Source organism: Henckelia pumila, unplaced genomic scaffold, assembly GCF_033568475.1.
Source record: "Henckelia pumila isolate YLH828 unplaced genomic scaffold, ASM3356847v2 CTG_461:::fragment_3, whole genome shotgun sequence".
Taxonomy (NCBI): Eukaryota; Viridiplantae; Streptophyta; class Magnoliopsida; order Lamiales; family Gesneriaceae; genus Henckelia; species Henckelia pumila.
This window is the reverse complement of record NW_027331831.1, coordinates 13,014,579-13,158,757: the sequence shown is the minus strand read 5'-3', so window position 1 is coordinate 13,158,757 and position 144,179 is coordinate 13,014,579. Positions and strand designations below refer to the sequence as shown.

Here is a 144,179-nt window from a genome sequence, read left to right as displayed (position 1 = left end):
TATATAGTGTGAGGTATACATTTGAGGGTCCTATCAGTTATTATAGAAGTTCTAGAATAACCAAGGTGTGGTTATAGTCATCCGGAACTAGCGACTCCAAAGGGCTTACTACGGATGAAGGTATGGTCCGGAAATCTATTTAAGTTTTGGGAGTATTTATTAGCTTAGTTAAGGCTTATAGAACTTATGTAGTGATACGGTGAACTTTTGAATATAAGCTTGGAACCTAGGATCCTACTAGACTTGAACTAGCCTAGAGGTACGTACGTACACATTGACTGAGATTTTCATCGAATATACATGTTTATATGTTGCATTTACTTGGCATTATTATGTGGCATGATATATGTTTTACCGGTTTCTATATTCAGATGTCATGTGCACATACACGTTGAGTATATACCTTGTTATACGCTGATTATAGAGCCGCACAACTCTATACTTGATAGTCTGTCATTGAGAGTATCGCGACGATGGGGACATGTATGTCTGACTACTCTGGTGTACTAGACGAGTGTGGTTGTACCCAGAGGTTGATCCATGAGGTTACAGCACTCATTTGGCGCATGTACTGAGCATGACTTATCAGATGACCCTTTACCAGTCATCACGGTTTCATGAATCATATACATATGTTTACTCATGTTTATGTACTGGACGTTAGCGCTCACGTCCTAGTTGTTATCTTGGACACCCCATTCCATTGGGCAGGTCACAGGATGGACTGAGCTGGTGGTTCGAGGCAGGACTAGGGGAGCCAGAGCTGTCAAGGGTTGTTATACAGCAGGATTTGTTTAGATGTATGATGTTTTAGACATTTTTATATTTAGTTGTTTCGATATGGTTGTATCACTACTGTTAAATAAGCTTGAAACTTTTGTACTAAGCTGATATGTAAATTATGGATTCTGTTTTCGCACATTTTTCTCTGATTAGTATTTATGCTTTAATTAAGCTTAATGCATGTCATAGTTGCCAGTAAGTAGATGATTCAATGCAGGGTCACTACATTTTGGTATCAGAGCATGCATAGATTTTGGGATTAGTACTTGGGATTTAACCTAGTTTAAAGTGGTTTTGCGCATTTGGGATTTTAAATGTGCAAATATTTTCAGATAATGGCTGATGGAGGTAACGAAAGTCATGGTAGTGTTGGCCAGGGAGGTGATCATCAACATCATCACCATCGTCATCTTCATGAGGATCGAAATCATCCTCACGAGGGTAGACGTCGCTATACGATCAATAAAATTCTGCAGGTAGCACCGAAACCCTTGTTGGGAGGCGAGAATTCTGAGGAAGCAAGGAACTGGATGGCCAGGATTGAGAGTGCTTTTCATGCTTTTGAGTGTACTGAGGAGCAGAAGATGGAGGTTCTAGAGTTTGTTCTAGATGGATGTGCACGCTTATGGTGGGATGCCAAGGCAGCTCAGGCGCGTACTGAGAGAGTACGGGTGACTTGGAAGGATTTCCGTCAGCAGTTTCAGAAATTATATTTTCCTCCAGGTGTCCATCAGGCGCGATCTATGGAGTTGCTTACGTTGAGGCAGGGATATATGAGAGTGATGCGTCTAAGTATGATATCTTTCTGCAAGGCTTGAATCAGGATATCTATTCATAGGTTGTTGTCTGTAATGATCCGACATCTTACGAGACTCTGGTTAATAGATGCCGTCAAGTGGAGAACAGCAACATGCGAGCATAGTTGATGATGCCAGGACAGCCTAGTGGATCTCTTGGGCCTAGGGCTCAATTTGTTGTGTAGTCTGGTACTACGTCTTCTTCTACTACTACTTCTGGGTCTCGTGGTTCACGAGGTATGTTCCGATTCGGAAATAAGAAGAATAAAGATGAATTTTGTAGTCACTTTGGTGGGAAGCATTCTGCAGCTTCTTGTCGGAAGGCTTCTGGTGCTTGTTTTATCTGTTGTGAATAGGGACATCTGCGGAGAGATTGTCCTCAGCGTATGGGAGTTGCGAGTGGATTGGGATCACAGATGGGATCTCAGGCTTCTACTCATCCATGTCAGCAGCCAGCACCACCTAGTTTTTATAGTTTTCGTCCACACACGCAAGGGCAAGTATTTGCTCTGTCTCAGGAGCAGGCTACTGATGGAAGAGATCGCATGTTGGCAGGTACTTTTTTACTATGTGGTATTCCTGCACTTGTTTTAATTGATACTTGAGCATCGCATTCCTTTATTTCTAGTCTCTTTGTTAAGAGACATATATTACCTTATGTATCATTAGACCTGGATTTATTTGTATCTACTCTGCTGGAGCATGAGGTAGCAACTAAGCGTCTAGTGATGGGTTGCCTTCTAGAGTTTGAGGGTCATGTGTTGTCTGCTAATCTGATGATTTTCGCGGTGGCAGATTTTGACTGTATTTTAGGAATAGATATGCTGACTTTGTATCACGCTACTGTGGATTGTTATCAGCGTCTGGTACAGTTTCATTCGGATGAGGGTGATAGCTGGTACTTTTATGGTGAGGGAGCACGACCTTCGATGCCACTTGTATCGGCTCTGAAGGCATGTCATGTCTTAGAGTCAGGTGGGGAGGGCTACCTCATTTATGCAGTTGATATGTCCACGAGTAATTCGGGTATCGATCAGTTATCGGTTGTCAGCGAGTTTTCTGATGTATTCCACGATGAGATTCCTGGTTTTCCTCCGGTTCGAGAGGTTGAATTTGATATTGATCTAGTACCAAGAACAATGCCTATATCCCAAGCACTTTATCGTCTGGCACCTTCAGAGATGAGGAAATTGAAACAACAGTTGCAGGATCTGCTTGATAAGGGATATATTCGTCCTAGTGTTTCTCCGTGGGGAGCAACTATTTTGTTCGTCTAAAAGAAGGATAGATCGATGTGGTTGTGTATTGATTAAAGGCAGCTGAATCGTGTCACCATCAAGAATAAGTATCATTTGCCACGAATTGATGATCTGTTCAATCAATTACAGGGTACTTCTGTCTACTCCAAGATAGATCTGAGATCTGGATACTACCAAATGCGGGTACTAGACTCAAATATTTCTACGACTGCTTTTAGGACCAGATACGAGCATTATGAATTTCTGGTGATGTCATTTGGTTTGACGAATGCACCGGCAGTCTTTATGAATCTGATGAATCAGGTATTTCGAGAATATCTGGATAGATTTGTCATTGTATTCATTGATGATATTCTTGTCTATTCTCAAGACAAGGATGAGCATGCACATCATCTGAGAATTGTATTGCAGACGTTACGGGAGAAGTAGTTGTATGCGAAATTGATCAAGTGCAAATTTTGGCTTGATCGGGTAGTATTTCTCGGTCATGTGATTTCAAGTGAAGGAATATCTGTGGATTCAAGTAAGATAGAGGCAGTGTTGAACTGGTCTCGTCCGACAATGGTTGCTGAGATTCGAAGTTTTTTGGGTCTAGCTGGTTATTACCGCCGGTTCATCAAGAATTTTGCACATTTGGCCAGGCCTTTAACTCAGCTTACACGGAAAGATGTTGCCTTCATATGGTCTTTGGATTTTGAGGAGTCATTTCACGAGCTGTGTAGACGTCTTACTACTGCACCTGTGCTAGCTCTACCTTTTGGATCGGGAGGTATATTGTCTACACTGATGCCTCTGTTCAGGGGCTAGGATGTGTTTTGACTCAGCACAGACATGTTATCGCCTATGCTTCTAGGCAGTTGAAGACGCATGAGGTGAATTATCGAGTTCATGATCTCGAGTTAGCCGCTATTGTATTTGCGCTCAGGATCTGGAGGCATTATCTGTATGGCAAGAAAATTGAGATATTTATGAATCACAAGAGTCTGAAATACTTATTCACTCAGAAGGAGTTGAATATGCGACAGAGACGCTGGATGGATTTACAAAAATATTATGACTGCGAGATCAAGTATTATCCAGGTTCTGCCAACCTTACTGCTGATGCCTTGAGTCAGCAGGTTAGACTTTCTGCACTTCAGACTAGTGATTTATCTCATATGATTCAAGAGTGTTGTTCACTGAGTTTTACGCTCAAGCACAAGAAAGGAAGAAATGGAATTTGTTTGTATACTATATTATCTGAGCCAGCTTTGTACTCTCGGATCAGAGAAGCTCAGATATCTGAAGTTAAGGCTCAGCGTTTGGCACGTCTAGACAACGGGGTTAATAAATATGGATTCCATTATCAAGCAGATGGATTATTATGATTATCTAATCGAGTGGTTGTACCTGATGATGCGGAGCTCAGGAATGATATTCTATCTCAAGCTCACAGGAGTCGATTATCAGTTCATCCTAGAAGCATGAAAATGTATAAGGACTTGCGAACTAGATTCTGGTGGAAGGGGATGAAGCAGAGTGTGTATCAATTTGTTTCTCGATGTCTTGTTTGTTAACAGGTCAAGGCTGAACACCGACGACCAGGTGGATTACTGCAGAATCTTGAGATTCCCGAATGGAAGTGGGAGCATGTGACTATGGATTTTGTCACCCACTTGCCTATGACTTCACGTCAGTGTGATGCTATCTGGGTCGTTATTGACCGATTGAAAAAATCATCACATTTCATTCCTTATAACCGGGAGTATTCTTATGATCGCATGGCACGTTTATACATCCAAGAGATAGTGCGATTGCATGGGATTCCAGTGAGCATAGTCAGTGATAGAGACCCGCGGTTTACCTTGCGTTTCTGGGGTAGTTTTCAACAGGCGTAGGGTACCACTCTGAGTTTGAGCACTGCGTATCATCCGGAGACTGATGGGCAGTCAGAGCGGACTATTCGTACGTTGGAGAATATGTTACGTTCTTCTGTCATGGATTTTGGTTTATCTTGGCAGAATCAGTTACCCTTGATCAAATTTGCCTACAATAACAGTTATCATCGTAGAATTGATATGGCACCTTTGAGGCATTGTATGGTCGACGATGTCGCAATCCGTTATTCTGAGATGAGATAAGAGAACGGCAAGTTGAGGGTCCCGAGTTGGTGCAGCAGATTGTAGACAAGGTAGATTTGATCTAGAGAAGAATTAAAGCTGCTCAAGATAGACAAGCCAGTTATGCTAATATTCACCACAGGCCACTTCAGTTTGAGCTTGGTGAATATGTGTTCTTACGAGTGTCACCTTTTATGAAGGTGATGAGGTTCGGTCTGAAAGTCAAGTTATCACCTCGATATACTGGGCCTTTCCAGATACTGGAAAAGATCGGAGATGTTGCATATCGTTTGGCATTACCGTCATATCTTTCCAGTATACATGATGTTTTTCATGTGTCGTTACTTCGACAGTACATAGCTGATGAATATCGTATTATCCAGCCTACTGATGTTCAGCTAGAGCCAGATCTGTCGTATGTCGAACGACCACTCCGTATCCTAGACAGGAAGGAGAAAGTTCTTCGAAATAAGACTATACCACTTATGATGGTACAGTGGTAGCGACGAAGCGCCGAAGAAGCAACTTGGGAAACAGATAGTCGTATGCGAGTGGAATATCCTGAGTTGTTTGCTTTATACTTTTGATTACCATGTAAAGATGTAATTACGGTTATTGTAATAAAACATGGTTAGATGTTTCATATTGTTATCTTGATTTTATCTTTAGATTGTATTTCGCGGACGAAATGTCTAAAGGTGGGGATAATGTAGTAACCCAAATTTCATCTTAAGATAATAATATGTTAAACATGATTAAGGGTTAGTATTTAACCAATTTCAGGGATTAATCGGACTTCATAATTTTGAATTGGGCTTCCAATGTTTGGGCCAGTTCGGACGGTCCGAAGAGGACTTCGGACGATCCGAACTCAGCAGTCCGGGGGCTCCAAAGAGGGCTTGTTGACTTCGGAGTTAAGGCCCGTTCGGACGATCCTAACCCATAATCGGACGGTCCGAACTTCCTTATGCCAAGCAGGCAGGATTACTCAGCCATGAATTTTGACAAGTGTCGGATATAAGGCACTTCAGATAATCCAAAGTGGCAATCGGACGGTCCGAATCCAACGTGTTTCACATGAAAGCTATGAGTTGGATCGGACAATCCGAACCCGAGTTCGAAGGATCCGAACTTGACCAATTTTGGGGTTTATAAATAGGGCTCATTCGAATTCATTTTGAAATACGAATTTCGAGTTTCCTTCTTCAGTTATATAGTGTGAGGTATACATTTGAGGGCCCTATCGGTTATTATAGAAGTTCTGGAATAACCAATGTGTGGTTATAGTCATCCGGGACTAACGACTCCAAAGGGCTTACTACGGACAAAGGTATGGTCCGGGAATCTATTTAAGTTTTGGTATTATTTATTAGCTTAGTTAAGGCTTATAGAATTTATATAGTGATACGGTGAACTTTTGAATATAGGCTTGGAACCTAGGATCCTACTAGACTTGAACTAGCCTGAGGTACGTACACATTGACTGAGATTGCCAGCGAGTATACATGTTTATATATTGCATTTACTTGACATTATTATGTGGCATGATATATGTTTTAGCGCTTTCTATATTCATATGTCATGTGCACATACACGTTGAGCCTATACCTTGTTATACCCTGATTATAGAGCCGCTCAGCTCTATACTTGATAGTCTGTCATTGAGAGTACCGCGACATCGGGGACATGTATGTCTGACTACTCTGGTGTACTAGATGAGTGTGGTTGTACCCAGAGGTTGATCTGTGAGGTTACAGCACTCATTTGGCGCCTGTACTGAGCATGACTTATCGGATGACCCTTTACCAGTCATCACGGTTGCATGAATCATATACATATGTTTACTCATTTTTATGTACTGGGCATTAGCGTTCACGTCCTAGTTGTTATCTTGAACACCCCATTCCACGGGGCAGGTCGTACGATGGACGGAGCTGGTGGTTCGAGGCAGTACTAAGGGAGCCAGAGCTCTCAAGGGTTGTTATACATCAAGATTTGTTTAGCTGTATGATGTTTTATACAGTTTTATATTTAGTTGTTTCGATATGGTTGTATCACTACTGTTAAATAAGCTTGAAACTTTTGTACTAAGCTGATATGTAAATTATGGGTTCTGTTTCCGCACGTTTTTCTCTGATTACTATTTATGCTTTAATTAAGCTTAATTCATGTCATAGTTGCCAGTTAGTAGGTGATTTAATGCAGGGTCACTACAGGCAGCCATTTTATTTGCATTGAAAATATGGCGACATTATCTTTACGGTGAGAAGTTTGAAATCTATTCTGATTACAAAAGTTTGAAATATCTATTTTCGCAGTCTGAATTGAATATGAGGCAGCGAAGATGACTAGATTTGTTGAAAGATTTTGATTGTGAAATAAAATACTATCCAGGGAATTTCAATGCATCTGCATATGCCTTGAGTAGAAAAGTATGTTCTTTATCGTTATACAATAGGTGTATCTCAATTGGTATAATATTGTTGTGTTTCTGGATTAGTATTTGAGACAGATATGCAGCCTATCAAAGTTTGTGTTATTCAAGATGAGCCAGAACTTTACAAAGAATCAAAGAAGAACAAAAAGTTGATCCAAATATTCAGAAGTAGATTGAGATAGTCAGATCTGGGCATCAATCTGAATATCAGGTCAGTGCTGATAGTGTTTTGCTTGTGAATAACAGAATTGTTGTGCCAAATTTTTCTGACTTGAAACAGCAGATTTTGAAAGAGGCTCGTAGCAGTAGATTCAGTATTCATCCTGGTGGCAAAAATATGTACAATGATCAGAAGAATCAGTATTGGTGGAAATAGATGAAATCTGATATCACAGAATTTGTGTCTCGATGTTTAAATTGTCAACAGGTAAAAGCCAAAAGAAATAAACCAGGTGGGTTATTGCATAGCTTATCTATTCCAGAGTGGAAATGAGATCACATTTCCATGGATTTTGTTACACAGTTACCACGTTCATCCAGAGGTTGCGATGCCATTTGGGTGATTATTGACAGATTGACAAAATCAGCATGTTTTATTCCGTACAAGATGACGTATAAACATGATCAGATGGCAGAAATTTACATCAGAGAAGTGGTAAGATTGCATGGTGTGCCTAAATCTATTGTTTCAGATCGAGACCCTAGATTTACATCACACTTTTGGCACAGTTTGCAGCAAGCTCTAGGTACTCAATTGCATCTGAGTACAACATATCATTCTCAGATAGACGGACTGTCAGAGCGGACTATCCAAACATTTGAGGATATGCTTAGAGCTGTATTGCTAGATTTTGGCACTAGTTGACAAGATTCATTACCACTTGCTGAATTTTCTTATAATAACAGTTATCAGACGAGTATTGAGATGGATCCATTTGAAGCATTGTACGGAAAGAAATGTAGATCACCTTTGTACTGGGATGACATTTTAGAGACACCTGATATTGGGCCAGATATGATCCGTGAAATGACAGAGAAAGTGAAACTGATTCAGAAAAGAATGAAGACGGCTCAAGATCAACAAGCGAAATATGAAAATATTAGATGCCGACCTCTATATTTTGAACAGGGAGATAGAGTTTTCTTGAATATTTCTCCGTTTAGAGGTACAGTTAGATTTGGCAAAAGAGAAAAGTTATCTCCATGTTTTATTTGTCCATATGAGATTATTGAGAAGATAGGCGATCTTGCTTATCGACTCGCTCTTCCTCCATCTTTGTCTGATGTTTCTATGCTTCGAAAATATCAGCCAGATGCATCTCATATTCTTCAACCTGATGAAGCTGAACTTGATGAAAATCTTAGCTATTTTGAGCAACCTATACAGATTCTTGATCGTAAAGAAAAACAGCTCAGAAACAAGACTATTCAGTTGGTCAAAGTTCAATGGAGTCGTCATGGAGTTAAAGAAGCTACTTTGGAGAATGAATCAGACATGAGACAGAGATTTCCTGAGTTATTTTAGTTATGTGTGTAACGCCCCAAATTTATCTTAATTGAGTTTATTTGAGATAATCGGAGATTATAGAATTCAAGAGACGATTTGATTTTGATCAGGGTCTACTTTGCAATTTTTAGATTTTTCAGGGACTAAAATGTAAATTTGGAGTTTGTTAGATATTTATAGCTTGTTTGACTTTTTCTTTCACTCCACCTTCCCCTCCATCTCGCCTCCCACCATTTAAGACCTCCAACATTTCTTCAAGCTTTTTTTCTTCGGTTTTCGGTCGATCCGTCCGGTAGAATTTTAATCCAAAGTTAGTTTAGCGATCCCGGTAGCGAGAGCTTCGTTCTATAGTAAGTTTTTCTCCGATCAGTCATAATTTTATTTTTGGATGTTGTTAGAATCGATTGAGTTTCGATTATGATGTTCTTGAGCTAGTTCTTATCGTTTATTCTCAGTCAGTTTTGAAAAAGAGCGTCGTTCGGATTTGTTATGATTTTTGGAAGCCTATTTCGAATATGGGAGTTTTGTGATTTGTTTGATTGAATTATTATTGATGTTTTAGCATTGGTTTAAGTTGTTTGCAATGTTGTACTGCTGTCTGTGTTTCCGGTTTGATCAGTATATAGCCCTTATGCCGCCGGTTTGAGTTTTGGGATTTTTGAACTGTTTGAATTGTTTAAATTTGGCTATTGGATTTGTTCGTCGTTGTCGATCTTCTTTTGCCTCCGTGCTGATTCGTTTGAAGTCTGTTGAGCCCAGAGTTAGCAGAAGTCGATCGTAGAAGAGTTGGACGAAGAGCGGTATATAGTTTACCTTGAGCATTTATTGTTGTTTTAGGTTGTATAGATTTTTATATAACCTCTTTTGTAACTTATCCAGAGTTGGAGCTATTCGAATCGAAAGGTACAAGCAGTCATTGTTTAAGCGGGATAGAACACTTAAGACAGATGATTCTTGAGTTTCCCTTAAATCACATACTTGCATCAATACTTGTTCTAGAAAGGGGAACTTGTATTTTGTTGTTTGAACTTTTGTTATATGGCTTAATGCTTTACGTTTTTATATGCATTCATCTTGAGCCAAATTTTTTATTTCAGCGGGCTGTACGGCCCTTTTTGTTTTGACGTTTTGGGGGCTATACTGCAAGTGGCCTGGGTTGTAGAAGTTCACCTAGTGTCAGCATACTCCTTATAGTTGCGCCAAAGTCTAGAGGATGGAGACACAGGGCACCACCTCGATCGGGAGAGTCGTTGAGTTGTTACGTGATCTCATCCTCGGGATCCCAAAGCATAGCAGCAATTCCTTGATTACCAGAGTTGATATCCCGATTTTAAAAGCATGCATTTTATTCGTATTAACATTGTATATGTTGTCTTTAAATCATGTTATTGATATAGTACTTGCTATTTCATGTTATGTTGCTTTTACTAGGAATATCATTCTCATCGGAGTTATCCGGTTGTTTTTTTGTTTTGTATGTGTACTTGGCAACAGGTGGGGCAGGATGAGTCAGAGGAGGCTTGGTTAGCTTCGAGATCAAGGAATAGAAGTGAGACTCGGTTTAGAAGTCAAATCATCATGTCAATCTAGTTTATGTTTTAAAGCATGTTGAGAACTCGAACTTGTTGATTATGTTGTATCGTTTATGCGAGTATTGAGGTTTGTATGTTGTTGTTGCATGGATTTGTACCTCATTATGTATTGAATGAATATTATAATTGTAGTTGGTAAGTTTATTTCTGAAGTTTTGTTCAGAGCTGTCATCGCTCGATCGGTAGAGATTGACCGATCGAGCGAGGGAGTTGTGGTCGTTCTCTGTTTTTTAAAAAAAACTTGGCCCGCTCGATCGGTTGAGTTTTACTGATCGAGCGGAGCTGGTCTTGAGGCGAACAACAGAGTGTGAAACTTTGCTCACTTAATCGGTTGAGTTCTACCGATCGAGCAAGACACTGTTCATTTTTTAAAAAAAACATTTATTTTATTTGCTTTTAATCTTGGATCTTGTATGCTTAGTTTTTATTTAAACCGAGATAAGATGATTAGAACTGAGGTCTCACAATGTGAGTTCTTATTCTTTTTTTTTTTTGTTATTTCATTATCTTATGTGTACAGATTGCATGCGATTTCGAGGACGAAATAATGTCTTAGAGGGGGAGAAACGTAAGGCCCAAAATTATTTAATTTTAATCCAAAAATATTTAATTTGAAAATATTTAGAGTTTATAATTAAATTATAATATTCTTAAATTATTTAGGATTGAAATTGAATTAAATAGCTTGTCTAGGGACTGATTTGCAATTATGCTAAAGTTCAAGGACTAAACTTCAATTTGGCCTATAATTATATAAATCCCACTTGTTTCTTCTCCATTTTACGCGTGAATATCAGATATATAAGAGGGAAGAACGAGAAACCTATTCCCATGCCATTTTCATCATCTTCAAGCTCTAATTTCTCGTGATCCGGCCGTCAAAATTTAGAGTTGAATATATATCTGCGATCACCTCGTCGAGAGCTACGTTTTGGTATAAATTTTCTTAAGTTCTATAATAGTTGATTTTAAATTTGAAGATGAAATTTTATTATTCTTGGTTATATATGTGTGTGAGCTAGCATGTATTGTCTATTCGAAGACGGATCGGAGAAAGAATGCTGATTGAAATTATTATGATTTTTCTTGTGAAATTTGAAACCCTTCATTTATGATGGTGTGGATTTTGAATGTGTACATGCTGGTATATGATGTTTATGAATGAGATTGGATTGTTGGATTGATATAGACATCGTTTCGGTTGCCGGTTTTTAGCCGTTACGCCGTCGGTTCGAGAATTTTCAAGATTTTCATATAGTTGATTGAACAAAGTCTGAGATGAGTTTTAAACTGATTTATGTAGCTTGTATGCTCTTCATTTTAGATTTTTGTGGAAAACTACTCGAACTCGAGATCTCCGATTCGAATCGATAAGAAGTTTGCACAAGGTTTGAAGCCATTTTGAATTGAAAGATTTGTATGATTTGAAATAGCTTTTGATATGAGTTCATTGATGTAATGTTTCAAATTTGAAGCACTTTCATAATCAAAATTTAAAGGTATAAGTCGACATCAAACCAGACGGGATAGAATATTTGATATAGATGTGATTCTCGAATTCCCAAATCACATACCTGCTTATCTAAGTGCTTTTACTTGATATAGATGATTACTTGTTGCTTTGATTGACTTTATGAATTTCTTGTTCAAGATGTTTTACGGATTTTTATGTTATAATGCATCAAGATTATGTTGCATTCATCTTGAACCCTTACCTGAAAAACATAGAGGGTCGAATGGCCTAGATTGCAAATGACGTTTGGAGGGCTATAGTTGAGTGGCAAGGAAGATAGATCGACTTCCAGATCTAGATGTCTCACTATAGTTGCACCAAAGTCAGGGGATTGAGATATTTAACGGCACCTCGATTGGGAGAGTCGGTGGTTAGGTTAAGATTTTATTCCCCGAGATCCCAAGAACCAAGATTTTATTGATATCATACTTGATAGCCTATCTTTGAGACATGCATTGCATTCATGATTATGATATTGCATATTATGTTGTTTGTACTGGGAATTATATTTTCATCGGAGTTATCTGGCTATTGCTATGTTTTGTATGTATGCATGGCAATAGGTGGGGCAGGATCGAGTCAGAGATGACCAGGATAGCTTGAGATCAAGATTAGCATGTGGTGACTCGGGTTTTAGCAGATGATGTACTATATGATTTTATCAAACATGTTAGAGGACAAGAGATCTTGTATATATGTTGCTGTCAAGATTATATGTTGAACTTAGAAAAGAGTCCAGTAACTTGTACTTTATGAACTTGTTATGAGTATGTGTAGTAACTTATGAAAGTTAGCAAGAGCACTTGTATTATTTTGAATAGACATAAACTATGTATGCAACTTCCTTGAGGTTGTATTTCAAGATTTAGGTTTAGTTCCATGTTCTTCATTAAAGATGATGTTGGAATCTATTATTATGCATTTTAGGATGTTTCCTTATGAGATTTCATCAAGAATCATAAAATTACAGCAAAGGAACCATGTTCAGATTTCGAGCAGAGCATGGCTCGCTCGAGCAGCACTTTTGGTGCGCTCGACCGAGGCCATTGGGATTAAACCCGAGCGCAACTCGCTCGAGCGGTGTAATCCTACGCTCGAGCGAGGCATGCTCGGGTCTAGAAAAAAAAATTCATGTACTTCCATGCTTGAATGTTGTTGATGATTTAATCATGTTTTAATTCTAATTGCCTATAAGATGAGATTAGCACTCGAGATCCCCACAAAATATCTGTTGTAATTGTACCAAAATTTTCGTAAAAGATACATACAATTTTTCTGTGCTACCATGGTTTTTCGTATTCTATTTGATGATGTTTTCTGCATGAATTTTGATAACACATGTTTTCTGTTTTCGCCTTCAATTTTATGTTTGTTCTTCTTGCCAACAGTTTCGGTTTTGTAAGTTTCTTGGTATTGGGTAATCTGATGTATCCGCGTACTAGTGTAAATGATTGTTAAACATGATATATTGGTTAGGTTAGCAAAAAAATGCAATTCTACATTTTTCTGTTCTGTTGTTATGTTTACTTACTTCTCAACACTTAGAGAGTGTTTGCAATAGATTGTGGTTTTGTAGAAGTGATTAATGTATAGATTATAAAAAAGTTAAAGAAAAATCAAAAATTGGTAGTGTTTGAAAACATATGTGAAAATCTAAAAATCAAAGTTGGGTAGTGTTATAAATAAGTGATTAGAGTGATTTTAAGAATGACCTTCTTATTAGAATCACTTTTGGAGAATCATAATCACCACATGACTAGTTTTTGGATTTCAATTAAGTTAAGCATAAGCTAACACATAATCTAGGTTTAAGAAACACACAAAAATAATTTTTTTAAGCTAAAAGCTAACAATCACTTTTTTTTAGTGATTGCAAACACTCCCTTAATGTGTCTGATTCTCCTTATAATTCTAAAATCCATTTGTTCATTTACTTCTCCCTTGTGTATAGTTCAGCCAGTATTGTTCATTTCATGTTTCGCTTTACAGAGAAGGAGAACTTGTGCTTGTATAATTTTCCTAGTGAACAGTGGGAGGTCAATTTGACTTTCATGTGTGTAGAACTAATGCACTTTTAAACAGGATGATATAACTGCAAAGGTTGCAGAGATATCTTAGGCTGCTACAGAAGGGGATGGGCCACATATTCCATCACATGATGCCATAAACAACATATATTTTGATGTTGCTAATGGGATGAGGAAGGGTCGCGTCTATGGACCTGGATCCCAGGCTAAAGATATGTTTCCTTAATGCTATCTCTACTTCTAGTGGTAGGCTAGTTCGAGCAGATCATCTACATAGATTGTAGAGTTGAGGGCTGAAAACGCAGATTTGAGAGCTCGTATAACAGAATTAGAGAAGTTGAATGCAGAAAAATGCAAATTTGATAGCACATATGGCAGTCCTAGAAGGATCGATGTGTGCTTTTATGTCTCAAATGATGTTTTCACAGAAATTGGAGCATCCTTGTGCTTTTCCAGATTATTCTTCACTTATTATCGAATCCGATGAGACTCAACCACCATGACTCCCACATCAATGGCTAAAGTTTAGGAACTGTTTTGAGTTTTTTTTTTTTATGGATTGACAACAAAACATTTGTATTGAACAATTTGTAGAATTCTTGACATTTGGTTTGTGATATTTCATTTATGAATGGTATAAATGATTGTGTTGATATTGTGTTCTGTTTTCGATTGATTGCATATTTTGAGGCATTGATGGTTTAAATTGAGTAATAGTTAACAAGGATCATTTGCCATTAGGATTGTGCTGGTCTCTAATTCGGTCTCCAAATTAGAGACCGAAGTTATTGTATCAGTCTTTTAATTAGAATCTCAATTTGACATATTAGAATCTCAATTTGACATATGGTTACAAAATTAGATACTGATAGATTCGGTCTCAATATTAGAGACTGAACTTTAATGTTCTGTCGCAAAATGTTAGCAACCAAGGTATTAATTACCAATGTAATCGATTTCTAATAAATATCTATTTTCAGTTAGAGACCGATTCCACAAATTTTTAGTAGTGAGCGAACTATCTTAGACCTTCCACCTAAGTTACATCAGTTCGTAGAGGAAGAAAAGAAGAAAATGGGCATTTGTAGAAGAATGTTTAGCTAGTTTGTTTTTCATTAATTTGGGTATCCCTTCCCTCTTTTTAATTCAAATATATATATATATATATATGTAGAGTTTTGATATCATGAAAAATCACTGTGAGTAAGAGTTGACGTGACAATCACTGATTAAATCAATGTACAAAATGTCACGTCAGCTGTTACTCATGTAGGTGCTCATGGTGATTGTCTTTGATATCAAAACTCTATCTAATTACAACTACTATAGAATCGAATAATCGATAATTATATAAGGGTGTGTGTGCCATTTAGTTATTATTGAAGGTAATTTGATATTTACTGTTTAGTGAGTATCTAATTGCAGCCAATGAAAAGTCATGCAAAGCGCACTGAAAAGTCGAGCTCGAAGCACCTCAATAGGAGCTGAATGCTACAGTTATGACCACCGTGTTTTCAAGCGCAGAAATGGATGGGGGCCACAATTCCGCCGGCGCCGGCGGAGAAAGAGAGGTCGTTTCTGAAGAGGAAAGCCGAAAGCAAAGCGTATGCAAGCGTTGCAAGGAGACATACGCCGCGTCGACCAACTCATCAACATCATGCCGCTTTCATCCTTCCTTCTTCGTCTGCCGCCGTCACGACGATCAGCGAAGGTGCGACCACTATTTTCGCGTTATTATCTCAAATTTCCATTTTATTTTGGCTTTGGGCGCTGTGGCTGCCTTTTCTGGTTTTCAGGTTTCTGTGGTACCCAATAATTTAGCGAGATGGTCTTTAGATTACGATTTTCAGTTAATTGCCTCGGTAATTTAATCTTTGATTGCCATTATTTTGGCTTGGTTCATGAATATAAGGCCGTGTCTGTCATCTGAGAGTCGAGATTTTGCTAAACTGTTAATGGAGTCACATTGATCGGAGTACTTAGCAGTTAATCCTGTAGCCCTTGTACCAAAAAGTCGGAACTTTGTTTGGTTGCAAGATTTTTTATTTTGCCGGCATGAAGATTTTGGTTAGCTCACATATCTAGGATGAAGCTTCCCTGCATTTGGATCAAAAGTTCAAAGATAGAAATTAGATAGAGAGAAGAAGAGCAAAATGGATTTAATTTGATATAATTAATTGTGAGGGATCTATTTTTTGATTGATGTAAAGTTATGTAGTTCTTGCCTTCTTGGTGAATCAGAAAAGGGACATACCTATTGCCTGTGAAAATGATACACATCTTCATTATAGACGTTGTGTGGCACCTGCATGGCTGTCATGCAGTATCACACAACCCTAATTACGGATGCATCTTGTCCGGCAGATTCTTGTGCGTCTGCACATATGCCATAAGTATAAAAAAGGGTCTTAACTTTCAGACTTACATAGCTCAAAACTTAAATCAAACAAAGGGTCAAAACATAAGTCAAACTGAAAATTAGAGTTAAAGCAAACCTAGCCAAAATTGTTTAAAGTTTGAAAACTTCATTTAATTCATCAAGTTCAATGAAAATTTTGAATGGTTCTTTGTTACTCCACGATGGAATTTCTTTAAATGAATGCAATGCGATATGTATCATGTATGTCACAAGTGGATTATTGCATATAGTTAAATTTTCAAAACCAATATCGGACAAATAAGTAATTAATGCTTGGAAGAGAATAACGGAAAAGGAAAATACTTGATTTTATATAATACTGTTTTATAATTGTAACTTCATGCAATGGATTCTGGCATTTGGCATTATGGATAGAGCCATTGTGTAGCTTTAACTTTGGTTGTTGCCTAGGCTTGTGCTTTGAGCCTTACATCGGCTTGGATTGAATTTTGAGTCATGTTGTTTTTGAACTTAATGGCTTTAGTCTTAACTATAAAGTAAGTCCATGCTATGTAACAGGCACAAAAAAGACACATGAGAAACACTTGGTGACTAAGGTTGGGTAGTGACACATAATTGTCATGGTTGATGATGTCAGTATAAGGGTTCATATATTTTTATGGACCGCACATGTTCAAATCAATTTTGTACTCTAGGATTTAACATTACGGACTACGGTACTACTCTTATGCTAACATGAATTCAAATATTGTCATGTACCATGCCATATCCTTTGATGAACGCATATTTGTCATTGTGAATAGTTATGTCCCGTTAATGAATGTATGTTTCTTTTTAGAAAGAGATTCACAATATTTAACTGATCATAAATAAAGGGAAAACTTCTGCTTCTTTGTTTCTTTTAAAAAATAAAATGGCAAAAGTTTTGTTCCATTTATATCTTGGATTTCTTGAAAATGAAAACTTGTATTCAAACTTCTAGAATATAAACTTGAAGTTTGAGTTTTTGAATTTTGAATGTTTAAACCTATGAAGGGAAGAAATCTAGACATTGTGAACGAAGCTCTGAGGACAATAAAATAGCTTGAGATTCAAAGATTTTGTGATTTATATTGTTATCATCTCAAACACTGTGGTCTTCATATTGAGAGCCGAATAGCTACTAACCATGAGCATTGTAGTGGATTATGTAAGAAGGAAAAAGAGTCTAGTTCTTGAGTTGACCAGAAAAATTAATATTGTTGCTCTTTCAAGATTAAGTTAGACTTCTGGCTTTTGCCCATATAAATGCCCAGCTCTCACCAGTAGAAAACTTACCTTACACGGTTAAAAAATCTCACAGCTAACATTATGCTTTGTAATGCTCCAACTGGCACAAATTCATGTAATTTTGATTATAAACTACAACCACTGGCCCTCTTGGTCCGCGATGTTGATTTTCACCAAGTATCATTGCATCAGGTGGAATTTAGAACCATGACAAGCCAACACCCACTGAATTTTTTTTCATGAAATCAAATTTTTCGGCAAAACAAATGAAGCATTTCTAGTGTGTGTGGTCTGTATTTGTTGAGTATCTCATTTCTTTTTCTTTTCTTTTCTTTTCAGCCGGATACAAGTATATTCTTGTGGCCATTAAAATTATAAAGGGGATATGACATTTCCTCTGGATTTTGTATTTTATTGTGTTGAAGGAGACAAAGGAAAAGATTTTTCTTGAAATAGATAAATATATGAGTATCACCCTTGCAAAGCACGCCGTTGTTTGTCTTAGGACTTGATCTAGAGTTTCTTTTGTGATTTTTTTAGAAATTCATAATAAAAGATAATATTTAGTATATGAGTGCCTGGTTGATGATGTTTGGCAATTTGTTTCGCTTGACCCTTTTTCCGAAAGATGTTAATTCTCTGTTTTTAAAGGAGATTTCGAAAATCTTGTTAATATTGACTGTTGCGCTATGGTTGGTATCAGATGCCTCTATTTGGAAAATTTACAATAACAATGACTGGAATTGAGGCAGAGTACATAGTACAATTCCATACATAGTACACTTCCAAATGTTTTACGTGTTTGATGGATGCTATTGATCTTTTTTGAAGAGCATTATAATATGTTTTGATTTATTCTGAAGGACATTTATGCTTTTTGGTTTTCTAAATTTGAAAGTTAGATGCTGTTGGAGAGTTGGTAACATGTATACTCACAAGATTTTCATGGAAAAAAGTAACATTTATTTGCTCTAAATATTGGCGATGATTACTATTAATCAATAATCATACATAACCAGGGTCCCCGAGGATCATTAAAGGAAGCAAGTGTAATCGGAAAATCAATATTACTGAAAAATGTAGAGTGGAAGGGGGATTCAAATTAAAATTTTTGGTTTAATTACATATATCTCCCCCGTAGTTTACAATAATTACAGAACATCGGGTTAATTTTGAAAACAACATATACCTCCCTTGAAGTTTGTACCAATTTTACATCTATGCCCGTTAATTTTAAAAATTACGTATACCTTGAAATCTTACCGTTACCCCTTGAATATGAGGGGACAGTTGTAAGGTAGTAAAAAAAACTCAGTAAATGTGATGGAATTGGTCACTCTATATATTTAGCTGGTTGCATGTATGTGAAATATTCTTTTTTACTGTATGTTTGCTTCTTAAAGTGGGTAAACATCATTTATTGAAGGTACTATGAATTGGGACCAAATGATCCCCCATACGCCGCCAAGTTTTACGATTGCTGTGGAGCGGAGAATCAGGACGCACCTGGCTGCACCACCAGTTTCCATATCTCATATGATGACTAAAGAAAGATTCATCTCAGTCATCCTCCCCCTTATTCAGTGTTTGCAGTATGGTTCCCTTTGCGCTGGAATATAATTACGGCCATTTATTATCTTATTTTTCTTGATGACGATGATCTCGTGTATCTATCTGATCCTTTGTCAAGCTCCTAGTATAAGCATCCTCTTGCTAGTTGTATAGGTCTTGGAGATGTCAATGCTTGTGTTAGTTTTCATCATCGTGACAAATTATGTCATGCAGATCATAATTATTGCACATCATTGTTACCTCTTCCGAGGTATCTTCGATGCCACACCCTAGTGGTAGATCAAATAGTCAAAGAACGACCACATCATTTTTTCATGTGATGCAATGATTTGATCCATGTGAAAATACAGCTGTGGCCTCCTTTTAGGCCATTAGATCTACACTCGGGTACTACCTCGAGGGTATCATCTGATAAATGCTCTTTCGAATGCCAACATTTGATCGAAGCTCAGAAGGCGCCTTTTCATCCTTTGTACTTGGATCAAATATGTCGTCATAGTTCCGAGCATCTGCAAGTGTAACAAAAATCCAAATGCAGGCAGCCACAGAGACACAGGACATGTATGAATATATGAAATTTCTGCTGTTGGGCCTGATCAAATATTGGTGGATATATTGTCACATGAAGGTCAAATTGCCAATCGTGTACTTTGTTTAACATGAATCTTGTGAAGGTACAACCTTGTTTTTCTGTGGTTGGAGCTGGCATATAATGCATGAATATATTAAATGATGTGATAAAAATGCACTCTCAATATCAGTTGTCCCGCACTCCGTCCCATGTGGATGGATGGGTTGATTCCATTTTCCTGCATTTTTTTGTCATTTATTGCTACAAGGACAGCACATATATTAGTATCGTGAGGGAAATTTTGATTCTGCTTTTGACTTGTTTTCCTTTGAGGCTATCTCAAATCAATTTTTTGAGACGGGTTTTTGATTCTACTGATGAAATAATATTACTTTTTATATAAATATATTATTTTTTACTATAAATATTGATTAGATCAACCGTTTTAAAGATATAGATTATGAGACTGTCAGACAAGAAATCTACTCTAGTATTTTATTTTATCCATCTTGCATATGAGATTCGATAGTGTAGGGTCGAATTAACCGAGGTGAGTGCCCTTATATTTCTTTTATAAACGCGCTTTAAATACATTCAATTTTCTTGTCATAACTCATAAGTCATAACTACTTTGTTAAATTCCAACAGATTATTAACCCAAATAAAAAGCAAAAACAAAAACAAAAAAGAAAAAAAAGATTTTAATTATTGGGGCCATGAAGCAGAAACTGAGTTTGCAAAATAAGCACGTCTTGAATTCATGCTCAAGTTTCGTCGGTAAATTTTATTTTTTAGTGTTGCAATATGACGTAATTTCGATATTCGATGCAATTTGTATTTAAAAAACAAAAGAAAAAAGTTTGCAAAACAGGGGACCTAACCGCACCACACCACAGATGAAAGGGCTCCATTGATAGAGACGTAGCAGCTAGCATGATTGGATAACATATTAATCATATACTTTTTGTATTTTCCTTCTATATTTATTTATTATCATTCTGTTCAGACTACAGATAAGCATGTGTGAGTAAGAGTGAACTAAAATAAACATAAAATTAATTTCTGCTCTCATTTAAAGTTTACCACAAAGGAAAACCAAGAAAATAAAAGTCCCAGAATAACAACCTTTTCCTTTTCTTGTTGGTTCCTTATATGCTGTATAAATTCAAGATAAAAAAACTATAAATTCAATATTCTAGGTGGGCCTCTTGACTCTTGTGAATCCCAGAACAAAATATCCTACGAAAATTTTAGAAACATAAATATAACTTGGGATAAATTGTATAAAGCGTTTTACGTAATGTAATATTTTAAATGCACAAAAACTCTACTAGAAAAAAAAAACATAGAGGATACATTTGTTTTTAATCTATTTGTTCATTTAGATCAGGCCGTCTCCAAAATATTAGAGGCCCTAGGCAAATATTCAGGGGAGAGGGCTATATAATATTTTTTTAATTAAATATTGATACAATCATTTCATCATCTAAAATCAAAATTTCAAATTTTTTAACTAAAAATAATGACATAAACAACAATTGAATCAAAATATAAAAAATAAAATTAAAACTAAAAAAAAAACTCAATGAATACGCAAATTTCATGAGTCAGAGATGAATTAATGCATAATACAAATAGAATAAGAATTTATAAATTAAGAAAACATAAATAATATATTTTTGTCACAACAAATCTGTCAAAAAATATATTATAATTTAAATAGTAACATAAACAAGAAAAAATTATAATCTAATTAAGTAAAAATCAATCTCATTGTCGAATAAAAAAATTACAAGAATTTAGTATATCGAGATAAAAAATTAAATCAATTAAAAAAAATCAATCGCAGTAAAAAATAGACAAAAATAAATCTCATCTCATTCAATAAATAAACAAAAAATGATTGGCCCAATTTGAATACACTAACTCATCTGAGATAATTAATTTAACGAAAAAATAGATTTTTGTTTAAATAGAAAGATACTGTTTTTACTAAAAAAAAAATGATAAAAAAAGTATAAAAAATTGACCACGATTTCAAATTTTAAACAAAAGAAATAGACTCACATAATATTTTAAATATAAAAAAATACTTTAAAAAATCTTTTTTAAAAAAAATTTTAAGCCACTGCCAAGGAAAGCCCTAAGCAACCGCCTAAGCCACCTCCACTTGGAGCCGGACATGATTTAGATATAAAAAAAAAAATCTGCATGAAATCAAATATTCAGAACTCAATTATTTGTAAAGTAGAATATTTTTTTAATATATATATGTGTGTGTGTAAATTTAAATTTAAAAATATTAATTTTGGCTATTTATTAATTAAGTTAAATCCATATGTAGAGAGAGAGACTGGAGGGTGGCACTTGGCAGCATGGTTTCTGCTGTAAAATGGAGTTTTCTTCTGTAAATTCTTTCCTACATCACTCATACTGTCTACTGATCACTGTAATGTAATGTAATGTAACATAAAGAGAGTTGTTGCATTTGCATATATCACAACACTGAAAGTGACAAATTCAAACGCAGAGCAAGAGTTTCATGCACTCTCTCCAATCACACAATGTCACCATTTTAGCGCAAAAAGAACCCATCCCCTGTTCTTGAAAATCATAGATCTTTGCTGCAGCAACACCTGCCTTGCCTCCCACAACCATGTCTGCCAAATCCAAGTAAGTGTTGTTTATGGGTGGATCTCATGTGGGATTTCCTTCATTTTCTTGATTTTGGTTCTTTGCTCAAATTGTTGGTGGTTTTCTGAACTTGCCGTGGCTGATTGTTTGCTGTTTGTTTCACGCAACTTTCTGGATCTCAGTTGTTCTTCCCTCAAAAGATGGGTTTGAATTTGTTTTGAGTTGCATTATTTGATGCCTTGCATTGTTTGCATTTTATCTTGAAATGGGATCTTTTTTTTTTTTTTTTGAGATACTTGAAATGGGATCTTGAACTTGGAACTTAAAAAAATTATGATTTCTGCTCTGATAGATCTGCTTTATCTGAAACTCCCAATGCTAAAGCAACACCTTTAGCCTCTCGTCTCAGCAAATCGAGCGCCGGAGTGGCTAAGCCGGGCACTGACTCGGCTACTCGGCGCCTTTCGATTGATCGGTCTCCGGCGTCTGTTGCATCAAAGACTACACTGACTCGGCGGTCTCCGAAGCTCAGTACCACTCCTGATGTGAGTTCCAGCATATTTACTATTAAGCTTAGGAATCATCTGCATTTTTGTGAGAAATGGTGACTTGTGGGTGAAAATTGCTTTGATTCGGCTACTAAAAGAGAGCTTTGGACTTTTGTATTAAGAATGAACTATGATTTGTTGTTGTTCTTTTATTTTTCTACTTCTCAGAACAAGGCGACTCCGGTTTCAAAACCATCAGAACTTCGGGTGGAGTGTGACTTAGCTAAAGAAGATCTGCAGAAGACTCGAGAGAAGTTGTTGATTGTTGAGAGTGAGAAGGCAAAAGCTCTTGATGAGTTGAAAGAAGCTCGGAGGTTGGCGGAGGAAGCAAATGAGAAGCTCAGTGAGGCTTTGGTGGCTCAAAAGCTGGCAGAAGAAAATTCTGAGATCGAAAAGTTTCGAACAATTGAGATGGAGCAAGCAGGAATTGAAGCTGCTCAGAAAAAGGAAGAATATTTCCGGAGAGAGCTTGAAGAAGTTAGAAGCCTTCATGCAATGGAGGCCACTGCATTTCAGTCCGTCACTGAAGAACTTCATAAGGTGAAAGAAGAACTTGCTAAAACGGGAGATGCAAAGAATTTGGCGCTTAGCCATGCCGAAGAGGCGACAAAATTAGCAGAGTTGCATGCTGGAAAAGTTGAAGCTATATCTGCTGAAATAGTCCATTTGAGAAATACGCATGCTTTGAGAGCCGAGGAGGAGGCTAACGAGAAAAATAAACATGTGTCAGAGTTGAAATTAGAGATAGACTCTCTGAGACAAGAACTCGTGAAGGCGAAAAGTTTTGAGGTGGAGTTGGCAGAAAAAGAAGCTGAGTTAGAGCAACTCAATGTTGATCTGGAAGCTGCTAAAATGGCTGAAAATTATGCACGTAGCTTAGTGCAGGAGTTGCATGAGAGGGTCGGGGAATTAGCTACTCAAGCTGATCAAGCAAAGAGACTGGAGAGATCTGCATCAGATTCCCTGGAATCAGTCATTAAACAGCTAGAAGGAAGTAACAACTCACTGCACAATGCAGAGTCCGATATCGCATCGCTCAAGGAGAAGGTGGGGTTGCTAGAAATCTCGATTGTACGGCAGAAGGGGGATCTTGAGGAATCGAGACACCTAACTGAACTAGCAAAAGAAGAAACTTCTGAAATGGTGAAAAAGGTGGAATCTCTTATTTCTGAGCTTCAGTCTGTGAAAGAAGAGAAAATTCAGGCCATAAACAACGAGCAGCTCGCGGCTTCCAGTATTCAAACTCTGTTGGAAGAAAAACACAATCTAATAAATGCGTTGGAAAATTCTAGAAATGAAGAAGAGAAAAGCAAGAATGCCTTGGAAAGTTTAACATCCGCCTTACATGAAATTTCTTTAGAAGCAAGAGCTGCCAAAGAAAAGATATTGTCGATACAAGCTGAGAATGACAACAATGAAGTTCAAATACGAGATCTGAATTTGGCTCTGAAAGAAACAACTCAGAGGTATGAAAGCATGATTAGTGATGCCAAACAAGAGATCGATGGTCATGAAAGTGCAATCAAACAGTCAAAGCATGATCTCCAGAATTTGACGTTCGAGTGGGAGCAAAAGGAGCTTAATTTGATAAACAGTGTGAAGATATCCGATGAAGAGTGCTCTTCTTTGAAAAATGAAATAAGCAGGCTGTTGAATTTGTTAAAAATTGCTGAAGAAGAAGCTTGTAATGTGAAGGATGAAGAGGATCGATGGAAAAAAAATTTCAAGGAAGCTGAGTCAGAGTTGATTTCTTTAAAGGAAGTCCTTAGCAAAACCGAAGCTGAGAGCATGGGATTGAAAACGAGTTTGACGGACCGGGAAAATGAGTTGCAGAATATTCGCCACAAGAATGAGGAGCTGCAGGATAGAGAAGCTGCTTCTCTTAAAAAGGTGGAGGAACTATCCAAGTTGCTTGAAGAAGCTTTGGCTAAGAAGCAAGGAGAGGCTCAGGGTGAGCTTACGGATACAGAAAAAGATTACGACATGCTTCCAAAAGTTGTGGAGCGTTCTGAACTAAATGGCTCAGGAGACATAAAGCCTAAGGTGGAGATCAAATCTCAACAAAATGAGCAACCTGTGAAGGAGAAGCTAGGTGAAGTTACTGACTTAAGGAACAATGAACCTGTTCAAAGAGATTTCGAATTTGACACCTCGAATGGGAAATTGAAAGAGTCCAACATCGAAGCAAAGACAAACAATGAGCCTGCTGAAGTTGATCACAAGATGTTGGAAAGCTGCAAGAACGAGGCGATAGTCTTGCCTCCAGAAGAAGAGGCCGACCAGGAATCTTTCGAGGACGAGCTTGAGTCGAGAACTGAGAGTGGTGATGGCGATGAGCAGATGAACGGGTTGTCCTCGACAGAGAATCTTGACAGTGGTGAAAGCTCACCATCGAAGCATCAGCCTACTAAAAAGAAGAAAGGTTTGGTTAGCAAGTTTGGAAGTCTACTGAAGAAAAAGGGCAGTCCCAAACAGAAGTAATACCCTGAATTATCGATTCAGGTTATTGCCTTCCCTTGGATAGATACTCCATTTTATACCATTCTTGAATATGTTTGCTGCATGGTTTTGCTGCTTCTTGTTACCCAGTACAGGGCTGAATATGGAAAAGGCATTGCGATTATTATTATTAATTTTTCCAACTGTTTGACTATGTTATTGGCCATGTCAAGTAATCTCATGTATGTGAGTTTAATTTGTTAACTATTGCCATTGCTTCTCTGTGAATCCCTATGTTTTCTTAGTCGAAATTTCAAAAGGTTGAGGATTATATATTGATCTTTTGTAGGCTCACATTTGTTATTTTAGTTGTACATGGACCAGTTATTGAAAAATGACCCGATCAAGTGATCTATTGAAACCAAAAACATGTTTGCAGTGGAATACTTCGAGTCGAATCCAAAGATTTAGGTGATAAATCACCTTGCATGCAAGCATAAGAAGCCCATTTATGGTTAGAGAAAGCTGCATCCAGCAATTAGAGACTCATTTATGTTGAATTAATTAGGAGAAATTTTGTTCATAGATTGATCATGATACTCAAGAAATCATTCAATAACAGGAACAAACATTTATTCCATATGGATCCTTATATGTCATTTCACTATATCCCTTCGGGGGATAGCAGGAATGTTGGATCCAGTTGTGTAGATGTCGTTTTTGCGAACCTTAAGAAAAGAAAATGGATCTTTGTTTGCATCATGATCAAAAACGTTAGAGGCATCGTGGCAGAGCTTAAAAGCTCTTTCAAACATCTTATAAGCTGTTTTAGAACTTTTAAGCTCTCAAATTTTGTTTGGCAAAATTTTTTAAAAACAGCTTATAAGCCGTCAAAATAAGCTGTTTTTAAAAAAGTAAGGGGGAGGTACTTTTTTCAAAAAGATCTTATTTTAATATTCTATCTCTCTAAAATATCCTTGAATATATTCGTAAATCTCCATCATATCCACCACCCATTAAATATTAAATATTATTTTAAAAATATTTACAAATCACATAAATTTTTCTAAAGTAAAATATTAAAACAATTTTATATTTTAATACTGAAACTATTTTCGTATATGTATAACTCGAAATATTATTTTCATATAATTATACCTTTTTTGGTAATTTTGACAATATAAAGATCTTATAATACCAAACATATCAAAATCTTTAAGTTGTTTAAAATAAGTTTACCCAAACACTTTAACAGCTTATTTTTAAAATAAGTTCTAACAGCTTATAAGTTCGTAAAACAGCTTTTAAGCTCTAGGAGCTTATAAGATCTTTTTAATAAGTTTAGCCAAACACCCTCTTAGTCGTACCCTGAAAGAGAATAATTGAACAAAATATACAAAATAGATCTTATCTTCTAGTGACGACTTGGCTATTTATATACAGAATTACCTTAAATATGCCAAATTTTATCATGTTTGATAATTGCAAACCAAGTCTTCCTTTGTCTTGCACTCCCTCAATAAATATGCATATCAGTCATGCCTTACATCGCCTAATCGAGACATTTATTTGGGGGTTTAAATACCATCTTAAATGTGAATTGCTACATGTACGATGTAATCAATTTGAACCGAATCGAATTCTTAAAAGTTTGAGTTTGATTCGTTTATCAAACTTTATTTAACAATATATTCATGATTCACGAGCTTATTTGAATTTTTATTGAGTTCAATCGAGCTTAATAGATATAAATCATAAATTTAAATAATCATTGAATTCATTAAAAACTAAATTTATATCTAGAGAAAAATATCTTATAATTCTAATTAAATTTTGTAATTTTATTAAATTAATTTACTTAGTTTTTATATATTTTTTATGAATAAACGTATAAAATCTATAAATCACATATTAAAACTATTATTTTTATCTAAGAGATGACTCGTGAGTCTACTAACGAGCTGGGTCACGAGTTAACAAGCCGAATATTAATTGTAAAATTTGAGATTGGTTATTTTATCTTAACGAACCTGATTAAATAAGCTCAAATATAATTTTATAAAATCGAGCTTCGAATAAATTACGAGCATGAATGGATCTATTAAGGGACAGATGTCCCCTTTGAGTTTTGATATAAAGGTACTAATATGCCTTAGATTTTAAATTAAATTATACATATAAAATTAAGTCAATGATCTAGAAGTTAAAGTTTAATACTTCATATGTCATTTAAGAATCATCTTCGTAATCCAATGAGAGATGAATATCTGAATGATATATAGTTCAATTAGTGTATTGAAAATGATATATTTCTTAGTTTGTTTGTGTCTTGATTCTATATGTCACTTTTTTTTTTGTTTTTTGCAAATATATAGGCTTTTATAATATATTTGTTGGGTTGTGAAATACAAGCAATCTTGATTTTGATGATAACAATTTTTTTTATTGTGTTTCTAACATATTTACTTTATTGTGAAGTTGTTAAATTCAAGATGGAAGTCAAAACTGAAATTTAGCCAAACTGAACTTATGGCGAGCTTTAGTTTTTCGATGATATCTCACAGCTCAATGATGAAAATGATTAGCCGTCAAAACGAATACATAGAAAACTCAATTTGGAACATATATTATTTCACGTCAATTGAGAAAAAACGGATGTTATCTAGATCAAGCTGACGTCGCAAGACCGAACTGAATTGGATCAGTTGAGCAGAAAACAAAATCAGTTTACCTTGAGCAGTTCTGATATTTTGGTTATATCTTACAGCTAGGTTATCCAAATGGAACGAATCAGCATGCGTTGGAAAGATAATACAGTGATCTACAAATCATAGTCACAAGTCGAAGTCTGAATCGGAGCATAAGGAGCTGATAAACTGCATTGAAGTTGCTGGTTCAGAACTAAAATTCTGCAAAGCAGAATTTCTGGCATAGTCTGGTATTTCAAGCTTAACTCTCTCATATGAAATCCAAATTGAGTGATTCTTGATGCGCTGAAAATACAAGACAAAGAGATACAACTTTTGTGTTCATCACTTTGTCCAAATATCAACGGATCATGCCAAACTGCATCCAGTTTTGCAATTCAGTTTAGCTACCTAAACTTAAGTTGGCCAAGATCAGTTTATCTACCCAAACTGAAGTTTGCTAAGATCAGTCTATCTACGCAAACTAAAGATGCTCAACTGCTACCAAACCAAATTTTTCTCAACTGCGACAGTCCCGAAACTAGTACAATACTTCAGTTTCAATTTCGCACCAAAAGTTGAGTTGAGCTCCAAAGTTCAGTTGAGCTCTAACAGTACAGAAATCTTTCAACGGTTCTATTTCTGTGTCTAACGGCTATTATCATTCTTGTAGCCTATATATTCAACATCTTGAAGATCAAATACAAGCTTTAGAAAGGGGATTCAAAGCATTGGCGTCTAAACAAGATTTATCAGCTAGTTGAGATATTGTCCTTGGTGTGAAGAACACATCAGAATTCTTAAACTTTAACAGTCTAGTTCTTCACATCCAACTCACTCACATATACAAGAGACATGTATTTCATAGATTAGTTGAGTGAGAGTATTAACACAAAGACGTTAAAAATTGTGTTTATAGTCTTGGCATAAGAGACGTTAAACATTATGCGGATTATGAGGTTGCGGCCTATAATTGAGTGTGTTGGGAGTTCTAAGATAGGCAGTTGGTAAGTCCTAGTATTGAAGTGAGTTTGTACAAATTGATTGTATAAATCAAAGTCTTCTAGTGATATCCTTTCGAGGAAGAAGGGGTGACATAAGAGTGAGTTTGTACAAATTGATTGTATAAATCAAAGTCTTCTAGTGATATCCTTCCGAGAAAGAAGAAGGGGTAACGTAGGAGTGTTTGAAATCTCCGAACATCCAGAAACAAATTCGTGTCTATTTCTTTATTGCATTTACTTTACTTTTGCTACTGTTTTTAAGATGCATTGTTGAAGCATTTTATGTGTTCTTCATAGCATACAAAGTGTTTGATAAAATGTTTCAACAAAACTGTTTTGAGTATTTCAACTTGTATCTTTTTCAAATGATTTACAAATGTTTAATCGGTTTCTACGAAGGAGTATTTTGAGTGCCTTCAATTTGATTGAAAATCAAACTCTATTTAATTCATCGGTACTCAATATTTCAAAAACCGAGCTATTGTAGCTCAAAATATTTTTAAACTTGTGTATTTTTCCCCATACCCGATCCTATCAATATTTAGTATTCTTGTTTCTACTCTTTTACTAATATACTCAGATCTAAATCTAATATGCTAAATTTTGAATTACATATCATGTTTTTACTAAACCTTTTACTTCTAGTTTTTCTTGTCCAAACTAATAGGAAGAGGCGATAATCATCATAGTGTCATTGTCCTCTAGAAATCATCAGAAAAGAGGCTTAAAAATTAAAATCACTTTCTTTTGTTCTTCACCTTTCCACTCTCATCATCACTAAACAAATTTTCTTGCCATGATTTTTTGGTTATTACTAGTGGCCTTCTTTAGCAAAGCCATGATGCTCCAATTGGAATAAAGTGGTTTTCTTTGTGGTTGTGGAACATCAAAGAATGGATCAAGGCATACGTTGGTTACGATTCCTATTGTTTAACCTTCCTAGAAAACACGAAAGTTTTATGAGATTGTCAAATTATTCAATTTTGTGAAATAGATTTATGCTCGACCTGAATCACGAAAAAATGTTATTTCCATTGCAAATATATATCAATCGAATCGTATCATAATATATCTACTTTCTATGTAAATATATACGCCAATAATTTTAAGCTATCACATAATTGGAATACGCAAAACATCTCTGAAACAAATCTCTGGAGTCAATATTTGTGTTATTATGTGTTTTTTTCTTTTTTTTTTCTTTTTTTTACATATTACATCAATTTTTTGCCATATTCTAGTTTGTATTTCTATTTTTTGAAAAATAAAAGATGAAGAGAACAATGGTTCCCCTTAGTGACAATGAAAGACTCATAAAAACTCTTATGAAATTTTCGCATGAGTTAATTTTGTTAATCAAATATACTATTCGACTGAACACATAAAAAATATTATTTTTTATAACCCATCTCATGATTTATCGTGAGAGCTCTAGAGATTAGGAAAATCGGACAATAGCTTTCACGCAAAGCCTCTTTCCAAAGGAACGGTGAAGATCGAAGAACCATGGAATTCAAAACAGAATCCGTCAACCAGATCGGTGGATTCCAATTGTCGACTAATTTATTTTATTTTTTTTAATGACAACATCGGATTTGTATGTGTTAATTGGACAATTATATCATACTCGTTTAAATATATTCTTCATAAAAAGTTGTGCAAATATATTTTCCCTACACTATATATATGAGTTTCGATCATATGGACAATCACCATGGATAACTACGTGAGCAACAGCTGATGTGGCACCTTGTATATCCAATGAGTGATTGTCACAGATCACATGGACAATCACAATGGGCAACTACATGAGCAACAGCTGATGTGGCACCTTGTACATCCAATAAGTGATTGTTACGTCAGCTGTTGCTCACGTAGTTGTTCATGGTGGTTGTCCATGTAATCGAAACTATATATATATAGAAATAAAGGAATTTTCAGCTGCCCAACCAAGTTTTTCCACTTGGTTCGCGACTACTAAAACCCGGTAGTGGGTTTTAGTGGTCGCGGACCAAGTGGAAAAACATGGTTAGACAACTGAACATTTATATATATATATATATATATATATATATATATATATATATATATATATAATAGTAAGAAACATATGATTTGCACGTGAAGCGTGTATTATATTCAATGTGATACATTAATGGAAATGTGATCTCAATTCTCTGGGTTTTTATTATAAGTAATTTAAAAAAATATTTTAATTGCACAAATAATGCATGGTGAGGCCTTTTGCAGTAATACTGCAAAAGGCTCCTGCCAATAGCGGACCCTGCATTAAAATTGCAGGGTCCGTTGTTAAAGATAGCAGACGCTGCCAAAGCAACGTCTGTCCCTTGCAGAAGTGGACGCTGCCTTGGCAGCGTCTGCTTTGTTATTTTGCATCACGGGCGTTTTGGCCCGTGATGCAAAATTATTGTGATTGTGCTATTAAATATGCATGCTGCGAACTTGAGATCATTATGATGCTTTCTCATTTTTATTTTGCAGGAGACCGAAGCTTTCCTTCCCTTTCTTTCCTTAAATGCTTTCTTTTTTTTATTTTATAGAAGAAGGACCGAAGCAAATATTTTTTTTTTGAGCAACCATCGAAGCTTTTTGAAATATTTTCCGCGTTGTTTTCTGAATTAGGTAACTTTATAATGTTATCGTTTTAATTCTTTTTAAATTTTGCATGCAAAATAAATTCTATCAAAAATTGTGTTATTATTCATATGAATTTTTGTTCATATTGTTTTTGCAGGTAAATTTGATATTAAACGTGAAATAACATAGAGGTACGTTTTAATATTATTATAACAATATTAAGTTTTGTGTATATTTTAAATAATACTATTATTATTCATGTTTTTTAAGTTAAATGTTGACTATAGTTTGTTGGTTATGTTACTATATTATATTTTTATATTATATAATATTTTGGTTAATCATTCACGCTCTCTAATTGTAATCTTTATTTGATATCCCTTATTTTTACTAAGTTGGTCAATAGTATTAATTCCTAAATTAAGTTACCTAAAATATTAACCATTTATAGAAAGTTTTAATATATAATGTTCAAAATAGAAAAATATTTATAATAGTAAATCGCCTACAACTAATTCATAATATTGAATGACTTTTAAGAATTTTAATTTTTTTAATACAATAGAATTAATATTTAAAATTTAAATGAATTGTTAAATATTGATGTAGTAAAAATTTCTACGCATCTTAATTACATTAGTTTATACCACTTAATTAATACTTTGTTTATCAAAGAAATAATATATATTTTTAATAATAATATATTATATTAAAAAGGTAGATATCATATTTATTTTTATTTTTTACATATATGTCTTGAATTTGTAATATTAGTTAAAAGTATAAATTAAATAATGTATATAATATTGTGTAATCACTTTATTTGAGAACCAATAAGAGAAAATAATTAAAGTGATAATAAATTTGAATTCTAAATAATAAATTTAAGTGAATATTTTCAATAAACAAATACAATTGAAATATTTTATAAAAAAATAAAAATAAGAATAAGAATAAAAAATATCTTCCTAATACTTTAATTTATTTATTTGTCAAATTTTCGAATATTTAATGAATTGACATAAGATAATATATGTTTTTAAAATTAATAATCGAGATAATCATGATATAACCAAATCAAACTATACACAAATTTATATAATATAATTAATATTTAATTTGATTTAAACAGATTTATCAAAATTTCAGTGTACATAAATATAAAGTTTTATAATATTTTGTAAAATTTGATATAAAACAAATATTAATATATATGTGCACTTGAATTGTTAAATTTTTATTTTTTGATTATATGTAAAATAAAAATATTAATGATATAAACATAATAATTTTCATAATACATGTAAAAGTATAAGTTTGGAATGTCAAACAAGATTTTATATATAAAATATTTAATATTTTGTGTTCTTATTAAAATGTGATATAAAATATTTATAATATCACATTTTTAGATTAATTAAACATATATTTTTTTGATATTCTTTATTTTATTTATATATGATAAAAAAATATGATAGTTTTTTAAAATATTTAATTTTAGTTGTATGAATACACAAAAATATTGCATTTTGAGTAATTTTTTAAGTAAATAAAAAATTTAAAATATAAGAAAAGTTAGTTTAAGGACAAATTTGTTATTATTATTAACGTATTTATTTTATATAAAATATAGTATTACAAAGATGATTGAAATGATTTTTAGTAATCTTTTGTTATTATTATTATTATTAATTTTATTTTTATTGTTTTTATTTTTATTTGAAACAAATAAAATAATTAATGTAATTCATATTTAATATTTTATTTCCAAATAGCATGAAGATTATTATTCGATCGTGATGTGTATTATTTTTTAGTGTATTTATTATAAGTATAATTGATTGTTATAATTAGTTAACTTATTGATTAATGATTGTCATTTTTTTTCAGAATGGCAACAGTACAAGATTCGAGCGTGTTGCATTTGCAGGCATCACATATATCATCAGTAGTTTGTTCGGAAAATATTGATGAAATTATTCGAGCGAAACGATCGGACAACTTGATTTGGAAATTATATACGGAGAATGGGTTACATAGCCGTGTTAAAGCATTTTTACATCATATGGGATTTTTCGGTGTTTTGCAGTGTGGATATCGTGTTTATGATAATCATTTGATCACTGCTCTGGTTGAACGATGGCGACGTGAAACCCACATATTTCATTTTAGATGTGGTGAGGCGACTATCACGTTGCAGGATATTTCAGTTATTTGGGGTTTACCAATTCATGGTGAGGTTATATCTGGTATAGATGCGTCGCATAAAGTGGGAGAATGACAACACATATGTTTAAATTTATTGGGATATACGCCATTAGAGACACATTTCAAAGGCGGTCACTTGTCGATGACCTCTTTATACGAACACTGCACCTCCACATACATTGATGATAATAGTTCCGAGGTTGATGTTGTGAAATATAGTCGGTGTGTAGCATTGATGATTATCGGAGGAATAATGCTACCAGATTATCAAGGAGGATCGGCTAGATTGATTTTTTTACAACTGCTTCGGAACATTGATCGAATAAAATCTTACAGCTGGGGAGGTGCAGTTTTAGCGTTCCTATATCGTGAGTTGTGCAATGCAACGCGTATAGGAAAATCTAAAATAGCCGGACCTCTATATATTTTGCAGGTATAATTTTTAATGATTAAATGAGATTAAATTAATATTTATTTAATTATATTTTATACTCATGACAGGTATGGGCATGGAGCAGGATTAAATGTGTTAATCCTGATCGAACTGGCTTATCTCATTTTGTGGCCCCGAATCCTGCTGATGATATTATGCCATTTTCTCCCTACGGTGCTCGGTAAAAAAATTATTGTCATAACATGAACTCTGATTAATTTACTCGATATTTAATCATTTTTTTATTGTAGGTGGAACAATGTTTTTAGTTATACTCATGCACCGACACACTCTCTTCGAATTATAAGAGACTCATTTGATCGTATGAATCATGATGAGGTATACTATGAAAAATATATAAGCACTGCAACAATGAACTTGTTTATAGAAAATTTTAAGTAATTTTTTTTTAGTTTTTATTTTGTAGTTTAACTGGATAGTGTACGACAGAAACGATCCAGATGTCAGAATAATAATGGATTCATACGACAATAATATTTGGCGATGCGTTTGTCCTTTGATTTGCTTTGAAATTGTGGAGATGCATCGTCCGAATCGAGTGTTAAGGCAATTTGAAATGCGTCAAACCTATTCCAAGACCTGCAGTTGACAACGATGACCTCCACAACATCAACAGATCAGGTCATCGCAACACAGACTGGAGGGAATATCATGAAAATGCAATTAATATTTGGAACAGAAGGTTGAATTATGTTGTCCAAGGTCAATTGCATGGAAGATCTAGGCAGACAGATGATGACTACTTTCGATGGTATGAGCGCATAACTGTTCGCACTATTTCTCCCACAGTCAGCGGGATTGGTTTTCGACCATATCCCCAGAATTTGTTTGCTCCTGTACCACATGATATTCCACAACATTTCGGTACGCCTCCTATTGATCTCTATCAGTCACCTTTAGGATATGTTCCAGGGTCATCTGGTTGGCAAGACGGTGCAGGGCCTTCTGGTGGTTTTGAAAATGCAGGGCCATCTGGTGTTTTTGATAACACGGGGCCATCTGGTGCATATGATGACGAGGATTATCGGACGCCATTTCAGAGCCATATCCAAAGTATTACCGAATTGATCAGCGATCAGCCACCTGGTTTTCCTAACACGTCGGCACCTCAAAGAAATGTTGTTTCACCAGTTATTTTTACAGGTTATTCAAATGAACAAAATCATAGCAGTGAGGACAATGACGATGTGGTCCAAAATAATCCTCAAGGTTTTGTACCGCGTAGAGGTTCGCGTAGACGTAGGCCACGTGGTTGTGGAACAGATGGTCATTTATGTAATTGTAATTGTAACCACCTATCGTGATATATTTGTTAATGTGATTTATCTACACTTTAAGATTTATATTGTTTAATAACATATAATTTATTGGTAATAAATTTAATACTTATTATTTGAAATTATATATCATTTTTATAATTTATTGTTTATTTAAAAAAAAACAAATATACAAATACAATAAAATGCATACATCTATTATTTTATTTAAACTCATTTATCTACACTTTAAGATTTATATCGTTTAATAACATATAATTTAGTAGTAATAAATTTAATATTTATTATTTGAAATTATATATCATTTTTATAATATATTGTTTATTTAAAAAAAAACAAATATACAAATACAATAAAATGCATACATCTATTATTTTATTTAAACTCATTTATCTCCACTTTAAGATTTATATCGTTTAATAACATATAATTTAGTAGTAATAAATTTAATATTTATTATTTGAAATTATATATCATTTTTATAATATATTGTTTATTTAAAAAAAAAACAAATATACAAATACAATAAAATGCATACATTTATTATTTTATTTAAACTCATTTATCTACACTTTAAGATTTATATCGTTTAATAACATATAATTTAGTAGTAATAAATTTAATACTTATAATTTGAAATTATATATCATTTTTATAATATATTGTTTATTTAAAAAAAAAACAAATATACAAATACAATAACATGCATACATCTATTATTTTATTTAAACTCATTTATCTACACTTTAAAATTTATATCGTTTAATAACATATAATTTAGTAGTAATAAATTTAATACTTATAATTTGAAATTATATATCATTTTTATAATATATTGTTTATTTTAAAAAAAACAAATATACAAATACAATAACATGCATACATCTATTATTTTATTTAAACTCATTTATCTACACTTTAAGATTTATATCGTTTAATAACATATAATTTAGTAGTAATAAATTTAATATTTATTATTTGAAATTATATATCATTTTTATAATATATTGTTTATTTAAAAAAAAACAAATATACAAATACAATAAAATGCATACATCTATTATTTTATTTAAACTTATTTATCTACACTTTAAGATTTATATCGTTTAATAACATATAATTTAGTAGTAATAAATTTAATACTTATAATTTGAAATTATATATCATTTTTATAATATATTGTTTATTTAAAAAAAAACAAATATACAAATACAATAACATGCATACATCTATTATTTTATTTAAACTCATTCATCTACACTTTAAGATTTATATCGTTTAATAACATATAATTTAGTAGTAATAAATTTAATATTTATTATTTGAAATTATATATCATTTTTATAATATATTGTTTATTTAAAAAAAAACAAATATACAAATACAATAAAATGCATACAACTATTATTTTATTTAAACTCATTTATCTACACTTTAAGATTTATATCGTTTAATAACATATAATTTAGTAGTAATAAATTTAATATTTATTATTTAAACTCATACATGAAAACTATACAAACAAAACAAGGTACACATTTATTATGAAAACACGAACGAAAAATATTATTATAATATTAATATCACGCGATACAACAATCTTCATATCTGATGTTCCTGGAAAAAAAATATATGAAAATTAATTTCAAAATTCCAAAATACACATATCATAATAATGTAAGCGATAAATTAAATATAATGTTTACCAATTATTTTGCCCGTCGTTGTCTCTCCCTGACCATCGGTCTGTCCATCTCATTCCTCACTCGAGTTGTTGTATCCCTACCAGCTCTTTTTCTTTCACGTCTAACCGGGTTGTGATGCAGCTCAAAGGTAGGAGGATCCCAATAGCGTTCATCGGCAAGAGGTTCAAATCTACCTTCATACGCCGCGAGGTAGTTCGATATGTTGTACCATGACTGAAATAGGGTTGTCGGATCTAACGAATGGTATTTCGCAGTGCAAATAGCGTGAGAACATGGGATTTCAAAAATTGTCCATTTACCACATGAACAATCACTCGTTGATAACCTCACCACTTGTATATGTTGGCCGCGACTTGGTCTGCCCCTGGTCGCAACTGAAGCAGTTTTAGTCCGTACATCATATTTAACAACACGATGTTCGCTTGATTTTCTTGCCCATTCTTCATATTTGCGACATGCATAGTCCGACCACAGCTGATTTTTCTGAACCATGCGTTGACCCTTTGCCACACGTTCAATGAAGTATTGTACGCATCTTAAAAGAGTCAAGTGCACTATCGCAGATATAGGGAGTCTACGAGCTCCGTTTAACATATTGTTCAAACATTCAGACATGTTTGTCGTCATCACCCCACGACGCCAACCTCCATCATGAGCCATACTCCATTTCTCCTTTGAGATTCCAGCCAAGTACCTGTATGCTAAAATATTTTTATTTCTGATGGCCTCCATTGTTGCGTCGAACTTACAGACTTGATGTTGTTTGCCCGCCTCCCAACATAAATCTTTCAAATGCACATCTTTGAATCTCGCATTAAAATTTGAGCACACATGTCTCAAACAAAAACGATGCACACCATGCGGAGGTTTAAAATAGTGGAGATCCTCAGCTGCTCGAACAATACCCTTATGCCTATCAGAAATTAGGCATATTCCACTTTCACCACAAACAACATACTGACCAACATTTTCCAAGTACCATTTCCAGGAATCCGACGTCTCTTCATCCACGATTGCAAATGCCAGCGGCAACACCTGATTGTTCGCATCCAGAGTGACTGTGATCAGCATTTTGTGCTTATATTTTGTATACAAATGTGTGCCGTCAACGCTGATGATTTTTCGACAGTGGCGAAATCCATCTATAGAAGGCCTGAATGCCCAAAAAACATAGTTCAATGTTTTTATTGATTCGTTGTTCGATCTAAGATGCTTCCACTCAACAACTGTTCCGGGATTATATTTGCACAGAGCACGCGTATATTTCGGAAGCAGTTGCACAGAACTCTCCCAAGTCCCATAAACAATTTCCACTGCGCGTTTTAGACTTCGCCACGCCTTCGTATACGAGATTTGGTATCCGTATTTATCCTTCACGCTCTCCATGATATATTTAATCTCGTACGAAGGATCACAACGTACAATATCCAACAACGTCTGTGCGACCATATCGCTATTCAGGTTATGATGATCTATGCCCACGTTGGTAGATATACACGTGTGAGGACCGCCATATCTTGTTATTTTCTAGTAGCCGGTTTTCTCTTTGAAAGAAGCTCGAAGACACCAACGACATCGGGCGGTAGAAGAATCATTTCTACACTGTACCTTCCACAGAATGCGTGTGCTATCGACTACACGATACTCACGCCTGGAAATTCTGACTGAATAATCTTTCACAGAAGCAATGAGATCATTCTTATCTTTAAATAACATGTGTACACCAAGTTCTCCTCTTTCCGGATTGTAATAACTTGCTCGTGCCCCGATAGGTACACCGATGGAATTCGGAGTCTTTTCTCCAAAGTATTTATTGAAAAATGAGGGCATCTCAGAATCAGTGGAGATAAATGGTACGACTTGCCTCTGTAATGTTTGGCGAGGTGGTGGACGAGATGACGTCCCTTCATCGATATTTTCATGTGGGTTCACACGTTCATCATCATTCAAATCATCAGCGTCGTTGTCATCTTCTCCAGACTTCCCATATGACATCTCTGGTTCAGTATCACTAGCACTTCTAGGAACATCTCCATCATCAATTCTAGGAACATCATCGTGTTGAGCAAAATTCTGGTTGTTTGAATACAAATTTGTTGCACCGACGTTTTGATCCCAACTCAGACCCGTATTTGTCCAGCATGGAGGAACATGTTCAAAAGGACCAGTGATATGTTGATCCCACGGACCGCCTTCACGGTCAAACTGCATATTGCTCAATCCTTCTGTAACATGTGGAATATATGATTCTTCATCCTGATCAATTTGATTTGCTTCAACGTACAAATGCAATACATTTATATTTGGGCATTGCATTACAAACTCCAGAGCGTCAGCATCAACAAGGTCGACTGGAATTTCATGCCATATTGATTTCTCCATAAATGAGTATTTCGTCGACAGCTTCAGATTAAAATACGTTGGATCAATGACCAATATTCTATGCACATATTCAACCAACTCGAACAAAGAAATTGATCTCAATACTCGAATCGGTCTAATATACGGGATACTATATTCAACCAACTCATTCTCAACACTAACATGTCCACCAAAATATAGAAGCACATCAATGTTATCCATTCCGAAGATGAAATTTCAGGAAAAAATATTACAAAGACAGAAGGAGGAAGGAGGAAAGAAGAACGAAAACAATATTTTTCAGAAATTGTGAAGAACTTCTTCAAGTAAAAGAGAGTGAGAGACACTGAGATTCAACAAATTGTTTCTAGTTATATAGAATAATTGAAGGATTGAATTTCAAATTTTGTAAGGCTTAAACACGCTATTTAATGTGGTCAAAAGTTGTGTGGGAATCTTGTCAGAAGCATGATGTTCAATAGTAAAAAGAAAAGTGAGTTCAGTGTTTGTCGGAAGGTTGTATATTATTGTGGGAGGTTGTATATTATTGTGGGGATTTTATGCGTGCTCGATAATTTAATTATTCGTATGTCTCTAAAAATCACGTCCGCAGGAGAGGAAGGCGGATGGTGAATAATCAACGTTCGCAATTGGCCTTAGCGGACGCTGATATTATAATAATAAAATATACTAGGGCATGCATTGTATGCATATGGGACGCTGCCACATAGGCAGCGTCCGCTACTGTCAGCAGCGGACGCTGCAAATTGCAGCATCCGCTGCTGACACAAGCGGACACTGCCTCTGTGGCAGCGTTCGCTTCTTTGAAGAACGGACGCTGCCATTAAAATAATGCAGCGTCCGCTCTTCAAGTTAGCGTTTTAAAGTATTTTTGATTCACCCCCCACCATGCATTATTTGTGCAATTAAAATGTTTTTTTAAATTACATTTAATAAAAACCCTTCTCTCTACACAAGATTCATAATTTATTTTATTTTTTTAACCAATGACTCATAATTTTTTGTGCAAATATATTGTGTGTGTGTTTACTTTTAAAATTGAAATATAATATACTTATTTTTCTTGTATATTTATACAAAAAAAAAAAAAAAAAAACTCATTCGTTATAAAAATAAAGTATTTTATTATTATTATTTTGAATAAATAAACCACTTTATTTATCTATCCACTTAATTATCTTTCCAATAATATGTTATAAATGATATTTTATCATAACTTTGTTATCTATTTGCATCTTTTCTCTCACTTTACTTTAGTCATAGATTTTTTCCATTATATAACTAATAAAAAAGGTTACTTAGAACCAATATTTTCTTTTTTAAATATAGAAAAAATTGTTTTTTCGATCCTATATGTTTGTCACTTTGCGATTTCAGTCCTTTATAATTTCAGATTTCAGTTTTAGTCCGCTATCTTTATTTTTTTGGCAATTTTAGTCTTTTTTCCGACGTGGCGCTGACGTAGAATCAATTCAGTGCTGATGTGGAGCTGACGTGTACAGTGCCACATAAGCATTTTCGAATAAAAATGACCGAAATTGCAAAAAATCAGAACATGCAGGACTAAACTGAAATGTAAAAACATAGAGGACCAAAACCACAAAGTGACAAACATAGATGACTAAATTTGCAATTTTCCCTTAAATATATATCTCTCTTATATTTATTACTGATGCCGTTTACATACTATTTTAGTATGTTTTATCAATGAATTAATACACACTGAATTGTTTTCGAGTCATTTAAAATTTTTTAAATGCATTTGTAAATTAATATATATGTTTCTCACTTGTAATAATTTAGTATTCTTTTAGAAATTCTCGATATCTAATTTTAATAATTAAAAGAAAAGTATATTCATAAATCTGATTACTTAAACCACTTATGAATATGAGATTATATTGAAAACAAAAAATTCCATTAACATATATAAACGTCAATATATGGTTAATAAAAATGAAGTCTATTTTCTTTGAAACTGTTAGTTTTACATAATAGAACTTGTTCTAGGTATGTGTTTGAAGTAATACTAGATATACATACATACATATACATATACATATACATATACATATATATATATATATATATATAGTTTTGTTATGATGTCCACCAACCGTGTCAATTTTTGTGCCCACCATGTATAAAATACTCAACTATTGCACATGGTGGGCACAGAGATTGGCACGATTGGTGGGCAGTATAGCAAAACTCATATATATATATATATATATATATGATGATATTTACACTCCAAAAATTGATATTCACACTACAATTTTGACATTTAATGTGTTTTGTTACAAAACTATCCTCTTTTAATTATTACATATTTTTACAAGACTAATTTGCCCCTTTTATAAGTATACTTAATTACGTTTCCAAAACGATTCACTATATATTTATCGGGTTATAGAGTTTCTCAAGCTTTTTTGGAAAAATTAATTTAATTTCTTGGAAATATTTTGAAATACAATTAATAATTTACTCCGTGATTTTTTTTTCTAAAAATATACTTTGTAAGTAAATTGTTTGCATAAAGTAAACCATTTTTAGTTTAGAAACAATATTTAAAATTTTTATTTGTCAAATATATTTTTTAAATATTAGGTATTTTTGTTTATATTATTGTATAATTAGAGAAAATTCCAAATATAAAGTGAAGTCAATTGCTACTAAATTTTTTAATTCAAGTAAATTAATATTTACGATTGAGAATATTTTTCATTTTGAATATATATTTTTTAGTTCAAGATGCTCCATTGGTGTATTTGTTGTCAAAAGAGTTGATCCCGAAGGGGATTTCATCCCACATGAGTTAGAGAAGCTCATTGGCTCATGCGGGGTTAAATCGAAAGATGTGCACGAGTGAAGTAACTAAATAATTCAAGATCTTATTCATGTTTTTATATTGATCAGATTAGATTAGATGGACAATGTAGATTGTAGATTATATATATGTATATATATATATATAGTTCTTTTATGGTGCCCAACAATTATGCCCAGCTTCGTGCCCACCATGTACAATTGGTGAGTTGACTTATACATGATGGACACGGAGTTGGACATAGTTGTTGGGCACCATAAAAGAACTCATATATATATATATATATATATTAAATAATGATATTTAACAGCTAAAGTTTTTGCTTCACATATAAGTTTTTCTTCACATATAAGTTTTTGCTTTTAGCATTTCAATTTCAAATTTTAGTTACTATCATTTTAATTTTTTTTTTAAAGTAATTCATTATCAAATTTTTCTAACGTACGCATGTCATGTCGTGTGTCATGCTCTGCTTATATATTATTAAACATAAGTCATTTATATTAAAAAATGTCTCATAAAAGTAATAATTTTTATACAAAATATTCTATGAAATAGTTTCGTGGTCAATATTATGAGTCAGATCTCCAACCTGATTGATTTATGAAAAATACTTATATTAAAAATATCATGTGAATCGAGTCAAATCATATTACAAATATAAATAAATAAATATATATATATATATATATTGAAATATAAATCGATTCAAATCGTATTACAAATATAGATATACTAAGACATATGAGCTATCAAAAAAGACCCACTATATATATTTATTAGATATAAGACCTGAGTTTCTTTCAAGTACTCACCTATCATGCCCATTACCATGTCCATCAATGATGTGGCACTATTTTATTGGATGTGATAAAAATGTGGTCCAATAGAATAGTGTCACATCATTGATGGGCATGATAGTGGGCATGATAAGTGGGCACTTGAAAGTAACTCTACAAAACCTAATCTAATTAACCTAATCTAATTTTTAATATATGAATGTTGGTCTTGCAAATTTTATTTAGGGGAAAATACATAAATAAAAAAATCTCCACATTAATATTTTAAAATATAATGATGACACCGTAGCATTCCCAGTGCATTCTTCCTTCTTGGGGCCTCTCTCTGCGAGCTTGTGTCTGATGCTGCCTCTCCATCGTTATCTCCGCCGTCTCCTCCTCCCGAATCGCATCAATTTTGTGTCACCATTGCCGTGTTCCTGCGACGGAGATTAATCAGAGGTACGGGATTTTGTGTTCTTTTTATTTTGATTTTTCATTCTTTTGATTTTTCTTGATGAATTTTCAACTGGGTTATCATTTATCTGTGTTTAATTGAAAATGTACCATTTTTTGGATCAAGATCTTTACGCAATAGTTAGATTGTGGGAATTCTCGATCACGTTTTTTTTTTATTTTCTTGTTGGTCGAAACTTTTGATATTGTTTACATGGATTGATCCTTATTCAGGATTGCGTTTGTGTTCGTTTTGTTCTTCTTCTGCTTCAGATAGTTTGAGTTACTATGTCTTCCGAGAAAGATGTAAGAAGATACCGCGTAGGATATGCCCTCGCACCCAAGAAAGTGCAGAGTTTCATTCAACCCTCCCTTGTTCACACTGCCGAGCAAGCAGGAATCGACCTAGTTCAAATCCACCTCGATAAATCTTTGATTGAGCAAGGCCCTTTTGATTGCCTCATCCACAAGTTAACTGGCCCCGAATGGACCCGCCAACTCCTAGAATTCCGTTCGCAAAGCCCCCAACTCATCATTATTGATTATCCTGATGCGATCGAGCGGATTCGCAGTCGGGTTTCCATGCTTCAAGTCGTACAAGAGCTGATTATAAGTCATAAGATCTCAATTGGGATTCCGAAGCAGGTGTTTGTGGAAAGTCATGAATCGGTATTTGATTGTGTTAAATCAGAAGGCATGAACTTCCCAGTGATAGCAAAGCCTTTCGTGGCAGATGGAAGCCCTGCCTCGCATCAAATGTGGCTAGTTTTTCGAGAAACGGGTTTGAAGGAGTTGAAGTTAAACACCTCGTTTGTGTTGCAGGAGTTTGTGAACCATGGAGGGGTGATTTTCAAAGTCTATGTGGCTGGAAAGCACGTAACTTGTGTGAAACGAGGTTCCTTGCCGGATATTGAGCTAAATAAAGTGGGCAAGTCTGAAAATTTATTGCCATTTTCACAAATATCGAATTTGACATCTCATGCTTCAAGTGATGAGGGTGTTACAAGGCTAATTGAAGCCACCGAAATGCCTCCATCTAGTTTTCTGAATGAAGTGGCTACTGGTTTGAGGCAAGCTTTGAGATTGAATCTTTTTAACTTTGATATGATAAGGGACAGTAGGATTGATGACCGGTATCTCATAATTGATGTAAATTACTTTCCGGGATACGCAAAGATGCCAGATTATGAGAAAATTTTGACTTATTTTTTTCTTGATCTTCTGAAACCAAAGGTAAGTGATAGCTGCGAATCGTCCTAGCTTTGTCAAGTCATCTTGGAAATTCTGCGATGTTTCGGCCAAGAAGAAGTGATGATTAAACATACTGACATCTATTTTCGAACTTCATGAGTTGACATCTAACAAATTCATGTAGAAGCGGGCATTTGGATGGTACGATGGATGTATTGAATCTTCAAACTTCAGTTTTGCTTTTCTTTCGATGCATGTGATTGCATTGTACCTCTTTTCATAATCTTTGGAGTTACTAATAAAAACATCTCAGCATGTCGTTACATTCTGAATGTCAAGCTTGCATAATGTTTTAAATATTAGTAAAGTGGGCCAGGAATACTTTCGCCACATTGTCATGTTTTCTTCCCTCATACACCATTTTCGATTTTATGGTTGCGACTTCAAGGCTAATTGATGGATTGATTTACTGGCTGATATATTTATACTGGGAATTGGGAAAGCAATGTGTGTGATATTGTTACTATGGGAAAACAATGTTTTATTCGGTGTTCAAAAAGGCGCGCCTAACCGTCCCGATTTTTAGACAATTGAAGCTTGTGGGAGTTATTATATTTATTGACCGTCTAATCGTCGCCTAGACGTCTCAAAATCCTTTTAGGCGACCGCCTAGATTAACATATATAATTTTTTTAATTTTTAATTTTACTTTTTAAAAAAAAAATAAAAATTATTTGACATATTTGCCATCAATTTTTAGCGGATTAAAACGAGAAATATGTCATGTATTTCAAGTTTGAATTCGATAAAGAGGAATTGTTGGAGAAATATTAAGATAACAAGAATAATTAGATATTTAGACTAAAAAAACATCAGTTAGGCAGGTGAATTCGATAAAGACGAATTATTGGAGAAATATTAAGATGGATCGGACAAGAATAATTAGATATTTAGCCTAAAAAGAAAAAACCGTCTAGGCAGGACGATAAAGAGGAATTGTTGGAAAAATATTAAGATAACAAGAATAATTAGATATTTAGACTAAAAAAACATCAGTTAGGCAGGTGAATTCGATAAAGACGAATTATTGGAGAAATATTAAGATGGATCGGACAAGAATAATCAGATATTTAGCCTAAAAAGAAAAAACCGTCTAGGCCCTGCCTAAACGGTCGCCTAAGCGTCTAGGCGGACGGTTATCACTCGCCTACCGCCCATCATTTTTTAGAACATTGGTTTTATTGCTTCTTATGATACTCTAACAAAGGTTTAGGTTAAAAAATAACTGGCTGAAACACTGCAATAGAATTAAATGAGCAATATTACTCTTAACTTGGTAGAAGATTCATGACCAACTTAGTTGATGTAATCTCCCTCCCAGCCAGAGTGGATTGGCCCATCATCCTCTTATTCATCTCAAACATTTCCATTGATGTTGGCTCTTAACACAAGCCATTGAATGTATTTATGTCACATTCCCGTCGTGGGGACGACGTGCAGTTGTTCTAAAATGAGTAATAAAAGTTTCCAAAGAAATTTAATACGCACAAAAATGTGTTATGTGGATATACACAATCATTCCATTATACACAATTTGGAAAGAAGTAAGCTGATATAATTTAATAACAATTTGAATATTAAATTTCAAAGATGGTCCATCCCTCCAATACAACATCAGACACAAAATCGTCATATCCTAAGACGTGTGCACCCACACAAGCCTCACTTCACAAAATTGCCAGAACTCTTCCAATATACATAAAGCAGATGGTGGAATGCCTATATGAGGTTTTTCTTTAATAAACACAAACTGTGCTTAGATGGGTTCCTAAAATACACAGTTAACCGCTTGCGTCCATATGCGATCACTATATGGCTGTGGCAGCAACGCTTTTGTAAGCCACCTTAGATTTTTTCTGTTGTTCGTCTTGGAATTTCTGCGATTTCCGCTTCTTTCTTGATGAAACTGCAGCTGGCATAGGCTCTTCTTCCGTGATGTCAGAGTGATTCATATCTTCATCTCTCGACTCTGTATCCATTCCTTCAGGTTCGAGAACTGACATTCCTGCTAGTGTATAGTCAAAGAGGAACGTGTTGCTTTCCAATTTGTCTACTCTACTGAAATGCCTCTGAGTATAAGGAATAAGACCTTCAAGCAGTTCCCCGATGCCCTTTATCTGAAACCACATTAGTTAATGGTCTGATAATGCGCGGCTTCATAAAAACACCAGAAAATAACTACCTCGATAATTTCTGTAGGCGGGATGATGCTAAATAAACGAGACAACACAGAGTGCGCAACGTGACATAGTTTTGGCTTTGTATTCCAATCTCTTATATACTCCAGAAGTTTATGCAACTCTTCCTTGCTGAGAGGACATAGAGCTTTTTCAATCTGAGATTTACCATCTGTCTTCCTGTTAAGACGAGGCAAGTTTTTGTAAACAATCTTGACAGTGTCGCCCAGCAGGAATATTGTAGCAATAAAAATCAACATTTCACCTGCAGAGCTCACTAAATAACTCGAAAAGTTTGTGAGGTCTCCGAAGTTCAAATGCAAGTTGGATGGCTTTGATATAGTCGGCATCAAAAACAGCATTCTCCAGTTCTTGCCCTCTCAAAACACCTTCCTCCTGCAACCACAATATGATAATTCTCCACTCAGATCCGCGTGATTATAGATCCGACTCAGTCACATGGAAGATTTATTTAATGCGGGAAGTGTATTAAAAATCACTTTGTTCTATATATAGGATGCATTAAATCAACTTGTTTAAAAATTAAAAATGGTTTTACGAGATTCAGCTCAGTCCAGCCAGAGAAAACCTATGCAAGGAACAGCCAAATTTTATGCAAGTTTCTTCATGCAACGTGTAACCTTGACCACTAAAAAACTCTACTGAAAAGTCGGTTAAATATGAGAATTTCTTCCCACAAGTAAGCCCTTCGCATTAAGCATATACTATAGTGTCATGAACCAAGAAACTTTAATTTGAGAAGGAACTGGCTCACTTCTTTGCGAAAGGCTTCCTCTTTATCTGCAGCCGTAGAGTCATGCCACAAATTAATAACTGCGTCACCACCACCTGTTGCAATCATTTCTGTCTTCTTACCTATAGCCAATGCCCAGATCTGCAGACAAGAAGTGATGAGCAGCAAAAGAAAAACACAATGAGACTAGACGACAACACTGGGAAAACGATGATAAATACACTTCACCTCCATTGCTCCAAAATTGGATAAAATCAAAATATTCACGTAATTGAGGACAAAACATATCCTAACAAATTGAAATCAATCTGCAAAAATACCATAGTTTCTTTATAAGACATCTAATTCACCCTTTGTTTATGTTTTGGCGGATGTTTGCCACAAGTATCATTTGAACTTCGACAATACATAATTTTTCAGACAGGTTGTTGCTGTTGAAAACAAGACTCATTGGCGATCAATGAAGACATGACTTTGTCATAGCATTGGCGGCTTTTAATAGAACCACACTCTGAATTTGTGCTGCTTGAAATAGCAGCCAAACCAAGACAGGAATGTGATGCGACTGAACATGATCAACACATCTAGATACTATCAACATCTAGTGTTATTTGCTAAAATCTAAGAATGGAAAGCGCAAACAGGTCATTTGAGATTTAAAGTTAATTTGATTAAAGACAAACTCGGTACCTTGTCCTCATGTTGATCATAAGTAGCCACACATTCATTTGTTTTAACAGTCCATAGCTTCACCAAGCCGTCAGCACCTGATAGGAGCAAAATTTGTTCACATATCAAAATCAAGACGAAGTAATGGATTATGTACGGAAAATTAAGAACAGAATTGACAGGTTAGATTACCGCAAGAAACAAATTGGGTTCCACATGTGATAAATGATGCTCTGATCACACTTGATGTGTGTCCTTCAAATGTTTTTAAACAAGAACCATCAGAGATTGACCATATTCTTATCGTCTTATCACCAGATGCTGTTATGACACATTGGTCAACTGGAGAAAACTCCACAGACCAAATTCCCCTTTTGTGTCCTTTAAGTACAACCACAGAAACCAGTTCTGGGAGCCTCCATACGCAAGCTGTACGGTCCTGGATATGATTGGTGGGGGGGACAATAAGATACCTTCTCTTTCTTGATCCATTCAGAAAAGTCCCTGAAGTAATTTCAAAATAGAAGTAGTTTAAATGGATTTTCTCTTAACCTGGGAGCCACTACAAACGAGACTATCATTGGGTGCAACTGCTAACGAGTTTATATCTTTGTCATGGGCCGCTACAACCGCTTTCACTTTCAAGTTGGAAACATCTTTTACATCATCAGAAACTCCATCTAAGCTCCACACTTTAAGTGTACGATCACTAAACCAAAGGTAATTCCAGAAAACAAACATAAGCAGTTAAGAGAAAAGGGGGCGGGAATGCCAGAAATAATGAGTGCATACAAACTATGATTAAGGGACTTTAAAACAAACAACACTACTAAGTTCATTTAACAAGCTTTTCTACATTATTTAGATACCAGGACCGTAAATCAAATCAAAAGGAACTGCAAATTGTAATGTGCCATCAGAAGAATTAAAAAGATTGAACTAAAATCTGGGCTGAATTCTAAAAAGAAAAGCAAAAATGTAGCATATTTGAAACCAAAACGTTAATTGCTCAATCAAAAATAAGCAAACTATGCAATCCAATTCCAAAAACAACTGCGTAAAGCATTGTAACAAAAGGTAGAACCACAGGCATTGGATTATACTGCCAAAAGATGATAAGTTAAAAAATTTCCCAACATTAAGTTTAAAAATACCTCCCACATAGAGTTAATAAACTAACCCCGCAGGCTGTTAGGCCCAATAGACCAAGCAGGCCCAAAAGAAGGCCCAAGCCCTTATCCGAAGACTAATTAGAAGGATCTAGATCAGGGAGGGTTTAATATAAAAATCTAAGTATTGCTACTCAGCCAAGGGTTTAATCCCTTTACAAGAAGAAAACTCTTGCCCCTAGCACAAGCTAGTCTAATTCAACCAAATAAACGTGAATTCCCCTCCCTAACAATCTCCTCTCTATTTATTCCCTCCCCTGATCTAGATCCTTCTAATTACTCTTCGGATAAGGCTTGGGCCTTCTTTTGGGCCTGCTTGGTCTATTGGGCCTAACACAGGCACACTTTCAAGTTTAACTGTGAAAGTTGAACTGCTACCTAGTTCTGCTTTCAAGCAAAGGCAAAGGCACTCGTTGGAGCTTTATGTGTATAGCAAGCAGCAATATTGAAAGACTGTTGCTCCTATTACCCAATTCCAGGAGGTATTTAATAGGTGTTATCATTTAAAAATAGCCAGGAAATATTACATGTCAAAAATCTGCCTCATATTTTATTTACAATATCTTTATATTTCAAATCCATACACATGTCATGTAAAACCAGTCATAAAAGAAGGAACCTGCCATCAGAAAAACTGAATTATTTACCTACTACCACTAATAAAAAAGTTCCCGCTTTTCTTTGAAAAAGCAACAGCACCAACAGCTCCCATATGACCTATGCCAACTCCAATGCAGCATCTGCTTTGGGAACCCCACAGCCTAACCTATGAAGATAGCAGAATCAGCATCTAAACATGTAATCTCAAATACAAAAAGCAATCGTAAGTCTAGACTGATGTCAAATTATAAAAGCAAGATATCTATTCAAACGACAGAAACGAAACAACTGATTTTAATAATGCTTCAACCTAAAACTCACACTGTTGTCCTTGCTTCCTGTAGCTATAAGTGTTCTTTCAGGACTTTGGACACAGGTATCAAGGCACAGAACTACATCGGTATGGCCAGACAATACATAGGAACATGACATTGATGCCAGATCATATACTCGTACCTGCACATTGACAATTTAATGCAAAAACCAAGAAAGAGTTACAAAACCACAATCACATCCATATGATCAGTAATCGTTTAAATGGAAACCCGGGACAAGTATTTCATCTATATGGCAAAAGTACTCATCATAGAATCGCACTTCAATCTTCATATAATGATACAAGCAACAGAGAATTTGGAAAAAAATAACCTGCTCTACACTGGTAGCAACTGCAAGGAATTGTTCTTCTTCATCCAAAAACTTCATATCAGCAATCTCTTCATTATATCCAATGAGCCTTTTGCTCAGGGTTAAATTCAGACCCACTTCAGCATGTTCTTCCAAAACATAGATGAGAAACTGCTGGTCAGCTGTAACACAGAGCAATCCCTGACCTAATGGTAGCATCGAAGCTGATGTAAAGCCCCTCTTGACATCTTCTTTGTCCATAATAATGGTAACATCAGAAGATTTCTGCTCGAAAAGGATTACTGCCCTGTACAGAATTATAGAAGTTTAATATTAATTTACAAGAAAGAGAGGATGAGAGTATGAACTCTTTAATCAAGATAGAAATACAGCGACCACGAAATATTGTTTGTGCAGTCACGTGAAATTTTTAAATGAACAATCGATGACCAAAGTAGCAGAAGAGCTGAATTGAAGACCATGAAACAGCAAATGAAATTATACATGAACAACAGGTATCCTGTAGGAGATCCAACTCTCTAATCTATGTAAATATCACATAGAATGTCAATTCATGAAATTTTCTCGGTATTGGATGTCCTACCCATCTGAATTCCATATCCTCACAATCCCACGCTCACCAACAGTTATAAATGGAATAGGCGATACGCCTATCTTCTTCCCGTGTTTCTTTATTGATGACGATAAGGATGAGGCAAAAGGGGATGCAGAATATATTGTGCAGACTGCTTCTATAGCCTCGTATGTCGGTACAGTAGTTGCACAGGTATAATTGTGTAGGTTCCATATGTTCACAACCTGAAATCATCAGTGTGCGTAATATATGAGCCAGAAAAGAAGTGGCAAGCATAGGACAATGCAGAGTACATGTACAGTAAATTCATGGTATTCGAGAATGTTCAGCTAGGTTAATCAAGTACGATATATCCAGTTCAGGGCCTCAGGCTAATCACTTTCTACTAGCAGTAGGCTTTTCTTTTCATTCAGCAGTGACTGCACTAATAAGTACTCATAAAAACACATGACATGCCTTGTCTCTTCCAGCAGTGAGCAAGGACCATCCATCTTCAGATATTGCAATCGAAGTAACCACTGACTGATGTTTTTCTAGAGTTGCTACGCACTTTTTGCTGGTAAGATCCCACACTCTTACAGTAGCATCATCACCACCTGAGAAAAGCTGCCCATAAAACCAAATATATCGAGCATTATACATACATAGTTTTCCCCTAATACCCATGAGCGGTCATTAGACATAACAAGAGTGGGACACAATTTAATCATATGAAACTCACAAGTAAGCGGTTTGGGTCAGGGTGGAATGTAATGCTGGTTACCACCCCTTTATGCCCCTTGAAATAATGTGTGCAGAAGCCTCCATCCACGTCCCACACCTGCACTTTCTTATCGGACCCTGCTGTAGCCAGCAATCCTCCAGAGGCATGGCAAGCCATTCCCATCACAGGCCCTTCGTGCCCCTACTTCCAACACACCAAAGTAAAGTAGTTGATAAGTTGAAAAAGGGGGGAAACCATGTTGATCGCATGTTCAGCTCTAAAGAATCAAACTTTTAGCCGTAGGAACATAATTTTTTTTAAAAAAAAAAACCCCCCACCGAAATCAAATACCACACAATCTAAAAGCAAAGCTGAATCCAAACTTGAAGCTTCAATTACACAACACCAGACATAATGGGATGAACGAAACATAAAGACATCTGTTCTATAAAAAGTACCTTCCAGGAGCGGATGCATTTGAGAGAAACAAGGTCCCAGACTCGAATTTGACGGCTGTGGCTCGTGGAGAAAAGAAAATCATCATTAGGGCTAAGTACGAGAGCCGTAACAGGCTCAGAATCACCATCAATGGTTGATTTGATGGAAGCATTGGAAGAATCAATAATCTTCAGAGCATCATCACAGGCGCAAACGAAGAATGAGCCGTCGGATGAGACGGCGTAAGGCCCACCGGTGTAGAATTGCTGAAGGGAGCTAACGCAACGGTAGTTTTTCTTCAGAGTCACAGCCGACGCCATGATTGGATGGTTACTGGCGAACTAGGGTTTTAGCAAACATCCCATATGCCTTAAACCCTAACCCCCACACGACAATTTCTCATCCTTATTCTTAAAAAAATTAGGGTATTTGTTAAATTCCATATATGACATTTTTATTTTTATTATTTTTTTCGTCCAGATTAAAAAAATATTAAAAAAGTAATCATTTACAAATTTTATCCTTTAGTCATATTTAATATATCTCAAAAATTGTTGCAAGTTTTTCAAAATGTAGTTAATAAAAATATATTAGTAAAAGTATAAAAATATATTGTTAAAATAATCAGTATCTCAAATCTCTACAATTCAAGTTGATTTTTGATTTTGTTCACACGATTATGTATAATGTATATTAGTACTCGTACGTGTCGTGTACTTATATAGTCTGTATTTAACGAAAAAATGAAAAATAAATAATGAAATAAAAAATTTAATATGACATTTTCGTATATAAAATATCTACCAAAGAACCAAAAAATATATTTAATGTGACATTTATATAATTAAATAGCTATCAAATGACAAAAAATAGAGGCATATCAATGGCAACACACCAAAAGTTTTCTTCATACTTAATATAACATTAAATTAATAATCGAAAATTTGACAATTGAACGACGGACCATGATACTAAAATGTCTCAAGTTTAATAATGCAGCATAGATAGTATAGATGTAAGAAGGTGATCGATACTTTAGTTGCAAAGTCGATTACTCTAAGTATGGGTTTAAATCAAATTGCATTGAAGCTCAATGTATTTAACATGCATTACTAGAGACACCGTTGAAAGCATTGTTGTTATAAAGTGTGAAGATTTGAGTTGACTTTTATTAGTTGCCAATCAACGGCTCAGATTCATCATTTAACTGAATATTGATCCAATGGTTGGAGTTGGTCATTAGGTTAGTTACAGGGATGTAAATCTGTTTTATGAGCTGAGAGATCGGGTTTTGGGTCTCACTTCTTGATTGAAAGGAACAAGTTCATATTTCTCTCATCTTTCTGAAATCGTATTCCCAAATAGAAAGGAGAACAAAAGATTGCTCATCTGGAAACAAGATTGATCTTCAAAGATATCTCTTGACAAAGATGAAACCATCAAGATTAGAGTCTATCAAAGTGTTTTCCAGTTTCTTTTTTTTTTTGTTCCTAGTTTTTCTGTTGATTAATGTGTTGTACACAAAAGGGGGATTGAAACGATTGTGCGCACTGATCGTATTATAGTGAATTCATATGGGTGAATCCCAGAACCTTGGATGTAGGATTGGTTGATAATCCGAACCAAGTAAATTCCGTGTGTTCTTATCTGCTTTGTTCGTTCCTTCTTAGTTTCGAATAGATTCTTGTTCTTGGTTGCTGATTGTGTGCTTGGTAGATTTATTGGTGTAGGTCTAATACCAACAAGTGGTATCAGAGCCTGAGGTTCTAAAATCTTGGGCTCAAGGATTCGATCTTGTTACATCAATTCCTCTTATTCACTTGTGATCTCTGTCTCGACTCTCTTTGAGGATTCTTTTAAGAAAGATGTCTACTGGCCAGGGGCATTCTCTAGCAATGTCTTCTTCGAGATTTGAGGTGGAGAAGTTTGATGGAAAGAACGATTTTAATCTATGGCGAGAGAAGATGATTGCTCATCTTGGAAATCTTGGATTAGATGATGCATTACAAGGTGAATCCAAACTTCCAAGCACCATTGAAAACAAGACTGAAGTATTGAAAAAAGCAAGAAACACTATTGTTCTAAGCTTGAGCGATAAGATACTGAGAAAGGTTGTTAGGGAAAAGACAGCTGCATATATGTGGCTAAAGCTGGAACAACTGTATATGTCAAAAGCTTTGCCTAACAGGATATACCTAAAACAGAAATTCTACAGCTACAAGATGGATGAGAATAAGTCAATTGATGAGAATCTTGATGAGTTCACCAAGTTACTGTCAGATCTTGAGAACATGGATGTTCAGATCGATGAAGAGGATAAGGCAATATTCTTATTGAATTCATTACCAAGAGCCTATGATTAACTAAGGGATACATTGAAGTATGGCAGGGAAATACTCACACTTGAAGAAGTAACAGGGGCTGCATACTCTAAGGAATTAGATTTGAAAGTCAATGGTAAACTTCAAAAGCCTTCTGGTGAAGGTCTAAATGTGAGGGGTAGGTCTGTTGAAAGGAAGAATTCTAATAACAGGTGGAAGTCGAGATCCAGGTCTAAGTCAAGACCAAAGAGAACATGCTGGTCTTGCAAAAAAGAAGGTCATATCCGAAGGTTCTGTCCTTTAAGGAAAATCAATCAAGGCCAAGAACCAGTCACTGTCACTGATGCAGCGAATGTGTTGGAAGAGTATGAGGAAGCTGAGGTTCTAACCATTTCCACTGATGACCCAAAAGAAGAGTGGATTTTAGATTCAGGAAGCACTTACCACATGTCTCCAAGAAGGGACTGGTTTACAGATTTTCAAGAAACACAAACAGGTTATGTGCTACTGGGAAATAATGAATCATGTAAAATTGAGGGTGCTGGATCAGTAAAGCTAAAGATGTGGGATGGATCAGTGAAGATCCTATCTGATGTAAGGTACATCCCTGATCTAAAGAGGAACCTGATCTCATTAGGTACCTTGGATCAGAAGGGGCTAAGCTACAAAGCTCAAGGAGGCATTCTGAAAGTAGTAAAAGGCTCACTGGTTGTTATGAAGGCAATCTTGAAACAAGGCCTTTATGTACTCCAAGGAAATACCCTATCCTCAGAAATCAATGTGTCTATATCAAAAGGGAATGATACAATGTTATGGCATCAGAGACTTGGTCATATGAGCCTAAAGGGTCTTCAAGAGCTATGTAAACAAGGTCTACTGGACAACAAACAGGTCAGAGAGCTGGATTTCTGTGAGAACTGTGTTCTTGGCAAGACTCATAGGCTAAGTTTCAGTACAGCAACCCACAAAACATTGTCACCACTTGAGTACATACATGCAGACCTCTGGGGATCTTCTCAGGTACCTCAATCCCTATCCAAATGCCAATATTTTCTTTCTTTAATTGATGATTATTCTAGAAAGGTTTGGGCCTATTTTCTAAAAACTAAGGATCAAGCTTTTGATAAGTTTGTAGAGTGGAAAACCTTAGTTGAAAACAAATCTGGAAAGAAAATTAAGACATTAAGAACAGATAATGGATTGGAGTTTTGCAACCGTGAGTTTAATGAGTATTGTGCTAAGCATGGCATCACTAGACATAGAACTTGCACATACACTCCACAACAAAATGGAGTTGCAGAACGCATGAATAGGACTATCATGAATAAAGTAAGATGCATGCTAAGTGAGAGTGATCTACCACCTAAGTTTTGGGCAGAGGCAGCTTCTACTGCCTGCTACCTGATCAATCTCTCACCTTCTTCTGCTATTGAGTTCATGGTTCCAGATTTTAAGTGGTCCAACTTAAAACCGAATTATAAACATTTAAGACCTTTTGGTTGTGTTGTATACATTCATGCTAACCAAGGTAAGTTAAAACCTAGAGCAAAGAAGGGAATTTTCCTTGGTTATCCAACTGGAATAAAAGGCTACATGGTTTGGCTTTTAGATGAACTTAAATGTGTTATCAGTAGAGATGTAGTTTTTAATGAATTTGAATTTTATAAAACTAACAAACTTGTGCTAGATACAGCCAGCTCTAAACAAGCTGAGCAGATTTTGAGTGACAGGGAACAACCTCTAAATTACAGCAATGAGAATAAGGAAGAAGGTGGAGCTAATCTTGTCTTACCCGAAGATTCCTGTGAAATTAAACATGCTGGAACTCAGATATCTCAGCAAGCTCATGATATATTGGATGCAAACAGAGATGAACAAAGTGATGATCTTAGTAATGACCAGCATCTAGAGGATTATATGCTTGCAAGAGATAGGGTCAGAAGGGAGATCAGATTACCATCTAGATTTGCATCATCTGAATTTACAGCCTTTGCACTAAATGTAGCAGAATTGATGGATCTAGAAGAACCATCAACTTATGAAGAGGCAATGAGAATCAAAGACAGTGCAAAATGGTTGAGAGCTATGAAAGAAGAATTCCAGTCATTAATCAAGAACAAAACTTGGGTATTAGTGGACAAGCCTAAAGACAAAAGAGTGATAGGCTGCAAATGGATATTCAAAAGGAAACCAGAAATTCCAGGGGTTGAAGGGCCAAGATTCAAAGCAAGATTGGTTGCAAAGGGATTCTCACAGGTGGAAGGGATTGATTATCATGAAGTTTTCTCTCTTGTGGTTAAGCATTCATCTATCCGAATCTTACTAGCAATGACTGCAATTCATGACTTGGAGCTTGAACAATTAGATGTAAAAACAGCTTTCTTACATGGAAATCTGGAAGAAAAGATTTTGATGACTCAACCAAAAGGTTTTGAGGCTGGGGACCAATCTGGAAAAGTGTGTTTGCTGGAAAAATCACTCTATGGCCTAAAGCAATCACCGAGGCAATGGTACAAACGTTTTGATGACTTCATGCTACAGCAAAGATATAGTAGATCAAAGTTTGACAGCTGTGTGTACTACAAGAAGTTGCCAAACCAGTCTTTCATCTACCTTTTGATCTACGTAGATGATATGCTCATTGTTTGTAAAGATCTTATGGAAATTCAGAATCTAAAGCATCAACTTAACTCTGAATTTGAAATGAAAGATCTTGGTGCAGCAAAACAAATCTTAGGTGTTGAGATTAGAAGGGACAGAAAGCTTAGAATTCTAACTTTGTCACAAGAAAGGTACATAAATAAAGTTCTTAATCTCTTCAAAATGGCAGAAGCAAAATCAGTTAGCACACCTATTGGTGCTCATTTTAAACTGAAGGCAGTACATGAAGATCAAGAGGAGTTGGAGGCTATTCATATGAAGAATGTTCCGTATTCAAATGCAGTAGGAAGTATCATGTACATGATGGTTTCAACTCGACCAGACATTACCTATGGTTTGGGTCTTGTAAGCAGGTTCATGAGCAAACCAAGCAGAGAACATTGGAAGGCAGTACAATGGTTGTTGAGATACTTAAAGGGAACTTCCAAGCTGAAGCTAAAGTACTCCAAATCCACTTGAAACACATGTGAGATCACTGGTTATTGTGACTCTGACTACGCAGCTGATCTAGACAAGAGAAGATCGATTTCAGGATATGTGTTTACTGTTGGAGGCAATGTAGTGAGCTGGAAATCAAACTTACAAAGTGTGGTTGCATTATCCACTACCGAAGCTGAGTATATCAGTCTAACTGAAGCTGTAAAAGAAGGTATTTGGATAATTGGTTTTGTCAATGAACTGGGTTTAGAGCAGAAGGATGTAACAATCTTTTGTGATTCACAAAGTGCAATACATTTGTCCAAAAATTCTGTTTTTCATGAAAGGACAAAACACATAGATATTAGATTGCATTTTGTAAGAGACATCGTATCTAATGGCTTGGTTAAAGTCCAGAAAATAGATACCATGGTTAATCCGGCTGATATATTGACAAAAACAGTACCAGGGATCAAACTCAATCATGCATTGGATATGCTCAACATGATGGAGTAATTGTAACTTCATGTTTATGGGATCTCAGCTGGATTCATTATGTGTGCAACAAATTCAGTCAAAGGTGGAGATTTGTGAAGATTTGAGTTGACTTTTATTAGTTGCCAATCAACGACTCAGATTCATCATTTAACTGAATATTGATCCAATGGCTGGAGTTGGTCATTAGGTTAGTTACAGGGATGTAAATCTGTTTTATGAGCTGAGAGATCGGGTTTTGGGTCTCACTTCTTGATTGAAAGGAACAAGTTCATATTTCTCTCATCTCTCTGAAATCGTATTCCCAAATAGAAAGGAGAACAAAAGATTGCTCATCTGGAAACAAGATTGATCTTCGAAGATATCTCTTGACAGAGATGAAACCATCAAGATCAGAGTCTATCAAAGTGTTTTCCAATTTCTTTTTTTTTTGTTCCTAGTTTTTCTGTGATTAATGTGTTGTACACAAAAGGGGGATTGAAACGATTGTGCGCACTGATCGTATTATAGTGAATTCATATGGGTGAATACCAGAACCTTGGATGTAGGATTGGTTGATAATCCGAACCAAGTAAATTCCGAGTGTTCTTATCTGCTTTGTTCGTTCCTTCTTAGTTTCGAATAGATTCTTGTTCTTGGTTGCTGATTGTGTGCTTGGTAGATTTATTGGTGTGGGTCTAATACCAACATAAAGATTAGGGGAAACAATATTTATTTTGTTAATACATAAATAGGTTACTAGAGACGTTGGTGACACGTCCGTTCATCTGAAGTTCAAACGGTCCAAACGTTGCCTATAAATAGTTATGCGGATTTCATTTTCAAGCATGAATTTGGTTGATTCCCTCTCGTTTCAAGTCTATATATTGAGTGTTTTTAGCCATATATGATAGCGAGACGCTTCCGAAGTCGTAACAAAGTTGTGCCTGAGTTTTGGGGCCTTCGACAATGACGGACTAACGATGGACGCAGGTAAAGTCTAAACGCCTAATAGTTATTGGAAGTAGTCACTAGCTTAGCTAAGATCTAGACAAGTTATTAGTGATATGATATTCACTTGACTATAGGCTTGGACAATAGACCATGTTGTACTCGACATGTCTAGTAGATGTACGTAAGGATTGACTAAGATATCCAACGAGTATACATACTTATATGTTGCATTTATATTTCATGATACATGTTTTACCATTTTACACATATGTTGTAAGTACATATATCATGTTGAGTCTGTGTATTCTTCGAGATAGTCTTTCTAGTAAGGTCGTTCAGCCCTACACTCTCGATACAATTTGACATCGGGAGCTATCGTGATGATGGAAACTGACGCTGCGGTGATCTAGACGGGTGTGAGATACCTATCAGATTGGACCCCAATTATATTACTCACTCATGACGCCTAGTGTGAGCTGGATTGATCTAGTTGACCCAGTATATCCATTCAAGTTATTTTGCATGTGCATGATGGTTTGTATGTTCATATTTGCGTACTAGGCGTTAGTCGCTCACGTCCTTAATATTATCTCGGACACCTCATTTGACGAGTCAGTTCTCAGGTTAGATGAGGCAGGAGGCTCGAGGCGAAGCAAGTGACCGCTTGAGGAGGTTATTCGTTTAGTTCTGTTATGTTTACGTGTGAGGCTTCCAAAAAATACAGTTTCGATTTGTTCTATAACAGTTATTTTCGTTTTGTTTTCCCGGTTATATTCCATCGGTGGGTTTATCGGATTTACTGTCTATTTAAGTTTTCGCAATTATTTCTCTGAATAAGTTTTATCTATTAAGTTAATTGTTTGCTTAAGTTTCTAACTAATAGGTGACCCGAGTCGGATCGCTACAATATATATACAACATACAAAAAAAATCATAACCTGGTCATTGATAGGTTGATAGTTGGGGCTCGTTAGTTAGAATCCCTTTGATTCGAGCGGTTGAGTCGACGCTACCCGCAGGGTAGTGCCCTGCGGGTGACGTGACGGCTCATGATTAGTTAAAATCAAAAGACCCCACGTGGGATCCATTATTTTTGACCAATCATGGGGTTACACGTCACCCGCAGGATAGTGTCATGCGGGCGGCATGTACTAAACCGATTCGAGCAATAGATTATAAGCATTTTTTTCTTTAATAAAAAAAGTGTTTTTTTTAAAAAAAAAATGGTTTTTCAGCTTTGGCTTCTGCATATTCAAAAATAACATTTGAAACACCAAAAGCTGCTAATTTTTATTTATTTATTTATAAAATCACTTTAAAAAACTGAACTTATTTAAGTGTTTTTTAGTTATTCAATATCAAACTGACTCTTTAATCAAATGAATTGATTGAAATGTTTCGGAAAACTAAATAAACCAAAATGTTTAAAATATCTCCGACATTACAAAATATTGAAAGAATCCATAGTTTTTTTTAAAAAAAATAGAGAATGTAAATAATACAATTTTTAATAAATTGATCGTAAAAATAAAATAAACCGTCCTTTTCAAAATCATTTAATGTAGCAATCGCGAACATTAGAATTTATTATTATTACAAAAAATATTAGAATATGTTACATAGAAAAGTATATTTATTGGGAATACAGTTATAATAGAGCACCAGTGATCAATCTGTGGTTCAACACAGCCTCTGCAATCGGCCTCTGTCGAAAGTCTCGATTTAACATGCTCTGCACCAATTTATATACCCAAAAACATGAGACACCGCTTGTATTTCAAAATCAACAAGGTTTAGTGATTCTAGCAATAGTAATATCTTCCATGTATTCAGAAGAACTGTAAAATGAACCTGAAGCAACTCCCAACCAGCGCGATCATCGAGATCCAGAAATTTAACAGCTTCAACCAAGCGGTCATCAGCTAGACAATATCTGTCAAAAGCAAGCAAACAAGACTTGATGCACCCAAGGAGAAGTGTCCAGAACTTGAATATGTGGAGAGAATGGTGATATTGTTGTGGATTTTGAAAGCAAAAAAATCAGCAGGGTTTTGCTTCGATTTCGTTCCGGGGTTGATTCTAATTCCATTTTTCCAGTGGAAAAAAACCTGTTCCCAAGATTGAGTTGGACAGATGGTGCACTTGTAAATCCAAAAGGCCACATTACTCAAGACAGGCATATGAAAGAAACCGTCCTAGTCCTCACAAATATAAAATTTTCAGGCACTACGTCCATGTGTTCTCCGTGGACTCAAAAACACCATGACAAAGTGGAAGATGGTGCACATTCACAGAGACTGAAAATTGTATTCATAGACATTAATGATTTCACGTCATTTCCAGATGTCAAGGCAAACAACAAGTGCGCAACTTACTCTCTCATGGCTTCAATATCAAGTTGGAATGTGTTCTCTAAAAGCCTCTGCAAATTTGTTGCATAAATTATTAAAACAGGAACGAAAAATCCAGTTATTGAATCTAGAAAGAACACATTAAAGAATGAACTTAAGTCGCATGCAAGACTCACTCGCAAGGAAAGACTGTCAATTACTCCTGTTTCACAAAATGGAACAAAAGCTAAGTAAGCAAAAAGAAGGCCAGCTTCATATCTGTAAAGAACCAAAGATGTATCAGTGTCTGGAAAAAAACTTTCACAAAAAAATTAGCTTCTCCAGCGTATTTGGAGATCAAAGTACATGTCATCTGCTATTCCAAAGGCTCGTTTCTCCAAAGGTGTGAAAGCACCAGCAGCAGACGCCCTTCTCCAAAGTCCTTCAGATAGCATCGAACGTTCAGCTAGCTCAGAATACCTAGAAAGCAACATTTTTTCCCTCTTAGAAGGTTTAAGCCAAAATTATAGGCCATCTGAATGACTAAAATTATTAGGGATCCTCCTATATATGTACAATTTCTTGGCTTAAGATCCTTACAGAGAGAATAATCTCCAATACCACTTACGCAACATAGCCATTCAGCCTCTCAATGGCTCAAAGATTGTCCGAGTTAAACATAGATTGTGTTGCACTGTTGCAAATATATAAATTAGTTCATTTATTGATTTCCTTTTATCTCAAATTTCCTCATCGATGCTAAGGTGTTTGTTGTGCCAGGTAAAGAATGTAGCATTCTGGCCTTGGCAGGTGACTAACCTAATCTTCTGGTTTTGGGACTAGATGGCAGTGACTAAAAATCTGGTAAATCTACCATGTTCACATGCAGTAACATTCTCCATCCAAAGCATTTAGTTTCCAAGATTTTCTGTTGGCACCCTCTCCAAGTCTGTTACGACTCATTGGGCACGCAAACATATGATTTAATTCATGCATTCAGATTCGCAAGTGTGCCACGATCGGTCATTTATGTTTCATGTTGCAGAACTGTACTAGGTGACTATCGCTTCTGTAGGTGGGCTTTAATTCCGAGACAGTAGCAAATGATGATAGAGTTAGCTTTATTAGCTTTTGCCACAAGTGCAGGTGTTGAATACTAAGAGGCGACTAAATGCCAAGGCTTATGAGAAGGTACAATGTCAAGGCCGTACCAATTATCTTTAAAATCCACAGCATATTTTGGGTTATTGCAATTGCTAATTATGCTAATTAGGTATAAATATGGGGAAAACTCTTTTTACTCTCCTCCGACAAGTCCCTCAGAACTAAGGTAACTGATCCAGTTAGTTCTAAGTAAAAAGGCCTGAAACTCTGGCTAATATTCACAGGCATACGATGCGTGCTTAACTTAATAATCTATAATTAAGGCATACCTTATGTCGACTGAAAAGGCAAGATCTCGAAGCTGTGGAACTAGATAAGGAGCTTCTTTCTCAACCATTGTACTACCATTTGAAAAACAGACAGCTACAAAATGTTCAGATGAGAAGAAAGATAAATCCTGTAAAGAACAAAAAAAGCAATTCAACTGGAATATTGGATCTATACTTGACGACGACAGAAACAGGTCCAAGACTTTGGTGCAATCTGTCATGGTCGTGCATGTAGGCCAGGCCTCTCATAGCACCCTGAAGAAGTTTAACAATATACTTCATTCTACGCTTGAATATTTCGTCTTTCGCGTAAGGGTTCCAAGAATTCTGATCTCCATGTTTGCCATCCTTGGACAACTTCTCACTTGTGACTTTTGCATAGTCAGCAGCAGTGTACTTTCCATCATTCCGGAAAGCAAGCCACTGTCGACAATATGGAATATATAAGTTCTCTACAAATATAAGCACGAAAAAGTAGTAGTTGATCAGGCAGCTGAATCTCGGGGATACAGACCTGTTCACCAGTTTTTGTCTCAAATCCTCCCAGAAGAATCTGGATATTCAGGCAGACCATGGCTTTAGAACTGCTCTGTATGCAAGTATACATAAAATAATTAAAGGAAGGTCCATAGAGTTTAAATTCATCAGAGAGTGGGATTCAAATCAATGTTTAAACAAGAACTCGACATTACTTGTAGAGAGGCGTGGGCACTCAGCTCATTGGCAGCCATCAAGTCAGCCTCGATTCCGCCAACTTGTTGTCCAGGATATACCTTCAAGACATCATCGGGTCAGCTTGGTCCAAAAAATTAGAGGCAACAGTATTTAGAATCTATGTGAAAGTGCAGAAATTTTGGGCGAGGCGAATTTATTCTCGAGCTCACACTCTCATATAGCATTATATTCCAAAAGATTTAACAGGGAACAGATGTCGATACCTAGTGACCAAACAAATCACCTTAAAAATTACAGGAGTGCGTCTAAGCGGACCTTGAACTATTCTTCCTTCATAAAGCCTGCAAATAGCTGTCACATGTACTATAAGCGGCAAGCATTTTGTAAATTCACATTCACGCACGTGCAGAAAAGCACCTGATCTTCACATCCCCTTCTCCAATATCTTGAACTCTCAATCTCCCCGCATCAGGGGCCGAAAACCCCACGTCCATCGCGGATTTCAAACCACCCGAGTAACTGATTTGAAGAAAACTCTTAAGAGTAAATGCTCAATCAAGTACATATATTCATTTCTACACCAATTTCAATCTCCTTTTCAACAGAAAAAAAAAAAAAAAGAATGAATCGGTCGACAAACCTGGTGACATTAAGGAATCCATAGCTGCCAATCAACCTCCCAACCTCGAAGGAATCAGGATCCATGATCAGGCTGGCATTACAGCGTCTCGAAAGCGAGGGGCGACGGTGCTTCGGAGATGAAATTGGGCAGAGTCCTCCTCCGCCTCTAAAGAAGCAAACCCTAGAAGAAACAGCGGACGCTGGTACAAGTACAACCATTTCTCTCTTCAGGGAGAGTAACAGAGTATGGCGCCACTGAAGGATATGGTGGTAACGTGGTTGGTGCCAAAAGGAAGGCAAATTACAAGGAAAGATTTAAAAGTTTATTAATTTAGTGTAACATTCAAATACCGACCTTAGCTCAGTTGGTAGAGCGGAGGACTGTAGTGGTCTTGCAGTTAAATCCTTAGGTCGCTGGTTCGAATCCGGCAGGTCGGATATTTTTCTTTTTTATTTATTATTTTTTAAAAGAAAAAAAAATTGGATTTCTCAGTTTATTTTGTTAAATTAAATAAATTTTCATATATATATATTTTTTGTGTAATGGTTTGATTAAAGCTTTTTGACAAAAGTTTGTTCCGCCGATTTTTTTAAAAAGACTTACTATGTTTCTTATTCATTCAGAAAATGCCTTCTAAATTTATTTCTATATAAAATATATATCACTATTATTTTCATATCTTAATAGCTTGTATTTTTTTTTTTTATAACAAAATACTGAAACCCCACTCTTCCAACTCAAGATTTTAAAACAAACATTTGTTTAAAAAAAAAAAAGAAGGAAAGATTCTACTACATACTTATAACTTGCATAGCATATTTAGGTTATATTTATATTAAAGTATTTCAAATCCACAAAATCTCGATTGTGATGGTATGATTCCAATAGATTGAACCTCAAAATCTATCATGTTTAGCATGAAATACAATATAAGTATAGAAGAAGTGTATTTAAAGTTTATTGTCTCATTTCTCTGAATGAAAAAAAAAATCTGAATACATTTTTAATGTATAGATTTGAAATTCATCCGTCCATCACACAACCTTAATTCATTTGTGATATTATAGTCCAGTATTAACGGAAATAGGAGTAGTTCACTTTGATACAAGGCTTTGCGAGCATGACAGAGAATAAGCGAACACTTTCAACCATAAATAACATGGTTTCAATTGTGAGTCGAAGAAACAATGAAGATCCCCTCCCCAGAAATAATGATTCGTGTCTAAACTTTGTCGTCATCATAACAAGCTGCAGCAGCAACACTACGTTAGAAAGTTGATCTTTCAAGCTAATAATGGTTCATTTTCCCTCGTCGAGCGAATAACTTCCTTGTCTCGCCTTTAGATCAATGATGTTGTAAATTTGAAGCTATAAAAGCTTCAATCCACCAGTCACGTCGTCGACTAGGTCAGCTGGCCCTGGATACAAATGAAAGACGAGTGTTGATACTGATCAGTATGACTTGACAAAGTGAATTCACACAACTCTGCGCTGGTAGGAGACACAATTTCTCATAAACTGAGCGTAGACCCCAAATAATCTTGCTCTAACTTTGAGAAGTGAAGTTACATAGAAATAAAAAATATAAACCATACCTAGCACTGCCATCACCGTCCTTGAATCTGGAATATGGAGATGGAGAAATTGAATGGTAAGCAATAAACGTAATCCAGAATAACAAATGCAATTTAGTTCATAAATATGTTCTGATTAAAAAATGAATACAGACCTACAGCATGATCTGTTGAAATGCGGAATTTTTCCTCAAACTCTCAGCCAAAAACAAAATATTTTCTCTTTATCTCAAAACATGAGATAACTTAACATGTTCATATACTTCAAGTTTAAATATTTATATGATGAAATCTGTTCATTTGATGCAAAAATGTAGGCAGCCATCCCGTTTATCATTTTACAAGCATTTTTTGCTTCTGTTCATTTTTTTATACCACAATTCGAAACTGAATCCATCCATAGTTCTACGGCAATTAAAAGAGCAGAGGAAAGTAAACCTAATTAATAAACTAGGCTTGCTTTAACCACCTACCAGTTTAGGGCTTTTCATTCCAAAAAAATTATCTATGAGATAGAATGATAGATATAGCCACCATAATTAATTATGAAAGCTTACAACAAATTTTAAAAACCTGAAATTCGAAGAGGACAACATTTTGATTATCAATTGAAGCCACTAAATGTTCAGCCATTATGAGGCATTGTGTTGCATGGGCGAATATTTCTTTTCATTGGTTGGAGGGTGAGGGTGAGGGTGGGGGTGGGGGTGGGAGTCATGCTTTCCCTCTTTAAATTAGGCTTCACTGACTTTCAGTTCATCAAAAGAAAGTAGTATGTATACACGAATGGATTTCAAGTAGGATTATTCAAATTAGTCTCATTGTATTTCTAAAATAGAACAATTGTCACCTGGTACGTCAACATGAAACCGATTCACACGAAAATAAATAGTTATAAAACTCACTAGGGGCGATCTGTGTTCTCCCGGCATCAATAGTGATATGTGTTGGTATATTTAGCGACTTTGCCCTTTCCTGCACAAGTTGAAAAACATCAGCAGACTAGTGATGACAATGAATATTACACCCTCTGTGATAGAATTTATATCATGTGAAGTATATAATTTATGGATATTCCATACGGATCAAGTTTCTATACAAATGAGGGATGATTATCTTGAGATGTGCACATTAAACTTTCAAAATGAAGTTAGTGCATCCTCAAGAAGGTAAGTGGAAGCACCCAGTTCGATCATGAACATAGTTTTGTAGTTTTCCTGCACAAGAAGATTTTAGATCATGTATATACCAACACTGAATTCTATTTCTTTTTATTTGAGATGGCATTCAATGCATAATGTGCCAGAAGCAAATCATTAGCATCACAGCTTTTTCCTCCAAAAAGGGTTCATTAACAGAGCAGGTCGAATTTTAAAATTTGAGGTATCTTTAAGGGTTTGTGTTTATGTTTGAGACAGTAAATTGATGCTCAAAAACTAAGAATTTGACCTTTTATCCATCTTATTTTTCTTTCTACAACAAATGAGGCGCCACCTGTTTAGAATACGTCCAGTTGCCATGTGATTGAAAGAATAATTCACTTACTCTATCCTTCTCCTTCAAGAGAAATTCAACACACAACAATACAACACTTACAGTTGACTTCTTCCGTGTTTGTTTATTCCTTGGGGTGTACTAAGCACTGTAGTTGAACAAAATCACATAGCACTATATTGTATGATGCAACGCATGGGACTAAACCAAACACCTATGTTCCATAACATATCATTGAAATTCTTCTTAGTTGCATTCTGACCTGTAAAACAAGCATATCATCTTCACTTTCAATTTTTACAACCACCTTTACCTGTCCGCACATCTCCCACCTGCACAGAGATCAACCCTAAACAGTAAAAAGATTGAAAACGACCATTTTAATTAAAATTACAAGAAAATTTATTTGGAATCAGGTCTTGGAAGTACCTGTTCAAAGACTTTGGTGCCCTGTTTAAAAGTTTCTTATACAGACCCAAGGTCGCATGGCTGTACACAATAAAAAAGGAAATTTGGTAGTGACTCTAATAGGGTACTTTTAAATGTAAATGATCTTTCTTAGAAATGATTCTGAATAAGAAAATAAACACTTCTGAAAGTTATTGACCACAGGAACAAGTTTAAACAGTTGTAAATATCGATAAGCATGAGTTCGACCGCCAATTATGTCACATCCGCACAGACAAAGCTTAGGAACCAAAGAACACGAGCTGCAAAGATATCCCTTCCTTTCGGAAAATTCAGCATCTAGGATGCCATTCTTCCTTACAACTCCACAACATTTAACATGTTTGAAGTCCTTTCCTCTAATTTATATTTGCAATACTCTTTCGCCGAGCTTCCCACGACGAAATAAATAGATTTATTTGTGCCAAGGAGGATTATTAGATATCTACAAACACATTCAGCTAGTTAACTACGTACAACACTCCAACTATACGGGACCGACCTAGCATTTCAAAGCAATCATCGAACTGTACCACATATTACCTGCATTGGGCAGCAATCTTCCCTTTCCCCATTTTCAAGTCATTTCTCACAACTAAAACCTTCACACAGATAAAAAACTATTAGACCTTACACCACATATGGCACCAAACCAATCAAATAAAAGCCCACACAAATCACCATTTTAAAATCTTCCAGAATTTCAGCCAGTTTCTCGACCTCAAGTGGTTGTTTACCCCCATTCTTCTTCTTATTCTTCTTATCATCATCATTCACGGCAATCTCAGATTCTTTGGAGGCTATCAGTAAACGAAAAGCTCGAGCCGAACGGCGCCCCCCCAGCAGGCACCCCAGCGCAAAACAACCCGCCCCGATCAGGAACGCGCTAAGCCAACTCATCCCTATCATATCAACCCCCCAAAGCATGAATCCACACTGCACTCACATCACCATTATCCAATTAACTTCACAGTAAAAGTACGCATTCAAAATCCAATAATTTTGTACACATATACCGGAGTGAGAAAAAGAAAACCTGATCAGATGGGGAGAGGATCGTAAATTTTCTGCAATTTTCAGCGAAGCGAACGCTCGAGGAGGGAAGAAAGTACCCGAACTGTGGGGAGCTTCCGCTATAGAAAGCACCGGAGTACACAGATTCGATGGCAGAAAGAATCAAATACGGCGGCGTTTAATGTCAGAGTGGAGAAAGAGTGTTTCAAGTTTCAAGTTTCAAGTTTCAAGTGATTTAAGTGAAGTGTGGTAGTTTAGTTTAATTCAGATGAAAAATTAAGTACAATTGTGGTGAAATCTTAAACTTATAATACATTTTATCTGATTTAATTTGTTAATAAATTTTGTTAAGAAAAAAATGAAAAATGCTTCCTAGAATTTCTTCAAACAGTACCTTACCTATTTTGCAATTATTGTAAATTATTATTTATTTAAATTTTATTAAAGTTTGATATATTTAGGTGTTATATGTACGATAATTTATAATTCAGTCCCCAATCCTAAACCTAAATTGGTGATCAGTCTCTATCAAAAAAAAAAAGTTTTGTTTAAACTTCCTGTGCCCATATGTTTTGTTATGGATGAAATTCGGTACAAAACATGAAAAATATGATACAAGTATATGATATTTGAGTACCAACTGTTTTAAATGATGATACTAATTTATTATTTTTTAGTACTAAAATTTATAAACAAATATTGATATAATATAATGACACATTTGTTTTCTTTAGATGACAATCAGTACAAAATATTAGAAATACAGTACTAATATATGAGATTTTGAGTATCAAATGTGTTAGATTTGATACAAATATATAATTTTCGAGTACTAAGAAAATATTAATATTAATAACATATTTATTTTATTTGGATGAAAATCAGTACAAAGCATTGAAAATATGGTACTCATATCTGATATTGGAGTACCCAATGTGTTAGATCTGGTACAAATATATGATTTTTGAATACTCAAACATATGTTGCAAGTTCAAATTAATAAAGATGTTTATATTTTATACTCAAAATCTTATTTTTTTTGTACTCGATCTTGAATAATTAGTGCTCAAATATCATGTATTTGTATCATATTTTCAATGTTTTGTACTCAATTTTATCCAATAAAAATAATGCGAGCCCAGGGAGTGCAAATAACTTTTTTTTTGATAAGGTATTGATTCTTAATTTGACTTTTGGTTTAGGGACTGAAGACTAATTCACCCTTGGCTCAGTTTGGTGTGGATGATAGGATAAATAATATATAGATAAGTAATGTAATGTAATAAAAAATAAATAAGAAATGATAGTGAATATAATAATTGATTTGATTGATAGATTATAGTTTATTTGATTTGATTGGTTGAAATTTATATAAAAATACAAAATTATCATTTTGTCCTTTTAATAATAAATAAAATATGAATAATATTATTTATAAGGGGTAATATAGTAATTTAAATTCGATGATTTGATTGATGTAAGATAAATAATTAATGATTTGATTGGTGTAAAATAAATAATTAATAGAAGGATAAATAATATGACGAAAAAAACCTAGGATTAGATAAGATAAATTATATGTTGATTAATAATAATGCTACCAAACGGAGCCATAAGAGTAGATGGTATGTGCATCGACATAAGAATAATTTAAAATAGATAAATATAAAAAAATTAAATTATAATTTTTGTTTAAAATTAGCTACATATTTCTCCTTATTAATTTCAGAAAAATATTCCAGTGAACAATAATTATGATAAATAATTTCTATTGTATGTAAGTGAATATTTTAATCTGGTGAAAATCTTTAGTATAAAATTTGTATTTGACCTGAAAATTTTATTTAAAATTATTAAATGATGTTGGGTATGATTTTTTTTTTCCCCTTTCAGTGTGAATATCCATTTCATATGGTTTGTGCAATAGTTTCCATTGTACATGGTTCAATTTGAAACGTATGATGCACAGTATTCTAATTTATGATTGGTTGGATTAAAGGACGAGTATAACTAGTTCTTATAAATGGGTGATTGAATTTTATTTTTTTTAATAAAGAGATCTATTAATCAATTGAATAAGTCGTGAATTACAGACGAATCCGAAAAAAATGACAAAGACTCCTTAAAATCTACGAGAAACTCATGAGAGGCAAGAAGACGTGCAACATAACATGACCGACATTACACCTACGAGATTGGATTGTCAAGTTTGACGCCTGAGCTTGCAAACAAGAGCTACATACAAAAGATATGATATGGAAGCGTCAGCGGCAAAAGGGGAAAAATTGTAAATAGAATTCACCACATTGATAATGTTGATGTGTTTGTTTCGATGCTAAGTTTAGTCAATTGGTATTGAATAGCAACCAATACTCTTTCACAAACAAGCATTCGTTATGTTACAAAGAGGAGAAAATTCATGCAACGATGTTGGACTACGCATAAATTACGACGCTTCGAGCATCTCGAGCTACCACACTCAAACTTATACTCTCAAAAGTCCTACGGCACAGCTGCATGCATCTACATTTATCTCGATTATGTTAGAAATTTAGGTTGTGTATCCATTTAGAATCGATAAAATATTTGTGATAAAATTATTTTTCAATTACCGATTAGGATTAATGAAAAATTAATAAAGTGTTCACAAATAATTTTTTGGATTTTATCGAGTGAAAAGATTGAATAACTTAATACCAGTAAGGTAAAGCCTAGTGGCTAACCCTGTAATCCTGCCTTGGTCACCACTCAATCTCCATATCTCTAGGAAAACTACCTGCAACTGTCCCGTTGAATGGGGTGTCCAGACAAATAGAAAACAACTGAACGTGAGCATAAAATGTTCAGTACGCTAGTACGGGTAAACATACGTATATGATGCACGCAATGTAATGACCGGGAAATAATATCGGGGTAGTCATATCAGAATCTGTTCAGACTGATGCCTAAGACATAAACTGTAGCCTCGGGGAGTCAAACCACTGGACCCAACCACTCACTCCTAACCGGACGTGGACCTAGGATGTCCCCCGAAAAACACTAGAGATGGAACGACCCGTCGGTCGAGTAACTCTCAGTGCCCCCAAAACGTCCTAACAAGGGCTGAGCACCCTATAACACAGGCTTATTTCGAAGGATATCTAAGCTCAATATGAAATGCACATGCAACATAATATCTCAAAGCAATAAAACATGAATCATGCACCATCATAATCATGGCACATAAATGCAACATATAAGCACGTATACCCGCTGGCAATCTCAGTCAGTACTTACGTACCTTTTTAAGGCAGTTCCTAGAAGCCGTCATCTAGGTTTCAAGCCTACCATGCAATACTACAATTAATAATAACCATGCATCATCTAACATGTTCAAAAGGCCTTAATTAAACTATAGCATACTCCCTATTTACTATAAGAAGCTAGAGGTATACCTTCGTACGTCGTCAGCCCGCTGATGTCGAATGTCTTAGAGCTTGGGCACAACCCTTCTACGACCCCTGGACACCTCGCCAAAGCTCCGCTGCTTGGCCACTACTACGGACACTGTCCGCTAACTATAAAAATACTACTACCTACTCCAACTCTTTATAAAAGAGTCCCGAAGCCCTTAAAATAGAGTCATTACGGGAGATGTGAGGTTTGGAAATGGTGTGAAAATGAGCTTCTCCGAACCCCTATTTATAGAGCACGATCGGACGCTCCGAACCCCGGATCAGAGGCTCCGATCTGCGCATGCATGCCACGTTCCGATCGATCCAGATTGGACGCTCCGAACTGCACTTTGGAGGCTCCGATCTCGTGCATGAAGCTACGTGTTCAAGTTCTATTGCCACGTGCATGGCATTACGATCGGACGCTCCAATCTCCATTTCGGAGGCTCCGATCGTTCCGTTGCTTTCGAACTCCTTCGCTGGCTCCGATTGGTTCAGACCATCCGATCCCCCTAAGGATTGAGTTCGGACCGTCCAAACCACCCAAGACCAATTAAGCCCACTAATCATTTTTTGGTGTTCTGGATCCTATTTTTTGGTCCGTTTAATCATATAAAAGTTCTTTAACCATGTTTTATTAAATCTAAATATGATTAGCAAATTAATCTTGTAAAATGAAACCGGGCTACTACAATTTTATAATGAATCAAAGGCAAAAGTGTGATATGAAGATCTGATGCATCACTATGGGTGTGCAAGAGTATTCTTTCGAGTGTAAAGATTTTTGTAACTGATTTAAGACTTGATCGTGGATTATCTATGTGGTTGTTGTTGTTAGGTGGATTACATAATTGGTGACAGCTGTTGCCTTCATTACTGCATGAAGAATTGCGTATTCAATTGAAATTTTGCAATCAATAGAAAGAAAGTTGCTTACGGCATTAAATGAGTCCTATAAATGGAACTCATTTCCTTCGGAATTATATATCCCCTTCCAACAGCTCTCTCTTCAAGAGCAAAATATAAAGAAAAATTGAGTGTTCATTATTCTTGTGAGTTAGAGAATTATTTCTCGGTAATACTCGGAGTTTGAGTTTTGGTGAGAGAAAGTGTTTTGTATACACTTGTAATATTTTTTCTGATAATAAATATTTGCAGCAGCTCCGTGGACGTAGCCTATATTGGGTGAACCACGTAAAAATATTGTGTTCTTGCTGATTACTTTATTCCGCAATTACTTGGGCATTTATTATCCGTCGGTCTTCGGTTATTATGGACTGTAATTCCATAACAACTGGTATCAGAGCCTTGGTGTAAAATTTCCTAAATTCTGAGTATGCTCTGTGGTTGCAGCTTTGTCTGATCTTCCACATCAAAAAAAAAATTTTGAAATTTTTTTCAGGCAAAATGATGACCGGAAATGACGGATCTGGCCCTGGCATCAACAAGTTTGATGGTTTAGACTTTACGTTCTGGCGCTTACATATTAGAGATTATATGTACAGCAAGAAGCTACATCAACCTCTATTGTGAAAAAAACCGGAAAAAATGGAGACCGATGACTGGGAGCTTCTTGACCGACAGGTGTTAGGAGTTATTCGATTGACCCTAACAAAGAACGTGACACATAATGTGGCGGAGGCAAATACCACGGAGGAGATTATGTATATCCTATCAGACATGTACGAGAAGCCATCAGCCAACAATAAAGTACATCTGATGAAAAAGTTATTTAACTTGAAGATGGACGAAGGCGGTTCAATAGCAGCACATATCAATGAATTCAACACGATTGTTTCTCAATTAACATCGGTTGAAATAAATTTTGATGATGAGATTCATGCACTTATTCTTTTGGCGTCTTTGCCAAATACTTGGGAGCCGATGCGGGCAGCAGTTAGCAATTCTGTTGGCAAAGAAAAATTACAATTCAATGATGTCAGAGACCCGATTCTTGCCGAAGAAGTTCGCAGGATGGATTCTGGTAAAAAAACATCATCGAGTTCTGCTCTGAATCTGGATAACAGAGGCAGGGGCAGGAATGTCGAAAATAATTCTAACAAATGGCGGAGTAGGTCCAAGTCAAGGAATGGTAAAGATAAAAATACATTTGAAAAGAATTTGAAGTGTTGGAGTTGCGGTGAGATTGGCCATCTTAAAAGAAACTGCAAATCAACAAACAACGCAAATGTTGTGACTGAGGATGTACACGATGCTTTAGTGTTATCCATGGAAAGCCCGATTGATTCTTGGGTTATGGATTCGGGAGCCTCGTTTCATACCACGGGTAATCGCGATATATTCGATAATTACATTTCAGGCGATTACGGAAAAGTTTTTCTAGCTGATGGAAAACCTTTGGAGATTGTTGGTATGGGAGATGTCCGGTTGAAAATGTCAAATGGATCTGTCTAAAAAATCAATAAAGTCAGACATGTACCAAGACTAACGCGAAATCTGATCTCAATAGGACAGCTCGATGACGAAGGCCATAATGTAACCTTCGGTGATGGTTCCTGGAAAGTGAGCAAAGGAGACATGATTATTGCTCGAGGAACAAAAACTGGAACCCTCTATATGACTTCCAGTTGCAGAGACATGTTAGCAGCTATGGATGCCGGAGCTAACTCAAGTCTATGGCACTGTAGACTTGGACATATGAGTGAGAAGGGAATGAAGATGATGATATCAAAAGGAAAGCTACCGGAGTTAAAAACTGTCGAACACAAACTGTGTGAAAGTTGTATCCTTGGAAAGCAGAAAAAGGTGAGCTTTTCGAAAGGCGGTAGGGAACCAAAAGCATCAAAGTTGGAGCTGGTTCATACAGACGTGTGGGGGCCATCTCCTGTGACATCCCTTGGAAGCTCACGATACTATGTCACATTTATCGATGATTCGAGCAAGAAGGTTTGGGTTTATTTTTTGAAGAATAAATCTGATGTTTACGAAACCTTTAAGAGGTGGAAAGTCATGGTGGAGAATGAGACCAACTTGAAGGTGAAGTGCTTACGGTCTGACAACGGAGGAGAATATGAAAATGATGAGTTTAAGAAATATTGTGCACTGAACGGGATCAAGATGGAGAAAACCATTCCCGGTACTCCTCAACAGAATGGTGTAGCTGAGAGGATGAACAGGACCCTGAATGAGTGAGCCAGGAGCATGAGATTGCACGCTGGGCTGTCGAAATCATTCTGGGCTGATGCAGTTAACACTGCAGCATATCTGATCAACAGAGGACCTTCGGTACCGCTTGGTTACAAAATACCTGAAGAAGTCTGGAGCGGAAAAGAAGTAAACCTTTCTTTCTTGAAAGTGTTTGGATGTCTATCATATGTTCACATTGATTCAACTCGTAGAACAAAACTTGATCCTAAATCCAAGAAGTGTCTCTTTATTGGTTATGGAGATAATGAGTTTGGTTATCGGTTCTGGGATGACCAAAATCGGAAGATCATTCGGAGCAGAGATGTAATCTTCAATGAGTATGTGATGTATAAGGACAGGTCAAGCGATGGAGCTGGTGATGAATGTCCTGAAGTCAAGAAGGCGGATGAAGTACCATTGATGGATATTCCTGTGAATGAGTCAGAAAGCAGTAACCTGAAAGATAAAAAAACTGTTGCACAAGATGATGACCCACAAAATCCGGAAATTGAACTCAGGAGATCTTCTAGAACAATCAGACCACCTCAAAAATACTCCCCTGCACTTCACTATATTTTGCTGACAGATAAAGGTGAACCGGAGACCTTCGAAGAAGCGATGCAAAATGATGATTCAATCAAGTGAGAGTTAGCCATGAAAGACGAGATGGATTCACTATCATCAAATCAGACTTGGAAGTTGACGAAAATTCCGAAAGGCAAGAAGGTATTACACAACAAGTGGGTGTACCGGATCAAAGAAGAATTTGATGGCAGCAAACGGTACAAGACAAGACTTGTTGTAAAAGGCTTTCAACAAAGAGAAGGCATTGATTACACCGAGATTTTCTCTCCAGTGGTGAAGCTGACAACTATCAGAACTGTACTTGGATTAGTGGCGAATGAAAACTTACATCTAGAGCAGTTAGATGTAAAGACGGCATTTCTCCATGGTGACTTGGGTGAAGAAATTTATATGAAGCAGCCACAGGGATTTGAAGTACGTGGGTCAGAGGAAATGGTGTGCAAACTTCACAAGAGCTTGTACGGTCTCAAACAAGCTCCAAGACAGTGGTACAAGAAGTTTGATGGATTCATGTATAACAATGGTTTTCTGAGGTGCTAGGCAGATCACTGTTGTTATGTGAAGAAGATTGATGATTCTTATATCATTCTACAGCTATATGTGGATGATATGTTGATAGCATGAGCGTGTCTGGAGGAAATTGATAAGCTCAAGAGAGAGTTATCAAAAGAATTTGCAATGAAGGATTTGGGAGCTGCGAAGCAAATTCTTGGTATGAGGATCTTGAGAGATCGGGTGAACAGAGTCTTGAAGTTATCTCAGGCAGAGTACGTGAAAAATGTGCTTAGCAGATTCAACATGGATGAAGCTAAACCTGTGAGTACTCCTTTGGCTAGTCATTTCAAACTAACCAAAGCTCAATCACCATCGACGGAGCAGGAGCATGCTTATATGAATAAGGTTTCCTATGCCTCTGCTGTCGGAAGCCTCATGTATGCAATGGCGTGCATCAGACCAGACATAGCACATGCAGTGGGAGTTGTGAGCAGGTGTATCTCTATCGAACGATCCAATGATCTTTTTATAGCTACTGATCCAACGTTAAGAAACAACTCTATTAACTCCTTCACTTATTGTACCTATAATCAAAGAATGTCTTTTTCTTAGTACGTCACATCTTTCATACTAAAAAATGATGTGCAATAAATGCGCCATTAATGCTAGTCCGCGACATTAAATGAAATGTACTATGAAGGCAGAACAACTAATAAATAAGGTTACTACTGAAAGTAGTCTACTTAGTTCTCTTGATTTAAGCCTACTGATTCTATCTTCTGATTTAAATCAGTTTTCGGACTAAGTCTATTGGTTTCTGATTTTTCTAGATTCACGGACTTAGCCTACTGATTCTTGATTTTCGTATGCTTTCTATTTCGACTGATGTGTTTGTCTACTGAATATATTTACTACTATTGGTTGTCATCACCAAAACTAAATTACTTAACAAAATAGTTGTCCAAACACGTATTTATTCTTGAAACAACTTAGGGGCATTTTATAAAAATTTTGTGAATTTTTTTTTATGAGAACGGTTTATAAGTATTTGTCCAAACAAAATATGTTTATGATGTTTAATATTTATGTATATGTTTTTATTTATTATAATTTTATGTATATATATTTTTAAATTAGGTCTTTCATTTATTGAACCTAGTGCATGGAACACATTATAAACATGTTATTTCACAAAATTTTATAGACTTCGGGGAAAAAAATATTTTGTGAGATAAGTCGATTGGATTTATATAGTTGAAAATAATACTTTTATCATAAAAATAATATTTTTTTATGAGTCGGGTTTAATTGAAACTTCTCATAAAATTGATCCAGAGACAATGTCACGATAGTTTGTGTGTTACGATATATTTGCTTTGTCGATCGATAATAAAATGTGAAGATTTAATATAGAAGTTGATGGCCTACCGCCTATATATGGAGAACAATATTTTGAGTGAGCTATTACTTTTTCGAAGAATAACTAGTACCCAATTTGGATACCTACGTAAATTACCAAATTCAGTTTTAATTCTATTTCAAAAAAAAAAAAAACAGTTTTAATTCACATATCATAAAATTGTAAGGATATACGAGAGAATGCTAATGTTCAAAATAAAACAGAAAGTCAGGTTATAAATCTAACTGTCTATGTTAAAATAAATAAATAAATTTAACTGTCCAAAAACAAAAATCATAGTTATTTAGATTACGTTTAAACAAATAAATTTAAAAGCATTTTTAGTGTTTTACAAGTGAAAAAACTTTAAATAATTTTCTGGATGAAATTTTTTTATAAAAAAGTTTGAAAACAAAATAATTGAAAATTCACAGACAGTAAATTAATACTCATAAATTAATAACATCTATAAAATAGTTTTTTTCAATCTCGACATGAGCTAGTTTATTAAATCAATAATTTCGATAAATTAATAAGATAATAGATTTTTGAAATACCCTTATAATTAAATATATGGTGAGTCAAGATTATAAATTAATAATCCTCTAAAATTACAAAATATAACTAGAACACGGTAGAAAATTGTGATTATAGTGTTATTTTTTTTTCTCAAAATTCAAATCAATTGGAAGTTGATTCTAATTGAATTTCATCTTTAATTTTTCTCATTGCATCCAAAGCTCTGATGTTGCGTTCTCGAATGGTGCCAAAAAATTGTGATGAGTTTTCTCTATTAATTTTTTGATTCCGCGTACATGGTCAAAAAAGTATTGTATTATCCTCAATTTCATCATCAATGAGATTTTCAATTGTGCTAGCTAGTTGTAATTTTTTCTAAACTTTGCACTTATGAACACATCTATTTTCACCTGGATAAATATTTTTTAATAAATAATATAAAAATTTATAATGTCACATCAATTTAATTGCTATATATTAGTTAGAGCGAAAATACACTCTTTATATTAATAAATTATTAATTTATCTATTATTAATATATCTATATAAAGTAATAAAATTTTATAGTCCTAACATTATTAATTTATAGAGGTTTTACTATATTTACACCCACGTCCGAACAACATAGACATTTAATCATGTTATATATATATATATATATATATATATATATATATAAGTTTTCAGCTGCCCAACAATTTCTCTCTACTTCATGCCCGACAACTAAAATTCGATGGTGGGTTTTAGTTGTTTTTGTTTTTGATTTTTTTCACCACTAAAACCACCACCGAATTTTAGTGGTTGGGGATGAAGTGAGAAAAAATTTGTTGGGCAGCTGAAAACTTATATATATATATATATATATATATATATATATATATATGATATTTTGGACACCCATCATGGACATTTACATGAATATTGGGTGGTATGATTCTTATATTGCTTGATTCATTTGGTATAGCCTTGCAGGGATTTGGAGTTGTATAATGATGCATGTGACCCCTGCTCTAGTTTTTGAGTTAGTAATTATTTTTTAGTACAAAATAATTGAACATTTTGTTTAAAGCATTAAGTTTTTTTAAAATAAAAAAAAATTGGGAAGATGATTTTTATACAAATGAAATCATGAATAGGTGTTTGTAATAAAAAAAAAACCATTAATATCTTTGATCAGACAACAAAAAAAGATTTCTAACAATATATATTCTATGGAAATATTATTGATTGTGCATTAGAACATGTACAAGGATGTAAGGAAGTTGGTGTGATCAAGTTGATAACGTGATCTCGTGATGATGTCAGCGTTAATAACTTCATTGTGTGTTCCTACAATAGTGTGTTGATGCTGGTGATGTTGAAATAATAAATTTTTAATCAATTAAATAATGCTTTTAAAACATAATAAAAATACACATAAATACAAATTAAAAATAAACATAATTAAATTAAAAACTAAAGTAAAAAATGAACATAAATATAAGAAATAAAAAATAATATTTTTTAAAACATAAAAAAATAATTTTAAAAGCATACATAACATTCCAAAATAAAAAACAAACATGAAAAAAAGACACATGAATTAAATTTGACACAAATAAATAAAAATAAAATTTCATTGATTTTGAAAAATATAATCATTGACCTTTTTAAATATTTTTATTAATTATTCTTAATTTTTTTGATTTTTTAATAATTTATTTAATTTATTTTTAATTAAAATCATTTTTATAAATTAAAATAATAGTTGAGATCCTGTTTTTTTATTAAAAAAAATAAGAAAAACAAAAGATTTGTGGGCCTCGCATAAAAAAATAATTAAAAAAAGAAAAACAAGATTGGTGAGGCTTGACCGCGCGAAGAGTGTCCACGGGGGCCCCACCATCTTGACTGCATGCGAAAACTTCTGCGTGCAGTATCATTGCTCCTTGGAGGGGGCAATGATGATATGGGCCAATGAAGTTGGACTTGATCGCCCAACTTCATTGGCCCTTGTACATACTCTTAAACTTATTATTTGACACGATGAGATTTGCAAAAAATATGTTTTTGCCTTTTATACGCAATGCTAATTTAAATTTGAGTAACACTCTTGTGAGACGGTCTCATCCGTGAGACGAGTCAACTTTATTTATATTTAAAATAATAAATAATATTTTTGACATAAAATATAATATTTTTAATGGATAACTCATATAAGAGACTCGTTTCAAAAAATGACCATTGAGACTGTCTCATAAGAGTTTTTATCTTTAAGTTTTAGAGTTTTAGTACAAAAATAAGTTTTTAGATGTTTCCGGTCTTATTTTGCGATGGAGAATTGTTTCTTCTTCTTATTTTTTTCAGTGGAGTAATGTCACATAGAAGTCAACAATACTAGTTGTCGTCGTGTCGTGTGTAGTTTATTCATTTTTAATTTGATGAGTTTTTATCGTCGTGTGTATTTCATTATTGTTAAATACATCGTTACACACGCATTGTGTGTATCTCGGTCACTAGTATATATAAACTAGAGGGTAGATAATTAATTATTATTAAAAATATATATGAAAAAAAATATCATAGCTCTTCTTAGGATATACTGAATTACAGAATGTAAAATTGTACGCCATTCAGGCAAAATATCAACATCATTGAAAAGTTGAAAAATAACCAGCGATAAAGAATTTTGACCTAAAAATTCAAACAAAAAAGAAAAAACAGAAATATATATTAAAATAGAGTCATCCTAGGGCAACTTGGAAATAGGTATCCAAGCCAAACAAAAGTTTGAGTTTAGTACTTAGAGTTGCATTTTTCAAAAATGCCCTTGTCGTTATTTTAATCATTTTTATTTATTAAATTATCAAATGTGGAATTAGATTCAAAATCTGATTCACTTGATTCATCAAGATAATAAATATTTTCATCGTCGGATGAAAATTCAATTGTTTCTACTGGATAGAATCTAATAGTATATATTTCTTCAAGAAGTTTAACTTTATTTTTCTTTTCTTTTTGTTTCGTTTTGGACATGCATTCACATAATGTCCTTCTTCGTTGCACAACCAACATGTGCAATTCTTTCCTTTACCCTTTGGGCAAGGTGGTTTTTTGTTATCAAATTTTTTATAAAATTTTCTTTTATAAGGTTTTCTGAAGAAATTTCTTTTAAATTTCTTTTTCTTATAGAGAATAAATTTTTTATTAAAAGATTTATAAGGTTTATTAAATTTATTATGTTTCTGTTGTTTTAAATGTTTGTGTAATATGTTTGTTTTGCAACCGTATTCCTTTACTGTGAATTTCATTTTGTCACAATAAAGTTTATTGTTTTGTTTGTAAGATCTGGATATTCTTTTATTTAATGTTAATTCATGACATTTCTTTGTTATAACATCTTTAATGAATTTAATAGCTCCTCCTAGTGTTTTGGCATAAGCGCTAGTTAAGAATTCATCTTTACTATTTATTGGTATATTAGGTATTTTATTAAAAATACTTAATTTATAATGTTTTTTTTATCAGCATCTATTAACTGATAATAGTTTATTTCATAATCACATATAAATTCTTCTAGATAACATAAATTGCATAGTTTAATATTATCTAGAATAAAAATTGCTTTTTTTGTTCTATGTTATTAGCTACCAGATTAGCATCATTATTAGAAACTCCTAAAAATTCTTGGTACAAGACATCAACAAATAGTTCGAAATATCAATGTCCTGTCATTCCTTGTGGTAGATTAGTAATTACTAGGTTTTTAGCCCAAGTTCTTACTTCTCCTACTAATGTCATTTTTATCATCTCATAAGTTAAAACTTGAATATTCTCACTTTTGTCTAATAATGGTGTTAATTGAATTTGTACTGATAGTTCATTTGCCCAATGATCTATCTTTGATTTTATTTCTTTAGTTGTTGAACAACCTAAATCTAAAATATTTTGTTTCACAAATTCTGATATTTTTGATTCTCTAAGAATGTCTCTAACATCTTTATAAGATCCAGAGTATTGGTCTCTGTTGTATTTAAATTCTTCATCATCTCTTCCATCACTACCTTCTACATTTGTTCGTAGATTTAATTGTGGTCTAGAATCATCTTCAGACTCTGATTCTGAAATATCCATATCTCTGTATTGTTCTGATTCTTGATGTGAATGATATAATTCTTCTGCATTTACTCCTATTTGTTCAGATTCAGATGAGTCTATTTCACTAAACATCTCCATACTTATGTTTGTCATAACTAAGGGGATTTCTATACCATGATTCAATTTTGAATGGTGGTTCTTCTTTCATTTTTCTTTTTCCTTTATCTATTGGAAGAACTTCCTTAAGATAGTTTAATATTTCATTACTACGTCTTTCTTGTTCAATTATTAATCTAGTCGTTGCTAAATCAATATATTCTTTGAAATTCTTCTCTAACTCTTGTATTGATAGATTGATCTTATTGATATTATTTTCTAAATCTCCTAGATCTTTTTCTAATTTTATTAAGGACGTCATTGCGATGAGGTTGATTCATTAACAATAGCTTGTTTAATTTTAAGAATATTTTGATTCATGGTTCCAATTTTTTCAAGAATATCTTAATCATTTCTAGCAAATGATAATGATCTTCTTGGTACAGACTGTTTTGTGATTTGACCTCCATCTTTTATAGGGATTTATTTCTTCAATAAATGCTTTTTGAGGGTGTTCAATTCTTGTAATATTTTCAAACATTCTTTCAACAGAAATAATTGGTTTTGTTGAAATTATTCCTGTTTGAGAATTATTACTTACTGCTAAACCGACAACATAGTTTATATTGATCGGATGGTTTCCTGTTAACATATGATTATTTCTATAAAAGTAATAATCTAATGTTAAAACGTCATTTATGTTTTTATCAAAAAGAGATATATTGTATTGTGGATAAATACAAAATTTCATCTTTTTGTAACATAAGTTTCCTTCAATTTTTCCAAGGATAGAATCCTCAAAATTACGTATCCTTTTGTCACGAACTGTGATTTCAATTGGTGTATCTATTCCTTCTCGGTAGTGAGCTGATACTATTATTTCGATTCCTCCAATGTGAACATATTTTAGTTCAGATCATTCTTTTTCACTGGCTTTTGCCATGATGGTATCAATATCTTGAGTTGTTAATAACTTCAGAGTATTAGACCTTGATTCCTTATTTATTTTACAAGATCGTTCTTTTGTACGAATCGAATAATAAATTAAATTTTTTCTAGGATTAATAAAATTTGAAATCTTGCTTAATATTCCTGGTTGGTCTATTAGATTTGTTTTTGAATTATAAAACCCTGTTTTTTGTATCTCAGCAAACTTATTCTGATTAAATATAATATTCAAATTATACTCTTGGTTCTCTTCAAATTCATCAATCTGACTATTTTGATTTGGAATTGTTACTTCTGTCATTTTAACAGATGATAGAACTTCTTAATTTTCTTAAGGCTATTAAAAGCCTTTTTGTTGAATCTATCTGTTCTAATAAATTCTGAAAATCTTCGAAACTATCAATTGAAGATTGACAATTTTTAAGATGTTTCAAATTGTTTTCACAATTTTCTATATCAAAATTTATATTTTGAGAATATAAATTAAAGATATTCATTTTCGTATTTTCAAACATTTTTTATTTAGTAAAAATTGTTACTTTTATTATTTTGTTTTTGTTGATTGGATTTCTATAACAAAGTTTGTTTTTATTCATAACATATTGTTATGTCTTCAATTTCATCATTTTCAAAAATTTAAATTATCATTTTTCAGTTGCTTGAAAAATGTTCTTTTTTATGATTTTTGAAATAAAAGGTTTGGAGATCTTTTATTTTATTCCATAATTGATCTATTTGACGTAAATCTTTTAGTAAGATTATTTTATCAAATAAATTTTTAATCTCAATATCTAAAGTTAATCCAGATATTAATAATCTGCTTTATTTAACTGCTCTGATACCAGGTTGCGGAATTCTTCAAATTCTTATGAATTTTCTCATTCATGGCTTTACAGATCTGATTCATTTATAACAGATAAATGTTTTCAGATTAGTTTGGTTTCATTCATAGGTTATAATTACAAATTTTAGTTGATAAATTGATTCGAATATGGTTAAATCAGAAGTATTTAAACAATATTCATGAAATGTATCATATTCATGATCATCTTCTATTTCAAACCAGTTTTTTTATTATCAATTTTCCATTTCTTATGAAGGATGATGACATGATTAACGTATTTTGAATATTTCTTTGAATTAAGGGCTGCAGGAGATTTAGAAAGGTTACCTTGTTTGAATGAATCTTGGTTTTGAGCAGAGGCCAAATCCTTGCTTTCTCTTAACGATCACTTGATCAACTGGTACTTGCTCTATGGATCTCCAGGTTTACTCTAACCATGAATCTTCAATGGTTGGTTTCCAACCTTATCCTCCTTACGCCCTGCTTGTTTAGTTATTAGCCATAAGACTTATTTTTGTTTCTGATTTTATGTTTCTTAGTTTCTGGTAGTTTTCATACGTCTTGTATGAACCAAATTGTAAGAAACTTAAGAAGAGAGAGATACTCAAACTTTACTTATCCATTTACAGTACAAAACATCTCCTTTTATAGGCGTGGAGAAACGCATACATAATAAAAGAAAAGAGGGGGACCACCCGACACTACATAATGGAAAAAAGCTCATTTTACATCTGAGTGGATGCCTTTAACATGTGGTATGGTCCACGATTTCATTTATTTTTACATTGTGTCACTTTCTGAATCACTGGTACATTCGGACCATTTTTTTATTGGTTTGTCTTCTTTGACAGCTGCTTCTTCTATCTGAATGGGTTGGAAATGTCCACATTTATGAGTAAAAATCATTGTTATTAGTCTTTGACATAGCATTTGTTAGGTTTTTCGGGTCATGTCAACTCTTGCTTCATAGATTGGAGCTTCGAATTGAGCTAACATGTCTTGTTCTTTCTTTTGGTTGTCTCCTTGTGTCCAGTAGTTAATAAAATTTTACTGGTTGCAAAATTTATTTTAACCTTTGAGTTTTCATCAATCTTTCCTGTCTTTGAGATCATGTCAATCAATGTCTTTATTCTTATCTCAGGAAGTGTTGAGATATCCATTACTGGTTTCTCTTCATTTGATCCTTCGAATAAGAACTTGTCCTTTTGTTTTCGACATTGAATATTACCATTGGTTGATAGAATTTGTTATCATCCCAATCTAGAAGGGTTGAGTGAATACTCAATGTTAATACTGAATCGTCCTTAAAGACTGCTTTCTTGAACTGGATGATACTATTTCTCAACTGATATGGAAATAGTTCTATTTCTTGATTGTTGGGACTGACTTCCAATCCACTTAATAATCTATTTGAAAAGAATCTTGCGACTTCATGCGATGGAGCACCTTGCAGTGTTCTTGCTCTTGATATGCTCTGTGTGTCACAAGTTTGTAGCCAAGATTCTGCAGATGGTTTGGCTATTCTTAAATGGTTTAGTGTTTCAAAAAATTCAGTCTTGAGTTTTTCTGAAAAATTTGTTTTTTCAAAAATTGGTTTTTGTGGTCGCAGATTGACCATCTTTCTTTCTCTTGCTTCAAGGGCACTTTTAAACGTCCTTTCTTTTTTTTCATTTTTCTCGGTGTTGGCTGTGACCACCGGTTCTTTCTTCTTTTCTTTTTCTTGGTTATCAGTGTTGGCTGTGACCACTGACTGTTTTTCATTCATCTCCATTATTTTGATAAATGAAGTTGCTAACTTGATTGGAGTTTTTGGTGAGGATGATGATGATGATGTTGTCATCTTTTCTTTAATCCTCTGAATTTTTCCTTTTATATTCTTTTTTCTTTGTTGAAGAATCTGAATTTCTTCATCCATGTCAATCAATTGTTCTTCTAATTGATTTAATTGCTCCATCATGCACAATAAAACATATATATATATATATATATATATAAATGGTTAGAAATTTAACTCTTTTTCGTGAGTAACTCGGATAGTTTTAATATGCGTATCATTGCATTTATGAAATTCTTTTGCAAGAATTGAATCAATCTTCATAAATGAGATTGATTGTCTTTACTCATAGAGTAATTCATGTTTCTGAATATAAATCTCATTTTCATCAATTTATATTTCCCATGCTTTCTGAGGCATGTTCGGATGACTGAAAGTCATAAAATAATTCATGTCTCTGAATATAAATCTCATTTCATCAATTTATGTTCCCCATGATTTCTAAGGCATGTTCGGATGACCCGTGGTCATTTTCTGGATCACTTAGGATCTTTTTTGTTATTCCGTTACTACGGATAGTATAATTTGGATGAAGTTCTCTGGTTAATGCGTCGGGTAATGAATTATTCGTTCCTTTGACATGTTGGATCTCGAACTGATAATGATTCAATTCCAATGCCATCTAATTAGCCTTGCTGCATTTTTCCCTGCATTTCTTGATATTTTCCTTCTCTTGAAATATGTTAAATTCATATTATCTGTTCTTACTAAAAATGGTTTAGGAATAAGATAAATTTCATAAGTCCTAATTGTGAATATTAAAGCTAATAATTCTTTTTCATTTGAATGATAATTTAATTGTGCACCTTGAAAAGTTCCTGATGTATAATTGCATAATTCTTCATTATTTCTAGTAGCTGTTTTAGTAAGTTCTTCTAAATTTTTTTCTCCTGTATAAGCTTTTAAACATGCTCCCCAGTATTCATCTGAAGCGTCTGTTTCAATTATTATTATATCTTTATTGGAAGGAAAATATAACTGAGGAAGATTACTAATTATTTTATTTTTAATAGTATCTTTGTAATTAGTATCTTCTTTAGACCATTTCCACTTGTAGTCTTGTTTAAGTTTTACCTGAAGAGGTTTTTTGATTTCTGCAAGTTTCTTAATGTAATTTCCAGAATAAGTTAATAATCCTAAAAATCTTCTTAATTGATCTTTATCCTTGATTTCACTAGGAAAATCGTGAATTTTCTTAAGTATATGCTGTTGTAAACAATGTTTTCCATCTTCTATTTGTAATCCTAAATAATTTATTTTTGTTTTAAACAATTGTGCTTTTTTTTTAAAAAGTATAATTCCATCTTTATGAAAAATATCTAATACTGTCATGAGGTCTTTATAATTTTGATCTAGTGTTTTTGAATAAATTAATATGTCATCTATATAAACACAACAAAAATCTACATATGATTTAAAAGATTCATCCATATATCTTTGAAAGATACCTAGTGCTTGTTTAAGTCCGAAAGGTAATACAGTCCATTGATACTGTCCTTTTGAACAACGGAATGATGTAAGTAATTGTGTTTGTGGTTCTAGCTGAATTTTCCAGAATCCTGATTTACAATCTAAACTGGAGAAATATTTCATTCCTCCTATATAAGATAGTAAATCATTCTTGTTTGGGAAGTAATATCAATCCATAATTGTTGCATTATTCATTTTTTGACAATCAATTACCATTCTTTTCTTATCAGTGTCTTTCTTAATGACATAAAAGGCTGATGAAGAGTGTGGACTCTTGCTTGGGATGATTATCTTAAGTTTTAGTAATTCTTGAACCTCTTTTTCGAATATTTTTACATCATCTATGTTGCATCTTCTTGGTGCTTCACGGATTGTGATATTAGAGTCTTTAAGTTTTATTGAAGCAATGAATTGTTTTCTTTTCTTAATTTTGTCATGAGGATTTTCAGAAAAAATATCATGAAATTTCTCCATGATTTCTTTTTTATGATTAATTGTTAAAATATTTTCTATTTTTAATTCTATTGGATTTGTATTTCGTTTATGAAAATTCTTTGTAAATCCTTCATTTCCTACACGAAATGCTGTTCGTATTTTAGGAATATAAATCATTGATGATCCTTTGTTTAAAGTTATGTAATTTTCAAATTGTGTAAAGGAAAGATATTCTCTTAAAAAGTTATTTCCTATTATAATGTCCATTCCTGATTCTATTTGATATATAATGGGTATTACAAATTTTGTTTCTTCTATTTCTATTTTTAATTTTTTTGCTACTGTATTAAGCATGATTATTGATCCATCTCTTATTCGAACTTTTAATCCTTTGTCGTATTTCTTTCAATAATGAGTTGGGAGTATGTGTTTACTTGCTAGACACATACTTGCTCCTGTATCAACATAAGCATGTATATGATATGATTTATGTTTTTTGATTTTAATTTGAATTTTTATATAAATACTATTTGGATTTGTTTTGTTTTTAGTATCCATTATCTCACTTTTTTTTTAGTGATTTATTAGGATTTTTAATAGATAAGGGTAGAATTGATATTTTTAAATAAAATTTTCTCTCTCTAAGGAGTATAAAATAAGTTTTAATGAATTAAGTATTAAAATGTAAAATGAAAATAGGTTTGGGTATGAATTTATAATTTACCGGTCATCCTATTGCAAAGTACCTAATTTGTGGAGTAATTAATTTTTATTCAACTCAAATCAATGGACTTTGATAAATTATAGAAATAATCAAATAGTCACATCATAGTAGAATGTAGACAACCCCAATCAAGTTGAATACGATGACAAATTTAATGCTTGAATTCTACTTAAAATATATTCAGCTTGATTCAAAGCTGATTTTTTTTTTTGTTTGTGTTCAATTCGAATTAGAGCTCGGGTTTAAGTTCAGCAGCTCGAAATATTTAAATTTCAAATTATTGATCGAAAACAAATACTCGTTATATTAAAAATATTTATCGAACAATATCATTTGAGCTCAAGTTCAGCTTGAAAAAATATTCGAATGTGTTCGAGTTTAATTCAAACTTGATAAATCCGAACATAAATCAAATAATTTTCGAATGGACTCGTTTACATACTTGGTCACGCACTATCCATAATCCACCGAAAGAAATAAACTTTGGCCGGGTCTGGTCAGCAGCACCAAACATTGGAAGTCCCTCCCGAATATTTTTTTATATAAATAAATAAATAAATAAATTATATATATATATATATATATATATATATATATATATATATATATGTATTACAAAAGTCTCCCCAAACGACGCGCATTTGGAATAAGAGTCTTCTTCTCCAGCAATTGTCTTCATCACTTCACTTCTAAGGCAGAGAGGTAGGTAATCATGTTTTAAGCTGTTTAATCTTTTATCTTTGTCGATTATTATGATTTCCAGGATTTCATTGTCTGTGGTGTGATATTAATTTCGTTATAAATTGCTTTTTTCCCAAGTTATCGATCCATTACTCGTTCAGGTAGGATTGACCTTTTCAATTGGTTGCAGTGCGTTTGTTTACGTTTATATTGTTGGTGTTTTTTTATTTGAGATATCCATTTGATTGCTTGAATTGAAATGCATGTTATGTGAATTGAATTCGTTCGCTTTTGCGAGTTATGTTGCAGTTTTTCTATAATTTTGTTGGTATTTGAATCGAACTGGCTGCACGAGTCATGCGTTTGTTCTCGTGTGTCATTATGAGTGTAGAATTCAAATTTGATCGGCTGATAAGATCAATGGAACAGTTCATATTCGTAGCAGGGTTTTTGGGCTTTGACTGTATTGTTTTTATCATTAGCACTTGAAGAACTCGGGATTGGTTGGGGATTTTTGGAGAGTGTGTTGAAAGCATGAGTGACAATTTGATGGATAAAGTCAGCGCCTTGGGCGAGCGCTTGAAGATTGGAGGAAACGAGATGGGACAGAAGATTAGTGCCGGTATGAGCTCGATGAGTTTCAAGATGAAGGAGTTATTCCAAGGACCAAACCAAGCAGACAAGCTTGTTGAGGAAGCCACGGCTGAAACTTTGGACGGGCCTGATTGGGCCACCAATCTTGAGCTCTGTGACATGATAAACCACGAGAGGATCAGTAGCACTGAATTGATAAGGGGAATAAAGAAAAGAATCTTGTTTAATAGCCCTAGGGTTCAGTTTTTAGCTCTGGTGTTGCTTGAAACTGTTGTGAAGAATTGTGAAAAGGCATTCTCAGAGGTTGCCTCCGAGAGGGTGCTGGATGAGATGGTGAAGCTGGTTGATGACCCCCAAACTGTGGTCAACAACAGGAATAAGGCTCTTCTGCTGATAGAATCATGGGGCGAATCTTCAAACGAGTTGCGTTATTTGCCTGTTTATGAAGAGACCTACAAGGTACATTTGCAGTTCAAGAGTGCGTTGAGTTGGAGAAGCCAACTTAGTAAACTAATGGTTTTTTTAAGAAAATGTTCTCTTAAAAAATATATTGTTGGTTACTTTTGTTTTTATAATCACTTTCTACCTAAAATTTATTAAAATAGAACTACATCTCAAGCTTGATATTTCATGTCCATGATTTGAGATTCTTGTGGGATGAATATTTGCAACTTAACTAGATATTCATTTTCCTCAAGTAATTTTTCCTTACTGTCCCATTACTATCCGGATTGTTGTTATATGAATTCTTTTACCTGTTCATTTTGCTATATATAAGGTTTTTGAGTTGTTAATCGCGTATCAATGGATGGTCGCTATGATAAAATTCTTTTGAATTGTAATTGATGGAGTAGTAATAGATAGTAGTACACTGATTTCTTATAGAACTATAGGCAACTGGAACAATTCTTGGAAGGATGGTCGACGAAGTTGTGTTTTGGACCAATATAGTTGTTGGACACTTTCTTTAGCCATTTGTGTAGTGAACTTACAAATTCATGTGAAAGCAAGCCATAACATGCTTTGTCTCGGCATCACTTGTGCATAAGAGAAGAGACTGTGTGGTGTGTACTTCTATTTTGTCTAAGACTAATCTTCCTTCCAACTCAGAGTTTGAAATCTAGAGGGATACGATTTCCTGGCCGTGATGATGAGAGTCTGGCTCCTATATTTACTCCTCCAAGATCCGTGACAACCTCAGAGTCAAATGTTAGTCTTGCACAACATCTCCATCAGAATATTCCAGCTCAAAGCTTTTCAGCAGAACAAACTAAGGAGGCATTTGATGTGGCTCGAAACAGTTTAGAGCTTCTCGGCACTGTATTGTCTTCTTCTCCACAGCAAGATGCTCTGCAGGTACTGTTACTGAGTTATGACTGACATCAAACTTTTAAATTTAGCCGTGTAAGAAACTCTTTATACTCCATTATTGCTTTCTTTTGTATACATACTGTTGATTTGTGACAATGGGGTAAGAACATGTTCATTTGTTATTGCTTTAAAGGTAAAGCTTGGTTTGTGTATTCTAGATTGGTTATTTGGTAGCAATTTTATGGTCGATAGGAGAGGAACTGAATCAGCTACTGTTGTCTTCTTTTTCTTAGTTTGATTTTACATTCAACTTGGATTGCAGGATGACCTGACCATCATGCTATTACAACAATGTCATGAATCCCAGTACACTGTTCAAAGAATCATCGAGACAGCTGGAGAGAATGAGGCCTTGCTGTTTGAAGCACTGAACGTGAATGATGAGATTCAAAAGGTTCTATCCAAGTACGAAGACATGAAAAAACCATTAGCGGTGGCACAGGAACCCGAGCCTGCTATGATTCCAGTCGCTGTCGAGCCTGATGACTCTCCACTTGGAGGGAAAGAAACTCTTATCAGGAAACCATCTGGTACTCCACGTGGAAACCATCAAGAACGGAACAATGACGAGATGCTGGACGATCTTGATGAGATGATTTTTGGTAAGAAAAATGGTGGTACATCGGTACAAACACAGGACAGGAAGAAACAGCATCCATCCGAAGATGATCTCATTTCTTTTTGATTGCAACGAGTACATGGTTGATATTTAGAAGTGCTCCCTTCTTTCGTTTCGATTCTTGGAACATAGCGAAGGGAAACAACAGAATATGATTTTTTAATTTTATGAAATTTGGATTCAATTTTTACATTTGTGAATGAATCAAGTTTGGAATTGGATTTCGTAGTGGAGTGTTCGCGGCCTTTGGGTTAAGATTATTCTCATACTGTTGAATTCATTACAATTTACAAATGGCGGGGATTTACAAATTTAAAATCTCACTTGATTCAAAACAAATGAAATTGAGTTTTTTTATGAAAGGTTTGTTTAATCAAGGCACATACATAACTTAAAAATTTTATAATATACAAGAATTGAAACAACTACAGTATCAAAGATCAGTAATTTAATTTTTTTCTACCAAATTGCAAAAAAATTTAATTCAAAAACTTGATGAAATGTAAGGGCAACATGTATTTATATCCTTGTGAAAAGTTATAAAATGAATAATAGTACTAAATTTTTAGATCACAAGTAGAATGTTGATACATCCTATTTATATTTTATTACGAGAGTTTATAATATTACGTTAGAATATTTATTATTTGTATAATGCATATAATATCTTGGGGTTAGTTTAAATAATAATTTTAACAAAAAAATTCGTATGACATTGTTTTGTAAAACAAATCTCTTAATCGACTCGATCCATAAAAAAATATTATTTCTTTGTCAAAAATATTGATTTTTACTTTGAGTATGAGCTGAGTCGACCTGTTGTGTAGGGACGGAGCCAAAAAATTCAATTAAGGGAGGTGAAAATAATTTTTTATCGGACGAAGAGAGCGTCGTTTGTAAATCACTGATCCGTGTAGAAGGAAAAATCTCAAAAGCCACCAGCCAAGAACAAAAACCGAGGTCTGTTACGATCTGCAAACATTATATATCAACTCATTCCAAAGAGGTTGATGTTTTTCAAGTTGCTATCCTACTGATTTTGTGCTCTTCAATTTTGTTTTTCTGTATAGTAGGGTTTGGATTTGGGACAAACTTGAAGAAGAAAATTTTCAATTTGGGTTCGGTTATAATTTGACGAGATGAAGATGTTGGTTTTTGGTTTTTTTTTTTTTAATGTGTATCTAACGACATAGATCAAATGGAGAACATATATGAAACATTTAGAACCGTATACAAATGCAATCACCTATGCATTATCGACCCAACTGAATCGTCTCTGGTTGTGACGCCTTGTCACAACTTACTCTAATTTCAATTGCAATTCCATTTTACTCGAACAAAATATAGTTAAATTTATAACGAGAGACATGCGAATAATTCTTTTTTCTTTTTGTTTTTTGTGGAAATTATAGGATTTTCCTAATTGGTTAGTGAAGCTTCTAACACAAGGTCTTATGCTTCTTTAATAACTAGTATTTCGTTACCTGCATTGCATGCTCGTATATTTCGTTTTTTTAACGAAGAAAATAAATCATAAATTGTAAAATTAAAAAATAATAAAAATATAACGTTTTTCTAAACAAATATTCACAAAAAAATATATATATCTTATAAATTGAGTGTCATTTTTTAAAATAAAATAATATCAAAAGGCATAAAATGAGCTTTTAATGGCTAAAAAAAACCGAATAAATGATTATTCTGTTGCCCAATAATTTTGGATTTATTAAAAATTAAGTTATGAGATAATAATAATTTCAAATCAAGTTTCATCGATTAATTGAAAGTTTAGGGTCTCTATTTTAATAATATAATATAATAATAATGTACAGTAAGATATTACAAGTTTTACTAAAAAAAAAAAAACTTTAAAGTAATCCAGTTTTCAATAATAATCATAAAATGATCAATAACAGTAACCTCAATTTTATTTTACTACGGGAAAGTTGAAAAAAGCCAATCATAATATAATCATAATGTTCGAAACGGCGGTGTCCCATTGATTCAGCCACCGGGAAATGGCCGGCAGACACCACTCCGCCTCCACCTCCGCCTCTTCCTCCGGCGGAGTCAAATCCCGTCGATCTCCATTTCTCTACTTCTCGATCTCTCTGCTTCTTCTCTCCCTCCTCTTCTACATCTTCACCTCCTTGTCCTCCCCATCATCCACTGTCTCACACGATACACTCTACGTCGCTCCAAACCCTATCGCCGACTATTCATTCGTTTCCTCACTTCAAAAGTTCCTGGATAACTCGAAATCCTCTACGCCTCCCGATGACACTGTCAGTGGCAATGTCACAGAACAGCAACTCAAGATTTTTGATGATTTGGTTGCGCTTAACGAGGAAAAAAGGCTATATGGAGGTGAAAATCGGTTCTATCCGTTGTCTCCACCTCTCAAGGTTTACGTCTACGATATGCCCTCGAAATTCACCTACGATTTACTCCGCTTGTTTCAAAGTACTTACAAAGACACTACTACGCTCACTTCTAATGGAAGCCCCGTCCATCGATTGATCGAGCAAGTGAGTGCACGTCATTTTATATAGCTGCGAAAAGCTTGGAATGTGTGTAAGAAACATTAACGGTTAAATAAAATTAGATCTTTATTAGTTTAATTTCCGATCTATAGCTCCAAACGTGCGATGAGTATTTTTGGTTCTCTCTGGTTTGCTGTATGCTGTGTGAGTGTGTTTTTTTTATTTGATTTTTATTTTTTTGTCATCGTAGCATTCTGTTGATTACTGGCTGTGGGCGGATTTGATAGCACCGGAGTCGGAAAGGTTATTGAAGAATGTCGTGAGAGTTCATAAACAGGAGGAGGCTGACTTGTTCTACATTCCGTTTTTCACGACGATTAGCTTTTTCTTGCTTGAGAAGCAACAGTGCAAAGCACTTTACAGGGTGTGAGTGTGTTTCTGATAAGTGCAAATTTTGGCGAAAATCACGCAACAAGTTTCCAAATGTCTCGTTCTTTACATTTTTGTTAGATTTGCATGGACATGGATCATGCTAGAGCTCTTTTGATGTTTCGTTATTTCATGTGTTTTCATTGGTTCATACCTGTCATTGATCATGAACTATAAAAAAAGCTTTCTATAGTGAGATTCATCTCTAGGATGAAACTGAGGAGCTCATTTGTGTCATCGTGTTGTGATACGTTTGTTTTTTGTTAACTCCCCTGCGAATGGGTGATGTCAATAATGCTGCTTGCTCTGGCTTCTTAAGTTGAGGCCACCATATGCCTTAAGCTCTGTGGAAGAAAGTTATGACATTCTGGATGACCAAAATTTTCAGCAGTTGTTGCATGCGATAATGACAAAAAGTTTGTTCACCAAGTGCCAGAACTTTTTCTTAACTACAATGCTTTTTATTGTATGTATCTTGAATCTAACAGTTGGAAATGTCTTTGTAATAACGTGGATGTGAAATGGGTTAAGGGGTCTAAGGAACAATTTTTTCCTTTTCCATGCACTTCATGTTTTAGCTCTCAGGTTACAGATCAAGAACATTATCAGAATAATTTATGAACGTATAGCAGTTGTGATATCGTCTAGAAATTTAAATAGTCTATCTGTCCATGTAGGAAGCTCTGAAGTGGGTAACAGAACAACCAGCTTGGAAGAGATCTGAGGGTAGAGATCACATCCTTCCAGTTCATCATCCCTGGTCATTTAAATCTGTTCGAAAGTTTATGAAGAATGCAATCTGGCTCCTTCCTGACATGGATTCAACAGGAAATTGGTGATAATCTGCCTGAAGCTTAGCATTGTCCCAAATATGTTATGTAGATTTGTGGGTGCGTTTGTGTGACTGTTTCTGGCATTGCAGGTATAAACCAGGACAAGTTTACCTTGAGAAAGACGTGATACTTCCATATGTTCCCAATGTTGATGTGTGTGATTCAAAATGTTTGTCAGATGCAAAGAGAACAACACTTCTGTTTTTCCGTGGGAGGCTGAAAAGAAATGCTGTGAGCTCTGCTTTACATCCACACTAGTGACTTTTTTGAGTTGTCTGGGTCTTCATGTTGGAAGCCGTTCGGCAAAGTATATAGGCATTTTTGATGGGGAGACTGGAGACCGACATGAGGGGTTTAGCAAGGAATATTGCGTTGAATTAATGTGTTGTTTCTTATTTTGATTCCAGGGTGGGAAAATTCGCGCTAAACTTGTAACAGAACTCACTGGCGCTAATGACGTGATCATAGAGGAGGGTACTGCAGGAGAGGGAGGAAAAGCTGCAGCTCAGATTGGCATGCAGAAGTATAATTCAGTTGCAGTGATACATTTGCTTAGTCATTAAGCCTGCAAAACTGAATCATCTGATGTATGCATTTCTTTCTATCGACCAGGTCTACCTTTTGCCTTAATCCAGCAGGTGACACTCCTTCATCTGCTAGGTTGTTTGATGCAATTGTCAGTGGGTGCATCCCTGTTATTGTTAGTGATGAACTGGAGCTTCCCTTTGAAGGAATTCTTGACTATCGCAAGGTATATACCTTTTTTATGGAGGTCTGACTGTACAAGTTATCTACTCTCTCACGTATACGTCTTGGTATCAATGTATAGACCTGAGTTGGCATTCGTTTTCAACACATTTTATGCACTCACTAGGTAATTTGACAAAGTTGTTTATGGGGAGTTTTGTAAGATGTAAAGTTAATTCCATGGGGATAAACCGTATGAACCATGTGATATTCTGATCAGTGATAAAATACAGTTATTAGTTTTTGCTTGATTAGTGAAGTTGATGTTTCTGTGACAGATAGCCGTATTCGTCGATTCTAGCGATGTGATGCAGCCTGGATGGCTCTTATCATTTTTAAGAAGCATTCCTTCAACACAAATTACAGAGATGCAAATAAATCTAGCCAAGGTATGTGCATGTGCATTTCATGATCGCATGCTGTCTGTGATTCTTATTTCGACTTTGTGTAATCTCAACCTGATTGCCCTTTATATAAAGAATCAACCTTAATAATTGTACAAATATTTTTCTAGAGATTAGATTTTTAGATTTCGTTGGTTTAAAAAATGATGACACTGATTATTTTTCGCTGAAAATTTTTAGATTTCGTTGGTTTCAAAAATGATGACACTGATTATTTTTCACTTGTTTCAGTACTCGAAGCATTTTTTATACGCCCATCCGGCACTGCCAATGGGTCCGGAAGACTTGGTTTGGAGAATGGTTTGTCACTCTGTCATTGATTTCCATAAATATATCACCAGTTTGCGTATATGTTGTTTTTGATCTGTGCAATTTCAGTACCTGTTGAAAAAATTAGGATAATGAAATAGAAAAACATGGTCTTGCTGCTGAAGCTGTGCAAATGTTGAACAAAAAAGAACAGTGACTCCAAATGTTTAATCATCTTTTCTGAAAATGTGTCCACATTGAGTGAATTTGTAGCAGTTTTTAGGCTCACTCACTTGAAGTGTATCGTTCGTCTAAGATATTATCCTTTTCTACAGATTGCCGGTAAGTTGCTAAACATCAAGCTTCACGTGCGAAGATCCCAGCGTGTAGTGAAAGGATCTAGAAGCCTATGTACTTGTGACTGCAGGCATCCCAATATTACTAGCAGCACGATCCCTTTCTCCTAGTTGCCATTACAGATACTTCCTGAAATCTCTAATTCTTTTTTCCTTTTCGCCTTTTGCTTATCCCTGATACTAGCTTCTTGTTTTGTGTTATTGTTTGTCACCCTTGTGTCATTTTCACTTGTTACTTTTGAATTAGGATATTAGACCTCATTCTTTTTGGACAGATTTGAAAGAACGCTTTCATTTATTAGAAGTGCAAGGTGCTCTAGGCTCGTAAGCATTGTACCGCTCAAGCACAAGATAGATGCAATCTGGTTGCACTCTTTATTGAAGTGCTGTAAATAATGGTATCACATATGCTATATGTACTATGCGAATTATTAAAGAACATTAAAATAAATTTCATTATCATATAGGCTAAACTAGATGTTCATTATCTTACATTTCGTTGCTGACTTCCTATTTTAACATTCAAGACGCGTTTAAAAGTGGCCTTGAACCGTAAAGCACACCGAGACTTGGGCTTTATGGTTAATGCCCGAGCTTCATTCAAAGACTATGCCTTACCTTGTGTCGAGATGCAAAGGCAGAGCCTCTACGAATCTTGAGCCTTGGACCTTGGTGTACACCTTGTAAGTTGAGGGCCTTTTATTTTTACGACAAAACTTGGCAATAGGGAGAAATTTAGTTTATATTGCGACAGCTAAAGGTTCAAACGGTGACAGACCTCTCTGAACTTGGGAAAACGACAACAATCTAAACTAACATGAAAAACGTGGTTAATAAATGCTACCTAGACAGTTTGGCAGACTTCACATTGTCACCACATGTGAAGGAAGGTGAGTTTAATTATATGTGTTGTGTTGGTTGTGTGCAATGGGACTTTAGGTTTGGTGGTTGTGTGTGTACAAAGGGCTTTTGGGTTTGGTGGTTCCCAACAGAAACTCCTATTGTGTATTGTGTTCATGCAAGAGGTATGAGCATTGCAAGTAAGTTGTTACGGCAGCAACAATGCATGTTCAAGCTAATTTTAGTGATCTCTTAATATAATTATCATCATCTATAATAAAGCCAAATGTACCAAATCTCCAATCTCTAACAATAATCTATCAATCCCAAGAAAATAGAAACGCTCTGTTTCTTAGCGGAATCGGCGACTCTGGCTATGATGCTGCTTGTTCAAGTTATACTGTTATCAATCTCGTCTATATCAGCAGCTGCAACAGATTTTCCTTCAAGAAACCAAGATATTGTTGTAGCAATGGAAGAGATGCAGAAAGCCAACTACTTCACGTTTGTCACCCTCATGAACATGGCCCCTTCTGACCTATTTCAGTCCAATATTACTTTCTTCGTGCCTAACGATCGGATCTTGTCCAGAACCAATATACCTGAAACATCCCTTGTTGATCTGTTGCTCCGTCAATCCATCCCGTCGCCTCTGCTTTTTGAGCACCTCGAGCATTTCCCAACGGGATCCATGATCCCAACGTCGAGGCCCGGTTTTGTTTTCAAGGTTAACAACGACGGGAGGGAGAGGTTTTATCTCAACAATGTGAGAATCATTAGTCCTAACGTATGCACCAAAGGGTCTTCAATAAGATGCCATGGTGTAGATGGAGTGGCGCAACCTACTTCGCTACCCCCTCCGTCGAATACGCAGCCGTTACTCTCTTGCCCGAATAGCACGGGCCATCCGGTGGTGTCAGTGTCGGCCCCTCCACCGCCATTTCCAGTCGTGGTGGTAGACGCACAACCACCGTCTGCTCCTACATCTAGTTCTTCCAAGGCATGCAATGTTGGAAATTCGTTTGATTTGTTAATGACATTGCTCATGTTGATGGTGGGAACATTGCTGGTTTGTAGAGTTTAATTAGCATAGGATATTAATAATTGCACAATTATTAATGGCAATTAACAATTAATTGCGCAATTAACAAAATGACTATTATGATCCTAATTTTAATTGCAATTGTATATCATCAACTCTTGATTCCCCAATTGAATTAGGTGAGTGCAACAAAAGTGAAACTCCAAAGAATTCTTTACCTCAAAATTAAATTTGTCTCGGTTCGTTCCTATCTTAAATAAGCTTGTTTCGCGATGACGTCTACATGGGATTCGGACAAATCCACTTGGAACACAAGGACAAAACAAAATTAAGATATCGCTTATCTATGTGATTGCATGGAAATAGCCTCGTTATCAAAGAGTAGAGGATGACAAGTTCCTTCTGAGATTTTTTAGGTCTGACATGAACACAAAAAAATAGTGTCTTTAAAGTTTAACATTTCGAAAAATATAAGTGTCAGAATTCTAGAATAAAATAAAAGATAGGCAAAATATATCATCCAAAACAATATGACAGTCTATCCAAAGTTCCAAACAACATATGAATTTTATGTTTTAAATCAAAACATAGTCATTTGAATATTGTTGGCCTAACAATTTTGAAAGTAAAAATATGGATTAAGTTTGTATGGTCAGGTTCTCAACTACTTTTTTTTTTATTTTATTTTATCGATAACGTCGTCACACGTTTATTCTTTCTTACTAACATAGTTTATCGGATATTATTTTTGATGGGCTTCAACTTGAAAAAAAACAAATTTCGACAGATGCAACTTCTGATGTACACAAAATTTATGTAGCCAAGTGTTAGCAAATCACTTGAAATGGATCGATAGACAAAAATCGAGCGATAACGAGTTTTATCGTCGTAAAATAGAGGAGGGTTAGTTATCTTTGGTGTGCACTCGAGTCAGAGTCGAGCTTGAATATAATACTACTCAAGCTCGACTCGATATTAATTTTGTAAGTTCAAACTCGATTGAGTATTAAATTTCAAGCTCAAATACAACACAAAATATCGAGTTACACAAATTCGAGTTTGAAAAGCTCAAAAGTGTTAGTACATAATTTTATGTTTTAAATTATATATATTATTATGTATTATTTTTAAAAATAAAAATATATAATTACTTGAGTAGCTTACTGGACTTGAGTGAAGGATCGAGTTACTCGAACTCGACCTGAAATTGGTCAAACCAAGCTCCAATCGAGTCCGCTCATGGATAATTTGACTCGCTTGCACCTTTAAGTTCCGCTGTTAGCTATTTTAGCATATACTATATATGTAAAATACTCTGCTTGGCTTTCACAATTTTCCTATCTAGAAAGGGAAAATCAATATGAAAAATGGAAATCAGCAAAACTATTAACTATAACATGAGTCGAGAAAAGAAACCATTTAAACCGAAGCAAATACTATCAAAATTTACGGTTATGTTCAGTAAAAAAAAAAATACGGTTTGGTACGTTTGTTTTATTTACAGTTCGTTATGTTTGTTCTACTTTTAACAATTTAAGGCACCGTTTGGTTTGAGTGATAGGATAAGTAATTCATAGATAATTAATATAATGTAAATTAAAAATAAATAAAAAAAAAATAGTTAATACATTATTTGATTTGATGGATAGATTATAATTTATTTGATTTAATTGATGTAAAATTATTAATTAATAAATAGATAAATAATATGACGAAAATTAGGCGAAATTGATTGGGATAAGTTATACACAGATTAATAATACATCAAACCAAACAATGTCTTAATAAATACCCTTTTAAATGAATCACATTATGTTCATTGTAATTAAGAAGTTAATAAATCTGAAAAAATTCTCTGGACAATTTAAAATTTAGTTTATCAATGATTCCTATAAGTACCTTGTCTTTAATACCCACATATGAGTGGTAAGCTTAAAGGCAAAAACTTCTATGAGACGATTTTAATGGTCATTTTTATGAGACGAGTCTTTTATATGGGTTATCCATTAAAAAGTATTGCAATTTATGCTAAAAGTATTACTTATTATTATAAATATGGGTAGGATTGATCCGTCTCACGGATGAGACCGTCTCATAGGAGTGCTACTCAAGCTTAAATTACTATTAACCTTCGTTTAATTTATAATATTCCTTAGTTCTCTTATTTTCCCTTCTATACCATTCGTTATGCATGTCTTTCAAACTATCGCTAATTGATAATTAATCCTTGTTTACTAGTCGGATATATTCATGTCATATCGGATCCTCGATGCTAAGCTATGCTGCATCAGGAGTTTTAATTTCTATCATAGATTCGTCTTTGAGACAGCCGAAATATATTACGATGAACTTGACCCCAAAATAGTTGAGAACCACTTTGAACCTAATGTGTTTAATTGGTATAGAGTAAATAATATGACGAAAATAAGGCGAAATTGATTGGAATAAGTTATACACAGATTAATAATACATCAAACCAAACAATGCCTTAATAAATACCCTTTTAAATGAATCACATTATGTTCATTGTAATTAAAAAGTTAATAAATTTGAAAAAATTCTCTGGACAATTTAAAATTTAGTTTATCAATGATTCCTATAAGTACCTTGTCTTTAATACCCACATATGAGTGGTAAGCTTAAAGGCAAAAACTCCTATGAGATGGTCTCAATGGTCATTTTTATGAGACGGGTCTTTTATATGTGTTATCCATTAAAAAATATTACAATTTATGCTAAAAGTATTACTTATTATTATAAATATGGGTAGGATTGATCCGTCTCACGGATGAGACCGTCTCATAGGAGTGCTACTCAAGCTTAAATTACTATTAACCTTCGTTTAATTTATAATATTCCTTAGTTCTCTTATTTTCCCTTCTATACCATTCGTTTATGCATGTCTTTCAAACTATCGCTAATTGATAATTAATCCTTGTTTACTAGTCGGATATATTCATGTCATATCGGATCCCCGATGCTAAGCTATGCTGCATCAGGAGTTTTAATTTCTATCATAGATCCGTCTTTGAGACAGCCGAAATATATTACGATGAACTTGACCCCAAAATAGTTGAGAACCACTTTGAACCTAATGTGTTTAATTGGTATAGAGTAAAATTCCCTTTGTTTCACTCTTAAATCATAGCTGACGGTGTACAAAAGAACAATTATTTTCTTGTTAAATGTCACATTTATATGAGAATTAATACCATATTTCTTGCCATCTATGTTTAATTTGTGTCTCGTGTTACAGGTCAAATTTCTCGTGTGTCGTCTCTATATCCATACTTGCACTCACCTCGTTGGCTCCATCACGCTAATACACCTACCAAACAATTATTATTAAGTTAAATTTATTAACCCCACCTATTTGTATTATCACATACATTCTTCTATATACATACATATACATCTTATTTGTCTCATTCTATCAATGTATGAACGGATTTGTTCTAAAATTTTGGATGTAATAAATCCCATTTTTCACCTTTTCCAATACATTAACCCCAAGTTAACTCGTCAATCGTCATATATTATTTAGCTAATTACGACACAGCTTGACATGATGTATGAGATATATTAAATATCGATCAATTACCCATCTTTCTTTTTTCCAAGATCAAGTTCTAAACACAATTGTATTTCAATATATTAAATGAACATTTTCCATTACACGAGCGAGGCGGTAGTGGCACCGGTACCATGGAACTAACCCAATGAATGAACGTGGTCTGAATTATGTTAAGCCATATGTTTACAAATATATATATATATATATATATATATATATATATATATATATATATATATGGCATCGTTTGGTTTGAGTGATAGGATAAGTAATCCATAGATAATTAATATAATGTAAAGTAAAAATAAATAAGAAAAAAAATAGTTAATACATTATTTGATTTGATGGATAGATTATAATTTATTTGATTTAATTGATGTAAAATTATTAATTAATAAATAGATAAATAATATGACAAAAATAAGACGAAATTGATTAGGATAAGTTATACACAGATAATAATACATCAAACCAAACAATGCCTTAATAAATACCCTTTTAAATGAATCACATTATGTTCATTGTAATTAAGAAGTTAATAAATCTGGAAAAATTCTCTGGACAATTTAAAATTTAGTTTATCAATGATTCCTATAAGTACCTTGTCTTTAATACCCACATATGAGTGGTAAGCTTAAAGGCAAAACTCCTATGAGACGGTTTCAATGGTCATTTTTATGAGACGGGTCTTTTTTATATGGGTTATCCATTAAAAAGTATTACAATTTATGCTAAAAGTATTACTTATTATTATAAATATGGGTAGGATTGATCCGTCTCACGGATGAGACCGTCTCATAGGAGTGCTACTCAAGCTTAAATTACTATTAACCTTCGTTTAATTTATAATATTCCTTAGTTTTCTTATTTTCCCTTCTATACCATTCGTTTATTTGTACACACACGATGTGTGTGACGAGAAATTATTCTTGTAAAATGTTCAGTTATGAGAAGAACATTTTATTCTGTGTTTGTATACTTAAGATTGATTTCGAAGACGAAATCTCTTAAGTGGGAAAGAATTTAATAGCTCGATTCTATTTTACAAGGTTAAGTGATCTATTTATGATAAAAATGGATAAAACATGATCAAGGGATTTTGATTATATCAAACGTACCAAGAAATCAGATTCAGAATGTTCAAAAGTGATATAAGGGCTTATTTGGGCTCGGGTGGTTCGAAAGGTCCGAACCCAAGTCTTGTAGAGATCGGATGGTTCGAAGAGATCGGAAGGGGCGAAGGAGTTAGGAGGCTACGACGAGTTTGAAAGTTCGAACGTGATCGGAGCTTTCGATCGGAGTTAGACCATGCGCATTTGTGACATGTCATTGACGTTTCAACACGTAGCTGCATGAATGGTGTGACACCCAGAGCCAAAAAGTCCTAGGGCGGTACATAGGGATGACAATTTCCTCCGAACCCGATGGGGAACCCGATATCCGACCCGAACGGAGGAGGGTATGAAGGCATTTTTTGGACCCGATTAAATAAATGGGTAAATGGGTATGGGAATCTCGTAAATGGGGATGGAGGAGGATGTAGTGGTATCCTACCCATACCCGACCCGATATCCGATTATATATATATATATATATATATATACATACATACACATATTAATTTATATTAAATAAATGCTAATTTAATTTTTTTTTGTTGAATTATGTTAGTTGGATGAAATAATGAAAATTATTAATATAAAACTAATGCTATTTTTTAGAAGTTTTATTTTTTATATAAGTCTTTGGTTGTAAATTTTCTTCGGTGTTTTATTTTTTTATTATCTTAAAAATTTTGATATAAAAATCTAGTAAATAATTATAGTTTTATCAAATAATTAAAATTTTAAAAAAATTATTTTTATGGAGTATATACAATAAATGGGTATATGGGTAGGGTATGGATATCCGATCATCCGACGGATTCGGGGATGAAGATTGTAACGCCCAGAAATTCGGCACGTAAATCCGCATGCATAACTAGGGGATTTAATAATTTTAAAATAATGTGAAAATGTGTTAAATTAATTTTATATGTTATTATGTGAATTATGTGATTTATTGGCATGTTTTAAATATTGGTTCGGCATTGAAATCGGTATGATGTGATTTATGAATTTATTTGAGAAAGTTTATTTTATGATCGCGTAGGCGGGGCCGTGGACGGACGAGATGTTATTTTCACCCAAATTCTTTTATGAATTTTTAGGAGCTTTAAAATATTATTTTAAGGTATTTTGTCAAGAAAATTTTAGTATTTAATAATATATTTATTTAAGAATTTATTTTTAGCCAAAATAAGTCATTTTAATGACTTTTATTGATCTTTAAAAATCCTTTAATTCTATATTTCGTGATTTACTATTATATATCAGATTAGTAGATATTTTTTAAAAAGTTAAAAATCTTATATTTATGTTATATTATCTACTTAGTTTAATTAGTGTAATTTAATTTATTCTAACCTAAAAACCCACCTTCCCTCACGTTTTTACTCTCCTAGCCGCCATCAAATAATTATGCTTTTCCCTCATCACGACACACACATCTCAGAAGGTTTTCCGAAGATTTAAACAAGCTTTTGAAGGTCGTTCATCCACGTGATCCTCCTACGCATCGACATCGGGTTTTTGGGATTTAAAACTTCACAAGGCATGTTTGATTTCCATTCTTGAACACCATTTAGATTATATTAAACTATTTTTTTTAAAAGATGAATGATGAGATTATGCGCATGTGTTTCAGATTAATTTGAATGACATTCTTCATGGCTCATGCTTGTTTTCACGTTTTATGCATGTCCCGATTTCTGCATGTTTTTGTCCATGATATGTTCGGGTCTGCTGCACCTGGGTTCGGGGTCCTAACTAGAGTCCCTAGGGTCGGTATAGTGGGGTGGTTTGTTCATGGAGAAGGCTGGAACCAGGGTTGGGCGTGAGAACTCTTCTTCGGTTCGGCGAATTTCCCGCAGCGGCTTGATTTTGAGTTGGGGGGCTTCGGTGGGTTCAAGCAGGGTCTTGGCTTGAGCCAAGCCTGGTCCTAAAGTTGCGCCTGGACCCTGGGGTGGTCCAGGTGTCGGAGCTCCGGCCGGTGCTGGCCGGAGCCGGTCAAAAAAAGGGAAGGGTTGTGACCTGCGCATCGAAGCAAGGAATGAGAGGATCGGGCAGTTCATGCTGAGTTTTGGCTTGAGTCTGGCCTAGTCCTAAGGTCGTGTCTGGGTTCTGGGGAGGTTCAGGGGTTGGAGCTCCGGCCAAGGGTGGCCGGAGCTGGACGGCCGAAGGCATGCAGCAAGAACTGCTCACGGCCGAGGGTTAATGAAGATGGGTGATGGTGTGTGCATGTCGTACGTACTGTTGGGAATTATAAGTGGGCCGTGGGTTTGGGTTGTTCTTGGGCCGGGCTTGGGTCCTTGGATCCGGGTCCGGTTCGGGTCTAAAATGATGGGTCAAATAATTTTAGTCCGGGTCTAGATTTTTATTATTTAGGCTCGGGTGTTTTTTATTTTAATTAAATAAGAGATTAATTAACAATTAATGGGTTTGGGCTTGATTAATTAATTAATTGGACTAGTTTAACGGGATTAAATAATTAATGAAGTGAGCCCACTAATTTGTCATGGGCCGTGTGATCCATGAGAACTATTGGGCCAGGTTGTGTCGGGTTTAGTAATTTTATCGTTTAATTTATAAGTTAATGGTTAGTTAATAATTTTATTAATTTAATTTTAAGTTAATTAGTTAAGGGGCCTAAATTATGTTGTTACTGAGCCCATTAGTTTCTCATGGGCCTGGGGCCCATGAAGCTTAATGGGCCAGGTCAGGTTGGGCTTTTGGGTTTTTGAGCCAGTCTAGGAAATTTTGAGTTAAGTCTAGTGGTCAGCAGCTCGAACAAGTCCTTGGAAAAATAAATGTCCGTAAATATATATTTAATTCATGCATGCATTTTTATTAGATATATAAGTATTATTTTTAAGAAAATAAATTAAATATATATTTACGGGCGAATTTTCATGAAAATAAAGAAATATATGAGAATTTTTATGTTCATGCATCATTAAGAATTTTTTATGATAAGTTTAATTGCATGTTAAGAAAAATATATTTTTATGGAAGTTGAAGTGAAGGTGAAAAGTGATGTGGTTGGAGGCCGGGATACTTGGGCCCGGTGACCTTCCTAATGATGTATAAGTATGATGAGCTTATGGATCCAGCTGAGAGGGCTGGTGAAGTAGCAGCACAGAGGTGAAAATCCCACCGCCGCGTACGTTGGTTTATAGATTGATCAATCGCTTAGTATGATGCCACCGACATGGATACGACCTGTTGAGAACTAAGAAATGATGAAAAGTATTTAATGAGATTTATTAAATATGATGTTTATGTTTAGCATGATGATGAAGCATTATAATTATTTATTCATGTCTATATGCATATATTTTTAAGATCATGCACATATAATTATATTCACGTATTTTATATGATGTGTGCTTGTGTGTGGTTTCATTTTGTTATATAAGGATAGAACGTGCTGAGCCTCTAGGCTCACTAGATTTAAATGGTGCAGGTGAGCAGATTATTAATGAAGTTAATGTGTTCCCGACTGGCGGCGAGGGCGTATGAGTATCCAGGCGGCTAGTACCCGTGACCATCGCTCAATTATGAATTTTATGTTGAGACTAGAACATTTATTTCCGCATAAGTTTTATTATTATATATATTTAGTATATGCATGGATTTTTGATTTAAGTATTTATTTTCTAAGTTTTCATGAATTTTTGTGAAAGAAATATTATTTAGGAGTTTTATTATGGAATTCTTATAAAATATTATTTAGTATTTAATGTTAGGTATTTATTTTCATGCATGTACTTTTGTTATTATTTATGTTTAATGTGTAGATATATATTAAATTAAGAAAAGTTATTTTTAAGTATTTAATTGCATGCTAGTACTTTTATTGTATTTATTATGTATATGTATTTTAAATTAAGTAAAGTATATTTTTTTTTAGTACGATATATATATGTATGTGCATATATATATATTTATTATTTTATAGTTAGAGAGTTATTTTAAAAATAAAAAAAAAAATTCACTAGAAGTTCTAGGATGTTTCATTTGGTATCAGAGCCAGGTTCCTTGGAGGGTTACTAGCCTGCTACACGGAGCTCAGAAGCCGCACTGCCAGTCTGTAAGTTTTAAGTGTTTTAAATTATGATTTATGCATGGGACACATGAGTTATGTTTTTTTTTTTTTTTTTTATGAAAATGAGAATTTAAAGTTACGACAGTCTTAAAGTCAAAAATATTAGTTATGCATGGCGATTTACGTAAAGAAATATGTGGTGGTACAGAATGCCTCCGAGACCAGTGAACAGACGTGGGGGACCTCCACCTCCACCTCCACAGAATCCTCTTTCAGCATTGGAGCAGGCCAATGCCAATATGATGACTGGGATTACTGCTCTGTTGGAGCAGCAGGCGGCACGTCCGAGGCTTTCACACGATGAGGATGTGGCTGAACGGTTCCAGAAGAAGGGACCCAAGGAGTTTACAGGCACCACTGATCCGCTCATTGCCGAGGGATGGATCCGATCACTAGAGTCTATCTTTGACTACATGGGGATTACAGATGTGGACAGAGTCAAGTGTGCAGTTTATATGATGAGAGGGGATGCAGCCTCGTGGTGGGAAGGCGCTGTTAGAGGCGTGAACCTACCTACTTTGACTTGGATAGAGTTCAGACGTATGTTCTTTGCCAAGTATTTCACTGAGGATGTGCGCAGCCGCATGATCCGGGAGTTCATGAGTCTCCGTCAGGGGGACAAGTCTGTGGTGGAGTACATTACACAGTTCGAGAGGGGGTGTCGCTTCGTACCCCTTATTGCTGACAGTGCACCGGAGAAATTGAGACAGTTTGTTGATGGGCTTAGGGCGGACATCAAGCATGATGTACGCATGTTGGACGTCACCACTTATGAGGCAGCGGTGAGTAGGGCACTACGATCCGAGGAGGGTAGGAAGGATATCTTGAGGGAGCAACAGAGGAAGAGGCAGCTACAAACATCGTACCATGAGTCGTATCCACAGCGGGATGAAAAGAAGCAGTCTACTGGGCCGTCGAAAGGCCCAAGTCCACTGAGACAGCAAGGAGCTATCGTTCCTCGTGCAGAAGCACTACCTCTCTGCCAGAAATGCCAGAAGCCCCATCCAGGACCGTGTATGAGGGGATCAGGCATGTGCTACCATTGCAAGGAACCGGGACACATTATGCTGCATTGTCCCAAGAAGAATGCTGTTGGACGAGTCTTTGTGATGCAGGCAGAGGAAGCAGCACTGGATACTTTGCACGTCACGGGTAATTTAATTTAATGCATTAAATTTGTCATATTTGGATTGCTCTATTGGGAACTATACGAGGAAACTTGTTCTTGCCTAGAGTTCGTTTCAATTTCGAGGACGAAATTCCATTTAAGGGGGAGAGAATTGTAACGCCCAGAAATTCGGCACGTAAATCCGCATGCATAACTAGGGGATTTAATAATTTTAAAATAATGTGAAAATGTGTTAAATTAATTTTATATGTTATTATGTGAATTATGTGATTTATTGGCATGTTTTAAATATTGGTTCGGCATTTAAATCGATATGATGTGATTTATGAATTTATTTGAGAAAGTTTATTTTATGATCGCGTAGGCGGGGCCGTGGACGAACGAGATGTTATTTTCACCCAAATTCTTTTATGAATTTTTAGGAGCTTTAAAATATTATTTTAAGGTATTTTGTCAAGAAAATTTTAGTATTTAATAATATATTTATTTAGTGATTTATTTTTAGCCAAAATAAGTCATTTTAATGACTTTTATTGATCTTTAAAAATCCTTTAATTCTATATTTCGTGATTTACTATTATATATCAGATTAGTAGATATTTTTTAAAAAGTTAAAAATCTTATATTTATGTTATATTATCTACTTAGTTTAATTAGTGTAATTTAATTTATTCTAACCTAAAAACCCACCTTCCCTCACGTTTTTACTCTCCTAGCCGCCATCAAATAATTATGCTTTTCCCTCATCACGACACACACATCTCAAAAGGTTTTCCGAAGATTTAAACAAGCTTTTGAAGGTCGTTCATCCACGTGATCCTCCTACGCATCGACATCGGGTTTTTGGGATTTAAAACTTCACAAGGCATGTTTGATTTCCATTCTTGAACACCATTTAGATTATATTAAACTATTTTTTTTTAAAATATGAATGATGAGATTATGCGCATGTGTTTCAGATTAATTTGAATGACATTCTTCATGGCTCATGCTTGTTTTCACGTTTTATGCATGTCCCGATTTCTGCATGTTTTTGTCCATGATATGTTCGGGTCTGCTGCACCTGGGTTCGGGGTCCTAACTAGAATCCCTAGGGTCGGTATAGTGGGGTGGTTTGTTCATGGAGAAGGCTGGAACCAGGGTTGGGCGTGAGAACTCTTCTTCGGTTCGGCGAATTTCCCGCAGCGGCTTGATTTTGAGTTGGGGGGCTTCGGTGGGTTCAGGCAGGGTCTTGGCTTGAGCCAAGCCTGGTCCTAAAGTTGTGCCTGGACCCTTAAAAGAATCCGTCCTCGAAATCTAGGGAAAACCTCGATAACGTAACATAGACCACTTGTCCAATCCACCAATAGTTTCGGTTCGAAACTTCTGGTCGAATAACCTTCGACAACTCCAAACCTTGCTAAACCTGAAGGGTCTGTTTAATCACTGAACCACGTCAGAACATATACTATATTTAGAATCCGCGCTGATTCTCAACTCGCACACCTTTAACGATCACTCTTGAAATCACTGCCTTTTTATCCGCAATCCTGCTAGAATTGCGTAACACTATTGACTACCGTCAGTTATCCATCGTTATCCACAAATGACACGGCACATTCAATCCAAATTGCTGACTGTATCAGCCACACTGACTACAATTCTTAACGATGAAACTCCTGCTAAGATTGTAACTAGTCATCAGCTATCTCTAGAGACGCAAGAACTCCATTGCTGCCCAACGAGAAAAACAAGATACAACTCATTGTATCTCACTGGTCTAATGCTAACATCGCATCCCTCGATTTTATCGCAAAGCGCTAAACAATCGATCTAGATTCAACTCTTGGTCAAATCCTAGAGATCTCTTTCCAAGAACTCGTCCGAGTTACTCCTTATCACCAAGGATAAAATATTTATTCCCAAAATAATACCTTATGCGAAGAAAAATGCCAACTACCAGCCACCAGCTCGCAAAGCAATCGCATCGCTGCACACCACTCTAACCATCTAAAATCCTCATACCGATTGCGATCAACCTTGATCCGAATCTCGCTATCGTAGATAGAATCTACTCGATCACACTAGTCATCCTGCCACGGATAACAACCAAATCCTGACAATTCCTGGCATCATAGTACGTACCTAGGGATGACAATTTTTCCCGCGGGTTCGGGTCCCCACGGGGAAAACCCGAAACGGGGGCAGGTTCAGGGGAGAGTTTCGGGTTTGGGTTTGGGTTCGGGTTCGGGTTCGGGTTCGGAGATTTTTTTAAAATCCCCGAAGTGTAGTGGGGCGGGTATGGGGATGCTATCCCCATCCCCGAACCCGCCCCGATATCCCCGAAAATAAATAAATAAATAAATAAATAAATAAATAAATAATAATAATAATAATAATAATAATAATAATAATAATAATAATAATAATAATAATAATAATAATAATAATAATAATAATAATAATAATAATAAAGACACACACTCATCATCATATAATAAATTTTTCTTGAATTTATTTAGAATTTCAGCGTATATATGTTAAAGATATTTGAATCATTAAGTTGAATTATTTTATATTTGAGTCTTATAATGTCTCAAATTTTTTATATAAATCTAGAATTTATGAATATTTGTCAAAATAAAAATTTGATTTCTTTTCTTTTTAATTAAGGATGCTTATTCTTTAATTGTCCTAAGATTGAGATTAGCAACCCAAGGTCCTACACTATATTTTGATGATCATTAGGACTTGCCAAACCCAAGACACAATACAACTCCGCAAGATTCCAAGTATCGCTGAACATGCTCCTGATAATTATATCTCTCGCTAAGACGACAACAAATCAAGAGTGAGGTAACCTACCATGATGTCCCACCTAAAATCACCACCAAGTGGACACTTACATAAGTCACGCTTCCCTTATGCCTCAAATAGTCCTGTGCAATCCTTAGCATCTGATATAATTCACTATTGAGAAAAACTCTCATCGCTGGAAAATACTCTCCTCCGAGTCAATGTCCCAGACAGTTTACAAACTCATCTCCTGGATAAACCCTATCACAAGAGAATCCAATCACCGACTATATCCACTAGTCTAGCAGTATCCCATAGACTAAAACTATCTGCTCAAAGTACACGCTCGTCAAAGAAATCCCTCCAAGACTGGTCCTCACGGTAGAAACCCAAACCAATATCCCTGATAAAAGCCAGACGATATCTAAATCATGATACCAAACTAGACATCTAATCCAAAGTCATACTCCGTCGTGACTGTTACCAAGACTCTAGAATGAGTAGTCTTCCCACCACCAATCCTAAAGCACGAAGGCTTCCAGGCAACTTCTGAAGTACAAAGACTCCCATAGTAACACTGGCATAGAGTCGCGCCCCATTATGTCAAGTCATGGTCATAGTCCACAACTCCCGGCATATACTGGACCTGACATCCCGATTAAATCCCATAATCACAAAATCTCAACCTACGAAGGTCATCAGACTACTATTCTAAGGAAACAACCTAGAACAAAACTCATGCCCACTGATGAATCAACTCATCGTTGGCACTAACTTAGTCCACTGAATAACTAGGTCAATCCTAGGAAAAGCCTAGACTAACCACAAGTCAAAGAGTTACAGCTAGCTTACTCAAAACCTATGAGTTACAATAGTTGAACACTAATCAACTAATAACAAGCCAAACTTAGCAAGATCACCGCAGTCATTCACGAATTACTGGATAAGTAATACATGTATCTTTGCTACAAGTTATGTAAAATTTCTTTTATTACAATATCATGTAATACAATTACAGTATTCCAAAAATACAACAAAATGTACAACTAATAACTTGAATGATACCACCGGATTTTGATGATTCATTACAACTGAAATATTTTTTACAGCTACAACAATACAATATTTAAAATCATCGTACTCGTCTTCGTTCCTTGAGCATTAAGCTTCTAATAGACACACGCATCAATGTAAGTATACTCCTGACTAAATCTCTCTACCCGTCCTCCTGCAAAGACATCCGAAGAAATGATCCGTGCTTGCTAACCAGCTATGCTCTGCATCAGTGCCTGACAGTCGACCTCTTCTGCTCACGATCTACCGTCAGCGTTCTTCTTGTAACTTATTCATGATTTTGAACATGAAGTTTCTCGTGTGCCTACCAAAAACATCGATACAAGCATACCGGCAAAACCATGTTTTGCATGACTTTAATGACCTTACGTTCACAACCAGTCATGCCTTAGCCACTTGAGGCATTCCCTGTGAAGGTCTTTATGACAATCTCTCCAACTACGAGTGGAGAATTTCTTTGAACTGGAACCACATGGGTTGTTACACACCATTCGTTCCAAAAAGTCCTCAGAGGTATCTGACGCAATGTACTTGTTCTTCTTTTCCAGGCTTCTCCGGCTGGAATCCATATGTTCTTCGATCAGTATTCCCAATGCATTGAATGATGAACCGTCCACAGCAGTCAGTCTATCTATCGATATGCTAGTGTTCTCATCACTGCTGCATTCCTTATAGAAAAGACTTCTGCCGAAAACCTTGGCAATGAAGAACCAAATCATCCTTCGCTAGGTTTTACCAATCCTAAGAGGATAATCCAAAGTCTCAGTACTTTATTCCCAAGTCTCTTGCATGCAGCTTTGATACCAATAAATGTAGCGATCCTATCCGAATCCACTACCTAATCAGAGTTAAGAGCATGATTAAGAATGCATTAAATAAATCGCTGCGAAAGACTTAAATAAAAACAAACCGGCAGAATACAACCGGTTAATTAAACCAATATACAACTCAATCGAATTAACTTAAATAAAACCTACAGCTAATCCTGCGGTCTTCACTGGTTACTGGCTACTCCAAGCTCCTGGTTCTCAACCATGCACCTACACCTGCCCCGTCGAATGGGGTGTCCAGATACACAGAAAAGACTGGACGTGAGCTCTAAGCTCAATACGAAATCATGGATAAACATACAAATATGATACATGCAAATGACGGGGTATCCATATCAAGGATAACTGTATACAAACTGCTCATACTGGCGCCTGGGACATGAGCTCGTCACATCGGGGTCGCTAACCACTGTGCGCGACCACTCACTCCCGAATCTTGGTCGCGGACCATGGAATCCTCTAGATACCAGTACCTAAGGGTACTCAATATCAAAACGTCCAAACAGGGCTGAGCAATCCTAACTGGCTCATCTCAAAAGATGTACATACACAATATGATAGGTACATGCAATCACATGCAAATGCATAAATGCAACATATAAGCATGCATACCCGATGGCAATCTCAATTAATACTTACGTACCTTACTACAGGCAGTCCTAGCAGTCCTTACTACACACCCCTGCTGCAGCTCCACAGCCTCGAACATGGCTCCACTACACGAGCACTATCCCGCTACTATGTCAGACACTGTCTGACTATACTAAACATATTTCCAACTCCAACTCTAAAATAAGAGTACCCAAAGCCCTAAAATAGATTCACGTGGGAAAAGGAGAGGAAATTGGTGCGATTGTGAAATGAGCTCCTTGGCCTCATTTTATAGACGAGGGTTCGGACCGTCCGAACCTGCCTTCGGACCGTTCGAACTCTGCATGCATGACAAGTGTCACCTGAAAGAACTTTGGACCATCCGATCGGGACCTCGGATCATCCGATCCCGATATTACAACATCCATGACATCACTCCTTCGAACACCTGGCCGGACCATTGTTCGGACCGTCCGATCCTGGACTTCGGATCATCCGAACTCAACTTCCAGCAAATCAAATAATTTCCTTATCTTATCTTATCTTATATAAGGGAGATCGGACCGTCCGATCCTAGTTCGGAGCGCTCGCACTCCGCCCATCCGAACTACAACAGGCCTTCCGACTCAGCCACTTCGGACCATCCGATCCTAGGTTCGGAGCCTCCGATCTTGCCTAAGTCTCGAAACCTTCCCGACTATTTTCAAGTGTTTCGGATCCATTTTCGGACTCCGTTAATCCATTTGAAATCTTTTTAATCATGTTTTACTTAGTCTAAACATGATCACATGATTAATTACTCATTAATTATTAGTTTTGGATACGGGTCACTACAGCACTTTGTTCAGGATCCTGAATCTGCCACACTCACTTTGTTCAATATGCAGCCAATTGTGTAGTTAAGGCAGACAATTGAACATATATAGAAGTGATAGGATCAACTGCATAAACTCCTACAGCTTTCTGGACTCCCATTCTCTCAAACAGCCTAGTGAAGATTTGCAGCATCCTGAACAAGATCTGTACATCAATCAAAGAGGTTATGGAGGCTATCGAGGTAATCCTGTTCCCAATACTTATCACCCAAGATTGCGAAATCATGATAACTTCTCTTATGCCAATAATAAAAATGTGTTGAATCCTCCTCGAGGGTTCAATACAAACAAGGGTGAGGGAAAGTTGTCTTTGGAAGATGTGGTGAGCACATTTGTTACTGAATCGAGTAAGAGGATGACAAGAACTGAAAATAGTCTTGATAGTTTAGAGACACATGTGATCAACATGAGCTCCATGATGAAATCTATGGAAACTCAGATCGGGCAGTTGGCAAATGAATTGAAAGATAATAACAGAGGCCAATTTCAAAGCAATATAGAGGTAAATCCGAAGTAACAATGCGATGCTATTACCTTGAGGAGTGGAAAAAAAATAGAGGCCAAAGGAAGAAAAGAAGAAAGTGAAAACCAGAAGGAAGCTGAAAATTCTGAGGTTGAAGAAATAGTTGTCGAGGAGAAAAAGAGTGAACCTGAACCGAAACTAATGTATAAACCATAGCTTCCATACCCACAGAGGTTCAAGAAAAAGGCATTGGATGAGCAGTTCACCAAATTTTTGGAGATTTTCAAGAAGATATACATCAACATCCCCTTTGCTGATGTCTTGGAACTAATGCCAAACTATGCCAAGTTTATCAAAGATGAGATGTACAAGAAGCAGTGTTCTAAAAAGCGCGAATAAGCGCCGATTAAGCGCGATTAAGCGTGAAGCGTGAGCAAAAAGCTTCGCTTTGGACAAAAGCGTGGAAAAAGCGGTCAACCTCTTGGTTGACCACATTAAGCGCAAAAAAGCGTGAAAAAGCTCGAAAAAACGTGAAAAAATATAATTTTTTAAAAAATATTTAATTAAAATTTTAATTTTAATTCAATATTTTTAAATTTTGAATTTTATTTGAAATGATAAATATTTAATAATATATATTTTTTAAAAAAATATTTAAAAACATCAAAATTAAATTTGTTTCGTATATTTCCAATTTTTTTGCGACTAAGAGATGAAATATGATTTAACGCAAACATTTTACTATAGATAATTTGTTATTTTGAGACTTTCATTTTTTATAACTTGAAAATTTGTTTATTTATTCTTAAAATCTTTAAGTTTATATGTTATTTATTATATTAATTAATTTAATAGAATTAAAATTATAAAAAAAATAAATAACGCTTTTTCACGCTTAAGCTTGTTCTAAACTCGCTTAAACTTCTAAAGCTTGAAGCTTGACCATGACGTTTCGTCACGCTTCACGCTTTTTAGAACCTTGACAAGAAGAGAAGGTTGCAAGAGAATGAGGTTGTGAATTTGGCTGAAGAGTGTAGTGTCGTGCTCCAAAAGAAGATGTCACAGAAGCTGAAGGAGCCAGATATTTTTACTATTCTTTGTTCTATTGGAAGATCTCATATTACTAATGTTTTATGTGATTTATGGGTCAGCATTAACTTAATATCATTGTCTATTTACAGGGTCTTGGAGCTTGGAGAGATGAAACCGACAACGATCACATTGCACTTGGCGGATAGAAGCATCACATATCCACACGGTATTGTTGAAGATTGCTCGTCAAGATGGATAAATTCATCTTTCCAGCTTATTTTGTGATCTTATACATGGAAGAGAAACATGGTGCTCCATTGATTTTTGGGAGACCATTCTTGGCTACTGCTGATGTCAAGATAGATGTGAAGAAAGGTGAGTTGTCGATGGGTGTGGAAGGTGAAAAAGTCATTTTAAAATATTCAAGAAGACAATTAATTTATCCATCGAGAAATTGTGCATGATTGAGCGAGTCAAGAAGCTGGATTGCCATTTGGAATCTCCTTAATCATGTTTTACTTAGTATAAACATGATCACATGATTAATTAATCATTTATCATTAGTTCTAGATACGGGTCACTACATTATCCCCCCCTTAAAAGAATCCGTCCTCGAAATCTAGGGAAAACCTCGATAACGTAACATAGACCACTTTTCCAATCCACCAATAGTTTCGGTTCGAAACTTCTGGTCGAATAACCTTCGACAACTCCAAACCTTGCTAAACCTGAAGGGTCTGTTTAATCACTGAACCACGTCAGAACATATACTATATTTAGAATCCGCGCTGATTCTCAACTCGCACACCTTTAACGATCACTCTTGAAATCACTGCCTTTTTATCCGCAATCCTGCTAGAATTGCGTAACACTATTGACTACCGTCATTTATCCATCGTTATCCACAAATGACACGGCACATTCAATCCAAATTGCTGACTGTATCAGCCACACTGACTACAATTCTTAACGATGAAACTCCTGCTAAGATTGTAACTAGTCATCAGCTATCTCTAGACACGCAAGAACTCCATTGCTGCCCAACGAGAAAAACAAGATACAACTCATTGTATCTCACTGGTCTAATGCTAACATCGCATCCCTCGATTTTATCGCAAAGCGCTAAACAATCGATCTAGATTCAACTCTTGGTCAAATCCTAGAGATCTCTTTCCAAGAACTCGTCCGAGTTACTCCTTATCACCAAGGATAAAATATTTATTCCCAAAATAATACCTTATGCGAAGAAAAATGCCAACTACCAGCCACCAGCTCGCAAAGCAATCGCATCGCTGCACACCACTCTAACCATCTAAAATCCTCATACCGATTGCGATCAACCTTGATCCGAATCTCGCTATCGTAGATAGAATCTACTCGATCACACTAGTCATCCTGCCACGGATAACAACCAAATCCTGACAATTCCTGGCATCATAGTACGTACCTAGGGATGACAATTTTCCCCGCGGGTTCGGGTCCCCACGGGGAAAACCCAAAACGGGGGCAGGTTCAGGGGAGAGTTTCGGGTTTGGGTTTGGGTTCGGGTTCGGGTTCGGGTTCGGAGATTTTTTTAAAATCCCCGAAGTGTAGTGGGGCGGGTATGGGGATGCTATCCCCATCCCCGAACCCGCCCCGATATCCCCGAAAATAAATAAATAAATAAATAAATAAATAAATAAATAATAATAATAATAATAATAATAATAATAATAATAATAATAATAATAATAATAATAATAATAATAATAATAATAATAATAATAATAATAAAGACACACACTCATCATCATATAATAAATTTTTCTTGAATTTATTTAGAATTTCAGCGTATATATGTTAAAGATATTTGAATCATTAAGTTGAATTATTTTATATTTGAGTCTTATAATGTCTCAAATTTTTTATATAAATCTAGAATTTATGAATATTTGTCAAAATAAAAATTTGATTTCTTTTCTTTTTAATTAAGGATGCTTATTCTTTAATTGTCCTAAGATTGAGATTAGCAACCCAAGGTCCTACACTATATTTTGATGATCATTAGGACTTGCCAAACCCAAGACACAATACAACTCCGCAAGATTCCAAGTATCGCTGAACATGCTCCTGATAATTATATCTCTCGCTAAGACGACAACAAATCAAGAGTGAGGTAACCTACCATGATGTCCCACCTAAAATCACCACCAAGTGGACACTTACATAAGTCACGCTTCCCTTATGCCTCAAATAGTCCTGTGCAATCCTTAGCATCTGATATAATTCACTATTGAGAAAAACTCTCATCGCTGGAAAATACTCTCCTCCGAGTCAATGTCCCAGACAGTTTACAAACTCATCTCCTGGATAAACCCTATCAAAAGAGAATCCAATCACCGACTATATCCACTAGTCTAGCAGTATCCCATAGACTAAAACTATCTGCTCAAAGTACACGCTCGTCAAAGAAATCCCTCCAAGACTGGTCCTCACGGTAGAAACCCAAACCAATATCCCTGATAAAAGCCAGACGATATCTAAATCATGATACCAAACTAGACATCTAATCCAAAGTCATACTCCGTCGTGACTGTTACCAAGACTCTAGAATGAGTAGTCTTCCCACCGCCAATCCTAAAGCACGAAGGCTTCCAGGCAACTTCTGAAGTACAAAGACTCCCATAGTAACACTGGCATAGAGTCGCGCCCCATTATGTCAAGTCATGGTCATAGTCCACAACTCCCGGCATATACTGGACCTGACATCCCGATTAAATCCCATCATCACAAAATCTCAACCTACGAAGGTCATCAGACTACTATTCTAAGGAAACAACCTAGAACAAAACTCATGCCCACTGATGAATCAACTCATCGTTGGCACTAACTTAGTCCACTGAATAACTAGGTCAATCCTAGGAAAAGCCTAGACTAACCACAAGTCAAAGAGTTACAGCTAGCTTACTCAAAACCTATGAGTTACAATAGTTGAACACTAATCAACTAATAACAAGCCAAACTTAGCAAGATCACCGCAGTCATTCACGAATTACTGGATAAGTAATACATGTATCTTTGCTACAAGTTATGTACAATTTCTTTTATTACAATATCATGTAATACAATTACAGTATTCCAAAAATACAACAAAATGTACAACTAATAACTTGAATGATACCACCGGATTTTGATGATTCATTACAACTGAAATATTTTTTACAGCTACAACAATACAATATTTAAAATCATCGTACTCGTCTTCGTTCCTTGAGCATTAAGCTTCTAATAGACACACGCATCAATGTAAGTATACTCCTGACTAAATCTCTCTACCCGTCCTCCTGTAAAGACATCCGAAGAAATGATCCGTGCTTGCTAACCAGCTATGCTCTGCATCAGTGCCTGACAGTCGACCTCTTCTGCTCACGATCTACCGTCAGCGTTCTTCTTGTAACTTATTCATGATTTTGAACATGAAGTTTCTCGTGTGCCTACCAAAAACATCGATACAAGCATACCGGCAAAACCATGTTTTGCATGACTTTAATGACCTTACGTTCACAACCAGTCATGCCTTAGCCACTTGAGGCATTCCCTGTGAAGGTCTTTATGACAATCTCTCCAACTATGAGTGGAGAATTTCTTTGAACTGGAACCACATGGGTTGTTACACACCATTCGTTCCAAAAAGTCCTCAGAGGTATCTGACGCAATGTACTTGTTCTTCTTTTTCAGGCTTCTCCGGCTGGAATCCATATGTTCTTCGATCAGTATTCCCAATGCATTGAATGATGAACCGTCCACAGCAGTCAGTCTATCTATCGATATGCTAGTGTTCTCATCACTGCTGCATTCCTTATAGAAAAGACTTCTGCCGAAAACCTTGGCAATGAAGAACCAAATCATCCTTCGCTAGGTTTTACCAATCCTAAGAGGATTATCCAAAGTCTCAGTACTTTATTCCCAAGTCTCTTGCATGCAGCTTTGATACCAATAAATGTAGCGATCCTATCCGAATCCACTACCTAATCAGAGTTAAGAGCATGATTAAGAATGCATTAAATAAATCGCTGCGAAAGACTTAAATAAAAACAAACCGGCAGAATACAACCGGTTAATTAAACCAATATACAACTCAATCGAATTAACTTAAATAAAACCTACAGCTAATCCTGCGGTCTTCACTGGTTACTGGCTACTCCAAGCTCCTGGTTCTCAACCATGCACCTACACCTGCCCCGTCGAATGGGGTGTCCAGATACACAGAAAAGACTGGACGTGAGCTCTAAGCTCAATACGAAATCATGGATAAACATACAAATATGATACATGCAAATGACGGGGTATCCATATCAAGGATAACTGTATACAAACTGCTCATACTGGCGCCTGGGACATGAGCTCGTCACATCGGGGTCGCTAACCACTGTGCGCGACCACTCACTCCCGAATCTTGGTCGCGGACCATGGAATCCTCTAGATACCAGTACCTAAGGGTACTCAATATCAAAACGTCCAAACAGGGCTGAGCAATCCTAACTGGCTCATCTCAAAAGATGTACATACACAATATGATAGGTACATGCAATCACATGCAAATGCATAAATGCAACATATAAGCATGCATACCCGCTGGCAATCTCAATTAATACTTACGTACCTTACTATAGGCAGTCCTAGCAGTCCTTACTACACACCCCTGCTGCAGCTCCACAGCCTCGAACATGGCTCCACTACACGAGCACTATCCCGCTACTATGTCAGACACTGTCTGACTATACTAAACATATTTCCAACTCCAACTCTAAAATAAGAGTACCCAAAGCCCTAAAATAGATTCACGTGGGAAAAGGAGAGGAAATTGGTGCGATTGTGAAATGAGCTCCTTGGCCTCATTTTATAGACGAGGGTTCGGACCGTCCGAACCTGCCTTCGGACCGTTCGAACTCTGCATGCATGACAAGTGTCACCTGAAAGAACTTTGGACCATCCGATCGGGACCTCGGATCATCCGATCCCGATATTACAACATCCATGACATCACTCCTTCGAACACCTGGCCGGACCATTGTTCGGACCGTCCGATCCTGGACTTCGGATCATCCGAACTCAACTTCCAGCAAATCAAATAATTTCCTTATCTTATCTTATCTTATATAAGGGAGATCGGACCGTCCGATCCTAGTTCGGAGCGCTCGCACTCCGCCCATCCGAACTACAACAGGCCTTCCGACTCAGCCACTTCGGACCATCCGATCCTAGGTTCGGAGCCTCCGATCTTGCCTAAGTCTCGAAACCTTCCCGACTATTTTCAAGTGTTTCGGATCCATTTTCGGACTCCGTTAATCCATTTGAAATCTTTTTAATCATGTTTTACTTAGTCTAAACATGATCACATGATTAATTACTCATTAATTATTAGTTTTGGATACGGGTCACTACAGCACTTTGTTCAGGATCCTGAATCTGCCACACTCACTTTGTTCAATATGCAGCCAATTGTGTAGTTAAGGCAGACAATTGAACATATATAGAAGTGATAGGATCAACTGCATAAACTCCTACAGCTTTCTGGACTCCCATTCTCTCAAACAGCCTAGTGAAGATTTGCAGCATCCTGAACAAGATCTGTACATCAATCAAAGAGGTTATGGAGGCTATCGAGGTAATCCTGTTCCCAATACTTATCACCCAAGATTGCGAAATCATGATAACTTCTCTTATGCCAATAATAAAAATGTGTTGAATCCTCCTCGAGGGTTCAATACAAACAAGGGTGAGGGAAAGTTGTCTTTGGAAGATGTGGTGAGCACATTTGTTACTGAATCGAGTAAGAGGATGACAAGAACTGAAAATAGTCTTGATAGTTTAGAGACACATGTGATCAACATGAGCTCCATGATGAAATCTATGGAAACTCAGATCGGGCAGTTGGCAAATGAATTGAAAGATAATAACAGAGGCCAATTTCAAAGCAATATAGAGGTAAATCCGAAGTAACAATGCGATGCTATTACCTTGAGGAGTGGAAAAAAAATAGAGGCCAAAGGAAGAAAAGAAGAAAGTGAAAACCAGAAGGAAGCTGAAAATTCTGAGGTTGAAGAAATAGTTGTCGAGGAGAAAAAGAGTGAACCTGAACCGAAACTAATGTATAAACCATAGCTTCCATACCCACAGAGGTTCAAGAAAAAGGCATTGGATGAGCAGTTCACCAAATTTTTGGAGATTTTCAAGAAGATATACATCAACATCCCCTTTGCTGATGTCTTGGAACTAATGCCAAACTATGCCAAGTTTATCAAAGATGAGATGTACAAGAAGCAGTGTTCTAAAAAGCGCGAATAAGCGCCGATTAAGCGCGATTAAGCGTGAAGCGTGAGCAAAAAGCTTCGCTTTGGACAAAAGCGTGGAAAAAGCGGTCAACCTCTTGGTTGACCACATTAAGCGCAAAAAAGCGTGAAAAAGCTCGAAAAAACGTGAAAAAATATAATTTTTTAAAAAATATTTAATTAAAATTTTAATTTTAATTCAATATTTTTAAATTTTGAATTTTATTTGAAATGATAAATATTTAATAATATATATTTTTTAAAAAATATTTAAAAACATCAAAATTAAATTTGTTTCGTATATTTCCAATTTTTTTGCGACTAAGAGATGAAATATGATTTAACGCAAACATTTTACTATAGATAATTTGTTATTTTGAGACTTTCATTTTTTATAACTTGAAAATTTGTTTATTTATTCTTAAAATCTTTAAGTTTATATGTTATTTATTATATTAATTAATTTAATAGAATTAAAATTATAAAAAAAATAAATAACGCTTTTTCACGCTTAAGCTTGTTCTAAACTCGCTTAAACTTCTAAAGCTTGAAGCTTGACCATGACGTTTCGTCACGCTTCACGCTTTTTAGAACCTTGACAAGAAGAGAAGGTTGCAAGAGAATGAGGTTGTGAATTTGGCTGAAGAGTGTAGTGTCGTGCTCCAAAAGAAGATGTCACAGAAGCTGAAGGAGCCAGATATTTTTACTATTCTTTGTTCTATTGGAAGATCTCATATTACTAATGTTTTATGTGATTTATGGGTCAGCATTAACTTAATATCATTGTCTATTTACAGGGTCTTGGAGCTTGGAGAGATGAAACCGACAACGATCACATTGCACTTGGCGGATAGAAGCATCACATATCCACACGGTATTGTTGAAGATTGCTCGTCAAGATGGATAAATTCATCTTTCCAGCTTATTTTGTGATCTTATACATGGAAGAGAAACATGGTGCTCCATTGATTTTTGGGAGACCATTCTTGGCTACTGCTGATGTCAAGATAGATGTGAAGAAAGGTGAGTTGTCGATGGGTGTGGAAGGTGAAAAAGTCATTTTAAAATATTCAAGAAGACAATTAATTTATCCATCGAGAAATTGTGCATGATTGAGCGAGTCAAGAAGCTGGATTGCCATTTGGAATCTCCTTAATCATGTTTTACTTAGTATAAACATGATCACATGATTAATTAATCATTTATCATTAGTTCTAGATACGGGTCACTACATTATCCCCCCCTTAAAAGAATCCGTCCTCGAAATCTAGGGAAAACCTCGATAACGTAACATAGACCACTTTTCCAATCCACCAATAGTTTCGGTTCGAAACTTCTGGTCGAATAACCTTCGACAACTCCAAACCTTGCTAAACCTGAAGGGTCTGTTTAATCACTGAACCACGTCAGAACATATACTATATTTAGAATCCGCGCTGATTCTCAACTCGCACACCTTTAACGATCACTCTTGAAATCACTGCCTTTTTATCCGCAATCCTGCTAGAATTGCGTAACACTATTGACTACCGTCATTTATCCATCGTTATCCACAAATGACACGGCACATTCAATCCAAATTGCTGACTGTATCAGCCACACTGACTACAATTCTTAACGATGAAACTCCTGCTAAGATTGTAACTAGTCATCAGCTATCTCTAGACACGCAAGAACTCCATTGCTGCCCAACGAGAAAAACAAGATACAACTCATTGTATCTCACTGGTCTAATGCTAACATCGCATCCCTCGATTTTATCGCAAAGCGCTAAACAATCGATCTAGATTCAACTCTTGGTCAAATCCTAGAGATCTCTTTCCAAGAACTCGTCCGAGTTACTCCTTATCACCAAGGATAAAATATTTATTCCCAAAATAATACCTTATGCGAAGAAAAATGCCAACTACCAGCCACCAGCTCGCAAAGCAATCGCATCGCTGCACACCACTCTAACCATCTAAAATCCTCATACCGATTGCGATCAACCTTGATCCGAATCTCGCTATCGTAGATAGAATCTACTCGATCACACTAGTCATCCTGCCACGGATAACAACCAAATCCTGACAATTCCTGGCATCATAGTACGTACCTAGGGATGACAATTTTCCCCGCGGGTTCGGGTCCCCACGGGGAAAACCCAAAACGGGGGCAGGTTCAGGGGAGAGTTTCGGGTTTGGGTTTGGGTTCGGGTTCGGGTTCGGGTTCGGAGATTTTTTTAAAATCCCCGAAGTGTAGTGGGGCGGGTATGGGGATGCTATCCCCATCCCCGAACCCGCCCCGATATCCCCGAAAATAAATAAATAAATAAATAAATAAATAAATAAATAATAATAATAATAATAATAATAATAATAATAATAATAATAATAATAATAATAATAATAATAATAAAGACACACACTCATCATCATATAATAAATTTTTCTTGAATTTATTTAGAATTTCAGCGTATATATGTTAAAGATATTTGAATCATTAAGTTGAATTATTTTATATTTGAGTCTTATAATGTCTCAAATTTTTTATATAAATCTAGAATTTATGAATATTTGTCAAAATAAAAATTTGATTTCTTTTCTTTTTAATTAAGGATGCTTATTCTTTAATTGTCCTAAGATTGAGATTAGCAACCCAAGGTCCTACAATATATTTTGATGATCATTAGGACTTGCCAAACCCAAGACACAATACAACTCCGCAAGATTCCAAGTATCGCTGAACATGCTCCTGATAATTATATCTCTCGCTAAGACGACAACAAATCAAGAGTGAGGTAACCTACCATGATGTCCCACCTAAAATCACCACCAAGTGGACACTTACATAAGTCACGCTTCCCTTATGCCTCAAATAGTCCTGTGCAATCCTTAGCATCTGATATAATTCACTATTGAGAAAAACTCTCATCGCTGGAAAATACTCTCCTCCGAGTCAATGTCCCAGACAGTTTACAAACTCATCTCCTGGATAAACCCTATCACAAGAGAATCCAATCACCGACTATATCCACTAGTCTAGCAGTATCCCATAGACTAAAACTATCTGCTCAAAGTACACGCTCGTCAAAGAAATCCCTCCAAGACTGGTCCTCACGGTAGAAACCCAAACCAATATCCCTGATAAAAGCCAGACGATATCTAAATCATGATACCAAACTAGACATCTAATCCAAAGTCATACTCCGTCGTGACTGTTACCAAGACTCTAGAATGAGTAGTCTTCCCACCGCCAATCCTAAAGCACGAAGGCTTCCAGGCAACTTCTGAAGTACAAAGACTCCCATAGTAACACTGGCATAGAGTCGCGCCCCATTATGTCAAGTCATGGTCATAGTCCACAACTCCCGGCATATACTGGACCTGACATCCCGATTAAATCCCATCATCACAAAATCTCAACCTACGAAGGTCATCAGACTACTATTCTAAGGAAACAACCTAGAACAAAACTCATGCCCACTGATGAATCAACTCATCGTTGGCACTAACTTAGTCCACTGAATAACTAGGTCAATCCTAGGAAAAGCCTAGACTAACCACAAGTCAAAGAGTTACAGCTAGCTTACTCAAAACCTATGAGTTACAATAGTTGAACACTAATCAACTAATAACAAGCCAAACTTAGCAAGATCACCGCAGTCATTCACGAATTACTGGATAAGTAATACATGTATCTTTGCTACAAGTTATGTACAATTTCTTTTATTACAATATCATGTAATACAATTACAGTATTCCAAAAATACAACAAAATGTACAACTAATAACTTGAATGATACCACCGGATTTTGATGATTCATTACAACTGAAATATTTTTTACAGCTACAACAATACAATATTTAAAATCATCGTACTCGTCTTCGTTCCTTGAGCATTAAGCTTCTAATAGACACACACATCAATGTAAGTATACTCCTGACTAAATCTCTCTACCCGTCCTCCTGGAAAGACATCCGAAGAAATGATCCGTGCTTGCTAACCAGCTATGCTCTGCATCAGTGCCTGACAGTCGACCTCTTCTGCTCACGATCTACCGTCAGCGTTCTTCTTGTAACTTATTCATGATTTTGAACATGAAGTTTCTCGTGTGCCTACCAAAAACATCGATACAAGCATACCGGCAAAACCATGTTTTGCATGACTTTAATGACCTTACGTTCACAACCAGTCATGCCTTAGCCACTTGAGGCATTCCCTGTGAAGGTCTTTATGACAATCTCTCCAACTACGAGTGGAGAATTTCTTTGAACTGGAACCACATGGGTTGTTACACACCATTCGTTCCAAAAAGTCCTCAGAGGTATCTGACGCAATGTACTTGTTCTTCTTTTTCAGGCTTCTCCGGCTGGAATCCATATGTTCTTCGATCAGTATTCCCAATGCATTGAATGATGAACCGTCCACAGCAGTCAGTCTATCTATCGATATGCTAGTGTTCTCATCACTGCTGCATTCCTTATAGAAAAGACTTCTGCCGAAAACCTTGGCAATGAAGAACCAAATCATCCTTCGCTAGGTTTTACCAATCCTAAGAGGATAATCCAAAGTCTCAGTACTTTATTCCCAAGTCTCTTGCATGCAGCTTTGATACCAATAAATGTAGCGATCCTATCCGAATCCACTACCTAATCAGAGTTAAGAGCATGATTAAGAATGCATTAAATAAATCGCTGCGAAAGACTTAAATAAAAACAAACCGGCAGAATACAACCGGTTAATTAAACCAATATACAACTCAATCGAATTAACTTAAATAAAACCTACAGCTAATCCTGCGGTCTTCACTGGTTACTGGCTACTCCAAGCTCCTGGTTCTCAACCATGCATCTACACCTGCCCCGTCGAATGGGGTGTCCAGATACACAGAAAAGACTGGACGTGAGCTCTAAGCTCATTACGAAATCATGGATAAACATACAAATATGATACATGCAAATGACGGGGTATCCATATCAAGGATAACTGTATACAAACTGCTCATACTGGCGCCTGGGACATGAGCTCGTCACATCGGGGTCGCTAACCACTGTGCGCGACCACTCACTCCCGAATCTTGGTCGCGGACCATGGAATCCTCTAGATACCAGTACCTAAGGGTACTCAATATCAAAACGTCCAAACAGGGCTGAGCAATCCTAACTGGCTCATCTCAAAAGATGTACATACACAATATGATAGGTACATGCAATCACATGCAAATGCATAAATGCAACATATAAGCATGCATACCCGCTGGCAATCTCAATTAATACTTACGTACCTTACTACAGGCAGTCCTAGCAGTCCTTACTACACACCCCTGCTGCAGCTCCACAGCCTCGAACATGGCTCCACTACACGAGCACTATCCCGCTACTATGTCAGACACTGTCTGACTATACTAAACATATTTCCAACTCCAACTCTAAAATAAGAGTACCCAAAGCCCTAAAATAGATTCACGTGGGAAAAGGAGAGGAAATTGGTGCGATTGTGAAATGAGCTCCTTGGCCTCATTTTATAGACGAGGGTTCGGACCGTCCGAACCTGCCTTCGGACCGTTCGAACTCTGCATGCATGACAAGTGTCACCTGAAAGAACTTTGGACCATCCGATCGGGACCTCGGATCATCCGATCCCGATATTACAACATCCATGACATCACTCCTTCGAACACCTGGCCGGACCATTGTTCGGACCGTCCGATCCTGGACTTCGGATCATCCGAACTCAACTTCCAGCAAATCAAATAATTTCCTTATCTTATCTTATCTTATATAAGGGAGATCGGACCGTCCGATCCTAGTTCGGAGCGCTCGCACTCCGCCCATCCGAACTACAACAGGCCTTCCGACTCAGCCACTTCGGACCATCCGATCCTAGGTTCGGAGCCTCCGATCTTGCCTAAGTCTCGAAACCTTCCCGACTATTTTCAAGTGTTTCGGATCCATTTTCGGACTCCGTTAATCCATTTGAAATCTTTTTAATCATGTTTTACTTAGTCTAAACATGATCACATGATTAATTACTCATTAATTATTAGTTTTGGATACGGGTCACTACAGCACTTTGTTCAGGATCCTGAATCTGCCACACTCACTTTGTTCAATATGCAGCCAATTGTGTAGTTAAGGCAGACAATTGAACAGATATAGAAGTGATAGGATCAACTGCATAAACTCCTACAGCTTTCTGGACTCCCATTCTCTCAAACAGCCTAGTGAAGATTTGCAGCATCCTGAACAAGATCTGTACATCAATCAAAGAGGTTATGGAGGCTATCGAGGTAATCCTGTTCCCAATACTTATCACCCAAGATTGCGAAATCATGATAACTTCTCTTATGCCAATAATAAAAATGTGTTGAATCCTCCTCGAGGGTTCAATACAAACAAGGGTGAGGGAAAGTTGTCTTTGGAAGATGTGGTGAGCACATTTGTTACTGAATCGAGTAAGAGGATGACAAGAACTGAAAATAGTCTTGATAGTTTAGAGACACATGTGATCAACATGAGCTCCATGATGAAATCTATGGAAACTCAGATCGGGCAGTTGGCAAATGAATTGAAAGATAATAACAGAGGCCAATTTCAAAGCAATATAGAGGTAAATCCGAAGTAACAATGCGATGCTATTACCTTGAGGAGTGGAAAAAAAATAGAGGCCAAAGGAAGAAAAGAAGAAAGTGAAAACCAGAAGGAAGCTGAAAATTCTGAGGTTGAAGAAATAGTTGTCGAGGAGAAAAAGAGTGAACCTGAACCGAAACTAATGTATAAACCATAGCTTCCATACCCACAGAGGTTCAAGAAAAAGGCATTGGATGAGCAGTTCACCAAATTTTTGGAGATTTTCAAGAAGATATACATCAACATCCCCTTTGCTGATGTCTTGGAACTAATGCCAAACTATGCCAAGTTTATCAAAGATGTGATGTACAAGAAGCAGTGTTCTAAAAAGCGCGAATAAGCGCCGATTAAGCGCGATTAAGCGTGAAGCGTGAGCAAAAAGCTTCGCTTTGGACAAAAGCGTGGAAAAAGCGGTCAACCTCTTGGTTGACCACATTAAGCGCAAAAAAGCGTGAAAAAGCTCGAAAAAACGTGAAAAAATATAATTTTTTTAAAAAATATTTAATTAAAATTTTAATTTTAATTCAATATTTTTAAATTTTGAATTTTATTTGAAATGATAAATATTTAATAATATATATTTTTTAAAAAAATATTTAAAAACATCAAAATTAAATTTGTTTCGTATATTTCCAATTTTTTTGCGACTAAGAGATGAAATATGATTTAACGCAAACATTTTACTATAGATAATTTGTTATTTTGAGACTTTCATTTTTTATAACTTGAAAATTTGTTTATTTATTCTTAAAATCTTTAAGTTTATATGTTATTTATTATATTAATTAATTTAATAGAATTAAAATTATAAAAAAAATAAATAACGCTTTTTCACGCTTAAGCTTGTTCTAAACTCGCTTAAACTTCTAAAGCTTGAAGCTTGACCATGACGTTTCGTCACGCTTCACGCTTTTTAGAACCTTGACAAGAAGAGAAGGTTGCAAGAGAATGAGGTTGTGAATTTGGCTGAAGAGTGTAGTGTCGTGCTCCAAAAGAAGATGTCACAGAAGCTGAAGGAGCCAGATATTTTTACTATTCTTTGTTCTATTGGAAGATCTCATATTACTAATGTTTTATGTGATTTATGGGTCAGCATTAACTTAATATCATTGTCTATTTACAGGGTCTTGGAGCTTGGAGAGATGAAACCGACAACGATCACATTGCACTTGGCGGATAGAAGCATCACATATCCACACGGTATTGTTGAAGATTGCTCGTCAAGATGGATAAATTCATCTTTCCAGCTTATTTTGTGATCTTATACATGGAAGAGAAACATGGTGCTCCATTGATTTTTGGGAGACCATTCTTGGCTACTGCTGATGTCAAGATAGATGTGAAGAAAGGTGAGTTGTCGATGGGTGTGGAAGGTGAAAAAGTCATTTTAAAATATTCAAGAAGACAATTAATTTATCCATCGAGAAATTGTGCATGATTGAGCGAGTCAAGAAGCTGGATTGCCATCACAAAGCTGTCGGTGAAGAAGATTTTCCAAAGGAAAAAGTGCTGAGAGTGCCAAGGAAGAAAAAAGCAAGCGAAATTTAAAAGGTGGTTTGTGGAGTATGTTTGGAGGGTAAAGAAAAAGGGAAGACCGCAACCAAAGTGACAACCGCCTAAGATTGGTGAAAGTCGGGCTGACGACTCTAAACCAAGCTCTTTTTGGGAGGCAACCCAAATTTTTGTTTTTTATTATTTAATTTTTTTTTCATTTTTATTTACTTTTTTTTCATTAATTATTTCAAGGTACAATTTTGTGACTTTTTAAATCCAAATTTTCTCCAATTTTTGAAAATTTTCAGGCCTTGGAATCTTAAAATACGAAGTGCATGGGCGCCCGCTCGATCTCATATGCGCGCCCGCGCTGTTTCAATCCCTAATTTCAGACAAAAATTCGAGGCCCATGCGCGCCCGCGCAGTTTTGGTGCGCGTGCCTTTCCATTGCTGAAGCAAATACGTACTACATGTGCTCCCGCCCCTTTCTTATTGAGCGCCCGCGCACAACTTGGGAATATGTATGAAATCAATAATTAATATTTTTATTAATATTTTTATATTAATATTTATTTATTTATGAAATAAAATTTATAATTAATTATAATGATTTTTATTTATCTTTATTTGTAGTGAGCCAACTCGCGGGTCGATCCGCCTAACCCGCAACCCACCTTGGATTGAGTTGGGTTGAGGATTTTCAGCCCACCAGGATGGTGGGCCAGCCTGCCCTTGACCCACCAAAAAGGGAATTTTTGGTGGGCCGGCCCGTCCCGCCATGGGTTGGCCCATCTAACAGCTCTAATTGCTGCTATCACTGCTAGGATCAAGATCAAGTTGTCCGATGTTTTGTTCAAAAATCTCATTTTTATGATCATCATCCCTAGTATTCAATCTCAAGGGTTCATGGTCCATATCAGTTGTATTTTGAAGAATTTTGACATTCAAATGGGTGCTGCTTCAACTCATTACGTGCACAAGATTTTGAATGAGAGATCTAATACAGCTTATTGGGCCAAGAATATATCACCAGCGTAGGGCTTGGCTAAGGAACTAGCTTAGAAGAAGCAGACTAGACCTCCCAAGACTCATCACCCAAAGAAAAAGAAATATCCAAGCTGATCAAGCATGTGATCACTTCACCAACTCAGCTCGCTCCTATTCTAGCTATTTCAATCTCCAAGATACGATATGAAATCGTGATCACGAGGAAGAATGTGGTCAAAACGGATTCTGGATTGGAGCAGCTCAAAACCAAAGGAAAGAAAACTGCAATTGTGGCTCCTTCCAGTACCCAAACTTCAACCAACCCGAACTTCAAGATGTTGAAAACCAAATCCAGGAACGGATGAAATGTTTTAATAAATGAGCGAAGTACAAGAAAGTTATTTACTTTAATCATCATCATTTTATAAAGACTCACAAGTTTCTACAAAGTCTTGCTGCACAAGAAAACCAGTCTGAAAAGAAAAAAAAATTCCGTCTAAAATTCGGCAATGTACTCAAATGTAGGATCGAACGCTTGTTGCTTTAATAAAAGATATAGCTGGTAGTAATGTTGCAAATCAAATCTTTTAAATCGCACAGCAGTCCAAGAGTCATGGTTCAATCTTTCTACCCAGCAGGGACAATTATTACACCTCAACAATCTCCCTCTAATAATTGCACTCCTTGCAATCAATGAAAATTGAACTCATGACCTTGGCTCTGATATCAATTGTAGAACCGAGCGTTTGCCATTTTACCAAAAGCTATAACTGATGGTAATGGTGGAACTCAAATCTTTTAAATTGCACAGTAGTCCAAGCGTCATGGTTCAATCGCTCTACCCAACAGGGACAATTATTGCACCCCAACATCAAATATTATTCAAAAATATTCTCAGTAAAGACAAAAAGATTAAAAGAGCCGTTGATTTTCGTATTTACTAAAGTCCAAATAGCATCAGTGACATTGCACTATGTATGGAAAGAATACAAAGACACGTGTCAAGCTCTGCTTTAATGTCGTTATTTTGAGACAAATTTGCACCGGTTATTTTATGGACGTTGGACACTTGCTTATATGTCAAGTCATTAGTAGTGGATTCAGGTAGGATAACAAGTAAAGTGATTGAAAAGTCGCTTTGGTGGTTTATCCTTTTTTTTCGGTATTAAATAAAGAAAAAAAGAGAAGAATCCTACTTCTGGCCAGAGATCTAGACTACCCGCTATCTATAGATCCACCCAATAAAATTTTCGGAGTGGAATTGTTGAAAATTTTAAACATAAAAAAGTATATCACATTAAATTTTTTATCATATATTATTTAAGTAGTTTTAAAATAAAAACCATAAAAAATAAAAAAAAATAAATAAAAAATTATATATCAGAAATCAAGCCACATGATATAGTTGATATTTAATTTTGTTTAAAATATATAATTTGAACATATAATTTTTTATTCATGACTACAAATAGAATAAACCAATTAGAAAGTGATAAGCTCTTAAAAAAAAGGCATATAAATTTTATTTAAACACATAATTATGGATAATTGAAAGAAGTGGAATAAAGATATTAGATAATTTAAAATCTAGAATCCTAATCTAACCTGAACCTTAAAAGTAAATTAAAAAGCACAAAGAAGCAAGTCAGTCTTGTCACTAACATCCGAATAGGTTTTCTCACATTGCTCTAATCTCAAAGTCAATTTGATTAAATTCATCCCGAAACACTATTTAAATTATTATATGTACTTGATATAAAACTACTACTACTATCAAATTAAATAACAACTTGTATATTATTCGCTATTCTCCAATTAAATCCCAACAATTATATTACTAATAATTTTATTAAAATTTTCCTTGCATTTCCAAATAAAGAGATGTCAGTAGCATATATTTTTTCCCCATTTATAGTCCACCTTTTGTTTTTTTACTAAATTAAAATAATCAGAAAAACCTTGCATCATAATTCATAGAACAATGTTGATCTCACGATGATGTTTATATTATGAAGTTAATTAATTAATTTTATTGAGTTAAGTACATTATATATATATATATATATATATATATATATATATATAAATTGAAGTTTATTACAAAGAAAACAAAAAATAAATCAATAAATCTATAGAATATTAAAAAAATTCATTGCAATTTTCAATCTATTTCCAAATAAAGATTTGACATTTCATTAGCATATACTTTTTTGTTTATTTATATCCCATGTTTTTTTATAATAAATTAAATAATTAGAAGAACCTAATTGGATCGATCATAATTCATAAACAACTCATAATATTTTATATTATGAATCTAACTAATTATAAATTTGATTAAGTTAAGTACATTATATATATAAATTGGAGTTTATTACAAAGAAAACACCAAATAAATCTAAACAAAATTTTCTTTAAAAAAAAAAAAAGAAAATTGAATCAATAACGATGCATATTTTTTTATAAAAAAAATTCAATTTATTATTAGAATTAATTAATTAATAATAAGAGATCGAATATTAATTAGTATTAAGATAAATTATTATTAAACAAAACTCAATGCATTAACTAAACATGTGAAATGTGAAAAACAATCCATAAAAAAAATAATAATAATTATGTAAGATAGAGACGAAAAAATTAGAAAATTTACAATTGTTGAAACTCACGTATTTATAGTAGTAATATAATAATTATAAATAAATACACTTCAAAAATAATAATAATAAATAAATAAATAGAAATAGAAATAGAGAGTAGATAATAAATTAATGCCATGTTTCTTGTGATTTATATTTGTGTATGGGTGTTCAAACTTTGGATAAAACCGAAAAAACCGAAAATTCAAACCGAAAAATCCAAAAATCGAACCGAACCGAAAACCGAAATTTGAAATTCGGATCTAAATGTTAAAATCGAAATTTATTTGGTTTAATTTTGGATTATATATCTCAAAACCAAACCGACCGAAAAAAACCAAAATTTTATTAAATTAATAATTTTATTTATATATTTATTTATAATATATATTTTATGAGATGATATCTACTGGATAAAGAATCATTTTTAATAATTTTTAGTTGATTGTTTTTTATTTAAGTCATTTAGACTTTGAATTTAAAATTTTTATAAAGAAATCATTTAAAAGATAATATATTATATTTTAAAATATATTTATAATATTAATTAAAATAATTATATCAAAATTGAATTAAACCGACTGAAATAACCGAACCGATTTAGTAGAAAACCGAACCAAACCGAATTAAAATGGTTCGAATATCGAATTATATATTTTTAAACCGAAAAAACCGAAATAAAAAACCGAAAATCGAACCGAACCGACCGATGAACACCCCTATGTTTGTGTCTCGTGTTACAACTTATATGTCAAATTTCACGGGCAGCTTCTAAGCTACACCGGATGTTCTTCACCCGGTGTAGCATCTGTCCTTTATGAGGCATGGAGCTCACAAAAATATGAAAGGCCAAGATCCACCGGGCGAAGCACATCCGATGGAGCATAGAAGCTCCCAATTCCTCGTGTGTCTCTTTATCCATTCTTGCACTCACCTCGTTGGTTCCATCACGCTAATACACCTACCAAACATTAATTAAGTTAAATTTATTAACCCCACCTATTTGTATTATCACATACATTCTTCTATATACATACATATATATGCATGTAAACATCTTATTTGTCTCATTCTATCAATGTATGAACGGATTTGTTCTAAAATTTTGGATGTAATAAATCTCTTTTTTCACGTTTTCCAATGCATGAACCCCAAGTCAACTCGTCAATCGTCATATATTACTAGCTAATTACGACACGGCTTGACACGATGATGGATATATAAAATATCCATCAATTACCCATCTTTCTTTTTTTCAATATCAAGTTATAATCAAAATCAAATTTGTATTTCAATATATTAAATAAACATTTTCAATTACACGAGCGAGGAGGCGGTAGCGGTGCCATGGAACTAACCCAATGAATGAACGTGGTCTGAATTATGTTAAGCCATACGTGTGTATATATATATATATTTGTTATGCTGCCCACCAACCATGCCCAATTTTGTGTCCATTATGTACAATAGGTTAGTTGATCAGTACAATATATGAGTTGACTTATACATGGTGGGTACGGAGTTGGGCATGATAGATGAGCATCATAATAAAACTATATATATATATATATATATTACTATTAATTAAGTCTGAGCACTTTATAGAAACTGTTTATTGATGTCTTGATCTGTTTTTCAAATGCCCAAAAATACTTTTTACACCCACATTCGCTTTCAACTACTTTCTCCCATCAGAATTTCTACCAAAATTTTGACTTAAAATCCATTATGCTGATTTTTATGACATTTCAACTTTTTCACCTCCCACATCTTCCACTTTTGAGAAAAAAAACATGATGTTTGTTCGTTACACACGCAATGCATGTGTCCCTACTGCTAGTATATATATACTTAACATATTTGCACACACATGATGTGTGTGACGAGAAATTGTTTTTTTATATTTAATTTCAACAAAAAAATCTAATAAATTTATAGTAGAAAAAATAATTTTTTTTTTGGGTTAAGAATGATAACCACAAGAAATAGTTAAAGCATCATTGCTTCTATTATATACTCCCGCTCCATTAGTTTTTCAAATAATTTGAAATTTGAAAATAAATAGAAATTATTATTAATTTGGTGTGGTCGTACCAAGAGACCAAGCAGTTTTTGTAAAATTTTCTTACTTAATATATGTGTATATGATGAGTTACATCTAAAAATTTCACTGGGCCCAGGCCCAATCATGAAGGTTCAATTCAAATATTTTTGAGAATCAAACTTATTCAAGTATTATTTATATTTAATTTAAACAGACTCTGAATTCTATAAAAGCCCAGAAAAGTCTTAAGCCCGTGAAACTCTCCAAATATCTATAAATAGCTCAAGTTACCTCATTATTAAGATACACACTTTTCTTAGCAATATAACGCTCTGCCCTTGATTATTATTCTTTGAGTAATCATTGACTTGAGCGTTGGAGTGTCTTCGCCGGAAACTCTCCCGACTCATCTGAATTTGTTTTGTAACATAGGAACAACTCATTGAAGATCTCGATTAAGAAAGTACAAGGAACTGATGATACTCCGAATTTTGCAGAAACAAATGTTGGGTACAAGCATTTTTTGGCTACATCGGTATAGATATATTACATAAAATAATAATTAAAAAAAAATAAGGAAAGACAGTTAGGTGAGTGTAGGTGAGGGACAAAATGGTCTCATAATTAAATTAAATAAAAAAATAAAAAAGAAAGAGTTGATGTTAATAAATTATTAATGGCCTCCACTGGTCAAACCTACTCCCCTGGTAGTCGTTTCCTCCTCCACTCCTCCCACCTAACTCACATACACACTACTGCTCACCCTCTCCATTCTTATATATCTATATCTATATATATATATATATATATATATTGTCACACCAACCTATTCCGATCCCTCTATTTTCTTCTGTATTATTATTATTATTATTATTCATCCATGGCGTCTGTGAAAACCCAGAATCCAGAGCTTCATTCTGTTCAGAAACCATCACCATCGGCATCGGATCCAGCGGAGCATATTTTCGTTTCCAAGCTTCCTCCCATCTCCATTCCCAATCACATTCCTCTCCACACTTTCTGTTTCCAGAATCTGTCTCAGAAAGCCGACAGGACTTGTCTTTTAGTGGGTAACACCGGAAAAAGTTATACTTATGCAGAGGTTCATCTCATCTGCCGGAGAATCGCCGCCGGCTTTTCTAAGCTCGGGTTGAAGAAAGGGGATGTCATCATGGTGATGTTGCAGAATTGCGCCGAGTTCGCCTTCTGTTTCATGGGTGCTTCCATGATCGGAGGGGTCACCACCACGGCGAATCCTTTCTTGACCAGGGCCGAGATTTTCAAGCAGCTAAAGGCTTCCGATGCCAAGATGATCGTCACTCAGTCGCAGTACGTGGAGAAGCTGAGGGATCCGGCCGACGTAGGCTGTGATGATTTCGCCGTGGTGACGATCGACGATCCTCCGGAGGGTTGTTTGCCTTTCTCGGCGCTGTGTGAGGCGGACGAGAGAGATGCTCCGGAGGTGGAGATAGACCCAGACGACGCCGTGGCTCTGCCGTTCTCCTCCGGGACCACCGGGTTGCCGAAGGGGGTGATCCTGACCCACAAGAGCTTGATCACCAGCGTGGCACAGCAAGTGGACGGCGAGAATCCCAATTGGCACGTCAAAGAAGACGACGTCGTGCTGTGCGTTCTGCCGCTGTTCCACATATTCGCGCTGAACGCGGCGCTGCTGTGTTCGCTGAGGGTGGGGGCGGCGATCCTTATGGTGCAGAAATTCGAGATGGGTTTGCTCCTGGAGCTGATTCAGAGCCACCGGGTGTCCGTCGCGGCGGTGGTGCCGCCGCTCGTGCTGGCCCTCGCCAAGAACCCCGTGGTGGACAATTTCGACCTCACCTCCATTCGCCTCGTGCAGTCCGGGGCGGCGCCGCTCGGGTCGGAGCTGGAGGACGCGCTTCTCCGCCGTTTGCCGCAGGCGGTTTTCGGACAGGTATGTTATGTAACAACCCACCGCAACTATATTTCATGTTATTCGAGTGGGATATACACATACGCTCTCATTTTCATAAATTATTTAATATTTAACTATAAATTGTGTTTCAATTAAAAATGATTTTTCTATTAAAACTTCCAGTTCTGCTAGTGATAAGATTGATATGCTTCTTTGTGCTTTCTAATTTACTTTTAAGTTTCAGGTTAGATTGATAAATTTATGCTAAAGTTGTGTTTGAAATGATCAATTTGGGATTGGGATTTTAAATTAATCGACAATGAACAAAATTCAGATTGATTTCAAATCTTATGGAACATACCACTTGCTACTTTTAGTTTATAAATAGTAAGTTCTCACTTATTTTTGTTTTTGGAATTGTTCTCACAAAATTGATTTTATCTACTGACTACTAATAGTGAAAATGGTCCTTCCAAAATTGATTATAGAAATAACATGTACAAATCTTCTTTTTTTTTTTTCATGGACTGATATTTTTTTTTCCTTCCAAAGGTCTTTTTCTTAAAAGACAAAATATTTAAATACATCTTCATATAATCGTTGACACTGATGCATCGTGTGGACCGTTTAAATAATATCGCTCTTCATTATTTTGATTTAAAACTCGATTGCAAGGTTTTTGGTGTGGATATATTTGAAATTCATCTTAATTGTTAAATGAAACTCTTTAAATAGCAGATGAATTTGAAATACACCTAAAATAATTGAATTCATCTAAAACGATCTAAGTGAATTTATTCATAACTTGTGTTTTTTTAATGAAAATAAATAAATTCCATTAAAAAAGATAAAAAAATTATAGATACAAGTTAAACGGGGCATATCCATATGACTTGTGTTGTATTTCAACGACTCGGTGCTTCTTGTGTTGATTTGCATTCATTTAATTTTGCCATTATGAGATGAATTAAATAAGATTTGAATTTATGAAAGGGATATGCATTGTGCATGTATGGATTAAATTTTTTTTTTTTTTTTTGAAAGAATGTATGGATAAATTTGCTTGGTCATGAATCATGATTATTAGTGATGGAAAGGTTCCAACCAACTTTTTTGTTATTTGTCTAACTTAATTAAAAGTTTAATTAATTGCCTCTATAAATGGCCGTAATTTCTTTAAACACACATATATGGTACATTTATTTTTGTTTTCCAGCTTAATTAAAAGTCTAAATAATAGACCTATATAAATAAATGCTCATAATTGGTTTGATATTAATACTTTTTTTTAAGGGTGGTTTGATATTAATACTATGTGAAAGAAAATACCACTTCTTTTATATTTCAATAAATTTTTTTATCCAATAAATTTTTTTATCCACCACTTTGAACTATTATCTTCCTTATTTATTTGTTCAATTAAGAAAAGACGTAATCAAAATAATTGTCTTTTTTAGATTAACGATAATAATTAATATCTACTAACTTCTTTATAATTCTCTGTCAACTCAATCATGTCTGGATGATTTTTTAAAACAATTCAACTACACCATATACTTCAAAACAAATATTCTTCACATAAATTTCAGAATATTTATGTATCATTTTACATACACCCAACCCGCCAAGTAATTATCTTAAAAATGTACTCCGAAAGACAATCTTTTTTAAAAAAAATTTAGAACAATTTTTTTTCCATGTTCTTTATTTTACCCTATCTTAATTAGAATATAATATGAACCGTCAAAACACAAATAATATAATATATGATAATAATAACTTGCTGATGACTTTTTCCCCAAAATATTATCAGAACCAATTGATCTGATTTTGGACACTTCTCAGTTTCAAGGTTTGGTACGTCACTTAAATTCTCAGCTACCTTTGTTGACCGCCGATAAAATACAAATATTTGCTATTTATAATTATAATTAAATATTATCTATTCTTGGTGTGTCATTCTACACTGTTTCGGTTCGGTTAGAGGATTTTAAGGTGTCTTTATTTTATAATTTGAACACTAAATGCTACATATATATATATATATATTGTCTTTGTTCCAAATAGATACACTTTTCAGATATATAAAACACGTGTTTCCATTTTGTGTTTTATGGAATTCACATATGTAAAATACATTGTTGGGCACAATCATTTTTTTCAATTAATTTATTTACTTTTTAGTTTAACATTTAAAAGTTTGATTTTGATACATAAATTTTAATTTTTTTTACCCTATCGCAGTAACAACGTGAAAATATAACATTTTTCAATGTAACGTCAATATTTATTGGCTATATATGTATAGGGGTATGGTATGACGGAGGCTGGGCCGGTGCTATGCTTGTCCCCATTATTCGCGAAGCAACCATTTCCGACCAAATCCGGCTCGTGTGGCAATGTCGTTCGGAACGCGGAGCTTAAAGTCGTCAGCCCGGAAACCGGCCATTCCCTTCCCCGCAATCAACCCGGCGAAATATGCATCCGGGGATCTCAGATCATGAAAGGTATATGATCTGTTTGTGTAGTAGTTCGAATTTTATAGATAGTCTCCAGAAACAAAACGTTTGTTTGGACAGAGAATTAAATGAGATGTTATATATCCTAAAGACATCGACAAAAAAATTATTAGTTTTATTGAAATAAATAAATTGTAGGGTACTTGAATGATGCCGAGGCAACAGCCAGAACCATAGACGTAGATGGTTGGCTTCATACCGGCGACATAGGCTACGTAGACGAAGACGACGACGTTTTCATCATAGACAGACTCAAAGAACTCATCAAATTCAAAGGCTTTCAAGTGCCACCCGCCGAGCTCGAGTCTCTTCTCCTAAGCCACCCCAACATCGCCGATGCAGCCGTCGTACCGTAAGTAGTACATGCATCATATAAACATATGGATTCGATTTCGAGTTGCATATATGTGTATAAAATATTTGGATTTGGATTTGGATTTGACAGGCAAAACGATGAAGCAGCTGGTGAAGTTCCAGTGGCATTTGTAGTTGCAGCAAGTGGGAGTGAAGTGACTGAAGAACAAGTGAAAGAATTCATCGCAAAACAGGTGGTTTTCTACAAGAGATTGCATAAAGTGCACTTTGTAAATGCGATTCCAAAGTCTCCTGCGGGCAAAATTTTGAGAAGAGAGCTCAGAGCCAAGTTACTCAATGCATCGTGAAAACTATACATATATATATATATATAATATATGTTTTTGTGCTTGTTTTACCAACGATTAATTACTTTATGATAAATAAAAAAGGAGTTCATTATTTTTGTTCTAATCAATTAAGATTAATATTTTGTAAATTTGTTGACTTATTTGTATTAATAAAACTGAAGCGATCTTCTTATAAAACCATGCCTAGCTCGATTGAGCAATTATTTATTACTAGTATTTCGCTGCAAGCGTTGCGTGCTCATATATTTCGTTTTTTTTACGAAGAAAATAAATAATAAATTGTAAAATTAAAAAATAATAAAAATATAATGTTTTTCTAAACAAATATTCACAAAATATATATATATATATATATATATATTATAAAGTGAGTGTCATTTTTGTAAATAAAATAATATCAAAGGGCACAAAGTGAGCTTTTAATAGCTAGAAAAAGAGAAAACCATATAAAATGACTATTTTGCCCAATAATTTTTGTTTTATTGAAAATTAAGTTAGGAGATAATGATAATTTCAAATCAATTTTTACCTATTAATTGAAAATTTGTTAATTAGAGAATCTTTAATTTAATTATATAGTATATTAAGATTTAATTCGTGTGGGGCGGGGAGTGTTGTTCTAATTAATTAAGAGCCCGTTTGTTTTTAAAAGATTTTTTTAAAAAAAATAAGTGTTTTTTTAAGTTGGCTTTTAAAATTGTTTTTTTAAGTAAAAGCTAAATTAATTTTGTGTTTGGATAAATAGATTGAAAGCAGTTTTTATAAATTAAAAGCCTTTGAAAAGCTACAAATATTAGCTTTTAAAAAAGCACTTATTTTGACTTAAATAAGTGCTTTTAAAAGCACTTTAAAATTATTCAAACACATTTACAACAACAAAAACACTTTTTTTAAACAAAAAAACATTTTTTCTCTTTGGCTTCTTAAACCAAACGGGCTCTAAGATTACTATTATTGTTAATCTGCTTCAATTTATATTTGAATCCATGTACTCACTAATCCATATTAGTGCATAATAAAATTCATATAAGTTTTAACAATAAATTTTAAATGTTTTTCTTAGGAAAATATTAGAGCGAAATCTCCAATAACATAACAAGAGAGATGGAAACTTAGGTTTTACCCCCGAAAATGACCGCACTTGAATAATTCTTCATACGAGGACTCTTTGATGCCGTATTCAATTATCTAAGTTTATCTTAGGTCCAAACTAATCTCCAAAAACCACTATAAAGTTGAATTTTTAATTTAAATAAAAATAATAATATTACCATGTTTTTGTGAATCAAAATTTTCAGAAAAATCTCAATATCATAGGTTAAATTTCAATTGCAAACCTTCAAGTTTTTTAAATACTATAGATATATGCAAGAAATAAAAAAAGTATTTAAAAAACTTGAAGGGAGAATAATTACAATTTATGAGGGAATGATAGCTAGCCATCTCCATTAGAAATTTAATCGGTATTTGGGTCAAAACTAAAATGGTTAACATTATTATCACTGCTACGAAAATAAAAAACCATTTACTCTCACGTACTAAATATCCTCACAAAAAAAGTACTTATCACTCATATATTTTTTAAATAAATAATCTCGTCCTACGTAT

At 35.0% G+C, this 144,179-nt stretch overlaps 11 protein-coding genes and 1 non-coding gene across 18 annotated transcripts; 8 read left to right on the top strand and 4 right to left on the bottom strand.

Moving 5' to 3' along the window:
* The first annotated feature begins 15,464 nt into the window (after nt 1-15,464).
* LOC140872148 (uncharacterized) lies at nt 15,465-20,014 on the top strand. Its single transcript, XM_073274921.1, has 2 exons — nt 15,465-15,725; nt 19,090-20,014. Exons 1-2 carry the CDS (start codon nt 15,514-15,516, stop codon nt 19,208-19,210), a joined length of 333 nt encoding a protein of 110 aa, XP_073131022.1. The 5' UTR covers nt 15,465-15,513; the 3' UTR covers nt 19,211-20,014.
* Nucleotides 20,015-22,156: 2,142 nt separating this feature from the next.
* On the top strand, nt 22,157-25,724 carry LOC140871564 (WEB family protein At3g02930, chloroplastic). The gene is made up of 3 exons (XM_073274125.1): nt 22,157-22,479; nt 22,793-22,985; nt 23,157-25,724. Exons 1-3 carry the CDS (start codon nt 22,463-22,465, stop codon nt 25,467-25,469), a joined length of 2,523 nt encoding a protein of 840 aa, XP_073130226.1. The 5' UTR covers nt 22,157-22,462; the 3' UTR covers nt 25,470-25,724.
* An 11,640-nt stretch (nt 25,725-37,364) lies between these two features.
* Nucleotides 37,365-38,810, bottom strand: LOC140872030 (uncharacterized). Its single transcript, XM_073274766.1, has one exon. The coding sequence runs from the start codon at nt 38,808-38,810 to the stop codon at nt 37,365-37,367; it is 1,446 nt and encodes a 481-aa protein (XP_073130867.1).
* Nucleotides 38,811-43,681: 4,871 nt separating this feature from the next.
* On the top strand, nt 43,682-45,335 carry LOC140872259 (inositol-tetrakisphosphate 1-kinase 1). Of its 2 annotated transcripts, none has more exons than XM_073275076.1 (2): nt 43,682-43,814; nt 44,082-45,335. In XM_073275076.1, exon 2 carries the CDS (start codon nt 44,097-44,099, stop codon nt 45,066-45,068), a length of 972 nt encoding a protein of 323 aa, XP_073131177.1. In that variant the 5' UTR covers nt 43,682-43,814; nt 44,082-44,096; the 3' UTR covers nt 45,069-45,335. The 2 variants fall into 2 exon arrangements, with proteins under 2 accessions (XP_073131177.1, XP_073131178.1); XM_073275077.1 differs by having other exon boundaries at nt 43,688-43,814; nt 44,043-45,335.
* Nucleotides 45,336-46,611: 1,276 nt separating this feature from the next.
* Nucleotides 46,612-53,172, bottom strand: LOC140871494 (protein TORMOZ EMBRYO DEFECTIVE). Its single transcript, XM_073274027.1, has 14 exons — nt 52,812-53,172; nt 52,372-52,554; nt 52,107-52,256; nt 51,660-51,874; nt 51,077-51,362; nt 50,750-50,884; nt 50,476-50,594; nt 49,212-49,368; nt 48,852-49,098; nt 48,681-48,757; nt 48,012-48,131; nt 47,502-47,632; nt 47,242-47,416; nt 46,612-47,176 (listed from the first exon to the last, which is right to left on the bottom strand). Exons 1-14 carry the CDS (start codon nt 53,109-53,111, stop codon nt 46,868-46,870), a joined length of 2,604 nt encoding a protein of 867 aa, XP_073130128.1. The 5' UTR covers nt 53,112-53,172; the 3' UTR covers nt 46,612-46,867.
* A 7,989-nt stretch (nt 53,173-61,161) lies between these two features.
* Nucleotides 61,162-64,926, bottom strand: LOC140871868 (uncharacterized). The gene is made up of 12 exons (XM_073274610.1): nt 64,697-64,926; nt 64,474-64,575; nt 64,340-64,397; nt 64,074-64,154; nt 63,896-63,970; nt 63,557-63,804; nt 63,382-63,453; nt 62,315-62,428; nt 62,146-62,227; nt 61,994-62,040; nt 61,470-61,551; nt 61,162-61,350 (listed from the first exon to the last, which is right to left on the bottom strand). Exons 1-12 carry the CDS (start codon nt 64,894-64,896, stop codon nt 61,267-61,269), a joined length of 1,245 nt encoding a protein of 414 aa, XP_073130711.1. The 5' UTR covers nt 64,897-64,926; the 3' UTR covers nt 61,162-61,266.
* A 101-nt stretch (nt 64,927-65,027) lies between these two features.
* On the top strand, nt 65,028-65,115 carry TRNAY-GUA (transfer RNA tyrosine (anticodon GUA)). The gene is given in 2 exon segments: nt 65,028-65,064; nt 65,080-65,115. It is a non-coding gene; the product is annotated as a tRNA-Tyr (tRNA).
* A 607-nt stretch (nt 65,116-65,722) lies between these two features.
* Nucleotides 65,723-69,454, bottom strand: LOC140871584 (uncharacterized). 2 transcript variants are annotated; one of them, XM_073274155.1, is made up of 8 exons: nt 69,230-69,452; nt 68,875-69,129; nt 68,737-68,795; nt 68,176-68,235; nt 68,009-68,078; nt 67,158-67,227; nt 66,274-66,300; nt 65,723-66,096 (listed from the first exon to the last, which is right to left on the bottom strand). In XM_073274155.1, the coding sequence occupies exons 2-8, from the start codon at nt 69,118-69,120 to the stop codon at nt 66,047-66,049; spliced, it is 582 nt and encodes a 193-aa protein (XP_073130256.1). In that variant the 5' UTR covers nt 69,121-69,129; nt 69,230-69,452; the 3' UTR covers nt 65,723-66,046. The 2 variants fall into 2 exon arrangements, 1 of the variants encoding a protein (XP_073130256.1); XR_012147718.1 differs by having other exon boundaries at nt 66,072-66,096; nt 67,335-68,078; nt 69,230-69,454.
* A 20,375-nt stretch (nt 69,455-89,829) lies between these two features.
* LOC140871681 (TOM1-like protein 1) lies at nt 89,830-92,745 on the top strand. Of its 3 annotated transcripts, none has more exons than XM_073274308.1 (4): nt 89,830-89,916; nt 90,378-90,948; nt 91,600-91,845; nt 92,123-92,745. In XM_073274308.1, exons 2-4 carry the CDS (start codon nt 90,430-90,432, stop codon nt 92,543-92,545), a joined length of 1,188 nt encoding a protein of 395 aa, XP_073130409.1. In that variant the 5' UTR covers nt 89,830-89,916; nt 90,378-90,429; the 3' UTR covers nt 92,546-92,745. The 3 variants fall into 3 exon arrangements, with proteins under 3 accessions (XP_073130409.1, XP_073130410.1, XP_073130411.1); XM_073274309.1 differs by having other exon boundaries at nt 89,870-89,916; nt 90,325-90,948; XM_073274310.1 differs by having other exon boundaries at nt 89,904-89,920.
* Nucleotides 92,746-94,432: 1,687 nt separating this feature from the next.
* On the top strand, nt 94,433-98,928 carry LOC140871596 (probable arabinosyltransferase ARAD1). 3 transcript variants are annotated; one of them, XR_012147721.1, is made up of 10 exons: nt 94,433-95,007; nt 95,213-95,386; nt 96,069-96,226; nt 96,314-96,455; nt 96,632-96,747; nt 96,837-96,975; nt 97,250-97,360; nt 97,607-97,675; nt 97,960-98,378; nt 98,508-98,928. XR_012147721.1 is itself a non-coding variant. In XM_073274176.1 (9 exons), the coding sequence occupies exons 1-9, from the start codon at nt 94,498-94,500 to the stop codon at nt 98,089-98,091; spliced, it is 1,551 nt and encodes a 516-aa protein (XP_073130277.1). In that variant the 5' UTR covers nt 94,433-94,497; the 3' UTR covers nt 98,092-98,437. The 3 variants fall into 3 exon arrangements, 2 of the variants coding, with proteins under 2 accessions (XP_073130277.1, XP_073130278.1); XM_073274176.1 differs by lacking the exon at nt 98,508-98,928 and having other exon boundaries at nt 97,960-98,437; XM_073274177.1 differs by lacking the exons at nt 95,213-95,386; nt 98,508-98,928 and having other exon boundaries at nt 97,960-98,437.
* A 177-nt stretch (nt 98,929-99,105) lies between these two features.
* Nucleotides 99,106-100,013, top strand: LOC140871597 (uncharacterized). Its single transcript, XM_073274178.1, has one exon. The coding sequence runs from the start codon at nt 99,197-99,199 to the stop codon at nt 99,902-99,904; it is 708 nt and encodes a 235-aa protein (XP_073130279.1). The 5' UTR covers nt 99,106-99,196; the 3' UTR covers nt 99,905-100,013.
* A 38,198-nt stretch (nt 100,014-138,211) lies between these two features.
* Nucleotides 138,212-142,781, top strand: LOC140871436 (4-coumarate--CoA ligase 2). The gene is made up of 4 exons (XM_073273944.1): nt 138,212-139,426; nt 141,696-141,894; nt 142,045-142,258; nt 142,352-142,781. Exons 1-4 carry the CDS (start codon nt 138,377-138,379, stop codon nt 142,566-142,568), a joined length of 1,680 nt encoding a protein of 559 aa, XP_073130045.1. The 5' UTR covers nt 138,212-138,376; the 3' UTR covers nt 142,569-142,781.
* Nucleotides 142,782-144,179: the final 1,398 nt, after the last annotated feature.

Excerpts from the sequence above, each read along its gene's own strand:
- LOC140872148 (XM_073274921.1), top strand. The coding sequence starts at position 15,514 with ATGACCACCGTGTTTTCAAGCGCAGAAATGGATGGGGGCCACAATTCC. Across the intron at positions 15,726-19,089 it reads CGTCACGACGATCAGCGAAG|GTACTATGAATTGGGACCAA; the intron begins GTGCGACCACTA and ends CATTTATTGAAG.
- LOC140871564 (XM_073274125.1), top strand. Across the intron at positions 22,986-23,156 it reads AGCTCAGTACCACTCCTGAT|AACAAGGCGACTCCGGTTTC; the intron begins GTGAGTTCCAGC and ends TCTACTTCTCAG.
- LOC140872030 (XM_073274766.1), bottom strand. The coding sequence starts at position 38,810 with ATGGTCGCACAGACGTTGTTGGATATTGTACGTTGTGATCCTTCGTAC.
- LOC140872259 (XM_073275076.1), top strand. The coding sequence starts at position 44,097 with ATGTCTTCCGAGAAAGATGTAAGAAGATACCGCGTAGGATATGCCCTC.
- LOC140871494 (XM_073274027.1), bottom strand. The coding sequence starts at position 53,111 with ATGGCGTCGGCTGTGACTCTGAAGAAAAACTACCGTTGCGTTAGCTCC. Across the intron at positions 48,758-48,851 it reads AACCCAATTTGTTTCTTGCG|GTGCTGACGGCTTGGTGAAG; the intron begins GTAATCTAACCT and ends TGCTCCTATCAG. Across the intron at positions 47,633-48,011 it reads AGGAAGCCTTTCGCAAAGAA|GAGGAAGGTGTTTTGAGAGG; the intron begins GTGAGCCAGTTC and ends TTGTGGTTGCAG.
- LOC140871868 (XM_073274610.1), bottom strand. The coding sequence starts at position 64,896 with ATGGTTGTACTTGTACCAGCGTCCGCTGTTTCTTCTAGGGTTTGCTTC. Across the intron at positions 63,454-63,556 it reads CCTGTTTCTGTCGTCGTCAA|TACAATGGTTGAGAAAGAAG; the intron begins GTATAGATCCAA and ends TTCAAATGGTAG. Across the intron at positions 62,041-62,145 it reads TTGACAGTCTTTCCTTGCGA|AGGCTTTTAGAGAACACATT; the intron begins GTGAGTCTTGCA and ends ACAAATTTGCAG.
- LOC140871584 (XM_073274155.1), bottom strand. The coding sequence starts at position 69,120 with ATGCTTTGGGGGGTTGATATGATAGGGATGAGTTGGCTTAGCGCGTTC. Across the intron at positions 67,228-68,008 it reads ATGATATGCTTGTTTTACAG|GAAAGGGCAAAGTCGCTAAA; the intron begins GTCAGAATGCAA and ends CAACTTGTGCAG. Across the intron at positions 66,097-66,273 it reads GACGGTGATGGCAGTGCTAG|GGCCAGCTGACCTAGTCGAC; the intron begins GTATGGTTTATA and ends ATTTGTATCCAG.
- LOC140871681 (XM_073274308.1), top strand. The coding sequence starts at position 90,430 with ATGAGTGACAATTTGATGGATAAAGTCAGCGCCTTGGGCGAGCGCTTG. Across the intron at positions 90,949-91,599 it reads TTTATGAAGAGACCTACAAG|AGTTTGAAATCTAGAGGGAT; the intron begins GTACATTTGCAG and ends CTTCCAACTCAG. Across the intron at positions 91,846-92,122 it reads CACAGCAAGATGCTCTGCAG|GATGACCTGACCATCATGCT; the intron begins GTACTGTTACTG and ends CTTGGATTGCAG.
- LOC140871596 (XM_073274176.1), top strand. The coding sequence starts at position 94,498 with ATGGCCGGCAGACACCACTCCGCCTCCACCTCCGCCTCTTCCTCCGGC. Across the intron at positions 96,227-96,313 it reads ATGGATTCAACAGGAAATTG|GTATAAACCAGGACAAGTTT; the intron begins GTGATAATCTGC and ends CTGGCATTGCAG. Across the intron at positions 97,361-97,606 it reads TGCAAATAAATCTAGCCAAG|TACTCGAAGCATTTTTTATA; the intron begins GTATGTGCATGT and ends CACTTGTTTCAG.
- LOC140871597 (XM_073274178.1), top strand. The coding sequence starts at position 99,197 with ATGATGCTGCTTGTTCAAGTTATACTGTTATCAATCTCGTCTATATCA.
- LOC140871436 (XM_073273944.1), top strand. The coding sequence starts at position 138,377 with ATGGCGTCTGTGAAAACCCAGAATCCAGAGCTTCATTCTGTTCAGAAA. Across the intron at positions 141,895-142,044 it reads GGGATCTCAGATCATGAAAG|GGTACTTGAATGATGCCGAG; the intron begins GTATATGATCTG and ends AATAAATTGTAG. Across the intron at positions 142,259-142,351 it reads GCCGATGCAGCCGTCGTACC|GCAAAACGATGAAGCAGCTG; the intron begins GTAAGTAGTACA and ends TGGATTTGACAG.